The sequence below is a fragment of the Plutella xylostella genome, chromosome 7 (genome assembly GCF_932276165.1).
Source record: "Plutella xylostella chromosome 7, ilPluXylo3.1, whole genome shotgun sequence".
Lineage (NCBI taxonomy): Eukaryota > Metazoa > Arthropoda > Insecta > Lepidoptera > Plutellidae > Plutella > Plutella xylostella.
In genome coordinates, this window is record NC_063987.1 from 10,000,001 (window position 1) to 10,125,468 (window position 125,468).

General features: G+C 42.0%; 5 protein-coding genes and 3 long non-coding RNA genes across 12 annotated transcripts in view; 2 read left to right on the plus strand and 6 right to left on the minus strand.

Annotated features, from left to right (window-relative positions):
- The window catches only part of LOC125488421 (dystrophin, isoforms A/C/F/G/H-like), a 35,546-nt gene extending 28,949 nt beyond the window's left edge, over positions 1–6,597 (minus strand). For all 3 annotated transcript variants that reach the window (XM_048622322.1, XM_048622319.1, XM_048622318.1), the window contains exons 1-3: positions 6,507–6,597; positions 6,045–6,153; positions 5,245–5,396 (exon numbers count right to left, since the gene is read on the minus strand). The gene's annotated coding sequence lies outside the window, so the exon portion shown is untranslated. The remainder of the gene's footprint in view (positions 1–5,244; positions 5,397–6,044; positions 6,154–6,506) is intronic.
- LOC105395109 (utrophin) lies at positions 5,179–31,139 on the minus strand. Its single transcript, XM_048622311.1, has 16 exons — positions 30,757–31,139; positions 19,388–19,449; positions 17,165–17,257; positions 15,125–15,263; positions 14,517–14,626; positions 14,007–14,205; positions 13,504–13,610; positions 11,334–11,510; positions 10,536–10,768; positions 8,971–9,155; positions 8,083–8,249; positions 7,463–7,681; positions 7,004–7,117; positions 6,507–6,677; positions 6,045–6,153; positions 5,179–5,396 (listed from the first exon to the last, which is right to left on the minus strand). Exons 1-16 carry the CDS (start codon positions 30,773–30,775, stop codon positions 5,179–5,181), a joined length of 2,322 nt encoding a protein of 773 aa, XP_048478268.1. The 5' UTR covers positions 30,776–31,139.
- A 9,181-nt stretch (positions 31,140–40,320) lies between these two features.
- Positions 40,321–51,833, plus strand: LOC119690879 (translation initiation factor IF-2-like). Its single transcript, XM_048622312.1, has 3 exons — positions 40,321–40,458; positions 40,534–41,218; positions 51,700–51,833. The coding sequence occupies exons 1-3, from the start codon at positions 40,411–40,413 to the stop codon at positions 51,831–51,833; spliced, it is 867 nt and encodes a 288-aa protein (XP_048478269.1). The 5' UTR covers positions 40,321–40,410.
- LOC119690878 (serine/arginine repetitive matrix protein 1) lies at positions 47,003–110,003 on the plus strand. 3 transcript variants are annotated; one of them, XM_048622254.1, is made up of 10 exons: positions 47,003–47,199; positions 82,072–82,237; positions 103,718–103,891; positions 104,421–105,000; positions 105,456–106,851; positions 107,167–107,703; positions 108,124–108,432; positions 108,701–108,780; positions 109,292–109,350; positions 109,443–110,003. In XM_048622254.1, exons 3-10 carry the CDS (start codon positions 103,821–103,823, stop codon positions 109,513–109,515), a joined length of 3,105 nt encoding a protein of 1,034 aa, XP_048478211.1. In that variant the 5' UTR covers positions 47,003–47,199; positions 82,072–82,237; positions 103,718–103,820; the 3' UTR covers positions 109,516–110,003. The 3 variants fall into 3 exon arrangements, with proteins under 3 accessions (XP_048478211.1, XP_048478210.1, XP_048478209.1); XM_048622253.1 differs by lacking the exons at positions 47,003–47,199; positions 82,072–82,237 and adding an exon at positions 87,589–87,995 and having other exon boundaries at positions 109,279–109,350; XM_048622252.1 differs by lacking the exons at positions 47,003–47,199; positions 82,072–82,237 and adding an exon at positions 87,589–87,995.
- LOC119693127 lies at positions 57,859–58,913 on the minus strand. Its single transcript, XR_007266496.1, has 2 exons — positions 58,590–58,913; positions 57,859–58,431 (listed from the first exon to the last, which is right to left on the minus strand). It is a non-coding gene; the product is annotated as an uncharacterized LOC119693127 (long non-coding RNA).
- Positions 72,761–73,193, minus strand: LOC119690822. Its single transcript, XM_038106685.2, has one exon. The coding sequence runs from the start codon at positions 73,106–73,108 to the stop codon at positions 72,860–72,862; it is 249 nt and encodes an 82-aa protein (XP_037962613.1). The 5' UTR covers positions 73,109–73,193; the 3' UTR covers positions 72,761–72,859.
- LOC119691897 lies at positions 94,284–98,695 on the minus strand. Its single transcript, XR_005254050.2, has 2 exons — positions 97,171–98,695; positions 94,284–96,067 (listed from the first exon to the last, which is right to left on the minus strand). It is a non-coding gene; the product is annotated as an uncharacterized LOC119691897 (long non-coding RNA).
- A 4,776-nt stretch (positions 110,004–114,779) lies between the features above and the next one.
- Positions 114,780–115,615, minus strand: LOC119691340. Its single transcript, XR_007266470.1, has 2 exons — positions 115,436–115,615; positions 114,780–115,046 (listed from the first exon to the last, which is right to left on the minus strand). It is a non-coding gene; the product is annotated as an uncharacterized LOC119691340 (long non-coding RNA).
- Positions 115,616–125,468: the final 9,853 nt, after the last annotated feature.

The window sequence follows — 125,468 nt, forward strand, 5'->3', positions numbered from 1 at the left end:
AGAAAATGTATAGAGGAATATTGTTGCACCCTGATGATCAGCAACTACAGAGGATAGTGTGGAGAGATGATCCATCACAACCTTTACAAGATTACCAGCTCGTGACCTTGACCTACGGGTTCAAGGTCGCCCCATATTTGGCAATGATGGCGCTCAAACAACTCGCCCAAGATGAGAGAAAGAACTATCAAGGTAGCTCTGCGCCGGACATCTTAGAGAATTCATTTTACATGGATGACTTAGTTCACGGGGCGCATACTACGGATGAAGCCAAACAATTAAAACAGGACATGATCAAACTTTTAAGAGCGGGAGGATTTAATCTCAGGAAGTGGAAATCCAATGTAACCGAACTTCAAGAAAACTCAAATGGACAACAAAACTTTGACTTCAAACAGGCTGAGTCATCGAAAACGTTAGGAGTAGGCTGGAATCCCAAGAATGATAATTTTATATTCAGTCCAGTAAAACTGCCCGAAAGCAAACCAACAAAAAGGAATTTATTATCAGACATGTCCAGAATTTATGATCCTTTAGGATGGCTAACACCAATTACCACCAAACTTAAAATATTATTCCAAGAAACATGGAAATCAGACGCACAATGGGACGAACAAGTGTCCGAGGAGATTGCCGCTGAATGGCAGAAAATCAAAGTCGATCTACACAATTTGGATCTATTCAAAATACCAAGATGGTTATAAACAAAAGAAAATTCCGAAGTAGAGCTCCACGGGTTTTGCGACGCAAGCATAAAAGCGTTTGCTTGTGTGGTGTATTGCAAAACAATCTACAACGGTGCAACTTATGTTATACCTATAGCAGGGAAGTCCAAGTTAGTACCTGTAAACAAACATATTACGCTTCCTCGTTTGGAACTTAGTGGCGCGATGCTACTATCAAGATTAATGGCCAAAATCAAAGAATGCTTAAACACCTTCGAAAACATCAAGATTTATGGTTGGGTCGATTCGATGGTTGTTTTAGGGTGGCTCAATGGCGAACCGAACAAGTGGAATGCTTTTGTTGCCAATCGTGTGACACAGATAACAGACACGATGCCGTCGGAATGCTGGAGATATGTCAGGTCTCAAGAGAATCCAGCAGATTGCGCCAGCCGAGGAATAACAGTCAATCAACTTCAGGAACACAATCTCTGGTGGCGAGGTCCAGAATGGCTCCCTACATACGAGCAAAATCAAGATATTCCCATCCCCACTACAGAGCTGGAGTTGAAAAAACAAAAGCAAGTACACATTGCACAAGTAAGCGAAGGCTATGACGTTGTAGGATACCTACTCAACAAATTTAGCTCATTGGCAAAAGCAATAAGAGTGTTGGCACGGGTGCGAAAATGCCTACCGTGGAAAAAGAGCTCGGGTTTCATAACAGTAACTGATATAAACGAAGCCGAAGCAATAATTATCAAGTACGTACAAAACGAGCAATTCTCAGATGAAATTGAAGATTTAAAAAAGAAGAAAGGAGTTTCATGTAAGAGCAAACTATTCAGCTTGTGCCCAATTTTAGATGAACAAGGAATCTTAAGAGTGGGAGGCCGGCTGGCTGGAAAACGTTCAAATTGAATACAATATGAAACATCCGATAATTGTTGACAAAAACACGCGTTTTTCGGAGCTCATCATCGACCAGTCGCACCAGGACACATTTCACGGTGGAGCTCGAATGACAACCAGTTTTCTAAGACGGAAATATTGGCTTCTCGGCGGAATTCAAGCCACCAAGAAACGGCTTCGCAACTGTGTGAAATGTAAAAGGCACAACAATAACAACAACCATCAGATTATGGGAGATCTACCCTCAGCTCGAACAAACCCATCAAGACCATTCTACCACACAGGGGTAGACTACACAGGCCACGTTTTTATCAAGGCAAACAAGGGCCGTGGCATCAAAACCATGAAAGGTTACGTTGCAGTCTTCATTTGCATGGTAACCAAGGCCGTGCATCTGGAACTGGTCTCGGACCTCACGTCCTCAGCCTTCCTAGCAGCCTTGCGCAGGATGGCAGCACGACGATCAGTACCTGCCCATCTGTATTCAGACAACGGCACAAACTTTCAACATGCCAACAAGGTACTACAACAAGAATATACCGAACATTGGTCCTTCGAGCCGGATACAGACATACAGAGCTAAAAAACAAGATAGAACTAGAATTTGATCAAAACTTCATATCAGAAATCAGTGAAATGGGGATAACTTGGCACTTCAACGCCCCTTCATGGCCGTCTGCAGGAGGCCTTTGGGAAGCTGCTGTGAAGAGCCTAAAACACCATCTGAAACGAGTAGTTGGCGAAACAAGACTGACATTTGAAGAGTACAGCACTTTGTTAGCTCAGTTGGAGGCGTGTATGAACTCAAGACCTCTGTGCCCTCTAACAGAAGATCCAGACGACTTGGACTTCCTAACACCTGCACATTTCCTAGCATGTGGTCCAATACTCACCATATACGAAACAGAAAGAGACTTGCGAACAAGATGGCAACTAACACAAAAGATATTTACAGATATATGGAACAGGTGGCGATCAGAATATCTTACTCAACTGTCAAAGAGAAGTAAATGGAGAAAACCACAAGACAACATTAACATGAATGACGTAGTTATCATCAAGGAAGATAACTTACCGCCTGGGAAGTGGGCGTTGGGTCGAGTGGTTGACTTACATCCAGGGAGTGACGGACATGTACGAGTAGTGACGCTTAAGACGAAAAACGGCCTCTTAAAACGTCCAATCGTGAAGTTAGCCGTACTTCCAATCAACAAAGAAGACAGATCCCAAACCCCATCGTCATGTTCTGCATCAGAGGTACAGAATCCTAAGCCATGCATCAGTGAAGATAAGCAAGCTGAAAATAAATCAAGAGTTAAAGGATGCAAGAAGCTAACGTCATTAGCCCTGACTCTGATGGTTTGCTTAATAACTCTGCCTAACATACATTGCTCTCCTACAAACATAACAAGATTTAGAGATAACCAAGGTCTCTATCTGGCTAAACTACAAGACATTCAAATTATCAAAGAAGATTGGAAGATCGTTGTCTATTACGACATAAATCCATATTACCAGGGCTTAAATGCATTAAATAAATACATCAACCATTTAACAAACATGTGTTCGATTATAAATAAACACTCATAATGCGACATCATATTACAACAACTACGTCACGGGTACTCGGAACTTAATTACTACAATGACATGCTGCTGAGTCAACATACAAGCGGGTTCCCCCGAGCAGATAAGAACACGCGCTGGCGCCGCGGACTCATTGATGGTGTCGGGTATCTCGCGAACTCGCTCTTCGGCATATTGGATCAGAGGTTCGCCGAACAGTACCAGAAGGATATTATGCTTATGTCAGATAATCAACACCACTTACTAGCATTGTGGAAGAACCAAACATCTATAATCGAGTCAGAGTACAATGTCTTAAAGAGAACAGAAGACACATTAAATAAACAGCAAAAACTCATCAATCAACAGACTTTAAATTTTGAAAAAACTATAAATAACGTGAAATTGGAACTACAAAACACAGTCAGCGTAAATGAGTTTGCGCTTGGCGCTATTACGGCAACCAACATGCTTCAATGTTTAAAAAACATACAAGAGATGCTTTTAGACACCCTTACAGATATTTATCAAGGAACCTTCAACTTTCACATCATAACTCCAAACCAACTAAGGAAAGAATTAAATATTATTGCGAATCGAATATCAAAGGAATTATGCTTACCCATTGACAATACCATGACTGACCTAAGAAAGATATATCAATTGTTAAAAATCAAGACCAGATTCACAGAAAGTTATGTATTTTTCGAAATCAAGGTGCCTTTAGTTCTGAGAGACTCCTACGAATTGTATAGAATTACTTCAATACCAAGGAAGGTACAAAGTTATAACATGTTAAGTATTGTGCCTACTTCCGAATATGTAGCTATAAACATACACAAGGACACATACATCGAGATGACAGAAACAGACGCAACATCATGCTTGCACAATGGAGACATTTTGTGTTGCCAACTACTATCAAGACCCATTTATCATATTAGAGATGAATTTACCTTTTGTTCAAAGAATAAATCCTCAAATGAGTGCAATTATGTAATTGACCTTTGTAGAGACAAATGGTTACAAACAAACAGACCAAACACTCACCTATTCTTCATATGCAATCAAACAAAGGCGAGAATCATATGTTCGGATCAAGTTACCGTCGAACTGATAACAGGCGCTGGCTTACTAACAGTAGACGATAATTGTATTATAAAAACAGATGATTTTATACTACACGGGCATAAACAGCGTCTTAGCAGAGTGGATAATAAGGCTGACATTAGTCTCCCTGTATTATCGCCGATTAACAATTACATCAATATAACCGTTCCGATCATACCCCCGACCATTGACACGCAAGAGTCAGACAAGGCGTTGGAGGAAATACGGGACAACATACAGAAGGTGAAGGAGAGCGCGACCCTGGCGGCCGGCGTCTCCTACCACGACGTGCACCACTACGTGGCCATCTACTGCATCGTGGGAGCGGGCGCGGCGCTGGCGGCCGGGCTGGCCTGCCGCCGCGCGCGCGCCCCCGCCGGACCGACGCCCTCACCGAGGCGTCAGTGTCAGTGCATCAGCATGAAAACATTCAGTGAATGTGATAACCCGGTTGTCGATATTTCTAGTGAAATGATCAGTGATAAAGGCAATATTAGTGAAAGGCAAATCGTGCCTACAGTGAAAAATCCGGGTTGTAGTCAGTTAGATAAGGGCTCGTCGCCTATCCGTAATAAAGTAGTTTTTCCTAGAATTGAAGCAACAATTTAGAGACTTTATCATACTTAGTACTTATTTAGAAATAGATAAACTAATCTGGGAATTACTTTATATTAATTTCAAATAAGAATAGAATATATAATCTTTTGAGTTAAACTAGGTAATCAAGTAAAATATATCTATATAACTTTAAAGATGTTTGTCACTCATTATCATTTAGAAATAGTATCAAGTAATTATTTCTCCCAATAAACTCTGGTAAACTTATACATACAGTTTTATCATTTATCAACAATCTATCATCATCGGCTAGTACCCGAACAGTTCGAGATGAAGTTAAATTAAGGTAAATTTCGATCTTTCGCCTCTATTTGCGCTGCTCCTGCAGCAGGTTCAGCTGCTCCTCACTGGGAGCGACACAGTATGTGCGTACCTCGGGCAGCGCGGGGCGGGCGGCGGCGCGCGCCAGCTGCTCGCGGCGGCGGCTCCAGGCGCGCTGCTCCTGCAGCAGGTTCAGCTGGTTCCTCACGGCGGTGCACTGCCGCCCGATGAGCGACGAGCGACGGCGGAGCTCCACGCACGTCTCTGTGGACGACGGGAAAATATATTTTAATTTATATTTTGATTTTTTTACAGTATGATCCTTGTGTTGCCATTTTGGGAAATGGGTCTATCTAACGGCTTTAACATCAAGAGGATCTGAAAATGTTGTAGGACTTGTAATTTACTTTCTCGCTTTCATGCAATCTGTCTGTAGTATTGACATCTCTTCGCAGAATCTATAAGCGCTTATAAGTTTCCAGCTTGCTTTTGTATACGGTCCAAATTCGTGAAAAAAAAAAAAAAAAAACGCGTAATAGCTAGATATTTACCGTCACTAGTGGACATAGCTTCCATACCATCTGTCTTTAGTCTAGATATCTCTTCGCAGGATCTAGTAAGCCCTTATATATGCTTTCCCAGCTTTCTTTCTGTATACAGGCTAAATTCGTGAAAGGTGTAATCCTAACTAATATTATAAATGCGAAAGTAACTGTGTCTGTCTGTCTGTCTGTCTGTCTGTTACTCTTTCACGCCAAAACTACTGAACGGATTTGAATGAAATTTGGTATGTATACATACGGTCTAGACCCTGGGAAAAAACATAGGCTACTTTTAATCCCGGAATTCCCACGGGAAAACTTTTTAAGGCGAAGCGAAGCTCACGGTAAATGCTAGTAGATAGATAGTTACCGTCGCTAGTGGGCAGGTCGGCGAAGTCCTGGCGGCCCACCTCGATGTGGTCGAGCCGCGCCGACACCGCCGCCAGCTCCGCCTCGCCTTCCTCCACTTCAAGGGAACACTGTGGAGAGAAGAGGTACTGTTAGCTGGTTCACACAACACAAAGGATGTGAATGCGTTTCTGAGCGTTGCTAAGTATCTGCGTTTGTACAGAAAACACGCAGTCTAACACACAAAAAATGCATTATATTTGTATATCGTTCATGTAAGATGCTACCATAGGGCTTCTTCATTCACTAAAGTCAAATGTTTTTATTGTAATAAATGTATATTTTTCTGACGAACGCACATTTTTTTTAAACTATGCTCCGTTCGGATAAGGGGCATTGTCATTGGAAAAGAACTCGAAACTCATCAGGAAATTATTTCGTTTGCAGCAAAGTATATAAAAACATAGTAGTAGTTAGTAGTGACCTGTTTGAGCGTCTCCTCTGCCTGGTCGGCCCACTTCACGAACGCGGAGTAGTCGGGGGCGGGGGCGCTGACTGCGGGGGCGCTGACTGCGGGGGCGCTAGCGGCGGAGGCGGCAACTGACGGAGATGCGGTCAGCCGCGGCTTCTTGTGCGAACTGGGGGTGGACTGCGTCTGGAATATATGTGATGGGTGACTTATGAGGGATTTTCACTGATAGACACTACTGTGACTTCACATACAGGATCAGACAACTACTTTATCAAGGAGTGAGATATGGTTTGCAATACAGCGTTTCTTCATACTTCGAAATATTAGAAGTTTACCATAAAGGAGACTCAAATCATAGCGCGACCTTACATTGTGTGTTCGACTTTGCCCAGTGTATATGTACAATACTTACCAAGTTTTTCATTTATCTTTTAGGCATATTCCATAAATTATTGTAAAATTTAACAATAAACAAAAGCTGTATATTTTATGTATTTCTCCGCTCTTACCTCAACAGTAGTAGTGGTGGTGATGGTGGTGACAGTGGTCTCTGTAGTCTCGGACACGTCCATGCTGGAGTCCTCGGGCGTGTCCAGCGTCACGTCGAACCCGAGCGCGCGCAGCTAACGACATACGAACACAAATTGTTATACATAGAGCTGATTTTGCAACATGGTCAGATAAATGTTACCTGAGGAACTAACCTAAACGGTCACTTTGTCTGGAACGGGAATGGAACCCACAGCCCGTCCTCCGAAAGCAAATTCACTATCGCCTCAGCGAGGGGTTGTTTCTAACGCAACAGCTCAACAACTCATCGTACCACACTAACAAATTTACAACCTCACATAGTACACTCACATTCATATACCAACTCAAACACCACCGCACCAAATTCACAACCGCACTTAACACAATCATCCTCCCACACTACAGCAAATTTACAACTGCACTTAAGACACTCTTACCCTCTCCGCCTGCACATCCAGTATCATGAGCTGCGCGTCCAATCTATCGCCTAGATCCTCCATCTCGGCTGCGACAGCGCTGTCTCCCTCACTCTCGCGTAACCGCTGCAGGTGCGAGGAGAGCGTCCGAGACGTCCGCGTGATGTCTCGCTTGATCTGCTGTAAGGACTGGATGCGGGCCAGGACCTCCCCGATCTCGGAGACTGGCTCCGCTTCCATCTGGAAGTAGGTTGGGTGGGAATTAGGTATATGGAATTTTTGTATTTTAGCTTATATTTCTTAGCGTGTAAAAGAATACAGCAGGTTTAGGGATTGTTAACGTAGTAAAAGGATTAGTCAGATTAAATGAAAGACATCCCAGTTGGCACCAGACACGCAGAGCTACAAATAACAGAGGATATTATGTGACTCGAAGAGTCTCTTTTCGTGCTGCCTACTGTTGTATCTTGACTGGAAGATTATTTACCACGACGGCAAACTATAGCCCTTGTGGTTGTCACTGACATTAAGAACAGTGTCGTCTGCAGATATTGCTATATAATTTGATCTATGATTTGGTACACAATTTTTTCCAATTCAAATGGTTCTTACACCATTCCCGATCCAATCGCTACAGTTACCTGCTTGAGCATGGTCTCCTGGCGCGCTGCCAGCCCGCGCTGCTGCAGCAGCAGGGCCCAGGCGGCGTGCTGCCGCTCCGCGCTGCCCGCCGCCGCCGCCGCCCAGCCGCACGTCAGCGCCCAGCGCTCGCCCAGCGCGCGCAGCTCGTCCTCCATCGCTGTTACAGCTGGAGAGAGACAAAATAATGGTTTCTAAATATATATTTCAATGGATTTCTGAAAGTAGCTTTGGTTTGGTCTTTCGACGGTACTTTTATTACTATGAAATTAACGCGCATTGCAGGTATGTTATATTTGCGTACTTACTCTACGTTTTTACTGGTCTCAGTGTTACTATTTACTGTAAGCAGGGCTCTTTTTGTAAATCGTGATGGTTAGTTCAGTAGAAAATAATTGGTGACCAGAAAAGTAGTAATTGCTGTCGGTGAAAGTCATATCTCCGGTGACCATTTCCAAAGTCAGTGATTATCTTTAACTCCAGGACGTCCAGAACTAGAGCCTTTCCACCGGCGTGCAGCGTGCAGCGTGCAGCGTGCAGCGTGCAGCGTGCAGCGGACACTCACCGGCGTCGTCGTGGTCGTGCTCCAGCACCAGCACGTGGCCCGCCAGCTGCTCCACGGCGGCGCGCTGCTGGCACAGCTCGGCGTGCAGCGGACACTCACCGGCGTCGTCGTGGTCGTGCTCCAGCACCAGCACGTGGCCCGCCAGCTGCTCCACGGCGGCGCGCTGATGGCACAGCTCGGCGTGCAGCGGACACTCACCGGCGTCGTCGTGGTCGTGCTCCAGCACCAGCACGTGGCCCGCCAGCTGCTCCACGGCGGCGCGCTGCTGGCACAGCTCGGCGTGCAGCGTGCAGCGTGCAGCGTGCAGCGTGCAGCGGACACTCACCGGCGTCGTCGTGGTCGTGCTCCAGCACCAGCACGTGGCCCGCCAGCTGCTCCACAGCAGCGCGCTGCTGGCACAGCTCGGCGTGCAGCTCGCGCGCGGCGGCCAGGGACGAGGCGGCGAGCTCGGGGGAGGAGAAGTCTTGAGATGTGCGCGAGATGCGGTCCTCGAAGGAGGTCAGCCATTGTCTGTGGAGGGTAGGAGGGGGGTTAGATGAAATGAATGAAATGAAATGAAAACATTTATTTGCCTATTTGGTTTAGAAATGGGTTCCTGGCTCCCAAACTAGGATACCCTGTGCTATGGGTAGCCAGGCATCCTTCGTATACTCAGATGACGACAACAAGTAGTTAGGAACTATTTAAAATTTATAATTTACGTACATAATAAGTTAATATTTAAGAAAAAAAATATTCTGTAGGTAGTTAGCAAGTAGGTACGTACATAACACAAGTAAGTATAACTTGTTTATAGCAATCAGTTAACTAGTAGGTTTTACAAATTATATTTATAGTGAGTTACTTATGATTAAGTTTAAACAACAAAAAATTTAGGGTAGGTAGTGAAATACTTGAATATTACGATCGATATGATAAGTGTTCAAGCAGCTAATGAATAAGGAACATTTTATGTGTTCCGTATCCTCATTACAATAAAGACCATTATTGAAGCAAACATCGTATGACTGTGGGTTAGGGTCGTGAAGTATATGCAGAAGTAGATGCTGATTATTCATACAGACGACTAGTGTGAACAGGTGGGTTGCCACCACCGATTAGCAATTAACAATCTATAAGCATAATTAATTGATAATGTATCGGTGGTGGTACGGTAGCTGCTGTTACTGTGTGAGATGACAAACATAAGAGCAATAAATAAACGTTTGTCATCGTAGTCAATAGATTGGTCAGATTAGCGACAGTCACTGACTGTCTAGGGTTCGCTGCTGGTTGTATTTAAAGGACAGTTAATACGATAATATTAGGAAAGACTTCTTTCGTGCACTCGTAGAGTTATCCCAACTATCCTAACTAATATTATAAATGCGAAAGTAACTGTGTCTGTCTGTCTGTTACTCTTTCACGCCAAAACTACTGAACGGATTTAAATGAAATTTGGTATACATACGGTGTAGACCCTGGGAAAAAACACAGGCTACTTTTTAACCCGGAATTTCCACGGGAATTTTTTTAAGGCGAAGCGAAGCGCCCGGGAACAGCTAGTAATATTATAAAGGCGAAAGTAACTGTTACTCTTTCACGCCAAAACTACTGAACGGATTTGAATGAAATTTGGTATACATACGGCCTAGACCCTGGGAAAGAACATAGGCTACTTTTTATCACGGAATTCCCACGGGATTTTTTTTAAGGCGAAGCGAAGAGCGCGGGAACAGCTATGATTGATAAATAAATAAAAAAATCCTCCCATATTTAGGTTATAAAATGTATGAAGTCGTAAATTTCCACCTATTCTTCGTCTTCTTCTTGTGCCTCTCCACTGCCGGAGGTTGGCGGTCAGCTCTGCATAATCCTCTCTATTCTTCGCCATCAGCTGTTCCACCTCACCTGAACTTGTCCCTATTCTCGTTCTGCAGCCGATGCAGCGCGGCCTGCAAGTCCCGCTGGCGCTGCAGCGCGGCGGTGCGCAGCGCGTCCCAGCGAGCCGCCAGCAGGCGCAGCTGCAGGCGCACCTCGCCCGCCTCGTCCGCCGCCAGCGCGCCGCCCGCCAGCAGCGCGCTGCCCGCGTCCAGGGCGGCCCCGACGCCGGATTGTTGTTGGGAGAGGGTCACTAGGAAGCGCTGGGGGGAGAAGTAACACATTTTAGTTATAAATAGCTTTAAAATAATCAAAATGTAAATCTTTATTCATAGTAAAAATTAACATAACAGAATAATTTTGACGACTACTATCATAACTAAGCTCACATGTAGCCTGTATTTATGATTAAGTAGGCCCGCACCTCTTACGAGGATCGTAACAGTGATCGGTGGTGTCATGTTGTATCATATAATGTTTTCGTGAACTTTATTTCATTTTGATAATATTATCGATCGATTTTAACCTTTGATGTATTTTATTACCGTGACGTGAATTTTGTACGGGTGACCGACCAAAGGTATTTTGAAGTTATGTTTCTTGGGGAAAGTTAATAAATTTGGCCAATAGAACATGTAAGATTTTTTTTCAGGAGCATGCAATTTGCACTGGTCGCTTGTCCAGTCGGCTCGAAGGACCAAAGTAATGTAGCGTTGATATGCTTGTACTTAAAATTATGACGATTCAATCAACTTAAGAAATTTACGTGGCTCGAATAATGAGCGAAAAATTATCTCTTTATCAGTATTTCCGGTAGCTGGTAGTTACCTCGTGGTCGTGAAAGGCCTGCTTGACCTCGTCGAGGCGGTCGGCGACGGCGGGCGCGGCCGCGAGCGTCTCCTCCGCGTCCAGCAGCCACGTCAGCACCTCCTCCAGCGCCAGCCCGTAGCCGCCCAGCTCGCCCGACGCGGCTGTTGCTGTTGATAGAGGGCGCGACGGAGCCTGCTAAGAAGGGAAATAAGGAAGTGTTAATTCTTTGTTGTAAGTCAAATAATTTTTAACAAAACTGAAACAAATATCGATCGATGATGTCTTCAAGGTGGTCTTCAAGGACACGTCTTGAAGTGCTTGATGTTTTAAACCTAAGACCTTCAGCAAGCAAACTTTTGACTACCAAACCTAACCTACGCAGCGGTCGTCTGTGCGTATTACCTTATGTGTGCTGATATGGAATAATATTCATATGTTACATGGTTACGCAATCAGTGCGTGGCCAATATCAATGTGATTGGTCCCTGTGGACACATATGACAATTACCTATGTTCAACATGAATAATAGCCGAGACAAGATGAAACGCAATAAGCAAATCCCGATAAGCAGCACACTGACTGTAAACTAAATTATCTATCCAAATATGATGATGATGATGATGTCTTCCAAGCCGATACGGCGACTGCTAATGGAGATTTAGGCTTCGTTGGTGTGCCCGGATGTGGCTTATGGCTACATAAGCCACATCCGGGGCCATCCACTAATCTTAGCGGTAAATGTTCGACCGCATATTTCACACTTATACTTAACACTTAACAATATACTATGAATTTTAAGAAAAGTGACATAGTTTGAATTTATCAAACTCGGCCATCACAAAATATCTTAAAATATCAATTTTCCAACCATCTACAACTTCATATAGAAACAGGAAATATTGTAACTACAATTTCAAATAGAAGCAGTTAATATTGTAAGACAACAATAGGTGCTAATAACGAGTGGTCTAGAGAAATGTTGCGATCGACAGACGGAGGCGGCGGTGCAACTAGTGATTAATAGACACGCCTACAATACGGGAGATTGATTTATTGCACTACAAGTTGTAGAGACCCGTCCTCCGCCGCCCCTACTCAATGAGAGAAGGGTGCGATACCGAACAAATACAACCATTACACAATGGACAAGCATTTACACTCTATTTTGTATAATGGTGTCGGTACAGGTTGTTTTAAAAAAGGTAATACTTCGAAATTACAAGTGCCTTTCTTGGTTTGAAATTACTAACCATGATTATGATACAATTTTATGAAAATGTTACAAACACGACTGTAGCCTGCAGCTTGATAAAAGTTTCGAACTACTGTTTCGATATATCGATTACCTTGTTCCAGTTTAATAATACGCCTGGTAACGCTATTATCCATTTCTACGAAAATAGTAATAGACTAGCTAATTGAAATGGGCATCTCATCGGGAAAGCGTTTTACAGCTGAGTAAGACTAGTGCTTCCATAATGGGTCCCTGTGACGACATTGTTCGTATTTCCAGGTAATAAAGTGGGTTTACATGCGCAATTGGCTCGATCAGATATATCAGTATCTGTGTTCTGTAGAGGCTGAAACTGGGGCAATCTGCACAGCGTCTAATTGCTCATATATTCGCGCACGAATGTCTCATTAACACGGACAGTGACAAAGGGAGACTAATTGGACATTCTGCCTTATAGGCAATCCCTTTTGGGGAATAGGAATCAAATAAGAATCTGTAGCTTACTTGGTTACTTCACATAGCTAGGTCAAATTAGGTCATCTTTATATTCAGTGCCTTTCAGAAAGTAAAAAAGAAACCATAAAATATAGAGAACGGTAAGTTTGTATTGATTGGTGGATGTGTTAATTTTTTCTTACTTCCCGTTAAAATCAAAACTCTTACGATAGAGCTGTTAATTGATTATATTTCACATTCAAATATAAAAACTGCTACGCTGCCGCAGCTAAATAATTCACACGTTTGATAAACGAAAGTATAACTAGAGACACCAGTGCATTGTCTGATAAAATGTATCTTTTCCAACAATTATTTTGCAAATTGGTGAACCCGACGTGAACAACATTTAGGTCAAGATAAATATTTTGTAAAATTTGAGGCAAAAATCCTGATGTCCCAGGGGAAAATACCACCTGGTAGGGGTCTGAAGCCTTGCTGTACAGTGTGGTACATACCTCAGTGGTTCGTGGAGACGAGGGCAGCTCGTGCTCGGGCAGCGCCTGGTACAGACACAACACGTACATCATGATGGACTTCTTGTCGGGGGTCTCCGTGTTCACGTCTGCAACACAACAGGGGTTAACTCATGTGAGGAGAAGAGGATGCTGCAGAGACGAAAAATTATGTGGGTGACACATTCGTTGGTTATTTGGCGGTGGATAAAACGTTACATCCCCGAGTGACGTTAACTAGTGAAGGACATTGTGAATCATCATGACATCATGAGATTGCATTCCCTAGAGAGGATGTGTTGGGTACACGTCCTCTATCCCACTGCTGAGGCTCGGGTCTCGTTCTAATGTCAAAGTCAAATATTTTTATTCATCATATAAATATAAAATTTTCTGATAAACATAAATTTTTGAAGGGTCAATGATGAAAGGGTTTTAGGCCTATGGTGACGCCTTTTAGCTATCAAAATTAAAAGGTGAATGCACTAATATAATTCTCTCCATACCCTCAACATCAAGCAGGCGGTGTATCCCCAGATGCTCCTCGGCCAGCGTGAACACAGCCTGCAGTCGGTCAGCGACGGCGTCCCGCGCCAGCGCCTCGAAGTCCACAAGCGCGGGGCGCCAGCGGTGCAGGATGGCGGCCAGGGCTAGTCCGTCCGACCACGAGGAGGTGAAGTTCGTGATGTTCACTCCAGGGTAGTTCTGAGGAGATTGAGGTGTTTAACCTCTATGTATGTTGGTTCTGTGCTTATGTAGGTGTAGGTTGCCAATTAAGAAATTAGAACGTCGATTAGACGTCACAATAGATGATGATGACTCATGAGTTTTAAGGTTGGTTCGACCGCAAAGTTTCGTACAAAAGCAGGGCGAAGCGCCTTTAATAGACGGTTATCGATCGATTAGTCAACGGGGAAGTTTGCGGGTCGGAATAATTTAGGATTTACATGCAGATTGTGTATCTGTGTGTGACGTCTGTCACTGTGTACAAAGGTGTGTGTGTGTGTGTGTGTTACCGCGGTGTTCCTGCGGCACCAGGCCAGCAGCGCGCGCTCCAGCCCGCTGCCGCGCGCCTCGCACAGCGCCGGCGACACCTGCCAGTGCACGATGATGCTCCACACCAGACCTGGTGGACAACACTTCAGATTAGCATCAGGACCAGACCAGGACCAGACCAGGATCAGACCAGGACCAGACCAGGACCAAACGAGGACCAGACTAGACCAGGACCAGACCAGACCAGGACCAGACCAGGACCAGACCAGGACCAGACCAGACCAGACCAGGACCCGACCAGGACCAGACCAGGACCAGACCAGGACCAGATCAGGACCAGATCAGGACCAGACCAGGACCAGACCAGACCAGGACCAGACCAGGACCAGACCAGAACCAGAACCAGACCAGGACCAGACCAGGACCAGACCAGGACCAGACCAGGACCAGACCAGGATCAGACCAGGACCAGACCAGGACCAGACCAGGACCAGACCAGGACCAGACCAGGACCAGACCAGGACCAGACCAGGACCAGACCAGGACCAGACCAGGACCAGACCAGGACCAGACAGGAAGAAAATTTAATAAAGAGCCAACAAAGACACTATTCTGTGACGTCACTCACCCAGTATCAGCTTGTGGTTGCAGTCGAGCACGTCGGGCGCCGCGATGTTGACCAGCCTCACCCCCTGCTCCCGGAGCGCCTCGAGGGCGGTGCTCACGTTGTGTAGTTGATGTACGCGCATGCGCCCGCGCTCGCGTTTCTGGATGACAACACGAGCATTAGATAGATGAGGGTAAAAGGTGCAATTCTGTGCATCGGGACTAAGGAACTGTCGCGCGCGGCAGATGGCAGATGTTGATGAAAATGCGATGGTATTGGCCGCGATGCATGGAATAGTACCTTTAGAAGTCGTGGTGATCTAGATACATTGGTTGGCAAGGGAACGGGTGCAAAAGTTGTGTGTGCTCTTGTCCCCAAGTTACTTTAATTTATAAAAGGTCAACCTAGATTACAAATTATTACATCACTTAACACTCACAATCACAACTACTGTAATCATGAAACTCTAAGTGAATAGTATAGTGGAACCCCAAGCCTCCCTCTGTGCATTTGCACTCAATGTTGCCCATTAATGTAGATTGTAAAAGGTAGATAATCGCTCTTTTAATTACATCGTATAAAAGTTTACAGTCGAGATTTCAAGGCACTTACTTTAAAGTATCCCTCAGTCTGCTTGCGATACAGGAAAGAAGATACACAATTAGTCAAATGAACAAACAGGGTATTGTCTGAAAGAGGCCTATGTCCTGCAGTGAAGTCATAAGTACACATAAAAGGCGATAAATCATGAGTGCCAAATTTAATATTCGTAATAACTTGATTAAGTGACCCAATTATGCGGGGTATTATTTGTGGAACGTGATTAAATAGCGGCCACAGAAAGCTCATAACTCTGCGATGATTGAAGCGAGTTACGTAAAACATAAGATATGGCGCATTTAGGAGAGGCTGAGTGCCTCTGGTTCGCTAATCAGGCTAGAAATTAGTGCAGCTATAAGATACCAAAGACATCAGACACACCTCATACTATGTACAGCTCTCCTTTTAATTAATTTTAAAGTGGTGAACTAGTGAATTATGGCTAACTGACAGTTATTATCTGATAGGACTTAACACTGAAAATTTCGTACAAAATTTAATATGTACCATAAAAATAAATTTACGACATCCTCTTGTATCAGCGTTTAGTTCGTTTACCGAACAACCCTAAAACGGACCTTATTTCACGAGTCCAGTTTATTTTACGAGTCAGGTATTACCTAACTGATATTAAAGGTGACATAACCGAGTAAGGTGGCAAACGAGATAAAAGGTTGTTGTGCAGAACTACACGGGCAACGCCACGTCGCGTCGCCGCCGGCTTCACAGCGTCGTCGTCGTCAACTTAACGCAATTGCGACGCCGTCGTTCGCTGCTAACGCAATTTACTCGCTTCACACCGGATAACGCCATTTACTCATCACCGCTTTAGAAAAGCTTCACACTTGTTGTTGTAGCGAGGGAGCGGGAATTGAAATATCTTGTTAACCCGCACACAAATAACAAGGGAGGCTTTTAAGCGCATGTAAAGCGTATCGGAAGCCGCCGCAATGTGACGTGAATTAATGTAGGCCTGCCTTATCGCGCCTCCCTGCGAGCAACGGGCTTATTACTACATTTAGATAATGAGTCTCTAATTTTACATCTTCGTAGCGCTACATTTTTTATGTTTTGTTTATTTGTAATGCCCAGATGCTTTGCCGTCATCTGTTAACATAATTAATGCTGGGGAATGCTGGTAGAATATGTATCTTCCATCGAGCTATCCATGTTTTTGATTTGAAATGACCGTAGGTTCCAGGCTGGATCCCCTACCGGGACCGAAGTCCGTTCAAAGAGAAACAAGAGTATTAAGAAATGAATCTATTGTATGTAAGTAGTAGAATTAAATTCGGTAGGCAGACTCTCCCGCTCTAGCTCTATATTTCATAGCTGGGCATACAGTAGGGTTGGATGGACTCATCGGTGTACTCGCTTGATGAGTTATGAGTTGCGGATTACTCATGGTTGCACTTAAGTACTGCTGCGCGGTGAGTACTGTGTACTCGTGGGTGTACTCACATATTGCTGCGCGGTGAGTATCTCGAGCAGGGAGAGCAGCACCTCGCCGTCGCGCAGGTCCTCGAACAGGTCCTGCACCAGCGGCTTGTTGTTCTGCAACAACATATTATCATCTCAGCATCATCATCTGTGGGTGGCAGCCTAGGGGTGGGCAGGAGCTTCCCCGAGTGGCGTCTCAACTGTAACCTCATCTGACACACCGGGGGCAAATGACAACTAATCATACTGGCTAGCTAATCCTTTCACAATGGTGACAAACCTTATACCAGCTCTATAGTATTTGACGTAGACACTCTTATACCCCATTTACACTCTCGCCTCGGCCCTCGCCTCCTCGCTCGCCTCGTCATTCGTGCGGAGGCGCGAATGTAAACACCCACTCGCGTCACACCGCTCCGGACGCGAGCGCCGCGAGTGGCGAGGCGAGCGAGGAGGCGAGCCACGAGCGTCTGTTCACACTCGCGCCTCGCCCCTCGCCTTGTCGCTCGCCTCGCCACTCGTGCGAGAGTGTAAATGGGGTATTAGAGAAAATCCTAGCCGCAGTATTGAACACTGATTACTCATAGAAGCTTTAAATCGTCTACAGCTCTTTATACATACATGACACACACACACACACACACTCACGCCTTGTACTAATGTACTCCCTTGCAGGGTAGGCAGAGGTGCATTGATGCACCCTCTTTTCGCCAGAGTGTTATGTTAGTCCCAATGTAATAGGGGGCGGGCCTATTGCCATTTTACGGGCACTTCAAAGGCCTGGGAACAAATATCTGTGCTTAAACAAATATCTGCCCCAGCCGGGAATCGAACCCGGGACCTTCGGCTCAGTAGTCAGGGTCACTAACCACTACGCCATTCGGTCGTGTATACATACAATACATGATTGCTGAAATAGTGCAAGTATTAAGGCTTGAAGGCTTTTTATTTAATTTGCAATAGCATCTCCCACTACACCACACCCTCCTGGGTACAGCACAAATTGAAAAGTGTTGTAAACATAATCTAAACAAATCCAAGAGCGAAAAGGGATGCCGTAAAACAGCGCTATTCTGGATATCAATAGATTGTACGTGATATGAGTAAATGGGCCATTCGCTTGACGAGCGGAGTCGGAGGGAGCGGCGGCGCAGGGCGGGCCCACGGCCGCCGCACCACACCACATTACACCATGCTACAAGAAACGAGACCGCGAGGGTTGAAGGTCGACGGAGCTTAATGCTTGTACAAAACTTTTATTGCCATCATCAATCACGCCCATTTTGCTCCTTAAATATATGGCTTCTTCGGCCTAGAGGTAAAGAAAGGTTTTAAGCTAAGAGGCAATTTTCACGTAAGCCCGAAATCTGGGGCATTGTCGCTCGCTGATAAATCACCGCACTTGTGTGTGACGTCACATTTACATACATACGTCTTCGCTGAATACGGACCCTTATCATTTGTACAGTCGACAGGAATATTAATTTCCTTTTTATTATTCATTCCATTCTGATTCGGCTTTATACAACGGAATGTAAAGTTATGGAAATAAATGGTGGGAAGATAACTCTACATTTCAAAGGCGTGAAATAGCCGGCAGCTGAAAAGCTTTTGTCGGAGAGATGGCGTAATGTCCGGGATGATGTACGCGCCGCCGGGAGCCGGGAGCGGGCGCGAGGGCCGGGGCAGCGCCGGGGAAATGTGGCGGCTGCAGGGAGATGGAGGTGCACTCATTACCTGCTCTTAAACGAAGCATTTTGCCGTCTATTTCCTAAGTTGGCGTACACATTCCAATACATGTTCATTTAAGAAATCAGTAGCGTATGTATGTTTACGACACACATCGTATCGCGTGTCACACACGAATTAAATGGAGATATTCAGGTTTCTTATTGAGAGGCGCGCAGATTGTCAACAAGCCGCACTCGGTCCGGTGCAGTTAGTGTAGTAGCTATTAGACAACTACCTATGTTAAATTACACAGAGAAAACATTGTAAGACGTCTTCACACACTTCGGCGTACGTACAAGTTGGAGAGGTTTGCAAGTTTTCTAATCATCTTGCACTAATGAAGTGGCCATTCCCATCTTGAATACCTATGTTACAACTAAATGTTTATTTTACTGCAAATCTTCTATGTATGTGAATGACTCCGATGAGAAAGTCCAATATTGCTTAGCTATTATAGAACAATGTAAGTGCATTGGGACTGTATGTGAGAGAGAAAGATATAAGTATATTTACCTTCACGAGTTGTGAGTTGATCCATTTCGCGAACGTTTTCTTTTGGACGTCTTCGCGCTCGTCTGAAACAAATACAACATATTCATTTCAATTTGTCTCTCCTCATATTGGAGCTCACGCAGAGCGCGACATAGTCATTACAAACAGATTGTGATTGAATCTATCTGCGTGTAAGTATACGTATAGTGGAGCAATTGGTGGCCAATAGCTTTGAATTATTGATGACAGGAATATTTTATTACAAAGCAATAAATGCCTGACATGAACAGAGGAAACTACTGTACAATATAATACCAAAAGAAGTAACAAAAAGACCGGTACTTGATAATAAATATAAGTTCACAATGTGGGAGTGTAATTCCATGTGTTGTATGTGTATAATTTAAATTGTTGTGATGCATACGACGAATAGAGATCATGTGCGACCTTCTAACTAATGTGTAATTTAGAGAACTGCTGCCAGGAATTAAAAAACACAAAGGATATGTGGTGATTTTAAGTACAGGAGCCTTAATTTATACATAACTTCTGACAAATATCAGCAACCTCATACGAAATGAAAAGAACACAAGCGGTTTCCTTCCGAGATTTTTCTATGAACTCACGTTCTTTTTCCCCCTCCCCTTCCACCCCGCGTCCTGCCGCCCACGAGCCCAGCGCCGCCTCGTAAGCCTTCAGAAGGGTGATCATCACGACACACACATACACGACACAGACACACCAGAACTCGACACACATCACTCATTCCATGCTCATCAAAACGATATTGCCCTCATTGATTCCAATTCACGCGGAAACGAACAACAAATACGCCCACTTCATGATGCTAACTGCGACACGGAGGAAATATGTAACAGTGGCTGTGAAATACGGATGCGGACTGAAAACTGAAGCGGGTAATGGCTAGATATGCAAATGCCGTTAGTTACAGCCGTCACGGCTCGCTAGCCATCCACGTCGTATTGTTCGAAGGGGGACTTATGGCCTGAAACGACCTTCACAGCACATACCAATGACCTATTATCGCACGGTGATGTCACTCGGCAGTGTGTGTTGTGAAAGTGAATTTGTTACTTCGACCCATTGGCGTAGGAAGGAAGTGTGCTTCAATTTGATTTGAAGATTCTCAGCCAAAATTCGAAATTGACTTTCCAATAAGAATGATAGCCTCTTAGAAATTTCTCATCGATATTCATGAGCCAATCAGTTGGCTTTACGAGGGGCTCAACTATTGTATTGTTTCCGAAATAGGATCTGTATCTCATTGCGTAGTAAATCACTCCCACGGCGGCGGCGGCGGCGGCGGCGGCGGTGCCACCGATATTGCCGTGAGTTTATTAGTAACACTATCCGTCCGACATCCATCATGTCGCCATGACAGTATTCTGCTACTACATTGTCTAGGATTGGCCTAACCTTAGACTTTTCCACTTTTGATTTATTTTCTTACCAGCACCATTAATGGACCCACTAACAAAGATGTCGTCTCCACCACATCCATCACATCTTCATCCTATAATGGTCATTAAGTAAACGTCTTCAAAAGTGAACTTCACAATACTCTGTCCTCAGCCTTCCGCATTTAGCTTCTACCATCAAGAATCTTAACAGATATTGATTTTCCGTAGGTAATTATTACCAGTCCAATAAGAGTTCAGCTTACTGATTTGAGGCCTGACCTAATTTCTGACACGATCCATCATCATAGCTCTCTCCATAGCGCACTGATCGACTTTCAGACATCCATAATATATAGCTCTATCTGTTTCTGAGTACATCGTATACGGCGGTTCATGAAAGAGAGCGACATAATGTTGTATACCAACTCCTGTGAACAATATTATTTGTTGGATATTTCCATACATGCTACGTACGTTGCTTTTATTTGCTGTTGTCCAAGATAAATAAGCCGATCACAACTTACTTATGTAATAAAATGCACAATTAAAGGAGATACTTCCACAGGAAAATTGGTCTTCATACGTGAATCGGACTCTACCAGAAGCAGCCAACGGTATTTCCCATGCAGGCTGCCAGCGCACCGGGCTCATAGTCGATACAACGAGCGGCTGATTGACCCTAACCGAGTTACCGCTCAGCCAGCGTCGGCCGCCCCCGCGCCGCCACCGCCGCCGCCGCTGTCACCCGACGCCACCGGACTGCACGTCCACGTATCATGTATTAGCTAGCTCGTAGCTATATACAGTGGCATTCATCTACTAGCTAGATAGGTTATGTGTATGTGTGACTAACTATGTGCTCTTTCACATTGTGTTCCAGCCCTGAAGCAAGTTTCCTAGTCGTTTCGTAGTAGTGGGCGTAAGCCTTTGAAGTCATAGGAAAATACATAGAACTATAGCTATACATTCCGAAATTGTAGTTCCATTTGTTAGACGACGCTACCGGCCGAAACAATGCCTACAAGTACGAGAATGTATCAATTATGCACCGCTACATATGCGCCGCATGTGAGGATAATCCTCGTAACGTCACGGCGCTCACACCGCGGCAGTGCAGGAGCTACATGCAACTGACTAGCGGGATCACGAGCAGAGCAGCTATTCACAGATCAACTGTTACTATCGAAGAGTGAGAGTGAGCGTCTGCACTGTCCGGTGACGCCCGCGCCATCACGTAGCGACTAGCCGCCAGCACCACATGAATATAAACACACAACTTTACTACAGTTTCCGGTAAACCTACGAGAGTTGCATCACTGCTGTGAGAAAGTTGCCGTCTTCATTAGTCAACTTCACGGCTACATACTTCATTAGCAGTTACTAAATATTAAAGGGACATTTCGGGCGAGTCGCGTCTTCGAGTAGCTCGTATGTTTCTTTAAACTTTCAAATTGCCTTGAGGCTGGTCTTATATCACATTGCATGAGTTTATTAAAACGTAAGTAAGGTTTTTGCACAATCATTCATCAAGGTTAAAATAATTTTTTAAGATTAAGTAAACGGCACACAACAAAGCTTCTAAATTGGACGCTATGGCATTCGGTATAGGACCGGATAACAATAACGGAGGACGAGGAGTCGAGGACCCATTCGAGGACTTTGATGTTCGACAAAAAACTATGACACTTGTCACCCTTTGTGCCTATTATAATACTATGCTCAGGTGATCCCATTGTAACTCTCCCTTGAGCCCTGCATTCAAATGTAGTCTTTGTGTGTTCAGGAGAGTCTCCATTATCGCGGGGGGGCTTCGGGACGACAGGTGAGCTGTCAAGCATCAGTTTTGCATAACTGGCTGTGTCGTTGAAGAGGGTCGCGCTGTGCGTGTGTGTGTGTGTGTGTGTGTCGGTGCTGGAAGGCGTCGAATGGGAACGATGACGTCATCCGACAGTTCAGAAAGTACACATAATACATAATAATTATTACGGCAAAATGTATGTTGTGTAAATTGATAAAGCGTCTGGCCGTTATGCAAACAATGACGTTTTACAGGCGATAATCCCGCGCGATGGGACTCATGCAGCAATTTTCATTGAATTTTCGTTGCGGTTGCGGCAGTAAATAACTCAATTAAGAGCACAGATTTTTGCATGATTGCTAATTGGATAATGGAAGTGGAAACATCCATCACCAATCAGTAAATGCCATAACTAATTTCAACAGAACATAAAAAGCTAAATAGGTTTCCACTGTAGACAGCGTTCTAACGAATAATTCATGTAACCTACATGGGGCTGTTGAATCAATATCCCGCGGCATGCAATCAGAACATCAACTCGATCGTGTAACAGCGACTTCAACAACACAGGCGAGTGAGTCGATGGCAGTCAGACTCCGCCGGCGAAACCTAACTATGCGAGGAATTTCAGAAATTAGGTAAATTCTTCACATGTCCACCGAAAAGCCTGGTTAAAATGTGCTTTATGCCGTTGCAATTAGGCTTGCTGATAGTATCTCGGCTCTTATGATCTAATAATAGTCACAGCAATCAAGACAAGACACCAAAGGCGAACATTTTGTAGTGCTGATGACGTCAGAGCTAGGCGAGGTCAAGGTCTGCGTTTTTGTTTACAATTTGCACCTTTGTAGCTAATAGCAGCCGTGTTACTGTCATCTTAACGTCTCCAACTGAGTAATTTTATCTCATTTCAAAAATGTATACCTACTTATTTTAAATGAAAATATGCCAGTTGTTCCGATACAATGATATCAAGTGCTCATTAAAAGTTGGGAAGCGCCGCGGCCGCGCGTCGCGGTCATCGAAAGTGAAAGAAGCTGGTTCAATCAATATTTTCTCAACAAACGAGTGTGTGGGTCAGAGCCGCCCACCCGCACCCACCTGGCTGTGTGTTGTACCTAGCTTCATTTGTATAGGCGTCCTTATGTACAACGTACAACACATGGGATCGGGCTAATATGTTTGCACCAGTCTCCCCACCCTGAATCCATTTATCAAGATATTTGACAATAACAACATTTCACCCAAAAATATGGAAGTGTCCGGAAAATATCAAAAGGTTTCCGTTGAATTAATTCAATTATTCAGTCGACTCCTGGCGCTCGGCGAAGATGCCTCCTCACCGTGATGAAGCGGTCGTGTTCAGTTTCGCTTCTTCTAACCTATTTCTGCTATCTTTTACGCGTGTAACGCACATTTGACCATTGAATACACTCAAAAGAACCACTTGAGTTGGCGATGAATAATATTAGTGGAATGGTCCCTAACGTAGGCTTTGTCATGCTCGATCATTCTCCTCCGGGGCTCGTGGGCGCTTGTCCCACTGCCGACACCCAAACTCTACTAATAAAGAAAGTTTGAATACAAACGATCGAGTATTTCGGTCATTCGGGTTCAATTACACCAATCTTCGTTTGGCATTACGTGAGTGGAGCGCAGTCAATTTGTGCCGTATCGGGCGCTACTATACTCTCATATTCGGCAGAGATGACGACAATAAAACAGTTTACGAGCGCCGAGAGATTAGAGCTAATTATTGAGATGAGCCGTAAAGTTAATGAGGAGGAATATGATTCTCCGTCGCTCCGGCCGGCGTGGTCGAACTGGTGACTGGTGGCTGGTGGCGCGTGGCGGGCGCCGCATCGCTCGGTACACTTATACTTCGCAGAACTGGCGATAGCGAACCACCGAGACTAGACAAACATTAAGACCATTTAAGTCTGTGCAAGATGTGCGGATTTTTTCGCGTGACAGAGCTAGCAGCAGATCAATCTAGTTGATCAAGACTCGTTAAAACTATAACTCGGTCAGTGGCTTTATGAAGACTCATTTGTTTTATGCGATTATTTTTGGTTATACACTCACGGGCAATGAAAAAGTTCCATTCATAAAATCACCAAATTACTCTCAAACGGATATAACTAACTTAATGACGACTTCTACAATATTTAAGTACATTTATCGGCACATCAGGATATGACCAACTAAAAACGTAAAGATTTAGTTCCATTTTGCTATTAAATGATTTAAAAAAAATAATATGCCATTTGGTGTCTGCATTTTGTAAGTGGAACTGTTTCATTGCTCGTGAGTGTATTATATCAGCTCGATACAAGCGTATCTTTTGATATGTCCGACCGAAAATGCTCTTTTCAAGTGTTCTTTCTTTCATGCCCGAATCTTTAGTGGAACGACTGGGAGATAGTAATAAATCAAGATGAATATCCCGCGGGAGGTTTTAGAATTGAAAGGCATCGGGCATTATGGCGCATTGGTTACATTGAGATAACATTAAAGGTATATAAATCGGGTTTAAATTGCATGAGTGGGGTCTGCTAAATAAATCCCTAGATGTCTGGATCGTTGAATAATCATATTTTGTATGTGGGTATGTAGTGTAGAGGCAATGCGAACCCCTGGTTCTACTTTTAGGGCACGACAGGTTACTCAACTTGTTCTGACACACTTCGTTGCATGTTATCGTATTTCGGTGCTATGTATTACATAATATAATGGTAAACGGCGACAAATACCAGCAAAATGTAACCTCGGCGGATAAAAGAATAATAACGACACCCCTACGATTTACGGTTTAAATTCTGTAAGTACCTACCTATCTTTTCCAAACAAAAATGAGTAGTGTAGACATATTCGTGGAATGCAAAGGGATCCCTTAGTTTAAATGACAATGGGCAGATTGGGACCACCCTCCAATAGCATTAAGACTAACATCGTTGGATAGGTCTTGTCAATAGGAATAACTTTTACTATGACAGCTTTGTTGTCACAGTTGTCCGTTCAGAGATATTTGACTTATAAGTTCCGACACTCGTCAGTTCATCTTACTGCTATTGGAGGCTGGACCACCCTCCAATAGCAGTAAGACTAATGTCATTGGATAGGTCTTGTCAATAGGAATAACTTTTGCTTTGACAGCTTTGTTGTCACAGTTGTCCGTTCAGAGATATTTGACTTATAAGTTCCGATACTCGTCAGTTCATCTTACTGTTATTGGAGGCTGGACCACCCTCCAATAGCATTAAGACTAACATCGTTGGATAGGTCTTGTCAATAGGAATAACTTTTGCTTTGACAGCTTTGTTGTCACAGTTGTCCGTTCAGAGATATTTGACTTATAAGTTCCGATACTCGTCAGTTCATCTTACTGCTATTGGAGGCTGGACCACCCTCCAATAGCAGTAAGACTAATGTCGTTAGATAGGTCTTGTCAATAGAAATAACTTTTGCTTTGACAGCTTTGTTGTCACAGTTGTCCGTTCAGAGATATTTGACTTATAAGTTCCGATACTCGTCAGTTCATCTTACTGCTATTGGAGGGTTCCAGCCTAGTTATTTCTATTGACAAGACCTATCCAACGACATTAGTCTTACTGCTATTGGAGGGTGGTCCAGCCTCCAATAGCAGTAAGATGAACTGACGAGTATCGGAACTTATAAGTCAAATATCTCTGAACGAACAACTGTGACAACAAAGTTGTCAAAGCAAAGGTTATTCCTATTGACAAGACCTATCCAACGACATTAGTCTTACTGCTATTGGAGGGTGGTCCAGCCTCCAATAGCAGTAAGATGAACTGACGAGTATCGGAACTTATAAGTCAAATATCTCTGAACGGACAACTGTGACAACAAAGCTGTCAAAGCAAATGTTATTCCTATTGACAAGACCTATCCAACGACATTAGTCTTACTGCTATTGGAGGGTGGTCCAGCCTCCAATAGCAGGAAGATGAACTGACGAGTATCGGAACTTATAAGTCAAATATCTCTGAACGGACAACTGTGACAACAAAGCTGTCAAAGCAAAAGTTATTCCTATTGACAAGACCTATCCAACGACATTAGTCTTACTGCTATTGGAGGGTGGTCCAGCCTCCAATAGCAGTAAGATGAACTGACGAGTATCGGAACTTATAAGTCAAATATCTCTGAACGGACAACTGTGACAACAAAGCTGTCAAAGCAAATGTTATTCCTATTGACAAGACCTATCCAACGACATTAGTCTTACTGCTATTGGAGGGTGGTCCAGCCTCCAATAGCAGTAAGATGAACTGACGAGTATCGGAACTTATAAGTCAAATATCTCTGAACGTACAACTGTGACAACAAAGCTGTCAAAGCAAAAGTTATTTCTATTGACAAGACCTATCCAACGACATTAGTCTTACTGCTATTGGAGGGTGGTCCAGCCTCCAATAGCAGTAAGATGAACTGACGAGTATCGGAACTTATAAGTCAAATATCTCTGAACGAACAACTGTGACAACAAAGTTGTCAAAGCAAAGGTTATTCCTATTGACAAGACCTATCCAACGACATTAGTCTTACTGCTATTGGAGGGTGGTCCAGCCTCCAATAGCAGTAAGATGAACTGACGAGTATCGGAACTTATAAGTCAAATATCTCTGAACGGACAACTGTGACAACAAAGCTGTCAAAGCAAATGTTATTCCTATTGACAAGACCTATCCAACGACATTAGTCTTACTGCTATTGGAGGGTGGTCCAGCCTCCAATAGCAGTAAGATGAACTGACGAGTATCGGAACTTATAAGTCAAATATCTCTGAACGGACAACTGTGACAACAAAGCTGTCAAAGCAAATGTTATTCCTATTGACAAGACCTATCCAACGACATTAGTCTTACTGCTATTGGAGGGTGGTCCAGCCTCCAATAGCAGTAAGATGAACTGACGAGTATCGGAACTTATAAGTCAAATATCTCTGAACGGACAACTGTGACAACAAAGCTGTCAAAGCAAAAGTTATTCCTATTGACAAGACCTATCCAACGATATTAGTCTTACTGCTATTGGAGGGTGGTCCAGCCTCCAATAGCAGTAAGATGAACTGACGAGTATCGGAACTTATAAGTCAAATATCTCTGAACGGACAACTGTGACAACAAAGCTGTCAAAGCAAAAGTTATTCCTATTGACAAGACCTATCCAACGATGTTAGTCTTATTGCTATTGGAGGGTGGTCCCAGCTCCCATATATTTTTGCCCATCCTCTTTTATGAGATGTTGTTATTTTCCAAGTGAATTTACTTTAAAAAGTTTATATTTTTATAAGGTTTATTGCAGATAAACGGGATCACTTTTTACAGAGCCATTTCTGGAGCTGGCAGTCGCTTGACCCAATTGATCGCAAAAAGTCTTGAGCTCTCAAGAAAATACCGCCATTCATTTTGCCTTCTGCAGGAGCGGCGGCTCCCGGGCCGGGCAGTGCCGACGACGTCGAGCCATTTGCGAATCAATGAATAGTTTTACATCGAGATGCGTCATTTCACTGTTAGATCTCTTCCATTCATTTATTCATGAAACATTGGTTCAGTGGAGGGTCTGGCTGCGATGTGGAGCATGTTGTGTATGCGCGGCCCACAGCAAATGCCAATCAATGCGACGAGCAATAGAAAGAAATAGAATGTCCAGTGGGTGGCTGGTGTGATCCGGAAGGCGGGAGGAAGCGCCGACACCTCGCGTCAGACAAGTCTCATAGTGACAGCACGGCGCGGCGCCGGGAATAACAAACAGCTTATACTAAGACTGTGGCAAAGCTTATAGGCTAGGAATAGCTGTGATGACTATGAGTAGCGTAATAAATATAGTTACAGGTAATTCTGGTAAAGTCTCAGTAAAATAATTCTGGAAGAAAATTTACTTGGGTATATTATATTATGTGTAATCTAATTTACATAATATCATTAATAAACATTCTCACATCCTAGTTAACTGTGAACAAGGAATTAATGTCATGACATCATCCCCACTTGGGCTCTCATAGTTAATTTAAATTTCATACTAATTCACCCACACACTCGCATAGACATCACAATATGCATGTTGTACACAAACAAACACACACACACACAGGAGAGTAACAAATAAGTGTCAGGAGTTCATGGCTGGTAGTTATCATTTATCTTTAGTTATTTATTAATGTTTAGTTGAAAGTGAAGCAAACAAGGGGATCTTTATTAACTGATACTGATTGAGATTTATTTTCATGTTATCTTTTTTTGTGAGTAATAGATGAAAGGGGCTGTGAAGTGAAAGAGTTATTAACTTATAGATACCAATTTTTGGGTGTACTTATATTATATTCCACAGTTTTTCCTAAAACTAGTAGGTACTATTAAAGTGCAGATGAGTGATTTTATGTAGTACTTTTAAAGGTAACCATTTAGTCATTAAAGTTAAAAGATTACTTTAATTCATTAAATCTTATAAATTCTTAAACTGAAGTTACACAACTTATCACTAGGTCAGTTAAGAGTAACATCAGTGAGTGTTGAGGTAGAGCTCATTCACAAACCGGTTCCACCAGGAAGAACCAGGCTCTGAGTAACCCGATAGGTGCCTGCATTTCACAGCCGCTCTCCGAGACACCACGCAACTGGAGCATGACTGCTGCAACAGCACTGACCTGCAGCGAGCAACCACGGACTACCACAACCATAGCCTAGTTTTATTTACGATATTACGTCATTCATTAGACAACCAACTACATTGACATTTCAGTAAATGTTTTATACTTGGCAAAATTTTGTAAGCAATGGGTTGTTGTCCATAGTATAAGTAAGTAAGTATACTATTTATTATTCTGCGATTCAATCCCTTATGGATTACCAGGAGTGATGCCACCATCCTCAAGGATGGACAGGTAGCAGTACCCTAGTGACCACTCAGAATTTTTAGAGGAATAAATAAACAAAAACTAGCCTACCAAATTATTGTTAAGTACTACAAATACATAACCCTCTAGTCTATTTGTACTGTACCCCTATGTATACCTACCTTATACTATGTATGCACTATATTACTCTCATCATATAACTTTATGCTTAACCCAAATAAAGCAGTGTTTACTGGAACTTCGCTGGTTTCACTCGTCTCCCATCGCCAATCCTTACATATTATGCAATGTAATACTAAGCATGAGAAGACCAATATCACCCAACAATATTGTCCTCTGCAGGACATAGATCTCTCCCAAGGAGCACCACACCCCTCAGTCCTCAGCCTTCCCAATCCATCCACTATCAGCCATCTGTGGTGGTCAGTCCAACATCCTGAACTATGTCCCACATAGTATTTGCCAAGTCTAACACATGCAACCAACTTACTGTTACATCACCAAGACAATGTAACAATCTTCAAGAAACCAAATCCATTCTAACATTATCTAAGTATATGTATAGTCCAGTGTGGAGAGACCAATATCTTACAGAGCACCTATGTTGTGTATATTGGGCCAGAGAGCTCGGTGAAGGAGAAATAATTGTATTTGTCATCATCAGCCTATCACATACATAAATTATTATGTAAGTATTAAGGAATTTGGCACAACATCAAGTTGAGGACCGACACAGACACAGGCCCCTCTGCAGGCTCACAAGTATCAGCGGCCAATAATCACTTTAAAATGTTGATCCAGCCGAGAAAAAAATAGGTAACACACTATGGTGATATATATAATGTTTTTCATAGGAACATGTAAGTGTTTCTGTAACTTACTTAAATAGTGGAAACATGGAAATACTACATGATAAGATTTCCTATTGGATCAACAAAATAAGAGTTTGTTATGCATTATTGTATAATTGGTGCTACATCTTAGGTTTCGAACATAACGGATAAATTCTTAAATTAGATAATCTCAAAAGAATGTGATAGAGGAAAGTGTGTTCTATTTTTTATCAACGTTCCTAATGTACACAAGATAAGATAATAATATCGGCGTCGAGTGACGCGGCGTCGCCGGCAGCGGGGCGGGCAGCGGGCGAGGACGAGCCGGCGGCGGCGGGGAGGACCTCCGAGGACCTCACGCACCCGCCGCCGCCGCCGCCGCCGGGAGCCAGGGCCGAGCGACCCGCATCACCACTACCGACACCACCATCATATCCAACTTAAACTCTACTCACCCACGTAACTTGACTCCATCTTCACAGAAAACTTGTCATTCACCGATTATCTGATTCTGAGGTTTAAGTAATAAAAAGTTTTGTACAAGACATGACAACACACACACCACTCCCGTGAAGAACAAACTTAGTTTCAAACTTTTGTAAACACCACAAACTGGGTAATTCACCCAATTGCCTCTTCCAACACACTTGCACTGTAATCCAGGGGCACTTTTACAACTGTTACAAGTGAAATTATTAAGGAAATTGGGAAAGAAACTGTAAAATAGAGAAAAACATAACTGGTCGCATCACACGATACACACAACCACAGAATACACAAAGTGACAGCGGCGGCCAACTTGAAACTTGACAAGCGAAGCGGCACGCACACAGGCGCACCGGCCCCAGTGTTGCCAACTGTTGGAATAAAATACAAAAGAATGGAATGGTTTATGACGCGAAAAAATAAAAACTTAAAAGACGAGAAAAGTAACTAGTTGTGGTTTAAAATAAAATTAGAAATACACTATTATTTTCTTGAAAGTAAGTGCATCTCATTATTGGTTGAAGATTTATATAATAAAAGTTCCTAATGCATTTCTGTATAATATAAGTTTTGTTCACGTTAAGATCTTAATATAATATACTTATTTTAGATATTTACCTAGGCTAGTCTAGACTATACTAGCATAATACTTAGGCGAGTCGCGTCTACGAGCTCATTGGATAGTGATGAATCAATTAGTATTCTGTGTAGCAGCAGCTACTAACCACAGTGAGTCTAAATCGACCAATTATTCATAAAACCAATATATCAATAACTCTAGAAAGGGCGGGTGAATGTACTCATGACTGCCTGGTTACATCACATAAAAAACGTGACATTATTTATTATACCTACCTATAAGTAACCTTAGGATTTTATACAGGGTACATTTTTTTTAATTACCAACCGACCCAATGACAGACCTATTTCAATGTTCCCTACCAGATAATGAACAGAATAACCCACTGGTATTTTTAGTGCACTTCATGTTTGTTGTATACCATCAGAACTGGGATCGATGGATGATAAAATTAGGTTTACTTCATGATACTTACATTTACTATGATGGACATGTTTCTCGTACGGTGCTCGTGTGTGAGCCGGCGCTTCACCGACGTCCACAATCCACGTGACCTTTCGTTGGCCCAGAGGAGACTGTGCTGCCATCTCGTGTCCATAAAAAGCACTAGTTTAGTAAACAGTGTTACTAATGGTAAAATCACAAAACACTTTTATTTTCCTTCTTCATTCTGATCTGATCTTCCCTTTTAACGTACCTATACTAAACTATAATTGTACCGTTAAATTATGAACACAGTTACCTTTTTAAATTAACGAGATAATAGTTTTTTTTAATAATGTTATGGTTTTCATTATCTAAGTTATTTTAGTAGAAAAATATTTTAATTCTTTAGGATAATGCCATTATACGGCTACTACGACACTAACCGACCCTTCACTTTCGCGGTTTGGCGGTCAATTTCACTTTTATTTTGTGCTATTTGTATGTTCGTGCTATCTTCGCATCCCGCTCACCTTGACGGCTTTGCATCTCAAGTAGGTACTAGGTGGCTACCTCGTTATATAGCTTCAACGCTCATCAACCTCATCACAGCCCTCAACAACAAAAACCAAAGAAGTACATAATTTCAAAACATAAATGCCAGAATATGGAAAGATATGCACTCTCTATCAAAACTATATCTATAGAGGCAGATAAGGACAACTTTTTCACAACTGTTCTGTATAGTATTGAACAAAAATAAACGTTATCATCCAATCAATGCTAGTCTGTATGTGATGTGTAGGTATGTTAATATAATTATAGTAAGTATTTATTTACTTAAATACCAACAAACATATTTTTACTTAATACCGCATCGTATTATTTATAATTTTATTATACTTAACAGAAAAAGATTGAATACTACTTACATTTGAAATATCTAATCAATTGGCTATACTTATATTTCAAATATCTAATCAATTGATATTAAATTGCAAATTACTACCGATAACTGCATTACAGGAATAAAATAAAGGAATGATAAACATTTATTCTGCTGATAAGAAGAGAAAGAACAACTTTTACCAATATAGACTTTGCACTAAAAGGGAAGTAACAAACCTTCATGTAAGGTAAAATCTAGAAACCTAGAAAGCGAATGCTTGTTGTCGTAACATACACAGACGACATTAAGCAGGCTCGTTTCTCATTAGTTCGACAGTTTTATTTATAGTTCTATCTTATTGGCTTACAATATCTAACTACCCAATATAAAATTCATCTGATACTGTACCTATTCTAATTACCTATTCATAATTTAATGAAATTTAAGTATAAAAATTTTCTAATGTTAGGTAGGTACTACCTATAGATTCAACACTGCGCTGCGTAGCATTTAGCACACAGAATCTAAGTTTAAACTGACATTCCACCAACAATAATACAAGACGCTATATGTATCTATACTATAAATATGTAGTCTAATCATACACTTTAGGTGTTCGCAGTGTTCACTTCACACACATCCACTCATTTATATTCACTTTTATTGGTTTGTAACAATAATGTCGGTTGGTGGTCATTAATTTTAAGATAAGTACTCATAAGTAAGGTATTCATAAGTACCTAATTGTTATTTTTGAGTGCAGCGTGTAGAAAGTTGTTTTAAATTATTAATTAAGGAGATAGGTACAAACTCATTACATTCTTCTTTGCATAAATTATCATAACTATGCCTCCTATCGATCTGAATTATGTACATGATTAGTTATTGTTTTGAATTGAGTAGCTACCAAGCAAAATTCTACTACAATTTCGTCCAACAGGCTAGGTATAGTCTTCAATGGATTAAATAGTATACCGTTAATTTAGCAAAGATACTCTATTTAGAAGAAAAACGACATAACTTCACACATGATCAGTGAAGTCGGTTAATTAAAACAATTTCTCGTATACTTTTTCGTAACGTAATAATGAGTTATCTTCGGCAGTAGCAATTAATTTTATTTATGATCCCATTTAATTTGTAGAGGAATCTAATAAGACTAGCATCCGCAAGGTGGCTGGCGCCCACACGGGCCGCTATACCATTTGCTTTACATTTCAATAAGGCACTGATGATGCGATTGCTGTTCCCACGCTGAAACTATCGTACCTTCCTACTTTATCTGTCATCATTCAACACTAACTTAACTCTCTCAATGAATGAACAAACGAACAGGTTTCCAAGAAACTTCACATTTTGACTCAAAAGCCGGATCTATGCGATTTGCAAACCAAATGAGTACGATTGGACGCCGAGTAATTATTGTTAAAACTAGATTACTGTGTTGATAATGCAAGGCCAAGGATAAGATGAGGAGATATTAAAACTTTATTATAGAATTTTACTACAAAGGTTGTCTACAAACAATTTTCATAATTCTATATGTATTTTTAGAATATAAATATTATTTTAAACAAAAATTGACAAAATTCAATGAGCTATAAAGTAACAGCAAATATTTTTAGACAATTACATTATTATGTTTTTAAGTACCTAATGTTATCATAATATTATTATTATTTTGGCCTAGTTTTAGAATCAAAATTAATTTGTAACAATAAATGTTATCATCTTGAACACTGAATCACTGCACAATTATTTTCTATTTTATTACCCATTTGGCAGTAAATAACTGATAACACTATTTAGATTTGCGTACTTTTCGGAATGCAGCGTGGCCGCAAAGCGCGCCAAAACGCGTGCTCGTGCGCGTTCGATCACAGACCAACTGTCAAAAACTAAATTGGCGGGAACAATGCAACGCATTACGCGCTCACGTAAAGACTGACGCATTATTTTTTTTAATTCCTAATCTTAATAATTATATTTTACGTTATTTAGATTAAGTTTAGATATTGTATTAAATACCCGATAAATATTAAAATGCATTCTCTTAAAAATGTTATGGCATTGATATTAAATAATAAACTATCTACCTCATGTGTGTCTTGCATGTCAGTACTTTTTAAACTACTTAAAAAGCTCTTTAATCTACTTAACTTCATGCTTGCTTTAGGCTTACTCTTACCCTATGCAAGGAAAACGAACGAAATGATACAGGATACATAAAAAGAAACTAGTTACTTAGTAGTTAAGTAAGGTCAACCGGGGCCAAGTCGCCTACGGGGCTAATGCCTCGAATCCATTTATCTTCCGAACCACATACTTTAGAACTAAAGTGCAGCGATCACAGGATTCGATACTATTTTCGAATCTACACAAACATATGGAAAAAACAAATGTTACTTTTGGAACTAACAAATTTGCCTTACATTTTGACAGTGACAGTTAACGATACTGTTATTTTTCCATATGTTTGTGTAGTTTCGAAAATAGTATCGAATCCCGTGCTCGCGGCTCTGGAGTCATCTGCTATCTATCTTTGTAACTAAAACTTTTACCTCTGACCAATAGATGTCGTATCCGGGTTAATTTTCTTAACAAATCTGCCATTTTAATTTTTTCACCTCTTTCGGCCACCTCAGGTTCCCTGACAAGTTTTTTTGAATCGTTCCAAATGTGTGTTTGTTGAAAAGAATCTATGTTTCCTAACTGTAAATACTGTTATTGTTTTGTTGCTTTACATATTGTTTTGATTATTTTATTGAAATAACGTAAGATTCGGACACAATATGCAATTACAAAATTGTAGGTTTAGCTTTTATTTTGGGGTAAATGCCTCTGGGCTAATGGGGTTATTGCCTCTATTGCGGCGCAATAGCCCCATTTTCAGAGGTTCTAAACATTTTATGTTATCATAAATGTCTTAAATACACTCACGAGCAATGAAAAACTTCCAGTGACATTAGCACCAAATTACTCGTAAACGAAAAATACTAGGTTAATGACGCTTTCTTCAATATTGAAGAACATTTAACGGCGTATCAGAATTAACATTCTTAGATTGGTAATCCAACTAAAACGTAAATAATTTTAATATATAATAAACTAAATATTTTAAAAAATTGGCGTCTTTTGGTGTCGACATTATAATGTTGTTAACACGGTATATAGAAAATAATCATATAATAAATAAAAAATAGTCATATTAACAGAATGATCCCACTTGTTTTTAAAACTCTAAAATTCCGTCAGACTCTAAAAATGGTATACTTACTAATTTCAAGTTGTGGTTTGATTGCAAATTATAAAAAATATGCCCTTGTATGCTTTTATACTGTATTTTAATTTGTCACGTAAGCATTTATACTTTTTTAAGTCCAATAAATTTTTCATAAATAAAATGTTGAGTACCCCTGGAATCTTGGATGGGGTAAATGCCACTACAAGAAATTAGGCTACGTAGGCGCCATAGCCCCAACATTTTTTGATCAACTGATTCTCCTTAACTAAGCGCAGTATTTAGTTTACAAGCTAATAATTAGCTACGTTAATAGTAATTCTATAAATTATAATATCTACTTAAACTTGTTAAAACCTCTTCCAAGCACACAAAACTAGCGAAAGAGGCATTAGCCCCACTAGGGGTTATTGCGCCTAAAAATGCAATTTTTTGTAGAAACGTCTTTTGCACGTAGAAGATATTTAAAATTCTACAAAATTGCATCAAAATAAGAAAATAGATAAAATTTCCAAATATGTATCACAAGTTATAGCTTAATAGAGCGTATAGTCTGTTTGTTATGATCAAATGAATATGAAAGTCAAAGTATTGTGGCGCAATGGCCCCGGTTGACCTTATATGAATTTTATTTGAATGTTAGGTTTAGGGTGTATAGTACCTAGTTATTACACACACTTACTCATGTAAGTGGGTACGTATAACATGATAGCCGCAGTCTCCCTAATCTCCCGCTCCGCTTGTTGACACGGTGCGTAATCTGGAGCGGGCTATCACTCGCTATCTCGTCGCTATCAGCCGCTGCGTGCCAGCAGGCCGGCGGCCGGGGCGGCGGCGGCGTCCCGCGGGAACCTACTCTCTGCAAGCTGCGGGTGCTCTCCAGTGACGCTACCACGAGGGAACTTTACTTACGTACTGTACTGATTCTCCTGTTACAAAGAGGAGTGATGTGTTGAACCTATCAAGTATGTTTGCCTTGAACGTGGTCGTGGACCGAACTTTTTCTGGAACGGATGGAATCTCATAAGAAATTCATTATGGTTTTTTAAAATAGTTAAGTACTTAGGTAATTTAAGTAACTAATTTAATCTAATAAAATTACTTAGGTATAAGTAAGAAAGTACATGGTTCTGGGAACACCAATATTCTGATACTAAATGATCTACCTTCATATACACATAAAATTATGTCCTATTTTATTATGCTCTTAGGAAAGAAGTAAGCAGAACCACAGTCCGCAACACACATAGCCTGGAGGCCTGACATAGGATACCTTAAATGAACCGAAGCTGGTTGGACACCCCACTTCACACTCAGGTATTTCCTACTTCACAGGTTGGTATTGTGGTGTTACCTACAACCATACCACACTGTTACTTATATCTCGTTGACCTCCAAAAATGAGACTTTACATTAAAAAAAAAAACTACAATTCATCATCACTCTGGACAACGCGGCAACGATTACTTAAGGCTTACCGTAAGTACGAAAGATTTCCTATTGGTTTCGATATGGTTTAGATGTTGTGGTAGGCGCACCGCAGCGGGGTGAGTGACCGCGCGCAGCTGACGTTCCGGTAATTAACTTTACGACAGCCGCGGCGAGGCGCGAGGACTGCGAGTCTGTGTGTCTGTGTGTCAGTGCGGCCGAGAGGGAGAAAGAGGGAGGGGAGGGAAACATGCATGCAACTCTACCTTCTCTGAAGATAGGCAAGAGCCATATTAGCTATCATCATCCACAGCCAACCCGCCTTTCCAAAGTCAGTCATTGGTTTCTAGGGTTCTTTGTAGGGGTAGGTACCTACTAACTTATACAGATAATCCAAAAATTGTTTTTTAAGATTTAATTATCTAGAAATAACTATTTTTACCCCCCCTCCCATACAGCAAAAAGTTTCTCATGATGAGGTCAGCCTGCTGCTGGCACGGCTGTTTCTTACCAACCCGCCTTTCCAAAGTCAGTCATTGGTTTCTAGGGTTCTTTCTAGGGGTAGGTACCTACTAACTTATACAGATAATCCAAAAATTGATTTTTAAGATTTAATTATCTAGAAATAACTATTTTTACCCCCCCCTCCCATACAGCAAAAAGTTTCTCATGATGAGGTCAGCCTGCTGCTGGCACGGCTGTTTCTTATTCTAATGATGGAAGGGTTTTAGGTCCAGCACGCTATGGCCTAGTGCGGGTTAGCGGACCTAATGGACCTAACATAATATGCTTTTGGCCCGACGTAGCTGTAGGTGTAAGATATTTACATGCTGAGCCAAAATAATAAGTAAGTATTGATAGTGGCTGAATCCCAATATGGCCAATATCGCCAATAATATCTTAACGTTGGGTCAGCCCTTCATTATGTAAGTACGAAGTAGAAAGTATAAATCTGGTATGAATAAAATAGTTATAGCTTCAACGGCAACTCGAATAAAAAGCTTCGATTCCACCTGAATTCATGATGTGAGTATAAATGGTCAGACGGACTCGGTAATGCTACGAGAACAAGTCCCATTTCTATTGTAGCGGAGCGGGCAGGGCTATTCAATCCATTTGTAAGATGGACTCGGCTCCGAAGTTACCTCTCCTGTGGGAGCCATAAACTGCTTTAGCTTTAGCTGAATAATCTACGAAGCGCCGCCGGAGCTATCGATTGACCTGATGCTGATGTAGCTACAATGTGAGGCGAAGTTTACATTGATATTAATGAAGAATGCGGCGGCGAGTGAGGCGGCTGGTTGACATCAATCAGTCCCCTCACACACTCGCTATGATCCGCGGACATGCGTGCTCGCAATGACGCGCCCTTTAATTAAAATCAATTTAGGAAGCGTTATGGAGATGGAGTCACTCAGAGTAACTTTTATGTACTTATACATATTTATGAGGAACTTGTTGCTTGGTGGAGTATTTATATTCTGATGGACATGAACGTATCTGCGTCGATATATCTAGTAGTTAGCCACTAAGTCCTATCTAGCAAACCAAATCCAGCATAGGTAGGTACTAAAAAAATACTGAGTTGGCAGAATTACACAGTAAGTACCGGATCAATACTGGAAGACCGTTGAAACGTAGGTAATGCCATCGTTTACGTTGTAGCGGGCTTCAGCAAAATGAAAAAGTTCAGGGATTTCTGTAATGAAAAATGCATAATTGAGTTGGATCGGGATACCCGTGTCATCCCTGCATACTGATGAGAGCGGCGCGGCGACTACCGGGCTGCTCTTACACAACGAAATGGCTCCATTTTAAAATTTTGAAAGCCTACCTAAGCTAAGTAGTCACGAGCAATGACAAAATGTAACACTTTGTGAATTTGTGACCCCTATTTTTAAAAACAAACATACAATTTGATCAAAACATTTACGTTTTCAGTTGGTAATATCTGATGCTGCGTCAATGCGTCATTAAGGATAAATGAAATCTCAACAGAAAAATGAATTTCAGGCATTGAGTTAAATACAATGTACTTACTAATTTCAGCCGCAAGCTTTTCCTTTCCTTCAGGACTCGTCCTATAGTTACTACCATTACGGATGATTTAGCCCATCAATTGTAAATGATGATTGTAAACGTTTCATGCATGCAAAATGTTCCTGAAATTCAGTATAAAGTGTTCGTTGTAAATAATACTGTTTCCGTGGACAATAGAGATGAGATCCGCGTGCAGGCGCGCGGGCCGGCCGTGCCACGCCGGGACGTCGCCGGCCCCGGACGGACTCGGAATACTGCCGCTTCTTTTGTTTCATTCAGAATATTTAAGGTTTGGATCGGTTACGTATGTAGCAGAAACCTTAATACCATACTTATGGGTACCATAGGTTTTGAAACTAGGCGGTTAATTTGCAATGAGTAAAAGTATATTTTTGTAAATAAGAGTAACGGGCCCTTAGATGATGAGGACGAGTGCCGAGTTGCTGATCAGTGAGAAACTCTCTTGATGTCGAGTCGACTGTAATACCCTGATTACACCTACCAAGTAGAGACAGTGTCCTCGGCAGAGCAATCGGTCAATTGCAAGATTTGCAAGCCGTTCAGTGGTCGAGGATCGGCCGAGGATACTACTGTCTCTCTACTCCACTCAGTAGGTAAGTGTAACAAGTTTCCCTGCACAGGAGTTGGTAGTAGATATGCAGCAAAAGTTTCTGTAACAGTAAAAGTTTTTGCATCTCGTGGATGGTGATCGGAATATTACATAACTTTGGTAGGTAAGTAGCAGATTGTTGACAGAACACCGCGTGGAGACCACGTTGTTGACATTACACAGGCAAGTACCAACACGGTACCTACGTGGCTGGCAGAAGGCTTGCAGGTAACCAAGGTAAACAGTTCGTCCCTGTGTGATGTAGCAACGAGGGCGCGGCGCGGCAGTCGCGAGCCGCGGCGGGGCGGGACTGCGCCCGGAGCCCTGACACTTGCGATAACCCGTGGCCCTCACTCCTCATTGCAGACTCCGTGAGGTGATGAGGTGCGCCATGTGACGAGCCGAGGGGAACATGAACAGCGCGCCGTCCGACGCTTCCACTTCTACTGATGACCTAAAGGTATACCTACCTACAACTTACGACTTCTCATTATTATTATGCTCCTGTTAGTAAGTTTAGTACGTTGTGTTGCAGAGCGGGGTGTGCGTGTGGTACCTGCCGGCGGGCTGCGCGCTGCTGTGTCCGTCGCCGCGGCCCGGGCGGCTGGCGGCGGGGATGTCCCCCCCCGCGCCGCGCGCCGCGTACGAGCTGGGCGCCGCCGCCGTGCACGCGCGCCCGCTGGCCCTGCTCCGCCGCCCGCGCTCCCCGCCCCCCGCCTCCAGCGACTGGCTGCCGTCCAGCTCGCCCTCCCCGCGCCGCGCCCCCCACCGCCTGCTGCCGCCGCTGCACTTCCCGCTGCCGCGCGATGACTTGCAGGACAGCTCGGACGACTTCTGGAGCCAGCGGCGCGCGCAGACGGAGCGGCGCTGCCTGCCGCCGCTGCAGCTGCCCCCGCCCGCGCCCCGCGCCCCTCGCACGCCCCGCGCCTTGCGCTCGCCCCGTGCCCCGCTCACTCCCCGCGGCCCACGCACGCCCCGCGCCGCACCGCCGCCCGCCCGCGCCCCGCGCCGCGCCCCCGGGGTCTCCAAGCACAAGCGGCGCGCCCGGCTCAGCGGCCTGCGCCGCGCCCTCGCCTGCCTCATGCAGCGCACTGTCCGGGGTGAGCATTTCTATTATCCTACCAAATTACAGGGAAGAAAATATCTCAACTGCACATTTTACAATCGCAAAAACTCGTCGATAACTCCAGGATGGCACAGGTCACGGGTCGCGACCCCGCGTGCCGCATCGCCACCATCATAAACATTAGCAACGTGCTCCCACAGCACCAATGTTATAAATACTATACTCATCAGAAAATTTGGGAACTACAACTCGATCTTAACTCTTTAACGAATTCACGACTAAGACAGTGGCGCCTTCGCCGCAAGACGCTGCTATTGTGCACAAAGTCAACTTTCGAACATGAAAATGTTAGCAGGCGCGCGATGGCGGCACGCAAACCCAAAGTTTTACGGTTGAAAAATCTCAACTTATAAAAAGTAAATAAATAAAGCTGTTGCACGTTTTTCCATTCACGATAACTTATAGGAAACAATGCTATATTATGTACTTAACTACCACAGACATGTACCTTCTAACATATTGTATGTTTATGGGTACCTAGTTACTCGTACATAATTAGCCCGATGTTTATTACAAACAGTAACGTGAGCTTTGTATAGAATAGCAGCAAATTTTCCCTCAGTAAACAGAAACATGAACAACAAACAAAAACAACACGATATTGTGTTTGTTTTGTACAAATCTCTCTCCGGTGCCTGAGCGCTTTGCGGCTCCCGCGATCCGTCGGATCATTGCTCGCTCCTCACTCACAGGCACTCATCAACGTTTTAATTAAACCTACCATCAAGGATTGGAGTCGAAACCGAACCCCTTTTGATAAACGATGGCTAATCAAGAGAACATCTGATACCTGGTAGGTATGTAGATGTAGATAATGCGGAGTGACGTGAATTTATAACTAAGTTTAGGTAAATAAACATAGACACCATCAAGCCCTTTTCATACTACTTAGTTATTATTATGTGCCCTTTTCGATACAAAAGGGCTAAGCTTCGGGATCAGGGTAACCAACTGTTAAAACTAGAACAATTTAAGTTGTAACTATTTAAGTACTTACTTAACTTATATTAATTTACAATCCCGATGATACATTCGATTCAATATTGTGAGTACTTATATTGAATTCAGTTATTTGAATCCCCAGCAACAACAATTTTTAACAATCCCAAATCAAAGCCACATTGATCTCCAGATGTAGGTCAGCGTCAGCCGGCACACGGCCTGATGGCCACCTCGTTAGTGTGTGTCGGCCGCCCGCCAGCCCCAACCAGGCCTTTGTTTCTTTGTTCCACTACTATTATGAACTTAATCCGGGCATGTCATCGTGGTAGGGTTCTATGCAAATATTAATTTGTACTATAGACATGTACTTATGTACTTTATACTTAATTAAACAGCCACCGGCCACCGGCTGACCTCATTGTTGACTTATTCTGATTGATGTGGGGATGTGATAGACTAGATCTTATATGTAGGTACCTACCAATTTGTGCTAATAAGGTATCAGAACCTGTAACTATTGAGTGAACTACGAAGCATACCTACAGTATTCTACCTGAGTTGGTATATTGAGCTTTCTGTCTTCATCCATATACCTCACAAAGAGATCCTCTACAAATAATATTTCTCGTGCATTTTGCTTTTCTCAAGAGTCGCGAGTACTTATTCTATTCTGATATGACTAATAGAATGAAATCTCTAAGAAAATATTTCCTTTATATCAAAGAAAACAAGAGAAATACTACAAAAATATAAGCTTATTTCTTATTTACAAAACTAGGTAGAAATACAGACAGAAAATATAATTGTACATAGAGCTAGAGGTATTATGCCGAAAGGGGGTGACTCACACAGCTCGTCATTAAGTTCAACTTTTGTGCTACGTACAACTTAACAACAACCTTACCTCTAAAATGATTCGTATTAAAAAATGGTTGGCCTTGTGGCTTTATAGTAAGTAGTTTAAAAATTACCAGAGTTTCTTATTAAGTGTTGCGGTTTATCTCTTTGGCTTATTTAAATAAAATCATTGGTTCTCGGTAAACGTTTACCAACCCACGCGGCAATATGGCGCATCGCATCCCCTCATTTTTTATCTTTATTCACCGCTATAAATCTCTTTGTACAATGTCTATTGAATTAATAAAAGCTTTTATTAAACTTCACGAGTCGCGCAGTGCTTAAATATGCTCTCAAAGGATTTCTTTTTCCGAGCACACATTGGGAAATTGAAAAATAATATGCGTATCATACTCGTTTCCAAGTGACATTATACTTGAGGTCGACGTTGTCTACACGGCACGTGCCAGGGCGACACGGCACGTAGCGCGGCGCGGCTCCGGGCCGCTTGACTATAATATTTCATTTCAATTTCAAAGTAACAGAGCATTTTTGTTGGTGTGGAAGGATACTCGTAGACTAGAGTCTGTCTGACTCTTTTGCTGATGTTCTAATAATTTTACACAATCTGTGGTCTTATTATGATAACAATGACAAATCTATATCTGATTTTATCTGCCGAACACTTTGACTAAAACCGACTATCCGACTATCCTTATTAATCAGAATTGATAGGGATATTTGGCGGTGAAAAGCATAAGACCTGACCTGAGAAACTAGGATTTGTCACCATGTTGAGAGGATTGACTTGTCAGACCAGCGGTATCTGCTGGCTACTCGGGGTGCACCGGGAGTCTATTAATATTAGGAACATTAAACACGTCATTCGAGGAAGCTCCCATCGTGCTCCCCGCTACACAGAGAATTTATAAAGCGAGGTCCGCAGGAAAATGTGTGTTCAACTTTATTTAATCTTTAATATAAAGTTTGCTGAAGTATTCAGTTAGTGGAATAGTTTGGTTGCTAAGAGGCTGTATCGGCATTCCGGGCTGTGTGTTTAGCTCCCGAGATCCTTTGTGGAGCCCCCGCACCCGCACTGAAGTAGCCAACTTGCGCCCGCATGTACTACAGTACGTAGCTACTATGTATGTACTAGCAAGTACATTTACCTGGAACACTTTGTGCCTGCATCTGATTACGTTCAACTAACTAAGCTCGCTTCCATTGTTCGATATGAAGCAACTTCATAACTTCTCGTTAACATGATCCAACCTAGTTAAATAACAATTTATCTAAACTTAAATTGCTTACTTACCTGTTAAAAGTTTCGTATGGGCTTAGACAGTTATGTATGTAGAGCGCAGTGTATTTTTCCTCTATGGTTTTCAGTGAGATTCTGCCACGCAGTAATCACGTTACTCATACTATGTTCATGAATATTTCATCAACGTTAGGAATAAAGTTTTCCTGGATCAATATATCTGCGTTAGCCCGACGAAGGCATTTCCATAAAATTTTAGGACTTTTATCACGAGCTGCCTCATGTTCATTAGGATTTCGCTTTTGTTGTTTCCTTTGAGAGCATCCATTTCATTATCGTAAGTGAGTTGAGTACGAGGCAGCATATCTGTGTATCATGTATGGTGTATGTTAGAGTGTTCGAATTCTAGTTTCCCGGACGGAGATGTGTATTCTAATGCAATCTGTAGCGGGCGCGCCGAGCAGTGAGCATGTGTGTCAGCCACTCGGGGACTCGCAGCTCTCAGTGTCTGCTGATGTGTCACTAATACTATCTTACAAAAACCAATACCCAGCCGAGTGTGACGGGCTCGAGTGCGCCCACTCGCCGCCGCCGCCGCCGCCGCCGCGTCTTCACATGACGCCGGGCGCGGAACAAAGGCCGCCACATGCTCCACACTGCTCCACGCTCAGCGCTAAACAGATCAAGTAGCTAATCCGTGCTCGAGCCAATTGGGCACAGATTGAGCGCTCATTGGACATTTCCTGCGACGGTTTAAACTGCAGACCTCACAGCGAGGCCTCTCGTGTAGATCCGCTCGGGTAAATAGGAAAATTTATTCGATTGAATGCGGCCACAATTTGCCTGGAGCTAGAAGTGCGCCGATCGCATGTAATGATAAATCTCGAACAAGATAAATATGTTCGCGACTAATTATAGCATATGAATGATACGCAGGCGAGGCGGTGAGAGTGCTCTCTAGATCACCTGGCGCGAGCGTGGCCCGTCCGAACATATACGATACCTTCATGAGAATGGCGGTGTTGGCACAGAAGCCGTGCTGGTACCGGGAAACCACGTACGTTGTCAGAACTTGCAGCAGAGGACCAGGAGCAAAACGCTAACGATGTCTCAACTCAAATAAGTATCATACTTTTGTCAACATTTTAACTTTAGCGCCTTGGCTGCATGTAGGTTTGGATCTTGGAGGCGCCAGGTTATCACAGATACAGATAGACAACATGTGTGAACGAGGAACGAGCTTTTGATAACAGCCAAAAATAATAATTAACGAAAAAAAACATTCAGCCAAATATTAATTCAATTCAGAGAATAATTATAGCGATAAATGCAAGATCACAATCTGCGGCTCAAAATTCAGCCCGGATTTAAACCGGACGGAGAGCTGGCCGCTATTTGGGTCACTCTCGGAATAATATTATTTTGTTGAACATCGGAGCCTCCCGCCCCCCCTCGCTGTTCGTACCTCGTCATAATATTTAGCGAGCACTTCATTATGCCTCCATTCGATGCGGGATCGTTTTTATTCTCCCTAAATCCGGTCTAAACGCGAGCTGAATGCCGAGTGCGGGGAAAATGAGAATAAATATCAGTGGGAGTGAGGGAGGCGCATACCTGTCCGCGCGGCACGGCCGGTGACGTCACCGCCCGCTGACCCCCGACACGCCGGAAGTGCCGGCCGGGATCCGAACTCGGCGCTCCGAGCTCATTAGTCCCGTCATATCATGCCGACGACGCGGTGATACACTCGCGATACGGCACTAACAAGGACAAACTTTGCCACATGTACTCTGAGATGAGATCATACATGTTGAACTTGTTACTTGTTTTTGACAAACATTTGCAAATTATAGAGCACTTTGTCACCGCTACAGAGTTCACGCCGACTTTCTTTTGTTATTATTTAATTAATTTAGTTACAGAGTATTCAACTGTTTCTTTAGTGAGGGTGGGTTGCTCTAGCATTCCAGTGTGTCTATAATACGTACGTGTATACTGTATTGGATTACATATTGTTATTTCCCCTGAGTATGAGGATAAGTTATTTCTTACATTATTTTTCTAATGTAAGTTAGTATATAGGTACATATAAGTACTTACTTAGATATATCTACATATGTATATCTTCTGTAGGTACCTAGTTACTATTCTCAATTCGACGAAACACAGGGAGGCTGGAGAGGAGCTGGGAGGCGGTCTAGAGTAGTGAAGTGAGTGATTTCGCAGACAGAAATTAAATGTATGATTCTGAGATTTTTTCCACCTCTAATATAAGTACTTAGTTGTTGGTCTGAGTATAAAAGCATAAAAGCAGCCAACCTCGTCCTACAGATAATAATTAGTCCGCTTGTTTGCAAAAAGATCCGTCCTTTCGGTTCAAAAGGTCGAGTGTTATCTTCCGTTGCTGTAGTCTCAAATTTAATTCTCAAGGTAGGTAAGTAGACTAAGTAGTAGGTAGGTAAAGCTCCCTTCCTTTGACACAGAAAACGTTTATCGGCCTCCATCCAAGGTAGCCGTATAACGCTATCAGAGAATGTCAAATTACTTTGCTAAAATAAACTCAAAAGGCACGTTTTATCAGCCGAGTTAATCGCCCACAACGCCAATTATCGTGAAAGTGATTTCCCAAAGTTTCAGGGACACACTTGTCCCTAGCCTTTGACCTACATCCTGCAAGGCCGAGGGGTGCCCCGGGTGCCATTAGATGAGACATGATCCCGCGCGCGCGCCGACAGTGACGGATGGTGAACGATGCAGCGAGCAGCAGGCACGGTGCAACAGGTAGCGTGCACGCAGCCCCCCCGCCCCGCCACGCCGCGGCCGCGCGCTCGCCAGTACCACCGGACACTTCACGCGCTTCGGAAGTAACGAGTGTGTTCGCCCAAAAACCCTCAGGGTGTCGGCGGCCGCTCCGAGTTCGATCGCGAGTCCCTGACCCCTGACCGCCTGCACAGACCCTGTGGCCTCGCCATTCGAGGAGCACCGGCCTGTCTGCAGCGCCACGCGGTCGGACACGGACCTGAAGCTGAAAACAAGTGGGTATCGATCCAGTTACAGCGCTAGCGGGGGTGAACGGTCGCCGCCGCCGGTCGAGCCGCGGTGGTGGCGCCCCACGCCCCACGTATCTCGGCGCAGATCTCGCCCCACCAGCCCGCGACCCGCACTGCGCAGGCGCGGGGCTCCTGAAACCTTCACACCGGGCAGGCCGCGGGCACACAGGTAGGAGGCGAGGTCACCGCTGGGAGCCGCTCTCAAGGGGAGCTGGTTAGTTAGCGCGGACACTTGAGCTCGCAATGAGGTGCTTATTATGTTATCAAGACCTCTTCATGTTTGTTTACGTAGGGCTTAGTGAGTCCTACATAAACAACTCAAGCATAAGTACATCAGTCCTATTTACTTAATTAAAAGTATCTACGTGGGCGAGGACCAACGTCATAATTTTACCAAAGTAAATAGAATCTTTCCCATGTTTGCATGATTATGATTATGGAGAGCGACGGTAGTGGGTTGCAACCACTATATTGATGGTATTGCGACTTTAAGTGCCAATTTCTCCATTGCCGGTTATCTAACCGATCAGGGACCGTTCATCAATATTTATTATACCTACGTCATCTCCATTCCATATAAAATTCTTGACAGAGATGTCAAAAGTCAACCACTAATACCTGGTTATGCTCTAACCGACGATGGAGAAATTGGCACTAAATAACCACAAAGAAACAACACACTTCCTGATTATCAGTAAGGATATGAATACGGAACTAAGACGTGAAACACGACTTGTCTTGAAAATACAGAAAAGCTTTACCAAACTAAAGTTTGCAAGGTCAGTTTTCGGTGCGGAAGTACGTACGTAGGTATACTTCCTCGAGCGAGCCTCGCGGGCGCTTCCCATCCGGCCCCCCGCCCCCCCTCCGTACAGCCGTGAATAATGTTTCACAGCTTTATATTTTTCCTCTTCACCGGTTACACAAAAGGTATAGCCATTTGAGAGTTCATTTTTATAAAGCAGCTTCGGCTCGATGAGCGCATAAGCCTTCAATTAAAATGATAATCCAAGACATTGTACGATGTGGGTCACTGAGTTTCTGCAGAACTTACCCACCACACATTATTTTAGTATTCAGTACATTCTGGTCTATGAGAGTCCAATATAATTGCAATTATCCCGTCTCGCCCCTTGTACAATGTGTCTAAGGTGTGCTATAATCTTGCGGCTGATCACCCCGGCAACACGCATCTGTGACGTCACGGCCCCGGGGCTATACATTATTAATGGGCTGTGCGAATTGGGCTCGTTGTGTTTTGGATTGGGTCAATTGGTTTTATTGTCTAATCAGTGGGCCATTTCGCAACCCTAGCTGTTGATTGTTTCTTTATTAAATAACATTTAAGGGTCCATTTAAAAGGCTTTGATTCAGGATGGAAATGAAATTTTATAAATGGTCGTCTTGAAACAATTGGCTCTACCTCCTACACAATTTACACAGAATGTAACTAACGCACACTGTGACATGCATGTAACTATGTACGATTATGAATGTTGTCTTTCTCCGGTAGCTTGCTGAAACTGAAATTCACTTATTATTGATTACTAGCTTTCTGCTTGCGAGCTTCGCATTACTTACCTAATAAAGTATATTCTATTTTCCATGTACGTGAGGAACAAATGGATACACAGATAGAGTTATCAGTCCAATAATCATATTCTTTGCATCCCAATTTCAGAAGCAATGTTTATACGCTTCCGTATCTTTTCGAGCTATCTTTGAGAAATAGGATCATAAAATCATATTTACTCAAGGGTACCCATCTCGCCATAGGCATGAATTTAATGTTATTGGTCCTAAATGTTTTATTAGGGCTGTAAAGGTGGGCAGTGAGGTAGCAGGCTTCGCGTCGCGTCGCTGCGACACTGCGGCCCGTGTGTCCGCGAGGCGACACTTCAGGGCTGGAGGGCCACTCCGACGCGGGAAGGACTCCCTAACTAACTTACCTGTGAATTTTTAAGCCTCTCTTTGCCTCACGTCGTTTCTTTTTGCAAGTCAGCGGTATAGCACTACCTGGTATCCTTACGAGCGGAGCGCCCCTGTCTTCCCCCGGTTCTCGTGACCTGAGTGTAAGCTCCCCTGGCCTTCTCTGGCAAGCTGCAACGTAATTATCGGAGAAACATTCAGCTGTAATTGCAATTTGCCCACGTAATGGCGGCGAGGTGGGAACTTAACTGGAAGACATTAGCTAGCTTTGTGAGGATTAAGGACATTCTTATTAAATGTAGGGTACTTTTGTCTTGTTCTGTTATAAGTGCTGTAAGATAATTATTAAAAAAAATATATACATAAACAGCATTTTAGGTTTATGTCATCGTTTATTACGTTTTAACTTTTTTTACGGTAACCTTTTACCTACTCCTTTTCATTAAATGAGTATTCCCTCAGTAAATAATGAAATCCTTTGGCATTTGCAATGTTTCCCTGAGTTTCCTTTCAATGGAGTGTTAGTGAAGTAATTAGTTCGACCCCCGCTAGTAAGCAGAAGTTAGTGCGAGCGGGCGAGGTGAGCACATTAATCTCAGTCGGAGTTCACTTTAACTTCGTTAGCAGAAGTTTTTGTGAGTGCGTGAACTGTAACGACAACGACTGTAAGTAGTTCAGTCACTGATAGTTTTGAAGTTTTCTTCTACTATCATGATTCATGATTGGACATTCACTGGACAGTGGCCTTTTATCTTCATTACTCATACAATGTAATTAAGTAATTTTTTTTTCTTAAATAACACGTTTATATTTGTAATTAGTATCCGCAATAAATAGCTGTAGTATTTTTAGTAAATTAAGTATTGAAAACCCTTCCTTCATTGGAAGGAGACCCGTGCCCCAGCAGTGGGGACGTAATGGGTCGTGATGAAGTATTGAAAAAAAATGAAAATAACTATCGAGTCAGTCTTCTGCTACGTAGTAGCTACGGTGTGTGGACTCCCATCAGCTCTGGAAGCTCTGAGGATATCATGTATGTACATTCATTTGGCTATTCACTAACTTTTTCATACAATGTACGAGTATGAACGTGTGTGTCCCGTTATTACGAGCCTCCCTCAGTCCAACTCATTGCGAGTATTGCCTGCATTATGCATCCACGTCCAACGTATTTGGGTCAGCGGCACGCATCCACTTTTATAAATGTTATTTTACAAGTTGCCACAGTTTAAATCCAGGTGAATCTGCACAAAACAAATATACCGAGCGGGAAATAAAAGTTTCCTCCAGAGAGAGCCGCAATCACATTACGAACACAACGTTGTCCACAAAGCTCTTGCATGTTGTTAGTTAACGTTGTTTCACGGCCTGTGAATATAAAAACTTGCCAAATAAATCTGATTTACTGAACTTAAATGTTTAAGTAAATAAGTTCGTTTTTTATTCCTATACATATTCCTCGCTTCTGCAGTGCATCGGGGATGTTTGCCGAATACCAAACGGATGGCTTCCACGCCATCATTCGGAAAAAAACAGTATCCCTGATCATGTAACGTAGCGTTACGAAACGCCTTAATCTTAGTACCTTATTATACCTATTCTAACTTATAATAAATAAAACCTAAAACCTAATTTTAATAAACCTAATAAATAAACATACTTTAATTAAGTGATCTAGTTCTATTACGATAAGTGATAATAAAAGTGTAGGTTCTAAAGTACGTTGTCACCGACAAACCGTTTCCAATTATAAGTAGCGAATAGTTTCGCCCACTCGCGACGTCACCCTTTGTTCACCTTAGATCTAGCGATAAGCGACCGGCCGACTACGGGAGGGGCGCATTGATTTGCACGGCGATCAGTCTCTGCTCACCGCTCTGGCAACTAGCCGCTCATAATAAATATCATACGTACCTTGTCTGCGAGTACCTACCTAACTCGTCAAATCTAGACGTTAATAATTTTTATAATTCCTCAAATAAGTGTTTATACGTTGTTCCCATCTGGGTAAGTTGTGCAAACCTTCTTATGTTAGTAATTAGCTGTGTATCATTGTGTTTAATGCTGTGCATTTTTAAATATAAAACCGTTGACCTTTTGTCATTGAAAATAACCGTTGGTTAAATTAGTGCCTTGCCTTTTGCTTATTACAGTGCTTGTTTTCTATTTCTTGTTTGAATGCATACCTAAGTATGCACTGGATCTAGTGATTTAATGAACTATGAGAATAGTCTTAATCTCGTAGTTGCATATATTTTAGTTACATTGTAAATTATCTTACCTAACTTAATCATTCATCAATCATCATGTACTTTACATTACTGTTCATAACGCCACCTTTATTCCTTTTGCCTTTGGAAAAGCTAAGCAGTATTTCTAGACTTCCCGTACGAACCTAAGGCTAACTTGCCATCCGTATCGCTGCTGGAATCTAATCGCTTCCTTGCTCTGCGATTCCAGGAACAACTGCCGGACCGATTAAATCGGCCAGTTCCGGACCACGGAAGACTCACCCCGGGCGACTGTCCCGGGCTTCCCCTCCCGCTACCTGAGTAGCTGACCTCGTCGGATCCCTCGACCCCGACGTGGACCTGGACCTGGAGCTGCACCTGGACCTGGACCTGGACCTGCACTTCGACAGGAAGCCAAGGAGAGTGCGGTATTTCTGGACCGAACCAGTGCGCGTGTGACACCCTTGACCTTGGCCTAACCGACGACCTATCTACCTACTTATTTAAAATAAATCTTCTTTTTAAACTAAATTATGTTCGTCCTTTTTATTTCCTCACCTGTAGGATTTATTTAGGCGACAATGGCGCCCATAGACGTGGTTTTAAGGCCAAGAGGGTTATACCGTACTGCGTAGGTATACTCTTAGTTATTCATGGTGTTGGATTTCATTGGTGTGCTGTTATTTTATTTTGTTGTTTCTCAACTAGTGTACCCCTACGAAAACCCTAGTTTCATTTCCTTGGTTTAATCGTTTTTACGCCGTTTTTTTAAAGTACCACAAAATTTACTTTTATTATGGTATGTTTGTTTCGGCACACTAGTTGAGATATATGTTGTTTCGCCTGTCTTTGCCTGTCCATTATATTTTTTTGTGATTTTTCCTTTTTTTATTTTTTTTCCTTATTGCACTATTACTACACTCGTCGTGGTGTACTATTATTGTTTTTTTTTTCTAAAAAAAAAAAATTACAATAATAGCTGGTTTTTGTACATATACTTTTAAGTTTTTTTTTTTTCTTCTTTATATTGTGTATTTTATAGGTACATATTTTGTAGAGCGGTTTGTACCGTAATTTTTTTCCTGCTGTTTTCTGTTTTTTTTTTTGGGTGTTCTGTTTGTTTTCTTTTTGTGTTTTGATTGTGTTCTCATATATACTTTTTTGTTCTCCTTTTTATATTGTGTATTATAAATATTTGTTCATTGGTTTTGCACAACATACCTAGTTACTACTTATAAATTTTTTTTCTTGCGCTAGAACTAAAAGGTCCCTACTGGATAATATGGCTTATCCTATAAAATTTTTACTCTTACAAAAGTCGGAATTAATGTATGAGGTTGCTATACGTGGTGAAGATCCATCCGATAAAGTAGAGAGTTTACGCAAACAAGTTACCAAATTAACTCAATTATATCCACCTGATGATATTCTTGATTCGGTTTATAGTTTTGAGGATGACGTTAAGGGTTTACAAGAAACTCTTGCTAAAATAAAAACGAATATCGAGTCCTTGAACATAAATTATGTTGAATCGCTACTCAATAGAACTAGATCACTATTAAATCACGTGTTTTATAGATTACAGCGAATAGAGAAACCGAACTTATCTGAACAAAAGAATATAATAAGTAGTGTTCTTAAAACCTACGAGAAATGTTTTTCTGCCTTCTCACTTTTATCACAGAAAACTGTTAGTGAGCCAAACACTATGCAAGACACTGCCGCGTCAAATGAGGATATAGTTGCTAGTAAACTTGATCAATCTGATCTTAAAATCTCCGTGACCTGTGATCGTGGAGTTTCTAATGACCTCAAACAATTGAAATATGATGGAAAAACCTGTGTCCGTTCTTTCATTCAAAGACTCGAAGAGTTCCGTGAGTCGAAAAACATCTCGGAGTCAAAAATGCTAGCCTCTGCGGTTGATATTTTAACTGGCGATGCATTACACTGGTATCGTAGTGTCAAAAGTAAAATACATGACTGGAACACTCTAGTTTCACGTCTCAAAGCTGATTTTGATATACTAGACTATGATTATCGTATGTCTTCTGAAATACGGGATCGAACCCAAGGGGATGGTGAATCTATCACTATCTATTTATCAATAATGGAAGGCATGTTTTCGCGTCTTAGCAATGCCTTGAGCGATGAAGATAAATTAGAAATAATTTTACACAACATTCGTCCATGTTACTCGACAATAATTGCTGCGAGCCCTTCTTTAAAGTCTGTGGATGACTTAAGGGTTATTTGTCGGAATTATGAACATATTAAGGTTCGCTCCGATAATTATAGGGAACCACCTTCTGTGAGCTCTAAAACGTTAGCGCCTGAGTTTGCCTATCAGTCTCAACATAAAAAATACAATAATACACAGAGCAAACAATATTTTAACAAATCTAAGCCTTTCCAATCTTTTAAACCTGAATCTAGTCCGGTTTTCGAGGTTCAAGCCGCTGAAACTGCTGCGGTGTCTAAACCTGAGAAGTATTGCCAGCGTTGTCGCGTCAACACTCACTCAATGAAGGAATGTACGGCTGAACGTACAATCTTCTGCTTCAAATGTGGTATGAAGGACGTACGTCTACCTGAATGCCCTAAATGCAACGGGTCAAAAAACTAAATAATGAAAATTGTGGAAAACCAGCAGCTACTTATTTTGATATCTCGGAATGGAATAAATGGCTGTTGACCATTAAGAGTTTCTTTACAACTCATTCTATTTCCCCAATTTTCAATTCAAAACCGAGTGAAGACCCACGTCCCTATGTCAAAATACGAATCAACAATACTGATGATCTTGATATGTACGGTTTGCTTGATTCTGGCTCATCTGTTACAATCCTTGGTAGGGATTCTCACAAGCGTCTTCTTCAATATGATTTGACTATGTGTACTGATGACATAATCACAGTTACTGCTGCAGGTGGTCAGAAGATAACCTCACTAGGTTTTATGCTTCTGCCGGTTTCATTTGAGGAAAAGTTTTCTCTCATAAAAGCTCACATTGTTCCCGAGATCGATTCTACTCTTATACTAGGTATAGATTTCTGGACTCAATTTGACTTGTGCCCGAAGTACCTCTCAAACTCTGAGAACTTGTTTCAGACTGATCCTGGCTTGTCAGAAATCTCTTCTGAAGTTCACCTTCATGCGTACGATAACCTCGATAGTGCCCAAAAACAGATAGCTGACGATGTTTTGGAGCAATTTAAAGATATATCCTTTGGTGAGAAAGGCTTAGGTAGAACTCAGTTGATCACTCACAAAATCAACACCGGTGATGCGGAGCCTATCAGACAGCGATACTATCGTATGTCTCCGGAGAAGCAACGCATCATTACGGAACAAGTTGATGAGATGCTTGCATTGGACGTGGTCGAACCTTGTGAAAGTCCTTGGTCTTCACCCGTCTTGGTTGTTGGCAAGAAGGATGGTAAACCTCGCTTTTGCCTCGATAGTCGGAAACTTAATGCTGTCACCAAGAAGGACGCTTATAATCTTCCTTATGTAAGTGAGATCTTGGACAACCTGAAAGATGCTAGATACCTCTCTAGCATTGATTTATCTAAATCGTTTTGGCAAATTTTGATAGATGAGCCAGATCGCGAAAAGACAGCATTTTACGTGCCTGGGCGTGGTAGCCTCATGTTCAAAGTAATAGCCTTTGGACTTACTAACGCTCCAGCTACACAGCAAAGACTTGTGGATATGTTGTTTGGTCCCGAGTTTGAACTAAAAGTCTTCGCTTATTTAGATGATTTTATCATCATAAGTAAAACCTTTGAAGAGCACGTATCTTTGCTTCAACGCGTGCTCGATAAACTGCGCTCAGCTAACCTTACTGTGAACCTTGATAAGTGTCAGTTTTTTCGTAGCAAACTTCGTTATCTTGGCTACATTGTCGATGCTCAGGGCCTTCGTACTGATCCAGAGAAAGTTGAGGCTATACTGAATTATCCTACTCCAACAACTAGGAAAGAGGTAAAACGCTTCCTCGGTACCGCGTCTTGGTACAGGCGTTTTATCCCGCATTTCAGTACGGTTGCTGGCCCACTTAACAGCCTGACATCGACGAAAAAGAACTCGCCTCCTTTTCAGTGGACTCCTGAAGCTGATAAAGCTATCTTGGAGCTCAAATCCCGGCTGGTCCAAGCACCTGTCTTGGCCTGCCCTAACTTTGACTATCCTTTTGAGGTTCACACTGATGCCAGTAACTTTGGGATCGGCGCGATGCTGGCTCAGACCATTGATGGTGTCGAACACCCAGTTGCCTACATGAGTCGTAGTCTCAACAAAGCAGAAAGAAACTACAGCACAACAGAACGAGAGGCCCTTGCTGTGCTTACCGCTTTAGAACATTGGCGTTGCTACTTGGAAAATGGTAGTACCTTCAGTATTTTCACAGATCACGCGGCACTTAAGTGGTTTCTTTCTCTTTCGAATCCTACTGGGCGTCTCGCTAGGTGGGGTGTCCGTCTTTCCTCGTTTAACTTCGAGATCAAACACCGTCGTGGCAAAGACAACGTGGTCCCTGACGCTCTTTCAAGAGCCTTTCCTACAGATGCCATTACCAGCAGTAGTAATGATGTAGTTTCTTCTCCCCCTACTACAAAAGACCCCTGGTATCTTAAAATCTATAAAGGCTGTCAAGAATCTCCCATCAGTTTCCCTAACTATAGAGTGGAAAATAATACCTTGTACAGGCATATGAAAAACAAAATTGTTTTAACCTCGGAATTTGACTGGAAGCAGGTTGTTCCTTTAGAACAGCGAGAGAATGTCCTTAACGAATGTCATTCAGAACCTATAGCTGGACATTTCGGCGTGTTTAAGACATATAAACGCTTAGCACTTCGTTTTTATTGGCCTGGCATGTATGCTGATGTGGTTGGTTTTATCTCTCGGTGTGACACCTGTCTTGCATACAAACTGCCTACTCATGGCACCTTAGGTAAAATGGGCAGGCCTAAGGATGTTTCTAGACCTTTTCAGGTACTCTCTATCGATCTGGTTGGACCACTACCTAATACTCGGAAACAGAACAACTACATCTTTGTTGTGACTTGCTGTTTTTCCAAGTATTGTTTTATATTCCCACTCCGTAGAGCTACTGCGGATTTAGTGACCAAGCATTTGGAAAATGATGTTTTCCTAGTACATGGTATACCTCAAACTGTTGTCCTGGATAATGGCTGTCAGTTCATTAGCCATGAGCTTGACAGGCTGTTCAAAAAATATAAAGTGCCTAATGTACATTTTACCCCTAAATATACCCCACAAGTAAACACTGTGGAGAGATATAACAAAACTATTGTTACTGCTGTGTCTACTTTTGTAAACAATGATCACAGAACATGGGATTTGAATTTACCTCAAATTCAGTTTGCCATCAATAATTCGGTGAACGAAACTACCGGGTACTCTCCTGCATTCTTGGTGCATGGCCGTGAATTGGTAACCTGCGGGTCACATTATTTGGAGAATGATGACTCAAAGGACATGGTTTTTCTTCCAAGAGATGCTTACGCTGAGAACTTAGGTCACTTGGCTGGTATTTTTGGTGAAGTTCAAGCTGCACTATGGCAAGCCCATGCTAAGAATAGTCAGCGATACAACTTACGACGTAAAGATGCTGAATTTAACGTAGGGGATATCGTGTGGAAGCGCTGTTACTTCCAAAGTGACAAAGACGCTTATTTTGCTAAGAAGTTGGCCCCCAAGTATCAAAAATGTCGCGTAAAACATAAGCGCTCACCATTAGTTTATATCCTCGAGGATATGAATGGTCGGGATTTAGGTGTTTGGCATATTAAAGACCTAAAAATTGTAAATACTCGGCTAAGAGAATAATATTTTTAGATTAGCAGTTAGATTTTTTTCTTGTGTCATACTTGTTGTATTTATTGAAAGTATGACATAAATTGTATAGATTTTGCATATAAAAAAAAACTTAAGAATATTATTAAGATAGAATATATAAGAAGATAAGATTTGAATATGATAGTAGAATGGTCCAAGAAGAACTCATTATTATTAAACCCTACAAAATCCAAATTCATGGTAATAGGCTCTAAAAAACAAGTCCAGGGTATTAATGCTATGAACCCCGACATAAAGGTAGCTGGGGAATCGATAGAAAAAGTTACTGAAGCTAGAAATCTAGGTATCTGCTTTGATTCTAATCTTCGTTTTGAAAAACATATTCTATGTTTGGTCTCTAGTTGCTTCTACCGGCTAAAAGTATTATACCGTATTAGACCTTATATTAAAACCGAGGTACGTATAAAACTATGTGAGAGCTTAGTACTATCTAAGTTAAATTATGCAGATACTGTCTATGGACCTTGCCTTTATGCCAAAACACAGCGCCTACTGCAGCGAGTACAGAATGCCTGCACTAGATTTTGTCATGACATCCCCCCCCGCACGCATGTGACACCTTACATAAATAAAAGTAATATGTTGAAAATAGCAAGTCGACGGTACCTACATTTTGCATGTTTATTATTTGGCATAGTACATAGACACATACCTGAATACCTTTATAATAAACTAAGGTGGTCCCGCGACTTCAACATGCACCGAACGCGAGCCTCGTCGTACCTGCTGCTCACTCCTCAGCACAAGACCGCCATATTCAAAGCATCGTTTTCTTTCAATGCTACTTGCTGTTGGAACCGCCTAGACCCAAGCTTGCGTAACTTGAAATCAGTTGCATCATTTAGGTCAAAGTTAAAGCGAATGCTTCTATTCCAACAAAAACTGGGTTGGTGTCCATGGTCCCTCTAGCAGTGGCGCTCACATTTCTTGCTTATTGCTTTTAAATATTGTATAATTTTCTATAATTTGTTCTCGTACATAATGTTATTATTTATTAACTTTATAGGTATGTGTAGTACTTACTGGCATTTTTGTCACGACACGTGGGGGTGCTAGTTTCCCTCTCAAACCCGACAAATCAGGCCACCAGTCCTTGTGTTGATGGTCCACTAGTCTAATCTTCACCTTCTACGCTTTTCATAGCATGTTGTTGTACACACGAGGTGAAAATCTTAAACAAAGGGAATGAATTTAATAAAATTATAAATAACACAGGTAGTCCTATTAAAGATTGCTTCAATATAATTTAATTTATACTTAATGTACCTATTCGTTTATATTATTATTAGGTACATGTACTTAAGATAGTTCTCATCATAAATTTCTTACCTTGTATGCTTTGATTATAAGCTTCTATGTTACTTTATTTAATTTTTCTTCTCATAGTCCGCCATTAGAAAATGCTTCTTATGTAGTGTGCATTGTGTCCGTTTTTCACTCACAGTTGTGTATACGAGTATATTATTATGAAACTGTCTTACAGTTGTGTTCAGCCGGACGGCACGGGCTGGTCTGAGCGCTGAAGCAAGTCAGCGATGGCGATCGGTCTCGCTCGCGCGCTGAAACCCCGAAGGCTCTTCGTTCTTTTCCAGTCATACCCACTATTTGTCTCTAATTTTATTTATAAAAAATTTGTACTACCTATATCCTATATTATTACATTATCTATACATGTGTATATACTTATGATATGTATTTACTATTGGTATTTAAGTATTATATCTATTTATTTATAATATTACCGTATTATTATTATATTGTACACTTAGGTATCAGATGTCTCAATAGATGGGAGATAGTCACGGAAGGACGCGACTGAAAATCAGTGCCGCGTCAGGTGGGTGGATGCCACCTCACTTGAAGCGGTGTAAGCTGAGGCGCGGGCCTTTTCGGTGCTGGACAACACACACCGCTATTACTTATAAGTCTATATTATATAAGGTTTTTTATTTGTTATTTTCTTTTTTTTTGTTTTTGTGTTTTTTCTTGTGGATTTTTGGTGTGTGCTGTGTGGTGAACCGAATAAAGAATTTTTATCTTTATCTTTTATCTTATTAGTAATCATTGTAAATAGTTGTAAATAGATCATTATTTTTATTTTAGTTTAGCTGTCTATTTATCGTATTTTACTGAGGTAAAATACTCTTGTAGGTGAGGGGGTAATGTAACGTAGCGTTACGAAACGCCTTAATCTTAGTACCTTATTATACCTATTCTAACTTATAATAAATAAAACCTAAAACCTAATTTTAATAAACCTAATAAATAAACATACTTTAATTAAGTGATCTAGTTCTATTACGATAAGTGATAATAAAAGTGTAGGTTCTAAAGTACGTTGTCACCGACAAACCGTTTCCAATTATAAGTAGCGAATAGTTTCGCCCACTCGCGACGTCACCCTTTGTTCACCTTAGATCTAGCGATAAGCGACCGGCCGACTACGGGAGGGGCGCATTGATTTGCACGGCGATCAGTCTCTGCTCACCGCTCTGGCAACTAGCCGCTCATAATAAATATCATACGTACCTTGTCTGCGAGTACCTACCTAACTCGTCAAATCTAGACGTTAATAATTTTTATAATTCCTCAAATAAGTGTTTATACGTTGTTCCCATCTGGGTAAGTTGTGCAAACCTTCTTATGTTAGTAATTAGCTGTGTATCATTGTGTTTAATGCTGTGCATTTTTAAATATAAAACCGTTGACCTTTTGTCATTGAAAATAACCGTTGGTTAAATTAGTGCCTTGCCTTTTGCTTATTACAGTGCTTGTTTTCTATTTCTTGTTTGAATGCATACCTAAGTATGCACTGGATCTAGTGATTTAATGAACTATGAGAATAGTCTTAATCTCGTAGTTGCATATATTTTAGTTACATTGTAAATTATCTTACCTAACTTAATCATTCATCAATCATCATGTACTTTACATTACTGTTCATAACGCCACCTTTATTCCTTTTGCCTTTGGAAAAGCTAAGCAGTATTTCTAGACTTCCCGTACGAACCTAAGGCTAACTTGCCATCCGTATCGCTGCTGGAATCTAATCGCTTCCTTGCTCTGCGATTCCAGGAACAACTGCCGGACCGATTAAATCGGCCAGTTCCGGACCACGGAAGACTCACCCCGGGCGACTGTCCCGGGCTTCCCCTCCCGCTACCTGAGTAGCTGACCTCGTCGGATCCCTCGACCCCGACGTGGACCTGGACCTGGAGCTGCACCTGGACCTGGACCTGGACCTGCACTTCGACAGGAAGCCAAGGAGAGTGCGGTATTTCTGGACCGAACCAGTGCGCGTGTGACACCCTTGACCTTGGCCTAACCGACGACCTATCTACCTACTTATTTAAAATAAATCTTCTTTTTAAACTAAATTATGTTCGTCCTTTTTATTTCCTCACCTGTAGGATTTATTTAGGCGACAATCAACAGAGTGCGGGACAGTCACAACAGCATTCTGAAAACAGTGGCTGATGACCTGACGTCCTCCCTGTGGAAGTGCTTGGTGAGGAGGGTCATATGATCTTTTAAAAGACTAGTCTGAGTTCAGTTTAATTTAATTTATGTAATTCAGTTTATTTAGTTTAATTTAATTTATTAATTTTAATCTAAGTATTCAATAATTATTTGATTTCTTTTTAAATTGTTTTAAGTATTTAATGTAAGATTTATAAGACGACCGAATGGCGTAGTGGTTAGTGACCCTGACTACTGAGCCGATGGTCCCGGGTTCGATTCCCGGCTGGGGCAGATATTTGTTTAAACACAGATATTTGTTCTCGGGTCTTGGATGTGCCCGTAAAATGGCAATAGGCCCGCCCCCTATTACATTGGGACTAACATACACTCTGGCGAAAAGTGGGTGCAGCAATGCACCTCTGCCTACCCCGCAAGGGAGTACATTAGTACAAGGCGTGAGTGCGTGTTTTTTTTTTTTTTTTTTTTTTTTTTTATAATTAATGACTGATTTTATACTTATATGGACCTCATTGTCTGAAATAAACGATTTTTATTTTTATTTTTATTTATATAGGAAGGTGAGTTAACGTTCCTGGTGCGTATACAACCTGTCAGAGTTTAGATGGAAGCTTATCCTAGAGATATTAGTAACCCCGAAACCTATTATTGACCTGGAATCTACAATACCTTCCTCCACCTATGATAATAGGTATGTTATTGCCACGTGTGTGTATAGAGAGTGCTCATGTCGACCTGCTGCCTCACAGAAGCTCAGCGCGGGAGACGGAGTGGCAGCGTAATGAACCGCGAGGATATTGTACAACTTCATGTTTGAGGTTTAACTAACTTCCCCGTCGCTAGCTCTCGCCCAAGGTTCACCTGTTCACTGTTCAACAATTAAATCTACTGTTTTAATCGGACTTACAAACCAACTTGTTTGTTTCCTAATAAATTATTAAGTAACGGAAATCAAAATAGTTTTTATTTACTTAGTAAGTAACTAATTGTTATTGTTGCAAATCCAAACCCGTCGTGTGAACCCAGTTAATCCCGGGACCCGAACGTATAATAACCATTTTAAAATATTTTAATCATTCGCTCATCGGATCTTATTTATTTATTTATTTAAACTGGAACACCAGCAGCTTATCCTAACTAATATTATAAATGTGAAAGTAACTGTGTCTGTCTGTCTGTCTGTCTGTCTGTCTGTCTGTTACTCTTTCACGCCAAAACTACTGAACGGATTTGAATGAAATTTGGTATACATACGGTCTAGACCCTGGGAAAGAACATAGGCTACTTTTTATCCCGGAATTCCCATGGGAAAACTTTTTAAGGCGAAGCGAAGTGCGCGGGAACAGCTAGTACAATATATATCTTCCATTTTAATTTATTCTAGACTTCATATAGCACATCATACCTATCACATAACCAATAAAAACTCAGTCAGATTTAAATTAAGTGCTTTTATCGCACTCGCTTCAGCTGAAACTCGTGAAAGTTACGTTTGGTACGAAATAAGTTTTTTTTATTCCCCGCAAATGGCACAGACCTCACTGCCTCCGCGCGGTCCATATTCAAAACCAATCTAACTTCCCCGTTCTCTGAATAATCTGAAAGTTAATTTTCCGGATTTAATAAAAACCTCGAAACTTTTTTTTCTCCGTTCTCTCCGAGGCTGAAATTGTTTCAGGCATTTCTGTAGGAGTTGCTTACAGAACCCCAACACAAATACAAGCGTAAAACGCGATAAAAACACGGAGCTTGTAAAAAAGTAAATATTTTAATAACTCACAATCGAGACAAAAGAAACCAAAGACGGGATAAAAACGTATTTTAATTTTTACATAAATCCAGCGCTTTGTAGGTTGTCGGAACAAGCGCTTGCGGGCGCGGGGCGGGACCACCTCACCATCTCCCCCACATCCCGCCGCTGGCAGCCCTGGTGGTACTCGCGAGCTGGTGTTCCACCGAGTGAGCAGGAGGGAGCCGCCCCGCTCTCGCCTGACAACCCTGTGGCGGCGCTTTGTGCTTCACTCAAGCTCGGCGTGTCGACTGGCACAATACATGCGCTTAGTGCTACAGCCTACAGCCTATTACTGCCGGGTGTGTGTAGTGTGTGAACACTGTAGCCGGCGCTGAGCCGACGCGTGTCATGTCGACGGCTCACAGCGCCGAACCCTCCAAACATGGATTTATAGCGTTCAAATGGCTCGCGAAAATATATAAGCTGACATTTCCAGCCTTCCTTACGTAATAGGACTTCTTGCTTCCATTTTCTTTCAGTGAAATCATTCGCAGCATATTAGGAGCGCGACATTGAGTGACAGAGCAGAGGGGCGAATATTCAACAATCACATTTTGGGACAATTGAAGTTCTGAAAATAGGCAAAGGCTGCCCCCCCCGGCCCTGAAGGGGGTGCGGGGGCGCGGGGCACACCTGCCTCCAACATTGTTCGCCTCGCCTCACGCCTCACGCCTCACGTCGCTCCTCATCACTCATCACGCCTCACCCCGCAGCGGCGCCAACATTGTTATTTCGTTATTTATCACATAAATATAAATAATATTATACTGATTACCTAGGTGCCTATGTAGAGGAAGATAGTGCTCTCACTTCCAGTATACCCTTATTTTGTCATGTCAATTATATCTACGTAGTTCAGCTAAATTTCGGAATTATTAATTGAGCCCCTGAAATACTTTCCTACTTACTAACATACCATCCTACCTAAAAGCGGTTTTAGGTTATTCTCCGTTATTTTATTTCAAGAAAAGATTTTCCTTACAAAATTCCCAGCGGGTAAAAGTAAAAAAGGTAAAATAGCAATAAAAGTCACGATAAAATAATATCATTGCTGGAGTCTGAAGTCCAGACACATGCGGCCTAATTTAAGTACGAACCTTAATTCCTTCGTCTTTGTAATTTAATAATCATTAAATTACTTTTGTTTGTACCTACTCCACCTTCATTTGATTATTCTTTATTTACCTCTATATCAAACATTACTGTATCCTGTGGAGAAGAACTTGGCGTGTTCCCGTCGTTGGTAGATAAGTGTGTCACCTTTTCATTTGATACATAAATAAGTACCCACCGGATATTTTATATCTAAATAAAGCAGCTCACAGTAATGAGACAACATCCGCAAAGTTGGCATTTTTTTTTTTTTTTTTTTTTTTTTTTTTTTTTTTTTTTTTTTTTTGCGATCATAATTTGTTTACTTTAATAAATAATAATAATAAATAAACTTTATTCATGCTAACAGAGTTAAATTCAACTTAAAATTAGAAACTTATTATAAGTCATGCATGAAGTAACATAATCTGAAGGAATCATTATTTGATAAGTCGAACTGTTGTCCTTACTAGGTTAGTGAATAACCTGTATAAAGGACATCAGTGCCACACCCAGACGAAGAATACTTAAATTATGTTATTTCAAATACAATAACGTAATTAAGTAGACACATTATAAAGAGTTACAATTTCGAATTTGATTATAAAATGTGTAATTAAAGCTATATAAAGTAAAATAATAATAGATACCCAATTTGATGGGAACATAATAAGAAAAATACATAGGTAGGTAATTTAGGGAATACTAGGTATTAATCGTATACAGCAACTTAGTAATTATCTGAATATAATAAAGTTATAAAGTAGATTTTAGTCTATTTAATTTAGTTTCACATTTGCGAGTGTCTCATACATATACTTTTGCAAAACTACGGTAATGAGACAATAACGATAAATATATATATTTTTTTATTTACGTAGGTATTACGATATAGTCTGTAAAATTTCTTCAGTTTCAAAGTATGTTAGATTTTTTAGGAATTTAGTTATAATAGTTTTACATTCGTAATGAGTTAAATCAATTAAAGGAGAGCTTGAACTTAGTTTATTATATAGAAAAGGACCAAGGAACAGGAAAAAACGTTTAGTAAAGGCAAAGTTGGTACGTGGTATCGTACATACTTTGTCTTTACGTCTCTTTGTTATTTTAGCGAAGGGAGTGTTGCGATGTTGGAGAAGTATAGTGTGTAAGATAAAGAGTTGTCTAACCGTCAAGACGTCGCAGTCTTTATACAACTGAGCTGTAGGGTACAGAAAAGGCCTGAAAGTTGCGACTTTCAAAATTGCTCGTTGAGCCACTTCGAGAGGTTTTAGTGTGGTTTTTGCTGAGCCACCCCAACAGGTAATACAGTACGAGACAATTGACTCTACTAAGGCCTGGTACACTTTCCTGACGATAGAACCATTAGCCACGTGACGTAAGGTCTTAAAAATATAAATGAGCTTGCGCACTCTACTTGTTAAAAGTTCAATATGGACATTAAAATTAAGATGACGGTCAAGAGTAATACCTAAATATTTTATAGTGGGAGTTGGATTTATTAATGGACACGCGCAAGTTTCATTGACATCACAGGAGTGGGCATAGAGAAGGATGGGGGACTCTGGCTGAGAGGACGGGCGTAGGGAGTAAGTTATGAATTTTGTTTTGGAGGTGTTCAGTGTTAACGTGTGAGATGAAAGCAATTTATAGATGGAATTAAATCCTGTCTGAGCTATATCCTGAAGATCGATCCATGTGTCTGAATAGAATGTAACAGCGGTATCGTCTGCGAATGATATGATATTACCATTTGCTACATCTAGGTTACAGAGGTCATTGATAAAAACCAAGAACAGTGTTGGCCCCAGGATACTGCCCTGGGGAACGCCGTAGGCTATTTGTTGTTCATCACTGAGGTGATTACCAATTTTGACAATTTGAGTACGTCCAGTAAGATAGCTATGAAAAAGATCCAACTGGCGACCTCTTATGCCATATCTATCAAGTTTGGATAGAAGGGTCGGGATGGGGACTGTATCGAATGCCTTAGCGAGGTCTAGAAATATTGTAAGTACTTTTTTATGCTGATTAAGTTTGTCTACGATGAAGGTTGTCAGGTTGATCGTTGCATGTGCTGTAGATTTTTTACTTCTGAACCCAAACTGTCGGTCAGAGATGATTTTATATTGTTCAAGGTAGTCTGTAAGTCTTTTATTCAGTAAACGTTCTAGAATCTTAGACATTGATGTGAGAACTGCAATAGGGCGATAATTGTTGACAGATTCCCCATCCCCACCCTTGTAAATAGGATGTATAATCGCTTTTTTAAAGGAAGACGGAAATATGCCTTTTTCAAAGCAGAGATTAAAGATATGGCTCAAAATTGTTGCAAGAATTAAGGAGTAACGTTTGATGATTGTAGTAGAGATTCCATCCCATCCAGTAGCTACATTATTTTTTAAGGAGTTTATGATTAAAAGGACCTCGTCAGGGTCAGTGTTGACTAAGGCAAATGAATTTAAATTAGTGGGGGAATCAGGGATAGGTTTATCAAAAATAGCACCTTTGGGATGAGAAATTTTATCAGCCAGCTCCTTTCCTACATTAACAAAGAAATTATTAACTAAATTACAGGATTCTTTGGGAGAAGATGTGGTGGAAATTAATTGAGATGAGGAATGTTTACTCTTGCATGTGTTGGTTATTTTCTGAATAGCTTTCCATAAAAGTCTAGAATCTTTACCAGCTTTATCTATTTCCAAAGCGTCATATTGTCTTTTTGCTTTCTTTATTATTTTATTACAAAAGTTTCTGTATCGTGTATATGTCTGCTTTAATATTAAGTTTTCCGGTGATTTTCTTAACTTTTTATGAAGAGAGTCTCTATTTTTTATACACCTTACAAGCCCCGGAGTAATCCAGGGTTTGAGTATCTTTTTTCGTTTTGATAAATTTATTGTTGTGCTGTTATTGTGGATAGCTTCTGACAACAGTGACTCCAGCGATTTCATAGCAATATCTGGCTCAGTAATTTTATAAATTTCACTAAACTTTAATTTATTTATATGAATATCTAATGTCTTATAGTCTATTTTGGTTATACTAGTAATGGCGCATGGATAACGCTGTTTAAGTGGTAGGCAAACAAGTGTTGAGAAATGGTCAGTGACTGTGGACTCGTAAACAAGTGTAGTAGCAGTGGATTTTGAGCGGAGTAGTACGTGATCTAAGCAACTAGTATCTCTTGTGGGGATTGTGTAACATGGAAGGAAGCCATGATATGCTAAGTGGTTGAGATAGTAATGCGCACGGGTGTCGAGGGATGAAGGTTTTATATCTATGTTTAGATCCCCCGTTAATATAACATTCTTAAAGTTAGATACTGACTTTAGGATTGTATCTAGGCAAGAAAGAAAATTATCTATACAGTCTATGGATGGGGATCGATAAACGCAAATGATGGCTGTAGTTTGAGAATGTTTTAAAATTAGTCCTGTGGCTGTACCTTTGAAATCAGGCTCCTCCCATGAGATTAAGAGGTCCTTCTTGACGTACACCACAACCCCGTCGTTTTGGTTTAGGTTTTTGTTTGTAGATATAGGTAGAGAGTAGTCTTGTATAGTAGGAAGTACAGCGTTAGATGCGCATAAAAGCCAGCATTCGGTAAGAACAACTACGTCACTGTCAAAAGAGATTCTATCGGTGAGCGTTTCGAAGCTTGAAAAATTACAATTTATAGAGCGAATGTTTTGAGTTAATATTTTTAAATAATTATTAGGGTTCGTGAGGTGAGACTCTGATTGTTCAGGTGCACAAACAAATGTGTCTGATACAGAAACATTATCAATATCATCTAGTACATTTGTAATATTATCAGTAGCCATCGGTAACAAAAAGATTTAGGGAAAAATAGCGTAAAGGAAACACATAATGGTCGGAATTTTGTAGGGATGTAGCTGGTACATTATCTAAAATTAAATAATTCCTGTAGAATGAAGCAATTTTATTCATATCGCAATACAGTACTTGATCATAATTATAGTTTTTTGTAGTTTTGCAGTTGCATAAGTAAGGACATTGTATGAGACCTGAGTAGAAATAAAGTATAACTAAAGTTAAAAATGCATGCATAAAAACTAAAATAGAAAGAGCATTATTTTTAGGATCGCATAAACTACGCTCCAGTATTTTTTGTTGACAACTGTTTAAGATGGTATTCGTCCTTAACAATAATGTGGGGACCGTCCTTGTCTCTACGTAAAAGAATGCGTCCATTAGATACCCAACAAAATGCGTAGTTTTCAGCTTTCGCAAGAGCCCTGGCGAGAAAGTGCAGTCTCTTGGTTGTTTTAGTTAGCTGTTCAGCTACGTAGATAGGTGTTTTTGGTGATCCTAGTCCTAGGTGTGACGAATTCAGCTTGTCTCTACCGTTTGCCTTGTTAAACTCCTTCGTACTATTTAGGATCTGGCTTTTGATTAAGGTATTTGAAAACTCCACTGTTACAGCTGAAACTTGGGTTTCTCTTTTCGAAGGCTGACGTGACACGTCTCTGATATCGTGAGGTTGAAGGGCGACGTTTAGAGTTTGTGCGAGTGTTTTTATAAGATAAAACAAGCTTTCCTTAGTTTCAGTGGGTCGCTTAGGAACGTTGCGTATCTCGATTGACGATTTAACTAGATTCTTGTCCAAGGCTTCCAGCTTGTCTTCAATCGTGCAGACCTGAGTAGCTATTTCGTTACGTTGTGACTCCAGACCTGAAATCTGTGCTTCTAAGGACGTTAATTGGCTAGACATTGAATTCATTGCTACCTCAATATCCTTATTAGTATCTTTGACGGTAGAGAATTGGTTTTTCATATCCAACATATGCTTTTCCAGGTTGTCCATTCTAGTATTTTGTGCGGAAATTAACTCCTTTATCATGTCTTTCATATCTTTTTTGAATTCAGAAAGCTCGTCCGCTAGTTCGTCGCTGGCCACTTCACGGCGCCGCTTAATTCTTTGAGGAAGATGTTTCTGGGATTCGGGAGATAGTAACGGCATAGTATCCATGTATTGTGGCTTTCGAACGTCCTCCAAACTACGGGACTCGTTAAGGGCAACGGTGTTGGTTCGAAGCAAGTTGTTAGGAGGTGTTCCTTGCATAACATTCTGGGTCGACATATTAGCAAAGTAATGAGTTTTTGCAACAGTGCGATTATCAATTGAACAGGCGCTGAGCGGGGTCGGGTACGTGCGGTAGGTGATCAAAACTTGTTATCAATATCACAATCGAGATTATAAGATTGTATAAAACTCACGAATCGCGCACTGATGTCCCCTCGGAGGATGATTCTGGGATACAGATTCTTTCACTGCACTAGTATTAATAGTTTAAGGTTCGATTAAACTGTTGTAGATAGCTTTTCTTAATTTAATTGACGGAGCAAAAGTAAACACGTCTTAACCGCTTGAGGGCGAGCGGGGGGGGGGGGATTTCTACATAAGGAAGCCTATTATCTGGCATCCAACAGTGTATTATAGATAACTCATGATGTTGAAAGAGTGGATAGGTAGACCTAATGCTTGCTGAAGCATTCATACCTGCTTATCAAAGCATTCATCCTTAGCATCGCTCCAGCAGCGCTACGAGCTCGTATTATTTATAGTTAAATGATGTCGACACAGTCTCAGTAGGGACAAGAACAGGCCATGTGCACTAGTATGGAGAGACGAAAATAGCTTACATTGTATGAGTGGACAGTGTAATGATTATGATATATAAATCAGTTCTAATTCACTGAAGGTTCAGTACATCAGGCAGGTCTGGCGTGACGTCACGCGAGAGGTCAACCCGCCCGCACACGCCACGCGCCCATTACAGACGGACAACTACAATTATACTTACGGTTATGATTTCCAACTTTGCGCCTCGTTACTGATGATGAAGAGATAATTCCCGGCGGTGAGACCCGATAAGCCTCACAGTTGTAAAGAATTCCAGGTCACTGAGTCTCTATAGTTTCAGCAGTTTCAGCTTATAATAACATGAAGTTTATACCTTGTACAACTAACTTGTACGTGCTCAACTGTTCGTACGACTACATGTAGATACAGGGGGATCTTAAAATACTCCGTGCGACCCGCACGCGAGCAGTCGAGCGGACAGGAGGCGCGTGCACCACCCGCCGCCGCCGCCGCCGCCGCCGCCTGCGCCCGACGCTCCATGCAGGTACAGGGTGATGCCTGTCAGGGAACAGCGGCACCGCTCGTCAAAAAACTACTAACAAACTTTTATTCTACGAGTTTCAGTTTGCGAAAAAATATTATGTTAGTTCACCTACACCGACTCACTCGGTCACTGGAACAACTTTCTTTTATCCCTTATTTCGTAACGAAATGCAAAACCCAAATAGTAAATTCATTAATTAAGAAACGTTTTTGCCTGCAGCAGGTACTAGGTAAGTAGTCGTTTTATACTACGCGCTCCCGGCCAGGTAAACAAAACCAATTAAAAATGCCACCGTCCGCTGAATGCTATGAAAACAAACGAGTTTTTTGTATTGCTTCAGTATTGGAAAACGATTTTATATCATAAAATCAGGTCATTTCTTTTTAAAGCAATCCGAGAAAATATCCGCAGTTTCAGGCGACTTATGAAACCAGCCGAGCTGTCCCGGCGCCCCGCGGAGCTGAAAAACTGAAGCGGGTTGATTTATAATGTTGGGAGCAGTTAGAGCTGGTATCGAGCGCTTCTTGTCGACAAAACATGAGTAATAGCTCTGTCAATTCCAAACGCAATGCAGTCTGTTCGGTTCTTTGCAGAATATTTCCTTTTTATGTTTTGTAAATATTTGATATACATACCTACTTACCTACTGTTTTTTTTTATTCAGCCTAACAGTAATTACCTACTCCTTCTATTACTTATTATCACGTATAATACTTCATGTATCTATGTAGTATTTTCAATATCATTTTAATAAAAGAATGTCAAACTGATCCTGGAAGTTTTCAAGTGCTCGCGGCACTTCATGGTGGTTGCGGCTGCAAGCTGCACAGTGGGCCGCACGCTACTGTCGCCGGGACATGGGGCCGGGGGCCGGGGGCCGGGGGCCGGGGGCCGGGGGCCGGGGGCCGGGGGCGCGGGGGCGGGGGACACGCTCCTGCGGGCGGGGGCCGCCTGAGGGTTTGAACTACATTTTATTTATAAACTTACCGTTTGACCTAATAACCTTTATTATAGTGTGGCAAAGATAAAACGCAATGCAATTGCAAAACTTTACATATTAAATCCATTTCTTTCGCTCAAAGACCATCAGATTAATTAGATTTTATTATAGTTTCCATTACAGGCCTACGTTTTTTTAAGAATACTTACCTATCAACCTATTAGACTTAAATAAAAACCTATAGCTCCTCTGAAATCCTACCTATGGTAAAGTATTTTCATCTAGAAAATCAGGAAAGACACTAAGCATTTTAAAAAAGCCCTACCGCACCGTCTGGAATATTTCAGTGAACATTATTTAAACGAAGAGCGGGATATCTGCGGTTGTTTAAATGTTTGTTTAGTATGGAAAATGTACTCTGTTGGCTTTTAAAACTTTGCATTACTGAGAAGCTTAAAGTTAAAAGCATTCCACGTGCGGCTCTAATCTCCACAAATACACCGCCGCACGAGGCGCGCGTACCAGCGTGTGGCCAGTACCTAGTACGTAGTCGCCACTCTGCATGTACTCGCACTCATCTACTCCAACTGGCACGGTAATTACTTTAATTAAATTATACACAAGCACCCACGTCTCCGCTGCCATACAACTGCACTCAACCAAACCAGAAACCTTCACCGAGTGAAACATTAAAAGCCCAGTAGGCACTAGAACATCAATGTTCCAATATTGTGTAATGTGGATTTATGTGGCTCCGGCGTGTCTGGGCGGCCCGGCAGTGTGCCGAGCCTGCGTGTCGCGCGACTGTGCGCCCTATGTCGGGGCAGCAGGGCGCGGCTCTACTTCGTTACCCAGTTTTTATTCCCGCTCTATAGGCGTCTCCTTGGCCGGTGCTCGCAGATCAAGGGGACTACTCTCACTCGCGCGTGTGACGTCAGCACTACCGGCCCGTGCCCGTGACGTCACTGCTCGCACATCGCAGCACCTGTTTGTTTTGTTAATGTGCGAGGCGTCGGCCGCGGGAGCGCGGGCAACTGTTCGCCGACGCCACTCTAATATCCGCTACCGACTGACTGATAGATAAACTTTGTTATTGAAGTTATATCGATTTTACAGAATGTAGCAACACAAAGTAAACATATTATCGGTTATTATTAGTCTTCCTCACCTTGAAAACTTACAACATAGGGCACTCGTGAATAGAATAGTCTACTTTGTATTGATCTGGCTTTACAAGTTCTGACTTTCCTCCAGTAAAATGTAGGTACTTAATAGTGATTTCCAACTAGATGGATAGGATAGGTCGATGTGACTCAGTTGTCTACCAGAGACACAGAATAATAACTGCCTGAGAGATGATGATGAGTTTATATCCTACTAGAGAGCGTGAGCTGCAGTGGACTGCTACTGCTAATTACTATTGTAATGTAATGACTGCTACGGCTACTTGTAATGTTTAATGAATGACACAGATAATAAGAAGGAGAAACTAATTTAGGTAGGTAGTTAAAGTTTTATTTTTCTAATAGTTTTAAGAACAAGGTACATTGTGTATAATATAAAGGCAGAGATCATGCTTTAATTATTTCTAAACATTTGAAAAGACAAAATAAATAAAGTTCTATGTATTTTGTTTGGAAACATAACAGTTAATTATTTGTAGTTAGTATATATATACTCGTATCACAAAGGTCAAAATGTGGCTATTATATTTTGAAAATATTAAAAAGTGATAGATAGGGCAGCACTAGAAGGAACTCGGACGGAGCGGTAGTAACAGTATTGTAGGATCCATCGATGTGCACATTGCTCACACGTGACATGACACTGCATCTATGTATAAAGGGTTCTATTACTTCTAGTCAACAAACAATAAAGCTCTCAAGTTATCCACACTCGGGCAGGCGCGAGCCCGCCGAGCGGCAATTGACCGACAACAATCTTAACTCTTACACGTTACCCTGAAGACATTACATTAAGCATCAGTTAGCTCACCGGGATGAGTCACTCGAGTTAATTTTCTAAGAGAAAAAGGTGTGTCTAGATTTTTTAAATGTTTATTTTTTTACAACAAAATAACCTACGTGTAGCGTCGCGGCGGGCGGTGGAGGCGACGGCGGCGGCGGCGGGGGCCGGGGCTTCAGTTGTTGTCCTTGCGCGTGCGGAAGGACGCCTGGATCTTGTTGGCGGCCTTGTTCAGCTCGGGGTCGCTGAGGTCGATCTTCTCGATGTCCTCCTTGTCTTGCTTGTCCTTCTCGGTCTGCTTGCGCACCTGGTGGCCGCGGAAGGAGGCCTGGATCTTGGTGGCGGCGTGCGCCACGGCGGGGTCGTCGGCGCGGAACTCCGCCTCGAGTTCCGCCTTGCTGGGCTCCGCGCTGGCGGCCTGCATGCTGCTGAGTGAGTCGCGGGGAGCGGTCGGGCGACGTGCGGCCGCGGCGGGGGCTGGCTCCACTGTGCGGCGCGCCGGCCGCGCGGGCGGGGGCGCGGGCGGGGCGGGGGCGGGGCGGGGGCGGGGGCGGGCGCGCGGGGCGGCGGCGGTGCCACCCTCACACCCCCACACAACATTCAACTATTTATTATTTATAGATCATGAGGCCCCAGAATTAAAAGTCAACCTAATTTCAAAAAGGAATTTTATGGACCATGCCATGCCTGCAATTTTCGAAGGCATCATTAACACTACCCTGAATTCTTACAAGGGGGATCTCAAATGCCATTATAAAATTATAGGAGGAAAATAAATACAGAATTACTTACTAGGTTTACCTCAACTATATCGATATAGTCAGCTGATTATGAAATGATCATTATGTATAGCCAGCAAATGACCACTAAAAAGGAATTTCGAATAAGTCATACAAGACTCTGTCCACGGCTCAATGAGCCACTGGCCAACTTTCAATGGTCCCGCGGCCCGAAATGGCGAACCACGCAACTTTTTGTGTGATCGTTATACTAACGTTGTATATGGGAAAAGTTATATGAATCAAAAGATGATAGTGCTTCTAAAAATATATTATTATAATTATTGCTATGTAATAAAATAAAATATAAAATCTTTAATATTAAAAAAAACTAAAAAACAGTCTTAACTTTACACCCCCCTGACCGTGAGTCTATTATCTCTGTTTCTCGGCCCACTGTGCGGCGCCGCGCCTCGCTCTTGCAGAGCGGTGTTGAAGGCTGCATCCCGCGAGCTTCGTTTATCCATAATTTATTCTGGTTGGAATTCTGGGATAAAAAATACCCTATGTGTTTATCCAAGGTTGTCATGAAAATTCTTTTAGACGTTTTCACGTGAAGGAGAAAACTTAGATATTTCCAAACATTCACGTTTAAAACATTGTTAGGATACGGTGCTCGTGCTGAGTGAACTGCTCGCCACCTGTGCCTACTGAAGCGTCCTCATTTATTTACATCTGAACACCCGGGGATATGGTCTCACCATACTCATGTAACTGTCTCTAAATTCTAAATATGTCCGTAAACTGTACAAGTCGCAGTAAGCCGCCATATAATATTCCATGTGCCGCGTGGTCCACAGGCCGCCGGGCTGCTAGCTTACACCGCTCACTATTAATAATGCACACTGTGCACCCTGTATAGTGTATAACACTATACATATAGTTACATAGGTGTGTGGTTTAGTTACATAAGGACATTAGTCGCCGTGTGCCGCTCGGAACAAGCATTGTTATCTTGTGCATTAAACTGTGTTGTTATCTCGCCGCTCGCCACGTGCGACGCGGACTTTATGTGCAGAAGAAACTGTGCGGTTCTAAATGTTCAAAGAAATTGCATTTTATATTTTTCACCAAGAACTTCTCACTATTTTTCTCGTGTGTACATGTTTATAAGCTTATAAATATCATTCCCCTACATAGGTACCTATTGCCAATGATATACTTATAAATTAATTATTGAACGATGGACAGATTACGTATATTAAGTTTGACGGAGGATGTTTGTTTATTAACAAAGTCCTCCTCACTGCTTGCATAGAGGTAGAACACATTTTGATAATGTCTTCATCCAATTTGCATCCACCACAACCGTGCACCGTCAACAAACAGCAATACCTATAGAGCTATAGCAATGCCCACTAACTCAGTCATCTAGTTAGGTATTGGTATTTGTGGAGGAAATAGCGTTACGAAGCGCCGTGAAGCGTGCCGAGTGACTGCGCCGAGGCTGAATTCAGAATTTGTAATGCATTTCTCCGAACATTTGAGCTGCACTTCGTACCAAATAGATTCTGACGACGAGCCGAGGCGGCGGCGGGGCGTCCCACGGCGATGCTGCTCCGAGCGTCGGGCGACCTCGTGCGGTGCCTTGTTGATGCCCTTCAGTAGAACTTATTTATCCATATAATCTTTTTTACAGAAAAAAACAGATTAAGTATCGTTAAAAATTAACTAATAAAACACGGTAGTCTACTTGTAATAAAAACTGAAAGTAAAGCCTTTTTAATTACTTTATCTGTTCAGAAACAAAGCCCCCGAGCGCGTACAAGTGAGAACAAAATGTGAACATTCCAATTAGCTGTTAAACCAGGTCTCGCGCTTCAGCGTTTTCATCGAACAAAAATGTAAAAGGTACTTAACTGTTTTCATCGGCGCTCGGTCGTTCAGGAATTTAATCAAGTTTGATATTGATCGAGCAATGTTCCGCCGGCCCGGTACACCATCATTTATCTTTCCGTTTCACCGACAATACGCTTATTGAAATAACGTTTTAAAAAGTTATAAATTTGCTTCAATACAAAACAGGACAAACAGCTTGAAACTTGGCGGTAGATTTCAGCGCCTGTGGAAGTTATGGTCGTTTAGTGCCAATACCAAGTACCTATCGTGTATTACTCACATAACTCTAGTTGCCTGCATCAACATTAAATAACTCATAACGTTATAACTGAGCTGTTTAGATCCCATCAAAATAAAAATAACGATTACAATTAATGATTAAACGAACTTACCTTAGTGAAGTTCTATCATAATTATACGAAGCATTTCGTCCGAAGAGATTAGTATTATTTATTTACATGTAGTAACGCATAGGTACAACCACTATATACACATGTAGTAACGCATAGGTACAACCACTCTGCACTGTATTTTTGAGGGTACTTTAATATTTTGAAATTTTCGTACTACCCACCTTATCCATTACTCACCTCAGCGGCGTCAACTCCCAGTCCTATCATTAAGTTGAGAGTTAAGTGTTGATCACGTTATTTTAATTGACAAGCTTTCCCGTTTCTGGGTTATGTTATCAGATAACAGTAACGGGAGGGAGGGATGTTCATACTAATCTCTTCGGACGAAATGCTTCGTATAATTATGATAGAACTTCACTAAGGTAAGTTCGTTTAATCATTAATTATACTTCGCATTTCGTCCTCAAGATTAGTATTATTTATTTATATACACATGTAGACTTTGAGAGTAATTTTTTGCGGGAAATTGTCAATGAAAACAGAATTATTTTAACAATCATAAATATATTATGTCCACATAATTATTTATGGATCAGTAACAATGTATAAAATTATTATTATAATAATGATAACAGTTACATACTTAATCAGCTAAATACACTTAGTTAACATTAAATTTAGCGCAACTTCTTAATTTTGCGAAATTATACGATGATTTCAGGTGATTCATGATACATGATTATACATATTACAATGATCTACATATTATAATTTTTTATAAGTACTTAATTAAAAATCGTTAATTATAGCCTGGGCTAGTGATAAATCATCATTTGCAAGAATGGTTCTATTATAGAACCTTGCAAAAGTATTGGAGTTTCCACTCCAGCCCGCGGTCCTGCGTATGGCGTCCACGCTGACGCCGAGCGAGCGCGCGCGCGACGCGGCCGCGTGCCGCGTGCTGTGCGCGGAGAACACGCGCGCGTCGATCCCGCACTCGCTCAGCGTGCGCTTTATCCACCGGCTTAGGCTCTGTGTACACACTGCTTTATGTGGTTTCTTTAAGCCGATAAATAAGTAGTCAGACTTACGTAATTCTTTTGTTCTATCCAAATAAGCAATCAAAGTCTGTGCAGGACATATAGAAGGTTTATCTCTGAAGAACGGTAAGTAGATAATTGGTTGTTTAGAGCCGGGTCTTGTAGTTTTAATAAAATCTGGAATTTTAATAGCAATGGTATTTGATTGACACTCGACATTTTTAACATTAATTTTAGATAGGGTCTGCATCCTATGAGCAGTAGTAAGAGCTAACAACGTTAAGGTCTTTCTAGATAGCTGATCAAACGAAATATTTTCGTTAGGGTACCAAGTGTCTAGGTGATCTAGAACACAGTTGGTATCCCAAGTAGAATTATACTTGGGTAAAGGTGGCCGTAAACGGAAAACACCTTTTAGAAATCTCTTTAATCTACTATCCGATGTTATATCGTGGTCTAAAATTAATGAAAGGGCTGATCTGCACGTATTTAGCGTGCCGTATTGTGAGCCATTATTGTATAACATAGTGAGAAATGAAATTACTGTTGGTGTGGACGCTGAATAAACATCGATGTTTTGGTTTTGGCAAAATGACCACCATTTCTTTAAACAGACGTCATACTGTTTCATGGAGTTATCCGAAAGAGAAGCTATAAGTATGTCTAGCGAGCCTGGTGGCGTGCCGCGTCTGGAGAGCGCCTCGCGGACAACACTGCGGCCGCCAGGGTAAGGGACGCGTGTATCTGGCGCTCCGGACTGCTGGAATGAGATATTAGAGCATTGTCGTTAGGCGTGAATGTTATTGTTTCGGAAATAACAAGCGACAAGAAAAGTGGGTACCAGGGCTGTGATGGCCACATGGGAATAATAACTATACCCGTGGCTTTGTCAGAAACAATCTTTCTCAATGTTTTTATTATAATTGAGAATGGAGGAAACGCGTAAAAAAAATATTTTGACCACGGTACCGTAAATGCATTTACAGTAAGTGCGTCTGGATCACGTTCCCATGAAATGTAATTATCACACTTCTTATTAATGCGACTTGCAAATAAGTCTATTTCGGGTTTTCCAAACCTACTAATAATGTATTGAAAGGCGTGATCTGCTAATTCCCACTCTATATCTGGGTGGACCTTACGAGACTCGGCGTCGGCGATTGAATTATCTTTGGATCTAATGTAAGATGCAAACACAAAAAGTTTGCGACATTCACACCACTGCCATATTTGTTTTGATATATAAGTTAGGTGAGGAAATTGGATTCCTCCCATTCTATTAACGTAAGAAATTGCTGTTGCATTGTCCAATCTCAAGAGTATTTGGCAGTTGTGGAGATGTTTAGCAAAAACTTTCAAGGAAATGAACGCTGCTAAGAGTTCGAGATAATTTATGTGGTACAGGCGTTCGCTACTTGACCATTGCCCGCTAGCAGTTTCCCCGTTACAAGCCGCGCCCCACCCCGTAGTTGAGGCATCGGAGTATATCTCGGTGTGATACTCGTCGTGTCTGATACGATGAGTGGCACTGCCGATGGAACGCAACCACCAGAGTGCATCGGGAAGGAGGGACTCGGGAATGGTCATGAAAGAATCGTAATCGTCATTACTGTGTTTAAGATTTAGATATTTACATCGCTCCATCTCCTTAGTGTACAGCCACCCATATTCAACGGCCGGACAGGCTGATACGAGCAAACCTACGAGCTGTGCAAATTTCCTAATTTTACAGCGTTTTAGTTTAATGAAGTTTTCTAACTCTGATTTAATGCGTAGCCTCTTCTCAGCGGGCAGAGCAATGTGTAGTTTATTGGAGTCAATAATCATTCCCAAAAACTTACAAGAAGTAGAAGGTGTAAAAACACTCTTCTTTTCATTGATAATGAAGCCGAGAGAAGTCAGTAATTCCTTTGTTATTTTAACATTTAACAGGCATTGTTCTTTGTTTTGGCCGAATAGACACCAGTCGTCCAAATAAAGGGTTGATAAGAATCCGGCAGAGCGCAGCAACTTAGTGACGGGTTTCATGATTTTAGTGAACACGTATGGCGCAGTATTTAACCCAAACGGTAAGACATTAAATTCGTAAAGTTTATCTTCGAATGTAAAGCGTAAAAATTTACGAGAACTTTCATGAATTTTTAATAAAAAATATGCGTCCTGAAGATCGATTGTAGCCATATGACAATTATAAGTGACTAATTTTACTGCTGTACGTAAATCTTCTAGTTTAAAATGACTTGTTATTATAAATTTGTTTAAGTTTTTAAGATTTAAAATGAATCGTTTTTTGCCGTTTGATTTAGGTATCAAAAAAATCGATGACAGAAATTGCTCACTACATGGCTGACACTCCGAAATTGCACCAATCTTTAGAAGATTAACAATTTCTTCTTTAAATTCTGCAATTTCTGACATTGTGTAAACCGGCGTAGTCGGTGGTGAGCTTTGAATGGCCGGCGTGGAAAATTCTATAACATAGCCTTCTATCCATGACAATATTTTATGATCACGTGTTATCCGTGACCATTGTTCAATAAAGTAGGTAAGGCGACCGGCGTACTTAACTGGATCTAGTATCGCCGGCGCGGCGGCGGCGGCGGTGGCGGCTGAGTCCACGACGTCCTGTATGCAGGCGCGGGCGGGGCCGGGGGGGGTCGCTGCGCGCGGGGGGCAGGCTCTCTCCGGTAGCGCGGCGGGGGCGCCGTCGCCGCTCCTGCTGGCCTGCGCGCGGGAGCAGCCTTGCGGTTTAAAGGTTGATTTGCTACAGATTTTGTTTTGCTAGCTGAATTCTTGCTGCTTTCTGGAACTTTCAGCTCCGCGCTGGATTTATTCACGGCTTTCGCCGATCTTAGTGTTTCTGGGAGATTCTCCCCGAATAAGAAAGTATCGATCTTAGTCCGTCTTAAGGGCTCCTGCATGTCATTTCTTACTCCAAACACAATAAAGTTTCGTCTGGTTACAGAGTCTCCATGTTGTATGTCGCAAAGAATGCGTGCGGCATCCATAAGTTTCTGTAGAATTGTATTATTTCGTTCTTTTGAGTTAAGATGCAATGAAATAACCTCAGTTAGACAAGATATGGCGCTAGCCATTTGAGACTGTTTGGATTCAATTCCCTTATCTCGTTTAATGGAATTTTCTTGCAAATTAAGTTTTAACTCCGGGTTCAACGAAGGTGCACCCACACTGAGGCAGTTTGAAGGCAAAGGGTATTTTCTAATTAACTCTGTACGAGATTCCTTACTTAATCCTTCGGTAGCTATATGTTGCAATCTAGAAGCTAATTCTTTTCTTATTTCAGGGCCGTATTTAGTAGTTGATGAAGGGTCTTCACCAAGAATTTTGAGTACTTCGTCGTCTAGGTCGACAGTGTCGGGCATATTATCTTCGCCCGCGAGGGGCGGAGCGGGTAGACTGCTAATCAGTTCTTCTAAAGACTGTTCTACAGGGGCGCCTGCGTCCAACAGCTGTTGTTGATTAGTGGCATAGATCTCACCAGGCGGGTCCTGCTGCAGCATGTCGTGGACCGTGGCCGCGGCGGGGCCGGGCGCGGGGGTGGGGGCGGGGTAGACGTCCGGCGCGTCGTGCTCCGGCGTGGCCAGCCACAGCTCCGGCATGTCGAGGTCCGCGCCGCCTGGCACAGCGCCGGACGTGCCCTCGCCTGGATCCGGCTCTGGTGGTTCTATAAAGAGCCACAACACAAATAGGTATCAGACAGATGTCGTGACGGCTTTTCTATGCAGTAAACACTGCTCCGTATGTGTCTTTTAATGATTGCCTAATCAGTAAAGGTAGGCGCAGAAAAGTTTTAGTTAACGGGCGTTAACTAAAAAAATCAGGTAGGCGAAACCCCCAGCGGGTTACGCGCAAACGAAAACAGAATGCGGTGAAATAGCCCCAGCGACTATCTCGATTGCATTTATTTTATTTTATTAGATAGCTCTTATGAATCACTATTGCACTTTAAAAATATAAATCACTTGTACATACCTTCTACATTTTCTTTGCAGGAACGTATTTTCTTCTCTAATTTTTTCATCTTCTTATAAAGACGACCAAGATCGTCTTCTAGACTAACAGTCTGCTTCCTTTTGGACATTTTTATTTAATTTATTTCAGTGGGAGAACACAAGTGGAGTGGTCGAGCACTGAACTGCGTATGATAGGACTGGGAGTTGACGCCGCTGAGGTGAGTAATGGATAAGGTGGGTAGTACGAAAATTTCAAAATATTAAAGTACCCTCAAAAATACAGTGCAGAGTGGTTGTACCTATGCGTTACTACATGTGTATATAAATAAATAATACTAATCTTGAGGACGAAATGCGAAGTATAATACAAGATTTACTTTCATTTTATTTTATTTTTTTCATTCTTGGGCGCATTGCTCACACTTGTACAGTGAAAAGCGGGTGGCTCGCTTGCGAGTCGCCACTGACTACCCCTTTAGATATTACAGTCGTGAGCACAAATTATGTAGGTACCTATGTATGCTATATTTGTATGCTCACGTGACATCTAGTCACTCCTGGGGATCAACTCTGCAGTTCTCCTAGGTCCACTGCTATGCCGGCGTTGTCTTCACCTCAACAGACGCCTACACCCGAAACTCTCGATTAGTCAAGTGGAGTGTCTCACCACGACACACCACATTACAAATAGATTAAAAGCCTCGGTGATAGATCTTGGTTTGTCGCCCCCTGCCCCCGCCCCCCGCGCTCCCGTCCCCGCCCCCGCCCCCGCGTGGTCACTCGCTGTCCATTAATTACCCCGAGACTTCATTATCTGCGGCTCCGGGCTCGGGTGACCCTCACCTGGGTCACCTGCCGCTGCCGCCTGCTGGCGTCATCGTGACTCTTTATTTTTATATGTATGATTTTACGTAAACTGATAAGAACTTACTCAGAAGTTACATTTGCGGCTGGTGACGTAAATATATTATGTTCGATCTTATACCGTTATAAGGCGTCTCCTCATGTTTTAAACATGAGGCCTATAGGGACTCCAGGGACTTCACTTTACTGAAACCTTAATAATAAGAGAAAAGGGTTTTCTCTTCATAAGGGTTCTAACATTATTAAATAAGGGTTTTTCGTAAAGTACGCGTCATTCTAGTTCTGAACATTACTTATTTAATTAATTTTGTGTTGTATTTGGAGAAAGGTGTTTCTCACCCTGACGTTAGAACTGTATCGTCAACTGCTGCGCTATATCTCGTCGTATTAAGTGTGATTGTGATGAGTTGAAGACATAAACTTAATTATGAGATTAGATACTTGTAGTTTCTAAATATTCCCTGGAATCTATAGTGTATAGAGTATGTTATGTACTTACTGATAACTTACTTATGTATAATGTGATTGTGTGTTTCAGGAGGCGGGTCCGAGGCGCCATCGCCGGCGCTGCGGCGCGTGCTGAGCACCGTGCGCGACGCGTGGGGCAGCCCCGCGCCCCCCGCCCCCTGTAGCCCCACGCCCCCCGCGCCCCCCGGGGGCCCCGAGCCCCACCACCAGCCGCGCAGCCCCACGCGCCAAGCACGGTCAGTCACATGTAAAACACATAGTTACTTAGCTATAAGACTCCACTCTGCGACATCTAAAATTGTATTGTTCTTCACAATGTGGGATGTATGCTAGACGTGTACACTGTAGGCAGGTCTTAATTTCATCGAAAGAACCAGAAGTAGTAGTAGTAGTAGCAACTAGAGAGTTGCGAAAGGTACATTTTCAATTAATAAAAATACTTTGTATCTTTTTAAGCCACACATGACCCAAGTGACTGTGGTCAGCCGGATAACGCCCGTAAAAGTTTAAAGTGTAGAGTCTGTAGAGATGAGTGTGGGCGCCCCCACTGCGGCCGTCCCTGGGGGCTACTCCTGATTGACAAAATGTGGACGCAGTTTCGGAGCGCCTGTGCTAACCGCACTTTATACCATTGCATCATAAGAAAAGCCAGCAATATACAAAGTCAAATAACTCGCGCGTTTGTGGTAGACCCTCGGAAGCAGAACCATCAGTCATTATAAGTATTATTACAGAACTAACACGGAAGAGCATCTCGCATGATCGATGTTGCTGTGTGTGGCTTCAGTTGGGCGTAATCGCGTTACCGGGATTAGGTACCGGCGTAGCTCGACGAGTCATTACCAAATGACTCGTGACACCGCCGCCGCCGCCGCCACCTGCGCTAATGACTGTATCGATCGCTCGACCGTCCACTATTAAATTGCCTGAATTGATTTACCCGACACACGAGTTTTGGCCATTACTATACGTCAGCACCGCTTTGTCTAGGGCCGCTGCCGAATTCTAAAGTGGGTCATGACGAAAATAGAGGTATTATTTATTTGTAACTAGAGTTGCTGGCGGTGTGCAGGTGTGGGGTGAAGGGCGACCGCGGCGATAGAGTAGTGCTAGCACAGATAGTGGTTGGACTAGAGTTTCCTGGAATCGCTTCATGCGTCGCGCTCCACTAGACGACCATGCGGAATAGTGTTCCCGCCGGTGATGGGGGGCCACTCTATCTTGATCGACGACTAACGAACGAGCCATGTCATTCAATCACATGAACTACCACATAATACAACCAGATAGACTCGTGGCTAGCGCAGCAGCGGCAGCGCTCTGAAACTTAGTTTTTCGTAAGCTAGAGTGACCATTCAGATGTAGGGCAGCTTCGAGCAATGTGTGTGGAGTGAGCTGGAAAATTATAATTGACAACAACAAGATTATGTTGTAGCTCTCAGTAAATTACAAATAAAAATCTATTGTCATGATCATATTATTATAAAAATATACGTTCATGTATCTATTGTATTATTTGTAAAGATCACACAGTTCTGTGTTTCAACAGAAATATAACACCCTATTTTAATTGACGAAGCGGAAGAATCACTCGCATTTTCGCTGAAAGTTGTCGTCTTCGCAAGTGGCAACAACTACTTCCCTGAAATTCAAGTAGAGATAGGAGGCATCAGTGCTATACAATATGTCGATCAAATCCAAAGTGAGCTGATCACAATAAGACTATTCCTCCAGTAAGGAAAAGGGAGTAAAGTATCTACTCGCACACTCACAACATACACGTTTACATTATTTACACCGAGTTTCAGCAAAGTTAATCAATTTCAGCGATTAGTCAGTATTAGTCACGTCACGTCGTGCAGCGAGCAACTGTCGGAGCAACATTATAAATAACTTGTGGAATATTTAATAACAACACGGCTTACGGAACATGTTTCATAGGATGGTAATTATATTGCGTTTTATGTAAGCTTTTATTAGAACAGCTATGTAGAGCTCCCTGAGCTTATTAGAAAGGGGATATTAACAAATATCCCGTTTAGACGATCCAGGTGTACAAACTCACTCATAATATTAAAATTTATGTACCTATAGATATTAGGTATTATAAGTTTTACTCGCGAATTATACATTCTCTGTCCCAAATCCAGGTCACGGCCAAAGGAAGTGGGGCATTCAATTCAAACGGACCAAAAAGATTATTGTATACTTTTTCTTTTATTGAAATAAAAACTTTTATATGGATAGTTAGCTTGTTAGAAACATTTATAGATTATTGTTTAATAATAATAACAAATACCTATGTGGGGACTATTTTTATTCATTAGTAATAGTTCAGTTGCCGGCAACAAGCCGGTTGCAAGAGCTGAAAATTTACTCATATTTTTTATAATAATAACCCTCTATACTACTACAGCTACAATATCACCGAGCTCGATCTCTCCTGGAGGAACTCACGGACGCGTCGTCCTGCTAGGAGGAAGCTCAGGGTACACCTATACATACCATAGTACTTTCCGTTTCGTAAATGTAGACTCTTTGTAGTCAAGTTTCAGCTGACAGCGTGACGGAAGGGTAGCCTGCCTCCCCCTGCAACCCACACACCTCGTGGAGCCGCCGCTACAATTATACAGAACCTTTTGTTCCGACGCTGTTCCGCCGCCGCCGACATAATTTATATCTTTTTTAATAGAAGCAGGACCAAGGTTTATTTGCTTACAAGAGTTCTTTGTTAACCGTACAGAGAAGCTAACGTAGACCTAACTCCATTATGATATTGTTGTATAGGTGTACCTACGTTAAAATAAAGTTTTTTTTTTTCACATTTTAAACGTGACTACATGAAATTTATGTTAGAAATACGTTTTCACAAAATTTACAGTCGATGCGAATAACTTGCGGGAGAAGCTACTATTCTATAGTACATATTATGTTAAAAAGACGACACTGTATAGTATATGTAATTATGTATGTAGGTTACTGTAAGTGTGGCCTCGACTACTTGCTGGAAAATATCACAATTCTATTCAATAAATGCATTTAAAAGTAAATAGTGTTTTGGCCCGAGCAGCCAGCGACGCGGTGCCAAATGTTTTCACTCACTAACTGGGCCTGTGTTCGGGCTGAGTGCTTTTTCTCTTTAAATAATAGCCGATATATTTTCTTTACTGACACTGAAACTTTTGTTATCTGAAATTTAGTAGGTCGTTATCGTTACATTGTAGCATTATAAGGGCCTGAAGTACCGATGCATATCCATTATTCATGTAATGGGCTACCATAATACCATAATACCATGTAATTTTGCTATTGAGTATGTAAATAGTACATAAACAGAATGGAGAAAAGTATACCCTAAATTAAGCTTAAACAGTGGTTATTATTATTATTAAATTCTTTATTGCACATAAATTAATTTTGTACATAGGCGAACTTAATGCTAAAAGCATTCTCTTCCAGTTAACCTTGGGCGTTGTGGAGAAAGTGATAGGTAGTGCAAAAGACAATGAGGACAGTTTAATTTTGTTTAATATCTATATTGTTAAACACTAGAACATATACTTACTTATACATAATATTATAAAATAAACGTATACCTACATACATAATTTAAATATATAGTTACTATAACAAAAAATAATAATATCATCGTCTCACTTACATACTACAACAAAAACAGATAAACTATTTATTAGATCTGCTGCTGATTGTTCTGCTTCTGGAGGTAGTGCAGACGAACCTTAGACTTAAAGGTTTCTATGGACTGCGATTGCCTTATATGCAATGGTAACTGGTTCCACAAGCGAACCGCTGACACGGTGAAAGAATCCGAATACCCTGCCGCATTATGCTCTGGGGTACGAAAGAGCAAATTTCGACTTGACCGTTGAGGACGGTCAGTAAAGTCAAAGAATGAAAAGCGATCAGTTAAGTAAGAGGGGGCACAAGGATTATAAACTATACCATATACTAGGGAAACAATATGAGCATTCCTTCGATGACGGATGTTGAGCCACTTGAGTTTATTACGAAAATCGGTGACATGGTCATACTTACGCAGGCCAAAAATATAGCGAATGCATAAGTTGAGCAGACGGTCGAGTTTATCAAGTAGCTCTTCGGTGAGATCAGGGTAGCACACATCTGCGTAGTCAATGATAGGGAGCAACAAGGAGTTGACTACCGTAACTTTGGTCGAGTACGGCAGGAAATTCTGCAACCGTTTTAGTCCATGCATCGAGGCATAGATCTTGCGACTAATTTCTGAGACATGCAATTCCCATGACAGGTTATTCTGGATATGAAGACCAAGGTTTTTAACACTGTCACAGTAAGGCAAAGTAACCCCATTGAAGATTACTGGTGGTAGTGGGCCGTTTCGCAGTCTAGCTAAGTGATACCTGCTGCCAACAAACATAACTTGGGTTTTAGAGGGATTGACTAGGAGACCGTAGTTTGCTGTCCAATTTTTGACTGCATCAAGATCAGCAGTCATCTTGTCAATAGCCTCCAAAACATCACCGGGACCACAGGAAACATACAATTGCAGATCGTCAGCGTACAAGTGGTAAGAGGTGAACTTAAGAACGGAGACAAGCGTATTGATAAATACTGAAAAAAGGATAGGGGAAAGGACACCACCTTGGGGCACGCCGGCTGTGACATCACACCAGTCCGATTCAATGTCATCGGACCGGATGCGTTGTCGGCGACCACTCAAGTAGGAAGAGAACCACTCGGCTACTGAGCCAGACATATTAAGAGAACGGAGTATGGACAAGAGGATATCATGATCGACACAGTTGAAGGCGTTGCTAAAGTCAAGAAGTGTAAGGAGAGTTAGTTGGATATCGTCCACGGCCTTACGAAGGTCATCAGTAATTTTAATGAGAGCGGAGCAAGTACTAAGTGGTTGGCATTGAACTTGACTCCTGAAGGGCTAGTACAGGGCGCATTTAAGACGTGACAAGAGTTTTGCATCGCGCTCACTCACATCGCGCTGCCTCAAGAGCGAGCGCGACGGAGAACTCTTATCACGTCTTAACAGCGCCCTGTGCTACAGGGCCTGAAAATCTACACGGATAAAGTCCTAGCTGAGGATAGCCCTCGAGTCGGATCGTTATTACCAAAGGGAGAACTTAATCCCGGACTAAACATACGAAACTAACACTTGGTGAATGGTTCGCTAAGCCATTCTGCGATTGTGTGTCTGTGTCTGTGTATGTGTGTGTGTGTGTGTGAATATTATGTGTTTGTATTGTTGGACTAGGATCACCCGCGATCCCTGAATAGTGAATACCTACTATAATAAATGTAACACCACAACCGGGACCCATTGTTATTTCACTGCCACTACTATTACTCGATAATACGACTTATTTCAGCACATGTGAGTCACGCGACTCTTTTCAAAGTATCTTTCTTCTTAAGGGTCTCCAATCTATAATATTATAACGTAATTACTTAACCTAACACTTAAATAAATATATTGAATTTACAATCGCAAGTAAATACTAAATAAGTACCTTTCAACGTATATTATACAAATATCAAGGCGGTTTCCTGAAACAGTTCCGCATCGGATATAATATCCCGACACTTCAACATAACGCTTCTTTAGTTGGGCTGTCGTTAACTTCCCAACGCTTCATTAGGAGCTTATGAATAAAAGCTTTATGTCGCGCATAAAATGAAGTTATGGCTACAAAAACAAACTTACACGGGAGCTGAAGCAGAAACGAAGTCGCATAGACAGATGCTGTTCATTGCCACCTGCTGCGGTGGGTGTGTGGTGAGATTGCGTTGTGACGCGGCAGTGGACGTGTGGCGCCGCGAGGAAGACGCTAGTATAAGAAGTGCGCCCGCGGCGGGGGGCGGTCCGTGGCTTCAGCTTCAGTCAGTGCAGCGCCGGCGCCGCGCGCACGTGCCGGGGACCAGCCGCCGCCGCCGCTCCCGCTGCCGCCACCAGGAGCTCAGGGACCGCTTGCTGGAGAGGTGAGTGTGTGCTCCAGCACTCACAGGTGCCAATTATTTGAAAGTGGGTCACCGTTTTTATACATTTACTGTGTGTATGTGTGTGTGTATAATCCTGTTCATCCAGTTCCCGAGCACAAGGACTTTCAGTGTTCATTATGTTCAGTGTGTTGTGGGTGGCGAGCTCGTAGTGCAGTTCTCAAGTTGCGTCCGACACACACACACAATGCCGGCGGCGGCTCCAGTAATGAAGAGGCGACGTCGACGTACATTTCCCGGAACAACGCAGCCTTTTCTCTGCCAAAACAGGCCCGAGTTATTCATTCCGCTAACACTTTGCAGAGTGTTTTGTAAATAAATCACATGTTATTTTCTCGGTCCCAGTTTCAGTTTGAATTCATTACTGCGGCCTCCACCCGCCTCAGTTACAGTTACACCGAACTACGAACGTTTTACTGACCTTTCTGTAGCCGGCTCCCTTCAAGGACAGCCTGCGATCGATGCGAGCGCTCAGACTCTGTCTGTGGCGACCCTTGCCAAGCCGACTACAGGGCCTCGCGTGGTGACTCACTGATCTACGGATCTAGATACGTATTGTTCATGTGTCAAGTTAGCGGTTTTTGTCTGCATGTTGTAGATATGCGGATAAATAACTGTTGTAGAAACCATCGACAGAGAGCACGCGACGCGCGCACGCGATGTGACGAGTGTGACGAGTGTGACGAGTGTGACGACTGTGACCAGTGTGAAGAGTGTGACGAGTGGCTACTGCTGGCTAGGGTGGGTTCGTTCTGCAGAGAGTGCGATGTTGTGGCGAGATTTCATTATAAATACAGTCAAGATTTAATGCCATTGTGATTGCAATGTTTGTTTATAATTATTCGTGTACGAGCTGGTCTTCGCACGAGGATTGTTTGCAGTCAGTAGCTGCAGAAATAAATACTTACTTACTAGTAAAAGGACAGTTAATTATGATAAGTAAAAATCGATTATTTTAAAAAACATACAATTTAATAACCGTGATATGTATATTAGGTGAAAACAAAATATTTATACATAAAACCGCCGTGCATGTCGCCCAACATTATCAATTCTAGCTATTCTGGGTCAATCCGTTAGGTACTTAATTTAATTTAGCAAAAAAGTATTCCTGTGTACGTAATGAAAGTAATTAACGTAATGATTTGCGGCCACTAACATACATATTTATGTTTTGATAGCGGGCGCTGACTGTAGTATGATTATGAACAGGGTTGGAATCACTATACTAGCTGCAAGTTTTCCTTAAATACTTACACAATAAAATTATGATTCATTACTCATACCGTTATGGATCTCATCCTACCTAATGTAGGTACTTACCGAGGTATCATACGAATCTGGATGCACACATATTGTTATTTCTGTTAGATCTGTTATTCACGAGCAGCTTTCACACATGAATTAGTTGGAATTTGCATGTTGAGTGTCCGGTTGTGTACATACCCCGTAATGTATGTAGAGCTGGATTCATATTCCATTCGCACACTTATGTATTTTGCATTTTCACCAACAAGTTTGCATGAATATTCATATTCTAGAGTATTAAATTGAACTGGTTTAATTTTTAAATATGCATCGCAATATGGACCAGCATTTCACTTAGTCAAATCAGATATTTCTTAGCTGTCTTCGCTTGCCTTACTGCCAGAGGCAGATGGGCAGTTCTTCTTTTTAACCTACATAACTTAGTCTCCATCAGTTGTGAAGAAAAAATCATGAGTTTTACAAATATTTATTTATTTATTTATATTTCAGCGTGCATTGTACTAAAAACACAACGGCTGTGCACGTTTACAAAAATATAAATTTATATTTTTGTATTTAAAATTACGTTACAGAGTGGTAAATCCGAGTGACAGAGGAGTATTTCATACGAATCTTGGCTGTCTCCCGCCACTTCATCCTGCACATATTCGATAATGTTACAAAAAATATATATGACAACATAAAATATAAAAATTTATTTAAACTCCAGAAGATATTACCTATTTAGTAAAACAAAATATATATTTTTAAATAATTTCGGAAATATTTAAAAAAATTGTTGAAAATTTGTCTCTTACTACCTAATGTTTTAGTAGTAACATTCTGTCACGTAGGTTGCCATTTAAAATATTTGTTTGAGCCACTCGTCCTTATTGCCATCGATCTGAGTTTAAGGTCTCCTTTTCCCCTTGGTAAGATTTCCCCTTTGAGATCCAGACACCGCGTATCGGCCACCCGCAAAGTGTGACAGGAGGTGCGTGTGTTTATTCGGCGACAGCTTCGTCACGTAGGTAATTGTTAAAATAAAATACAATGAAACTATTATTTTGTTATTTACTCATTGGTAATAACAATTACTTTGAAATCAACATGTGAATATTACACTTTATGTTACTGTTTAAATGCTAATCGACTTTGCAATACATTTTACCCCTCTGTCACACGACAAATCTGTCACATTCTTACCAAACACTCCAACCTGAGAATGTTCATCAAAGAAAAATTGAAGAGAAACTACACATTTTGGTTAAAGTACGAAGCGAAAGGAACGTCCAATACACTTGCGCTTCATTAATAAAAAGTTTCGTTAGTGAAAAAGCTAATTTCGTGCTATTGTTCTCAAGAACAGACGATGAATGTGGTAGACTGTTTAATATGGTGGAGAATGATTTATCGGATGTTTGATGATAACATTAAAGTCCTTCCAGCTTCTAAGGTAATTAAAAAAGGAAAGAGTATTTTTTTCAAGTTCTAAGAGCCACTGCTGTATTTTCGAAATATGGCTGGTTAAAACTTTAACAAATTGCGTAATTTTCATTATGTTACTTAAATTTTAGGTTGCCGAAAATATTAATTGTGCAGATAAACATTATTTTATGTAGTTGGAACAAATTTGTCCTTTAAGTTCCTGAAATACGGATATTTCACTCTCCAGAGGTTCTCAAGTGTGATTTCATTAGTTATACTAATAATAAAGATATCTCCAGTAAATTTTTTGACTAACTTGAAACCATAATGATTTATATGTAAGTTACTAAATTATTATTTTTAAATAAAACTGTTTTATTCCAAAACGCTGCCGCATATTTAATAGAATAACAACTATGTCACATCGTTTACCACTCTGTAACGATTGGTGTCTCCTGGTAGTCAACTTATTTTTGGTCTTTTATATGTTATGTTATAAATAGTGCAACTTTGGAAAAATCATATTAAACTTAGTCATTGATGTTAACGTCTATGCTGTTAATTTTTTACTGTAATTAGTAGCGAAAAAATATTTATAGCAAAAACAAGCTTCATTTTAGCTGAAATTGTGACAGAGTGGTAATAACTACTTAATAAATATTTTGTTATTACTAAAAATCCATTCTTTCATATGTTTTCTAAAATGGTATTTTGTTTATTAACGTATCAAAAAAGTTTCATTTTAATCGACGAAGATTATTTCGTTAAAATAAAATAAAAGATTCTGTGACGAAGGTGTAATTTTCTTTGCCTTATCCACGTATTGTAAATGTTCTGAAAATCTTGTAAAAATACTTAAACTTCGCGGCCAACCACCTTTTTCGATAGAATAGAAATGTAGCTATCATAAAAATTATAAGAGTTCACCAAAAAGCTAAAGTTATTTTTTTCAAATTGGGGATAATTTTTTATCCATTATGTAGGTTAAAAAGAAGAACTGCCCAGATACATATCGAGACAATCAACCAACATGGTCACACGCGACGGATACTTCAGTATTTTAGCAAACTAAAATGTATATCGATATATACTTACTACCAGTCACACCACTAGCGCAGAATGTAGCAGGATCAGCGAGGGTCATCGAGCCATCCCGACTCTCCGGAGTTCAAATAAATATAGAATCTCCGAAGTCTCCAAGCTCAATTTGTGCTCCGCAGATGATTTACTCCTGTCCACACTCCACATCTGCACACACGCCGGCGCCGCGGCGATCTCACTCGCGAGTCGCGGCTGACTCACGCGGTGAGCTGCAACAACAAAACAACAACAGAGGGAATAGTCGCGCGTCTAATTATACCCTCCCTAGCACGTTGAGACAACACAGATATTTGAAATATTTCTGGTGTTAATGAACTTCATGAGGTTTAACGTGGTTTACTTGTCTAAGGGTTTAACATTACCAACTACTTAGATAGGTAGGTATTATGTAGGATTATTATAAATATAAAAGTAAAATTATTTTTAAAGTAAGTACTTAATCATTTTGTATTATAATATGCTCTTTTAGAATATATTTGTTACTAGCTGTTCCCGCGCGCTTCGCTTCGCCTTAAAAAGTTTTCCCGTGGGAATTCCGGGATAAAAAGTAGCCTATGTTCTTTCCCAGGGTCTAGACCGTATGTATACCAAATTTCATTCAAATCCGTTCAATAGTTTTGGCGTGAAAGAGTAACAGACAGACAGACACAGTTACTTTCGCATTTATAATATTAGTAAGGATTACAAACTGTGCTCTATGAAGTTCATAGTTGGCCGGTATGTCGGTGAGTCACTCGCTCGGTCTGCGGGTCACTCGCTAATCACTTACCTTCCGTCCGTAGATTAACTATTTGAAAAAAAATACATTTGTTATAGTTTCACGTGTTAGTGCTGATCTGACTGCTGCTAAGTACCTACTACACTTCCCGGAGCGACCAATAAATAATAGGGTTATTCTTCGCTTACCAAATGACCCATAATGGTTATCCAGCTAGATTAAAGGAGGTACCTATCTACTAGCCGTATTTCGACCACGGCGAACACTCTCATTGAGTCAAGCCATCTATGCTAGAGTACCTACATTATAATAATAATACACGAACGATGTACATGTTCTAGTGACAATATTATTATGGAAGGTCAATAGAAGAAGGAACTTTTTAATTGCTCGTGAGGGTATTCAGCGACCAAGTGTGTGTACACACGGCAACGTTAAATGGTTGGCAGGGCACACTAACGTAGGTAGTGTATGTGTGTGTCAGCGACATAAACGTAATTATTTAGTTCTGGGCAACCCACACACGGATATTGTAAGCATGTAGTTGTGCCAGTGACAATGATTCATTGTTTTTATGATATGAAGCAAAATTTTGCAAAGCACTGTAATAGGTTAAATGGCTCAGTTGGTATGATACAAGACTTACAATAATCGGTATGGTGGATCAAATCCCACTAAACTTACAATATTTCTTTTTTGTTTTTTTTACAGATTTAATTTATTTTTTAATATGGCTAATAATAGTATTGTAGTATATACGAATAAAAGCAACACAGAAAGTAAATGAAACAAGATTAAGTGTTAAAATTACCAAATTTATTCTTGCGGATGTTACGTTTTTGTTGTTTTTCGTTTTAAAACATAGTTGTAGTTTATATTAATAAGGAAATTTTTCAATTAGCAGTTTTAAATCATAATAAACATCAGAAAAGGATGGACTGGCTGTTTTACTAAAGTAAATAGGCAAGTCATTAGTTATATGAATCAACATGTTAATTAGCTAGAAATAAGATAACTTATTCCAACCTCAGTAACAATAACATCATTAACACATTGGCTTACCCATAATTGTAAATAATAATAAGTATTTAAAAAAATAACTAAAATCTTATACAAATGGAAAAATAAAAATTACTGAGCTAACCCCAATAACTATAATTTTCACCACTTTTTCGCCATAATATCTTACCATCCATCCTTGTCTGACTTAAAGGACTTTTCATCACTAAATATCACCACATTGTTGCACCAATCAAAGTTTAAAAAAGTCAGTCGCAAAACGCACTCTGTTTCGACGATGCTGATCGGTTAGAGCAATTTTCTTCGTCGGCCTCCGACAACGCAACCCAGCAGCACGCAAGTGAACCCGTACGGTTTGTAGGGATAGATTATGTGTTGTGGCCGTAGAACGGGTGCTGCAGAACGGATCAGCGCTATGTGCAGCTACGATTTCTCGATGGTGTGGTGATGCATCCGTATAGACGACTACTGTCTACATGTCCCGAATCTGCGTATCGGTGAACCCATAATTGAACAGTTCTCCTCTGCAAATAAAAAAACAAATACTTAGCTTATACAAATACAAATATTCTAACAGTCAAATAAAATATTTACAATTCTATGTTACTTACCGTTAAACGTCTTGCGATTTCACTAATTGTAATGTTTTGTTCAATATAAATATAACGAAGCAGGAGGGGGCCCGAGCGTTCGTTATCATCATCATCAGACATGGCACGTGGTATACGAGTAGATGGACACATAAAACACAGCGGTAGTTCACAATGAAGATTTAATCAAAATCACAATTAACAAAACATCAAAGTGGAATCAACTTAACGGCACAGATCAACTAAACTAACACTTCACATGTACAGCACTTCACAAATACCACACTTTCCAAGAAACGCACGATCAGTTCCCAACACGTCTACTCGGTAGCTTGCCTCCAGCACAAAGTGAGGGACCCACCGTCCCGGTCTTCATAAGGTAAACGGTTGGACTCTGTCAAAGCGCGCCAACGGCACACTTCGCGTCTCTTCCGGTGTGATGTCGGTAAAGCAGGTCGTTTCCACGATTACTAGGTATCATGACATGAACAATCTAACATCTAGTACAATGACATTCGCAGCAACTAGATATCATGACAGTTTCACGATATCCGCCACAACCAGGTATCATGACAGTACCAGACATCGACCACTAGTATCATGACATCTCCGACACGGCCATCCTGCTAGCACACGTCCTCGTGTGTTGAATCTGCAACAAAACATACACCAACAGTTTTGGTCCGACTCGGCCATATCCTGACCATCATTTTTATAAGGCACTCTTAAATTTCTACCTCTGTAGGGTAACTAAACTCTATCTCATAATTCATCCATTACTTTACTGATTACTGAATACGACAAAACAATTAAATCAGTAACATCAACAATAAGAAGCAAGTAACAAAAACCACAATATCTCGCGACTGTCTTGACTGACTTGAGTGCTTTGAGTATTCATCTGTCTACAACAGTATCTGCTGCGATTTACATCGCTCATATCTCTACGCTTCCTCATTAACCGTCTTATGCATCAGTCATGGAGCCACCACTAGACTCACACCACATCTCTACTAGACCACCGGCCACCATGCACCGACTACACGCTCACCACGACGTCCGTCAACGCCACACACTCCGCACCCGCACCGCATAGAACCATTATCTGGGTAACCAACTACGACTACGGGCTGCGACAACGTACTATAGCTACTACTGCAGTAACCATGGTTTACTTGACCTACCGAACGGCCCATACAATATTACTCAAAATTCAACAATGTTTCTGCTTCACCAACTTAATTCATTGATCATTAATTTACATTAACTCTGGTACATAACCCACTGACCTCTTCATTGTATTTGTACTAACATATCTGCAATTAATCTTTAAAAACTCTACCATCTGTTTCATTAATTTTAAAATCGTAATCTTATTTGAACCGCTCAGTCTGTTTTACCCTAATTCCAATAAAATAACCATCTGATATCACTCATGTGGCAATTTCATACTCCATTAAATTTACTATGTACTAAGTTATTAGCCTGTCACCTCTTTTATCATTGCAATGTATTTTGTGTGAGGGTAAACACAAAACAGACTTTAGAAACAGCATAGTCAAATAACTTCCCTTGTAAAATCTCAAACGTACTCATCACACATAGTTAATCCATTGTAATTGTAACCAATTAATTACCACAAGTACTTCAAATTTCATAACTTTTCAAGATAATTTTATCGTTTACTATTAATCCATGATCTGCTCCATCTTGATGAATATAGGTGGTAGTTAGCCACAGTCATCGTAAAAAGTAGTTAACTTATTAGAAACTAATTCGGGTAATCATCGACCAATAAACAAAACAATACAACCTTGTATTCCAATGTCTCGCCCGATGACTCCGTACAGAGAAATCACTTTACAAGTTGTTCTCTGTCCACATGACGTGCTGTCGTCGACTCGGACATTCTGGCATGCACACATTGTATCCACGTGTGATAACTTCATCTGTAACAATAAAGAAGCAGCACAGTATTTTCTTTACAACTCGGCCTATTCTGACCAAAAAGTCTACGTTTCTCATTACAAATCTTCCATGGTCTAACTATTATCGCATTTCTAACCAAACAACTTCTAAAAAGTTAAAACTAGAAGGTACATCGACAGTACTATGCGGTACTATGAGTCTATGACTACAACGTTATTTAAAAGCCATTAAAATAAAAATCTGAATTGAATCCTGTCTTCATGCATTCGCACCTCACCTCGCTCACAATAAAATCATCCCTGTGACTTACAAATCATAACGAATCATCTCTGTGACCCATAGTTTAATATCATCCCTGTGATATTAAATAAACATCAGTCAACCCTGTGACTTTACTCAGATTAATATCATCCCAGTGATATTCAACCGCCATCAGTCATCCCTGTGACTCCATTTGTCATCCCAGTGACTCCACTTGTCATCCCTGTGACCACACTTGTCATCCCTGTGACCCTTCTTTGATTAATATCATCCCTGTGATATTTAATCGTCATTAGTCATCCCTGTGACTCCACTTGTCATCCCAGTGACCACACTTGTCATCCCTGTGACCCTTCTTCGATTAATATCATCCCTGTGATACTCAATCGTCATTAGTCATCCCTGTGACTACACTTGTCATCCCTGTGACCACTCTTATCATCAGACGTATCTGTCTACCCATGTAAGTTATGCAAAAGCGATTGAAGTGAGGTACAGAAACAATAAAGCCAGGGTATCAATAGCAGAAATCTATATCGTTAGTTAAATCTGTAACATTTGGAATCTTTCAGAATATACATACTAGCACACTTTAGAATATCTCCTTCCTACAGATTATATGACACAGTCTCCCTATTATTCTACTTAACGGTGGCGTTTTATTTACTCACCATAAAACTCTATTAAGTTAGCTATTACTCAACTAACTGAGAATCGAACTCAGTCGTGAAACTAGAACCAATCCACTATACTAGAGTAAACATAACTGCCAGTAGCAATTACATCGTTCATATGATCTAGCAATGAAACTTTCATTCAATCATCTGAATCAAAATTCATAGAAACAAAACGATGCTCACACGGTTATTGTGCTGTCCTGGGGTCAGTGTGATGCAAGCTGCATGTGTGTATCCATCCAGTGCAGGGTCGGCTGCCGGCGCGGCCTGGACGAGCCACGTGTCTCGACGTGCCACGCTTGGACCACACAACAGGCTTGTGCGCAGGCTGCTGGCTGCTCGGTCCCGGCGCGCTGCTCATCGCTTGCGGGGTGGCCTATGGCTTATGACCCAAGTCACTGCAACTGTAACACTTTAAAGGATGTTGAATGAATAGTTTAACACTTTTCGGGTCTGGGGATTCACTGTTATTTTGTACACTGTATGATTTCCACTTTAAATAAGAAAAGCCTTCGAGTCTAAGCTAATGACGTGACTGGATTCCATTTGTAAAAGCAAGGCGTTGAAGCCTGGGGTCAAATTGCACTATGTGGGCAAGCACTATGGAAACTGCTACATTATTTAATTTTGTTCCACACTGATGTTATTAAATTTTCTGATTAGGGAACTGATTAATTGACTGGCATAGCTAGATAGGCATTCATTCTTCTCAGGTTTACTGATAAGCGAATTAATCACGGAAGCTGCCGTTATTTCCACACAAGCAAATCTACCATTGACACCACTTTAAACTGGGGCCAAGTAATATCATGAAACGATACTTGCCAAATCCAAGTGAATGCCTTGAGTGCTCGGCTAAGAGCGAGCACGAGCTCTCCTCCCCGCAGGCCCTGCAGCGGCTGCTCGGCGCGGCGCGCGGCACATGGCTTGGCGCACGGCTCGGCGCGCGGCACACGGCTCGGCCGGGGTGCACCACGAGCGCGCCTTCAGCTCCACCACGTCGGGATTGAACCTCGGCAGGGTTACGCCAACACGAGAGGCAGGCGACTTAAGCGTCTCGTTCATGGCTGCCATACCTCAATTTCGAATTACGAAAAGTAACCGCCATCTTGAGGCGTTGTCTTCACCGCCGTTATGTATCCCATTTACTCGCTTGGATCCCACTTCTGATAACGAAACAGGAGGGGGCCCGAGCGTTCGTTATCATCATCATCAGACATGGCACGTGGTATACGAGTAGATGGACACATAAAACACAGCGGTAGTTCACAATGAAGATTTAATCAAAATCACAATTAACAAAACATCAAAGTGGAATCAACTTAACGGCACAGATCAACTAAACTAACACTTCACATGTACAGCACTTCACAAATACCACACTTTCCAAGAAACGCACGATCAGTTCCCAACACGTCTACTCGGTAGCTTGCCTCCAGCACAAAGTGAGGGACCCACCGTCCCGGTCTTCATAAGGTAAACGGTTGGACTCTGTCAAAGCGCGCCAACGGCACACTTCGCGTCTCTTCCGGTGTGATGTCGGTAAAGCAGGTCGTTTCCACGATTACTAGGTATCATGACATGAACAATCTAACATCTAGTACAATGACATTCGCAGCAACTAGATATCATGACAGTTTCACGACATCCGCCACAACCAGGTATCATGACAGTACCAGACATCGACCACTAGTATCATGACATCTCCGACAAATACGATTATCTCCGCCTTTTTGAACATGGTTAAGTGACTTTCCATACTGACTGCGAAGAGAAATTAATTAAATTGACAAATCACAAAGTGAATCACTTTGCAGACGCAGAGGTGAATTGTCACTAAAACTAAAAACAAATTTCGTTTATTCATATTGTATGAGGGTAGAATGGTTTTAATTCTCAAATGAAGAACGAATCATATATTTTCGGCGAAGAGAAATAGTCGACAGCTATGCAGCTTGTAGTCATTTGTCAGTTTCAAATATATTAATTTTATACTCAACAGTGTTTAAATTAACGCAAAATTTGAATTAAGTTAAATAAAAATAACCATCCGTGGACTCGAACTCACGACCTATGTTTCATTAGTCTAACATTCTACCAATGAGCTACGAAGTGTATAGACACAGGTAGTGAAATTTTGCTTCACATCAATTTTATAACTATTTCACTAACACTACCGGTTGATATTTTTATGTCACAGCTGGTATACGGGCGTTTGCCTACGCACAAACTCGTTTGTGTTGTTGTGTGTGTGTGTGTGGTTTGTTACTGGTGTGTAAACCGATTTCTGCGTTTATGCACACATAGACAACGTTAGTGTGCACACATACACTATTAGTGTGTCCACGTTAGTGTGCCCTGCCAACCATTTGAGGTTGCCGTGTGTACATAGATGCACTCTCTGTTCCTGGATGGATTATTTCACTGGGTGGACCTCTGGCCTCTGGGTAAGCAGAGCTTCTACCACTAGACCACAGAGGCAGCTTATCTATGTAAGTCTGCCTCGTACCTAGTGGTCAGAGCTGCAGCTCCTCCCTGCATGCTCCCCGAGTCTCCTGCACAGAGGGATCCCCGCCGAGGGTCGGGAGTAGTCGTGACGTCACCTCCTCCTGCATTGCGACGCTTTTTTATGAAACCTTCAGTCGACGCCGTTTCATTTATATTGTATTTTTGTGTCCGGTGCTACGACCGCCGGGTGTCGCTTCTTTAGTGCTAAACGTTACGGCATTCAGAGTGTCAGTAGGTGGCGGTAGGTGGTGGAGGGAGGCACGTGGAAGGGAGGTGGCTTCAGAACCTACCGCTATTCCACTGTCTTTTTGATATACCTGCTTAAATTGTATTTACACAGTTATAACACATATTTTTAAACCACCAATTACCGACGAAATTGAAAAGCAATTTAGGTTATCCATTTTTATGGTCGGCACCTAGTTATTGAAAGCGAAATCAGAATGGAAAGTGCCAAATAAATCAAAACTTTATTACTCCAATTAAGTAGTATAAAACCATTACGTCTGCGGGTGGGGCAGTCGGTGGGTCGGTGGGGCGCCATAAACACGCAAACGCCGCTCTGAGGCTGTCAATACATTCATAATAATGTCTTCTGCCCTTCAGCTGTAGGCTGCCTGCATCCAGTTAACTACGGAAATGTAACTTACAACGATAAATATTTATGTTCGACATTTTGACGTGCGGTATGTTTTCTCGTGACTATCGTGTGATGTGTGTGAATCTGTTGTGACACGTGCGTGTGTGAGTGTGATGTGACACGTGTGTGTATGTGTGTGTCGCGGCGGAACGGAACCCGCTCCGCATTGGTCCGCTGAAGCTGAAACCTGAAACTGCGGCACCTGAGACCGGCGGGATCACTGCGCGCTGCTGCTCTACTTAAGAGCTAGGTGACGTAGCTACTACAGGTATTACCTACTTATTATTCTGTCCTTCTACTAAGTAGCTAGCTAGTAGACTATATGTAGGTACCTATACAGAAGAGGTATACTTTGTGGTAGATCTGAGAGGTAGGTACTTGGACTACTGTCAGGCCTGTGTCACTCCGCGCGTGGGCGGCGCAGGCGCCGGCCTGGCGCCTGCCGCCTCGAGGGGGCGAAGCTAGTCGGCTGCCGCAAGCGGAAGACGATACACGCGCGCGCTATTTGTTCTTATTTCGTATTAGTTTATAAATGTAGTATTATTTATTAAAATTTATGAATAGAAAAATGGACATAAAAAGAAAAAAAGCAGCAAAAAAATACTGTGCCGTATTTAATAGGTAAGTAAATAAAAACGTGTGCGGCTGGAGCGCGATCTAAATTAGATCTTATTGCTTATGGGATGGAGTCAAGGGCGTACCCAGGATTTCAGCTAGGGGGGGGCAGCTCATACCTATTTCGAGATGATGGTCGGTCGATTGTAACCAAAAATCATGAAAATTTACTTGTAGTGCGTAGCTAACCTATACCTACTATAACGAATATTGTACAATATTTAATTTTAACGTAAATGCAGGTATTACCGCCATCTTTAAGCCATTTTTGACTTTGAAGATCGAAAATAAAGGGTTTTGGTTGATCATTAAATATAATATTTTTGTATACGATTATACAGTGTGTTGTTTTTCGGACCCAACAAACTTTAAGGGTGGATTCTACGAGTAATTTCATCGATGAAAAAACCCCCATGTGTGGGGTCAAATCTAAATATTCTAGAAATGGCGGCCATTTTAAAGTTTTAGATAGGTACTTAGTTTTCATAACAAATCATATCTCGAGATTTAATTAAACGCCTTACGGACATGAAATAAAATGATTTCATCGGCAAATAGCCATTTGTATCCAATAAAAATATCCACAACTGCTAAAAAGGTACATAAAATAAGTTAAAAGCACCTAATCTAATTTATTGGCGCAAAAAAAAATTATTTAAAAATTTACATTTACTTTGAAAATAGACCCCTTCGATGATATTTTTATGTATTAATTTAAAACTATTTGAAATAAGCTAAACAATGATACCAAAACCGTAGGTATCTGTACGTCGAGGCAGTCAAGAATTATCGAAAGTTTAAAACACACCTAACGGAGCGCCGCAGCTCAGGTAGCAATCGTCACGGGGTGGCGGTAATACCATCAACTGCTTCTATCATTGAGGGTATTATTACCGTTTATTTTAAATGTTAATTTTATCGTATTTATATACTTGCAAAAACCTTCGAAAATACTTACTCCCAGTTTCTATAACTCTATCTATCCTTAACTGGTAGTTACTTTCATACGATTTTGACAGATTGTTACTTTTGATTATGTCAAAATCGTATGAAAGTAACTACCAGTTATGGATAGATAGAGTTATAGAAACTGGCAGTAAGTAAACATGTTGAATAAGTTATTTTAGAATTAAAGTCAAGAAAATTATCAATAATTTTATATAAAAACTCTTTTGTAACAAACCAATGTTCTTACGGGACCGATCATGCAACTCTGTCTAAAAACCTGGTGAACCCGGGAAACTATTGAAATATTTCTTTTTCTAGAAAAGCTACGCATAGAAATTACTGTCTTATTAGATGCATATCACACAAACGCAGGTAATTTAAATCCGTTCTATGACTAAAACCGACTGGTTAGCTCAGTAAATTGATCTTTCTTGGTGGCGGTGATATCTTCCCGTTTTTTTTGAAAATTAAATATATTTTTAACCGACTTCAAAAAAAGGAGGAGGTTCTCAATTCGTCGGGTTCTTTTTTTTATATATATATTTTTTATGTATGTTCACCGATTACCCCGCCGTTTATGAACCGATTTTGAAAATTCTTTTTTTTTTTGTATTAGGTGGAGCTCCCTGGTGGTCCCATTTTTTTTCAGAATTTTACCTCACCCCCAAGGCTGGGTAAAGGGGTAAAAACAGGGTATGAATTTCCATTTTGGGCACATATTAACCGATTCTAATGAAATTAAGAACGTAAATATAGTTCTTATAACAAAAAAATATGATTGTGACCTTGAGCTGATCTGATGATGGAAACGGAAGGCAGTCAGGGGAACTCCTCAACAACGTCTCGTACTCTCACATACGAGTAGAACTTGTGTAAACCTTAAATTATTTCTTACATTTTAGTGGTTTTTTGAAGTCGGTTTTTTAATTTTTTAAATTATTATTTTATGTTTTTCCAACACTTGTCTTCATTTTGCGCAGAGTAGGTAACACGTTTTTAATTCCCACTTGGCCGGAAAATTTAAGTTTATTTTATCTTCTAGGGGGGGGCAGCTGCCCCCCCCTGCCCCTACCTGGGTACGCCCATGGATGGAGTCATATTTCTTTGATAGCCATTGCGAAGATGGACTTCTGTACCTGGTACTAGTTATTATTCTGTGCTACTGTGGACAAAATTTTAATCGATCAGTTGTGTTTTAACTTATCTGTAATCTGTGGTTGGCGTAGGTGTGTACGCTAATGATCGAAGACGCTAATATTAAAAGTAGATAATTTGTAGTACGTTAACTTAGAACTGCGCTGTGCCTTCCTTATTGTACTTTGTTAATTTATATTAATATATTGTGCTAAATAAAATAAAACGAATTGTAATAATTACTTACAATATACTCAAATGAAAATTTATAAATGTTTAAAAGTTAAGCTTGATTAGTTCTGAGAGACCGAATAAGAGAAAAGAACGCAATGAGATTCATATAAGTTTACTAAGTATGAGTTAAATCTGTGGTGTAGTAGTAAATCTACGTCTCTACATATTGATTTTATAAGAACTCGAAGTAATCACATAAATCACAGTAGATAACTGTTTTCTCAATAAGTAGGTGTGAAATGGTCCGCAGCGGAGAATATGTAGCGGAGGATGAATGTGGCTAATGAATGCATCACACCGACACCGGCGATGCGGAAACTTGCCGATAAATACATTCACACATTCTGACACATTCAATAGCACTTTCTTCACCTGAATGGTGAATATTTCACGGGAGTTTCACGCCTATTTCCAGGAATGTCTCTGGCACATAGGTGCAATTTTGTGCACTTCCTGCAGAGATGTATTCAGTATACAGTAATAACTAATAAGTCGACAAACATCCCACTAATAAAATTAAATGGTTGCTGCACTGCAGTGCTATTAAGTACGATATTTAAGGCTTATTAAAAGCCCCTAGGGTACATACTAATATGTATTTATATAGGTAGGTATGTATATTATTATTAATGTTTACTTGTCATAATTTCCAGGCGTGCACTCAGTGCGTGGAGCGAGCGCTCGGCGTCCCCCCCGCGCTGCGAGTGCGAGCGGGACGGCATCACGAGCCGCGAGTGCGAGCGGGACAGCAGCATCATGGCGCGCGCCGACGCCTCGCCCGGCCTGCTCACGCGCCGCTACTCCGTGCCCGAGACCATCATGCGGAGGTGAAGACTGCTGCAGACAGTACACACTTCTACCCTGACTACACCTACCGAGTAGAGTGGCCGAGACAGTATCCTCGGCCGAACACTCGGTCAATTCAAAGCAGTTCATTGGTCGAGGATCAGACGAAGATACTGCCTCGACACTCTACTTTGTAGGGTGTAACACTTACACAATATACATACTATAGTTAGTTACTGTTGGTACTCCTGATAAAAAATTGTACCCAGATATACACTACACGGCGGGTACATCTGCTGTTGGTTCGTAATTTTATATTGCTACAATAATTGGTCACGCAAAGAGTGTAGGTATGTGTGGTGCCGATGCGTATGATTGGTTAGTCTATGTTCAATTCTTACTACCTTTATCTAATATTTAAAAATCAAATACTATAATTAATTAGTAATATACGAGGGTTTTGCTAGCCGTTTCTGTCTACCACAAAATTTGTATTCGCTAGTCAGCAGTTGGGCCGCTTCATTTTAAAAACTTGCTAACAATAAAATTTATTCATTATTTTTATTTCAGATACAAGTTGGCCCAGCTGAACTCCGAGCCGGAGGAGGCGCCGGCGATGACGTCACTGTCCCCCTCCCCTCGCACGCGGTCCCCCGCGCGCCCCCCGCCGCCCCCGCGCCGCGACCGCGAGCTGGTGCGCCGCTCCGCGCTGCTGCGGCGCCTGTGGGGCCGCCCCCCGCCCCCCGCCGCCCCCTGCGCCTGCCGCTCGCTCGACACCTCGCGCCTGCTGCTGCCCGCGCCCGACGACTACCTGTCCGACTGCACCTACCAGTCGCACGGCGCGCCCCCCGCGCCCGCGTCCCCCACCCCCGCGTCCCCCACCCCGCGCCTGTTGCTGCCCGCGGAGACAGACTCCCCGTACGAGATGCTGGAGATAGTGGTGTCGGAGACGTCGGCGCCGGAGCCCGCGCCCCCCTCGCCGCTCCCCACGCGCCCCCCCTGCCTCCCCGCGGCGCCCGCGCGGCTCGACCTCGACCGCTACGTGTCCAACCTGCTGGTGGAGAGCCTCAACTCGCTCTCGGACCAGCTCGACTCCATGAGCGCCTCGCTGGGCGACGCCCGCATCAGCATCGTCGAGAAAGAGATCAAGGTCAGTTCTTAACACATTCACTTGTGATAAAAAATATAATTATAAACAAACAAAAAACCCGACTGCACGCTAAAAAGATGAAAATAAACCCCAATGTTTATGGAAAATACCCCAATGTTTACAGGAAACCAATTAGCAACTATGGAAAGAGTACTGTTTGCATTGTCAAAATTATCTTCTTGTCGCTTCAACTTAAACAACATAAAATGCCAATATTACATTGGGACTAACATAACAGCGAAAAGTGGGTGCAGCAACGCACCTACCCCGCAAGGGAGTACATTAATACAAGGTGTGAGTGTCTGTTGTTTTTGTTTGTTTTTGCACTCCATATTTGCTTGCGTTCTGTTCTGATCATGTTTTTACATTTTTCCAAATCTATGTAGGTATGTATGTGATCTTTATATGACTGAATAAGTACCTCGTAGTGTTATAATAAATCTGTTTGCACTCAGGTGAAGCTGCAGAACGCGGGCGTGAACACGGTGGTGCACCTGAGCCCCGGCTCCAACCACCAGATCATCCTCGGCAACGCGGAGCTGCTGCAGCGCGAGCCCGCGGGCGACGCCAACAACAACCCGCCCTCCGCCTCGCCCCCCGCGCCCCCCGCCGGCCGCGACCACAACCACAACGAACCGGAGCTGAACACCGCCGTGCTGCAGCAGATCCAGCGTCTGTTCGCCGACGAAGCCTCGCGCGGGCCCGAGAGCGACGTGGACGAGTACCTGGCGGGGGCGGCGGCGGAGGACGCGGGGGGCGGGGCGGGGGGCGGCTCGCTCGACGTCAACACGTCCTGCTCGTCGGGCTCGCCCTGCGCCTCGCTGGTGGATAGCCTGGACGAGCGCTCCCCGCGCCCCGCGCCGCCCCCCGCCCCCGACCCGCGCCCTGCGCGTCTGTCCCGCTCAGCCGTGGACATACTGGCGCTGCTGCCCGACGCGCCTCCAGCGCCCCCCGCCCGCAGCCCCGAGACCCCCGCCGCTCCCGCCGCCTTCTTTGTTCGGTTGGAGGACGACGCAGCAGAGGCCGTGTCCCCGGCGGACCGCGCGCCCCCCGCGCGCCTCCCGGAGCGCATCCGCCAGCGCCTGGCGCGCCGCCAGCGCCGCCGCGAGCAGCGCGGGGGGGCGTGGGGGGCGCGGGGCGAGGGCGCGCGGGACGAGGCGCGCGGGGCGAGGCGCCGGCTGGACCAGCAGTGCGCGGCGGAGCTGGCGGCGCTGGTGGACGAGATGATCGCGCGCGTGGCGCACGAGGAGTACAAGTACATGCGCATCCGCCCCCGCCCCGCGCCCCTCGCGTCCCCCGCCGCCCGCCGCTCGCTGGAGGACCTGGCGTCGTGCCGCGAGTCCCGCGGGGCCGCCGTCCGCGGCCGCATGTCGCTGCGTCCCTCGCCCCCCGCCCCCGCGCCTCCGCGCCGCGTCTACCACAAGTCAGAGATCCGCGAGGGCAGCCGCCGCGTCGAGATCCTCGAGATACTGGAGTACATGGAGCCAAGTAGCAGCTCCAGCGAGTCCAGCCCGAGCGAGGAGCGCGGGGGCGCGGGGGGCGGGGGGCGCCGGCGCTCGCGCATCCCCGTGCCGGTGCGTGGTGAGGCGCGCGTCATGCCAAGCGCCCTGCTGCGCGCGCTGGCCTCGTCCCCGCCCCCCGCACCCCCCGCGACCCCGCCCCGCCGCCGCGCCTCCGTCCCCGCGCCCGAGCCACGCCCCACGTCGCTGCGCTTCCGCCAGGTGTTCGACATGATCCCGGAAGAGTCCCCGCCCGCCCCCGCGCCCGCCCCCGCGCGCCGCCACCAGCTCACCATGACGTCGCCGCGCCGCCGCTCCGCCGCCACCTCGCCCGTGCTGTGGCCGCGGGAAGGTATCGCCGCCTGACGCTCTCTCTCGCACCCGTAGCGTCGCTCTCTGTCACTCTCACGGTACACAGTTGTCACCTTATTATAGCAGTACATTTAGCAGTTGCAGTATGTTTTGCTTGCACAATTTTTTTTATATAAGTCCTACTTTATTTATTTTGGTATCGAGCACTAGTACTGATTAGACTGTACCTAGATGAGATTGTTGAATAAAGATTATTTAGTAGTGTTATAAATTTTTTATTACGAAATTTATAAAAATAATAAACTGTAAGTAATAAAAAAATATTTTACATTATGATTGTTTCATTAATTCTAAGGGACGAATGGAAGTTTGAAGAATAAGTTTGCTGGTGACGAGCGGCTGCGCTCGGCGTCCACCCAGTGCGACCCCCCACCGTCCCCCGCGCCCCCCGAGCTGCCTCCGCCCCCGCCCCCCGCGCTGCCTCCGCCCGCACCCCCCGCGCCTCCGGCCGGCGGACGTGTGGCACAGAACGAGCGGCGTACCAAACAATATAATCACCAAAAACCAGAAAACATAAACAATGAAAAGACAAGAAATGAACGGAAACCTATTAAAAAAGACCGTACAAAACAAAAATTACAAACGCAGATGTCAAAGGCCAGAAATGATTCCCGCGAGAGGAATTTGACCCGTTCGCTGAGCGACCCGGCGGGGCTGTGGGCCCCCGCTCACCCAGCGCCCCCCGCGCCCCCCGCGCCGCCGCCGAGGTCGCGGTCCAGCTCGAGCGAGTCGGGCTCGTCGCTACTGTGCGCGCTGGCGCCGCGCTGGCTGGCCCCGGCCCGGCGCCGCCGCCGCGACCACCACGCCAGAGACACCGCCATGCAGACACAAGGTAGGAATCTGTTCACCACGGAGATAACACATAATTAAAACACCACACCGGGTGCCACATAGGTGAACAGTGAGGCAACATCGGCAATGGAACCCGATTGGATGATAACGCTCATTATGCAAAAACTCGACTAGAAACCATCGTTTGCGTGACTAGATTCACACACAGTTCTGAATAATCATAATCGTTCCTTGGGATAAAAGGTATTTAGGTATAGATCATTGTTGTTTTTATACCTACTGTTTATCATGTCATTAATTTAGTTGAAATTTCACCAAACGCTAAACATATTTAGTAGTCTGTCAAACGTTTGTCAGTTGGTACAAACCCTATTTAGTCCTATAGTTTTAAGCACTATTAAGTACAAACTTATTTATGTAGATATGTAGTTCTCACACAACCCGTGTGTTGTTTCCTCAGAAGAGGCGGGTCCGGTGGTGGTAGCTACTGCCTCAGAAGGCCACGCGCCGGGCGTCGCGGGCGGGGGCGCGGGGGTCGCGGGGGGTGCGGGGGGCGGCTGGTCCGTGACGCTGTGCGGGGGCGCGCGCACGGCGCTGCCCCGCGACGTGGAGATGCGCCTGCGCTTCCCCTCCCCCGGCTCCTCCGCGCGCCCCCCGCCCGCCCCCGCGGCCCCCGCGCCCTGCGCCGTCTGCGCCTGCCACTATTGCGTGTCGGGGCAGCCCCCCGCCCCCGCCGCCGCCGCACTCACTCTGCGGAATCAATCTACAGGTAACTGACATAACCTAATACGAGTAAAAGATGCTCGAGGAGTTTCTTTCGCCATTTCTTTCCTCCTTAATGACGGGGCCTTTGTGAAATGGTGGTAGAGTGATATTATATTATGACAATGGACAAGTAATTGTAAAATTTTACGTCCAATAAAGTAATATTTCATTATTTCATTTCAGTATACATAATGATTTGTGCCTACAAAGTTTTATAATTAGATAATACTATTAACATGCGTAATGGCCTAACGTAGTTTGTTTTGTTGCAGACTCGTCGCTGGTGAAGAGCTCCCGGCGCGGGCGCGGCGCGCTGCCCGAACTGGACCCGAGGCGACACCGCTCCGTCAAGGTCACTCACTAATATAATAAGTATTGCTGTGAACAAAATTGTTGCAGTTCATCTCTTTAGAAAAAAGTTACAGCATTGACATGACATGGAATCCGCAACCGTTCTCTGATGGCCAGTTCGATGTATTCATGTGTCTGAACCATAACATATTTAATTTTTGTCCTCATAATCATAATATTTTGTCGAATATAGGTAGGTACATATTGTAACTTAGCTTCTTTTTCAGTGGATATGTCTCCTCAAATAATTAAAATAATTTAACTTTGCACCAGTCTCAATGATTCAAGCGTTAGTCGATACTTGAGTAGGAACTTATAATATAATTATGTTCCGTTTGAAGAATAATCTTCTGTTTCTTCAACAACGCGTGACAAAATAGCATGTCTGGCATTATTAGTCTTCACATAAATAAAACAGCTAGAGGTGTGTGTATTGAGGTAGAGTCAGGGATAGTTTAAGGGTAGAGTGTGTAATTCTGAAGCACGTTGTCATTCCCAGGCGGTTGTTGCAGACGCGGCGGGGCTGCTCCCTGCACTGCTGGCTGCCTCCCGCCGCCGACCAGCCCCTCAGGTGACCAAACGCTCCATTTACTATTTCTTTAGTTAAATATTTACGGGACAATGTGTATGATACATATTATGTTAAATGCTATTTTGTTTCAGATGTAATAACGGCCTGTCGGTGTTGGGTTGTGGGATAGTGCCCGAGCTGCGGCCCTCGCGGCGCCGCCCCTAGCGCGCCCTCGCCACCCGGGCCCGCAGTGCCGGCGCCCACCCGGCCTCCCCGCAGTGCCGGCGCCCACCCGGGCCGCACTGCCGAGGGTGTTAGTGCCTGACCGCAGAAGATCACTAGAGTCTACTCTAAACATTCCAAGAATCCACCTGTCTACCGCACAAAAATTAAAAACTACTATTAAGGAATAATAAAACAGTGAGCAATTATTAATGTATTTGAATGATAATATAATGACAACTGTTTGATTGCTAGAACCCATTTTGTATAGTTATTGTTAATAGTACAATAAAGTGCCCTTATAGTCATCGTCGAAACGTTCAACTAATGTTTTAGAACAAAAATTGGTACCGTTTAAAATGTTGGTAAAAAAAAGTATTATAAAGAATGTTCTAGACACTGGAAACTGTGTAATCAAGTTTAACCATTATTATGATATAATTATTTTGTAAACCTACCTACCTGCTTATTTATTATTAATTAAATACTGATCTTACAACACAATGTTCTATTGAGTTTGATTTGATCCCTTTAGTCTAGCACAGAGAAGTAGAGTCCTTGCACAAACTCCAGAATGGCTCCCAGGCAGAGCCCACAAGTGCCTAATGAGACCAGTGATAGTTGGTATATTAAGTTATTTACTATAAATATTCGGGTCCAGCCAGACTCGTCCCATTCCACACTCGACCCGGCCACACTCGACCCGAATTTCATAATTTCAATAAGGTTCATTTTAGTTTGTATTTTTTTCCTTATCTCAAAGTACAGTCGACAGAAAATGTTTATGGATTTCTTAATTTATTGCATATAAAGTGATTATCACTTAAATTTAAGAAATATGTTGAATAAAATGATTACTATTTTATAAAAAAGCTAGCTATATAAAATAACTAGCCTAAGTTTGACCGCCGTAACAAAGAAAGGTAGTTTACCCTTCTCATTGTTTTAGCTCTTACCTGAAATAAACGGGTTATCAATAACAATGGTCAAGATTTGGATGGCCTGCATCCATCTCCTTCGCGCACTTACTTGTATTGTAATTTATGCATTTGATAAGCAAGGGCTACTGCGTGTAATTATAATTTTATAAACAGCAAACGGATTTTATAAAAAGGATTTTATACATATTTTCATAGTAAAGATATTTTGTCTAAATGTGATTTTAGCACACATAATTATTAATAGTTACTTATTTTGTTAATATTTATTATTACTTATTTATTTTATTTATAACAATTTATTGTATAATGGACTTAAAAGTAGTAAATACACAGAGGCGGGCTTATTGCCAAGAAGCAATTTCTTCCAACCAACCTTTGTTTGGTGGAAAACTAAAGTTTTTAAACTCCCTTAATACAATAAAAAGCTATAAGTACCTACTTGAAACAATTTAAACAAAAAACAATGTGGAAAGTACCTAAACTAAAACATATTTAAGATAAAAACGAAAATACAAACTAACTACCTATTTAACTTACATAAATAATAATAATACAAATACACATAATACCTAAATTATTACGTTTATAATTCTTATTACGTTTATAATTCAAAACATGTGTTACCTACTAATAATGTTTATAGAAAATGATAAATAAATGATTAAAAGTACAAATTGTTACTTTTCTTTGAATTCATCAGCACATAAAACACCTAACTATAATTTCAGTAAAAAAAACTCTTGTGGCTGACAGTACATTTCATACATTTCAACAAAAGTACCGAGACCTTATCGTATTTTAGAAATTCGGGTCGAGAGTGGCCTGGTCGAGTGTGGAATGGGACGAGTCTGGCTGGACCCAAATATTCTATACTATATGCTGACCAAACAACTATTAGAATAAACGGTTCATTATTCTAATTGAAATTATAAAGAGAGTGCAAGTTAGGTCTCTATGGCAGGATAACTCGGATAATTCCCCTCTAAATAAATAAAAACTTCGTAAGTTAAATAATAACTTATTACCCTTATGATTACAGTTTTGCTCCTCAACCACTTGCTGCGCCCGCAGAATAGTAGATTTGGCATCAAACGTAACATTGAATATAGGTCATAGTTTGTGGTTTCTTGATACTTCAATATAAACGTGTATGAAAGTTTTGGTCATTAAGTAATACAATGAAACACGACATGAATTTGTAAATAATACGTAATTACGTAAGTAATTTATTTATGAAATATATTTTGTTTCCTATTCATATCGATACCTTAGTAAAGTAATAGGCGAGAAGACGCTATTATTGTTCCAGCGTCCAAGTGCGTCGAATTCGGACTTGTACGTCTTGTGAGTACTATGTTTTTGTAAATACATAATTAAGTAAGTACCTAAGTATTTAAGTATTCGGTTAAAATTTTATAGAAACCAGTTGAGACTCATCGCTAGTCACCGGTCGCCGACGGCAGTTCTTCTTTTGCTTCGACAACTTGTAATGTAAGTGATTTTTGCTGGATACAACCGTAGATACTTAATACTCGTATATTATACCTATATATTTTTAGGTACCTACGTAACTATCTTTTTTTTAATACTTTAGCTGATTTAATCATTTTAATTTTATAATCAATAACTATCTTTATATATATATAATCAAAGCTTTCAACTTAGGATACCATAAAAATATTTATTTTCTTATGATATTGTTTGCTGAGCTGACCCAGAGTATTTTACAATTGGACTGTAAGCTTGTCAGCAATTTTCAGGATGCTGTTGGAGCTGCCCCGTACTCTGCATAGATATGTTTTTGAATGAAGAAGCCGACTCTGGCGCTGTTGAGCATCTCAATCAGAGCATTCTCTTACCTATAAGATAAATAGCTTAGGTGAAGTTAACCCTCCCTGCCTCACCCCGCACTATATCGCATATACGTCGGTGTGCATCTGATAATGTATCATTCCATCAAACAAGGTTCTGCATACCACTTTAGGATATAGAACAAATCATTGGGCAACTCAATTTTCTTTATATTTTCCCACAGGATATCGTAGACAACCATATCAAATGCCTTTCACAAGGCAATAAAACAAGCATAGACTGCTATTTTCCTGACGACATAATACCTATTCTTACAGTTCTTTAGCCTTAATATAGCGTTTTCAGTTGACAGGCTATAGCGATGCGTGTGCCGTGTGCGTGGGTGTTGGTGGCGCTGGCGCTGTGGGCGGCGGCGGACGCGTGCCTCTCGCCCCGCCACGCCTCCTGCGCGCACGAGGGACACGGCGTGAGTACCTGCAACTGCAGCTTGTTTCATTACATCATCTACATGCCACGAATCTCCCTACCGAAGGGCCAGCCGGCTCGTCCTAAGCCTCCAATACTGAACTTGGGGGCCAATATTTTTTGAAGAAATACGAAGGTTTTGAAAGTGGACTCGTGACTTGGAACTCTTGGAAATAAGTATTTCCTCGAGCAAAAGGAGGCCCTCTGTCCAAGTTCGTCAAAGGAGTCCCCTTACTTTTGCATGTTCGTAGTCTTCACTGCGACAGCTCAAAGCTGTCGCTGATTTTAGGAGCCGTTTAAACTTAGCTCTCTGCTACCTACATTGAGCTTGGGTAATTGGCCTCCGAAATATTAAACTTTTGATCGCACGTTTGTTTTTCGAAAGTCAGTTACGCAATTTACGCACTCTACTTTCCACGCGGCAAATCTCGTATTGATTACGTATGAATATTGCGTTTCAGTGCTACGACACGAGCTCGTGCTGCCCGGGCCTGCACTGCGCGCTGAAGCCGGGGAAGCACTTCAAGATGATGATGCGCGGGGAGTGCTGCCAGCGCTCCAACGACACCTACCTCGACATGATGAAGAAGTTCCTGCGCTAGCTCCGCGGAGACACCGCGGCGGCCGCTTGCCTCGCCGCCTCGCCGCCCTACAGAAGCAGGACACTATTATATTTTCAAATTATTGTAACGTAAATAAATAAGTTATTTTTTTGTTTTAAATGCTCGTATTTATTTATTTTTATACTTTTATATGGTTCCCCACCAAAGATGAGATATACTTAAGTAAAATTGAACTAGAAATATAAGTAAAACATTGTATTAGATATAAGCAAAAAGTTAAAAAGATGCTCTAGGAGTTTCTTTCGCCATTTCTTTACTCCTTAATGACGGGGCCTTTGTAAAATGGTTGGTAGAGTAATATCATGACTTTGGACAAGATTGTAAAATTCTACATAAAAAAAATAAACGATTTCATTTCATTAGTTATATTCATTGAGTACGAGGGCGATACCGAAATGATCGGGAATAGAAAAAAGTACAAAGATATCATAATATTATTTACTTTTATTGTTTTTCAAAGTAGTCTCCGTGACATTCAATGCACTTTTTCATTCGATTAAACCAATCATTGAAACAGTAATTCCAGTCTGAAGTGGATACTGTCAAAACAGCTGATTTGTAAGCTTCGACCGCCTCTTCTGGGCCGCTAAACCGTTGACCACGTAGCATATCTTTAATTCTTGGGAATGTAAAATAATCATTGGGGCTCAGATCAGGGCTATACGGAGGATGGTCCATCAACTCCACGTTTTCCATATTTAAAAACGTTCTTGTTTTGCGAGCGGTATGAGAGCTTGCATTATCGTGGTGAAGGATTATACGACGATTCGGGTTAGTTTTACGAAGTTCTCTTACGACTTCCGGAAAACAAACTGTTGTGTACCAATCAGCAGTAACCGTCCTTTGTTCTTGTAATGGAATCGTAGCCACATGGCCAGTTTTCGATACAAACGAAGCGACCTTTTTTTTCGACACGCTGCGTGAGCGAATAACTTTTGTTGGCTTGACCTCACCTTTGAAGACCCAAACTGCCGATTGATGTTTTCTTTCGGGCTCATATGAATAAATCCACGATTCATCACCAGAGACGATATTGTAGACAGCATTTGAACTGCCTCCATTGAACCGTTGCAGAGCAGATCGACACCAATTAACACGAGCCGACTTTTGTTCCTCGGTCAAACGGTGGGGCACCCAGCGCGAAACTAACTTCTTGACACCCAGTTCTTCATGTAAAATGGTTTGAATGGCTGTCATACCAATGCTGAGAGAAGCCCGAATCTGCTCGTATGTCACATGTCCATCTTCTTTTATTAACTGGCGTACAGCATCGATGTTATCTTGTGTTACCGCTGTTTTTGGCCGACCAGTAGAAGGGACTGTGGTAAGAGATGTGACCCCCCGTCTTACGAACGTTGGGCGCCAGTGTGACGTTCCCTACCTGTTTACCTATCGTCCCTACTGGGAGGTAAATGAAAGAGGTAGGTAGGTCCAACGAAAGTAATTTATTGATGGCCGCAGGCCACCTAAGTCGGTAGAACGGGTCGTGGTGTGTCGGCCTAGTATCTGATTTCACTGCGTAGTTCAAGCACTCCCCTGGATGGTCAGATGCCGGTGGAACAGGTCGTCAGCCACTGGCAGGGTTGTAGGTCGCCGTGCTCAGCTGCAGGTCCGAAGCGGAAGCGAAGCAGAGGGTGATGCAGCAGTAGGTAGCGAAGCGAAGCCTAGGTCTTCTAAATCCCGTACTGAAACCCTGGAATGGCCAACGAAATACGTTAGGAATGATTCCATAACGTTCCGTGTTACCACCGACGGCAACGCATTGTAGGTAAGTACTTATGTAGCAAGCGGTGCCGTGGTGAAAACAATCAGAACGGAGTTTACAATTGCGAAGAATTAAGTAGGCTTTAAATTTAACAAAAGATAATGAATGCAGAAGGTAATTAAAAAGAAATATTTAAGTTACAAGTTTAAAAATGAAAATATTAAAAAGGTGAAGGTAGGATACGGTATTCAAAATGCGACCACTGGAATATTCCAACGGTCGGTTGAACACCGTAACCGCCAATAAACAGCAATTCAAAAGCTAAGAAGAAATGTTAGCACACAAATTAAAATAAATAACATTTGTTCACAACTTACCCAATATGGGGGTTTGAGGATTTATGTAAAACACAGGTACACAGAGCCAGCAGCGCCTTGTATAGCGGACCCGGAACGGTTAGGACACTTAAGGTGCACTATCTATTTAAAAATTTACTTTTAAGTCGCAATGATATGTGCGAAAGCAATTATAATTCAGATGCGCAAGCGTACGTTCGAGTCCAGTGATGGCAAAGCTAATGAATCCTAGCGAGCGGCGACAGCCGTTGAAAGTGTCACGATGTCACGGAATGTTAAAAATAATACCAGGTTATGAACAATAAATTTCTACCAATATTCAAATGTGGGCAGGTTTATGAAACTAAATTTCTACCATAAACTGTTTATGACTACAGATTACGTTTCAGTATTTTGAGTGCGAATGTACTTTAAAAGAAGTTATGTTTTAAAATGTTATTTAGTTATTAGATTTAATTAATGTTTTATTTTATTTATTACATAGTTAATTGTTAAAATAAGAAAATAGGCTAATTTAAGTTTAAAAATATGTTTAATTAAAGACATGTACGTCTACAACGTTACAGAGAGGAACGTCCACGGCGAAACTCAGAATACCAACGATATATAGTCGGTTACTTGGTGCTTCAAGTTTATAAATAGAAACAAGCTCGGCGAGACATTGTTCTTGAGATAAACCTCGACGAAAGTTGTGAAAAATTATTGCACGGAAATGTTCCCGCGTAAGCTCCATTTTTTACACCGACTTGTCAAATTCAAATGGTCAATACTCTTTTATTTTATACTTTTTTTTAAATTCGAAAATGGAATTATGTTTGAAAAAACACTACATTTGATACACCAAAAAGGTTTCACTCTAATTTATTCCTAAGTATTCTATTCCCGATCTTTTCGGTGTAGCCCTCGTAGCCTAAGGTCTGCAGTAACTACATCTTGTATATTGTAGTGTATTAGTACCAACCTTCTCCGCTAGGTGTCGCCACTCGCAGAGAGTCGTCGATGCCGCAGGTCAACAACCTCCCGTCGCGGGTGGCTCGCATGCCGTTCACCTGGTTTGCGTAACTTATACAGTACCGACCTTCTCCGCTAGGTGTCGCCACTTGCTTGGTTTCACTCTAATTTATTCCTAAGTATTCTATTCCCGATCTTTTCGGTGTAGCCTCGTATGAATGGAGGGTACACCCGAGTCCGCGTTGTTCTATGGTTATATTATTGAACATGTATTTAAATTTAAAAGAGAATACTGAAAATACTTAAAAATATAAAGAACACTTATGAAACTTGAACAATTTAGCTTAAAAGAAAGCTTAATGTAACATGAACATAGACTATTAAACAACATCCTAAAAATCTTAAGAAACTGTTAAAATTAAGTGCATCTCAATAGGAAATTATAAAATGTAAAATAGGAACTTTCGATATAAAAGAAGGAACATGAACTAGTCCGAAAGTAAACATAAAATGATATGAAAACTATCGTAAATTGATCTTGCTGAAATCGGCTTTGAACTTCGACATTCTACTCGGAGCAACAACAGATTGAAGCAGTTTAGTAAGTACATATTTTCTTATTATCAGGGGTATCAGTGGTGAATAAGGAGTTAAGTTAACACCTTCTTGTAATGTATGGTCCCCTGGTGCTTTGTTGCAGCATTGTATGAAATCGTATGGCCTTCCAGCTCAGTTCACTGCTAGACGATAAAAGTACCAGAAGTCCATAGTAGTCCATACCTAATAATACCTATGAACGAAATGCACAAAAGGAACGTAATGAACGTAATGAACAAAATGAACGAAATGAACAAAATAAACGAAATAAACGAAATGAACGGAATAAACGAAATGAACGGAATATACGAAATGAACGAAATGAATGAAATGAAGGCAATGATGAAGAGGAAGAGGGTGAGGGAGAGAAAGAGCGAGATGTTTTCGTTTTCATTTTCATTTTCATTTTCATTTTCATTTTCATTTTCATTTTCAGGTTAGGTTAGGTTAGGTTAGGTTAGGTTAGGTTAGGTTAGGTTAGGTTAGGTTAGGTTAGGTTAGGTTTTTTTTTTTTTTTTTTTTTTTCGTAGGGAGGGGAAATCCTAATGGACACCTGACAGCCCGTACTGTCAGGTAGTGTCGGACTCTCACCGACTAAAACCCCTCCCTTTCTGATTCTCCCCGGGCATAACCCAAGACTTTTCGTAACAAATACCTTAATTAAACTTAATTTATATTTCGTATGCATTACGGGTTGCCGCATATGCGGTCTGCAGTTCTGGTGGTATATACACTATAATATTATTATCAATTTTTTTTTCTTTTTCTCAGCATTTTTTTTTGTCTTTTTTTTTTTTTTTTTTGTTTATCTTAGGTTTTTTTTTTTCTTTCATTTTTTATATATTTATCTAACACATATTCAATATTATATTATATTGATAGTGTTAGTTTTTCTTACCTACTACAAATGTTAACTTAAAATAACTTACTCTAACACATTACAAATATAATCATTATATCAATACTATGTTTTTTCAATATTTTAAGTATTGTTTTTACTTATAACTATTTTACATATTTTTTCACAGTATTCTATAAACCTTACTCTATACATTTTATATGCTATCAACAAAGATGCTGAGTTTAAATTTATGTCGATGTCTAGCATCTGACCTATGTCGAATCGCGCTTTACCGAATCTAGGACAGTCGAAGAGGATATGTGGCACGGTTTCGTGTACGGCTGGGTCGCAGACGCACGCTGCAGAGTCTTTTTTCTTAAATCTATGGAGGTACTCCGAGAAACCCCCATGTCCTGTGAACATCTGAGTGTGCAGTGGCGTCACATTTATTTTCGTGCGTATCCTATACGCGTTAACAGCATCAGGGAAGAAGATTTTTGTGACGTTGGCCTTATCTTCCGTGGTATACCTGCGGTTCCATTCATCAACCGTACCCTCTCTGATCGTTCGTTTGATGAAGGAAATCGGGCAATCCTCATAGTCCGCCTTTGTCTTCTTTTTTAGGGCTGCTTCCTTTGCCAAGACATCCGCCCTTTCGTTCCCTTCTATGCCGATGTGAGCCTTTACCCAGAAGAGCACCAACTCCTTTCCCTTCTTGGAAAGACACGCTATGTTGTCTTTCGTTTTGGCAGCCAGTTGGTGGGAAGAGTCACTACCTCTGAGCAGTTCCAGCGTCGATCTGGAGTCGCTGTACACGTGGAGTGTGGTCTCGTTCCTTGTTTTGGCCAATTCTGTGGCGCGGTATACAGCGTAAAGTTCCGCCTGAAAGACGGTGCAGTGATCTTCGAGCTTAAATTTTCGGCAGGTTATTTCGTTTCCGCTGTTCCACCAAGATAGCGCTGAACCGACCTTGCCTTCAATTTTGCTGCCATCAGTGAATATGTGCGCTGCACCATCCGTCATGCGTGCCTGCACCTCCGCTTCACTCTCTAGGCACTCAAAGTCCAGCTGGATCTCCTCTGAAGGGTGTGGTCTTTGGAGAGGGCTAGCCCTTTCCTCTACTTTCCGGCCCTTGAGAACTGGCTGTGGCTTCCCTTTCTTTGCCTCATACAGGGATGCGGCCTCCTTGACTCTTAGGTCAAGTGGCAGCAGTCCCGTCAGTATTAGCGCCGAGTTCATTGAGACAGTTTTATGTGCCTTGCATATTTTTTGAGCGAATCCTCTCATAACTGTGTTCAGCTGGTTTTTAATATACACCTTGTCCGCTGCCTTTACCCATGCACTCGACGCGTACAAGATTATGGGCTCAATCACTGCCACGTATATGGTTCTCACCACCTCAGGATTCAGGCCCCACGTCACTTTGGCCGCTCTAGCTAAACCTTTGTAGATATTGATGGCTTTCTTGCACACATAGGCGACGTGGCTCTGAAAGGTTAGCTTCCTATCTATGATGAGGCCAAGAATCTTGATTTCGTTGACCAGCTCAATGTCAGTGGTGCCCATGCGCAGCCGTGGGGTATCGTACTTAAGTTTATTTGTTAGCAACATCGCGTTTGTTTTATGCGGAGCAAATTTAAGCTTGTTTTTGATCGCCCACTCGCTCACACGGGCAAGACTGACATTGATCTGGCTCTCTAATTCTAGTGCTGTGTCTCCGGAGAAGATAAGCACCACATCGTCAGCAAACGCTTGACAGTGAATACGACTGTCCTCTAGTTCCTGGAGGAGTGAGTCAAGCAGCAGGTTCCAGAATGTGGGTCCTGCGATCGAGCCCTGTACGCAGCCTTTCGTGGTATTTCTCTTGCATTCTGCTCCTGAGTATTTCATTGTTACTGTCCTATCTTCCAGGTAACTCGCCACTAACCTTCGGAGATTGCAAGGGCATCGCTTTTCGGACAGCTGACATTTTACCGCAGGCCACCATGCACTATCAAAAGCCCCCTCAATGTCAAGTGAGACTAGTACCACGATCTTTTTGTCCTTCATTTTTGACTCGATGTATCCGATGATGTCATACAGTGCGTCCTCACTACTTCTTTGTGGGACAAAACCATACTGCCGTGGGTTCATCCTCGGTGACACATGCCATCTTATCCTTCTTACCAGCATTTTTTCTAGGATTTTGCCCAGCATCGACAATAGCCCAATAGGTCGATGTGCTTTTGGAACAGTATAAACTTCTTTTCCCGATTTCCTGAGTATCACGATTGCAGCTTCTTTCCAAGGAATCGGGAAATGCGCTATCTCAAGGCATTTGTTCGCGATGGCCAGGAAAGCTTCTTCGTCAGCGGCGATTGCAGCACTGCAGATATCGGCTGTGAAACCGTCATTGCCGGGCGCCTTCTTGCAGCTAAAACTTCGAACTGCAAATCTAAGTTCGTCAGCTGTGAAAGGTGGATCCCATGAGTCGTCTTGTTTTATCTCAGTAGACTTCACAGCTGCTTCCCTTAAAGCCAGATGTTCGGCTGTGTCCCCATTTGTGCAGTCTTCAGGAAAGAAGGTTTTAGCCAGCAGGTTCACTGACTCTTCCGGACTCAAAGTTCTACCCCCCTCTACCATGGGCATGTCTTCGTGTCTCCTTTTTGATTTTGCGATCACCCTGTAAATGCCATCCCATAAACTTTCGCCGTCCTGTTTCCCACAAAACTCCTTCCATCCTTCAGTTTGTGCCTTACTCACTGCTAATTCATACTTTTCTTTTTGTTCCAGGTATTCCTTCACCACCCAGTTCCGGCGCCGTGGAGCAGCACATCTAATTCTCCTCTTCTTTTTAGAGACTTCACTTTTCAGGTTCTGTAGCTCATTATTCCACCAGGGAAGGCGTGTTTTACTCACCATTTTGGTTTTTGGAATGGCCTCGTCGCATGACATCGTTGTTACATCTATGTATTTGTTAATTAGCTCTTCCAGTTCCACTGTCGTGCCGATCATATTTATTGTGTCTTTATTTATGTTTTGGTCCTGTAGAAATTGTGCCATTTTCTCATGAAATTGACTCCAATTTGCTTTTTTTGTGTTATATTTTCTAGTGCTATTTTTTGTGTTTGTGGTGTCCGAATCTTTGTTAATTTTGATTTTAAAAGTTATGGCATTATGGTCTGCAGTGGTTATTGTTCGATCGACTCTCCAGTTTTCCACAAGAGCAAGCATTTCAACAGAACAAACGGTGATGTCAACTCGACTTTGGTATATTTTGCCTCCCCTTATTGTGTCAAACGTTGGCTTGTCTCCTTTATTGAGAATGTTGAGGTCTAGCTCCTCCAGCACTCCCGACACCTCTTTTCCTCTTATATTTTCGGTCTCGCTTCCCCACCATGTGCTCCACGCATTCACGTCGCCGCCTGCCAATATATTTTTAGCTCCTATACTTCGCACCACCTCGCTCAACTGATCCAAATATGGTTCGACTGCTTGGTCTTCCTCCCAGTATACTGACACTGCCAATATTTCGGTCATTCCAAGTTGCAGTCTCACCACTACCATATTCTCCGTGGTCAGTGTTGGACACAGGGTAGCGCGAATGTCATTGTCAAATACTGCTATGGCGCACTTTTTGACTTTACTACTTATGCCGGAATGCTGAAAGATTCTTACTCCTGGGTAGCTTTTCATCTCACCGATTGTCCCTATATAAGGTTCCTGAATCAGCGCCAGCCCAATTTTTCTTGCACCTGCTTCCAGTACTAGTTCGTCAGTAGCGAGCCTCTTCCTTTGCAGGTTGGCTTGGACGACGCTAATCCATTTTTTACAGCTGTTCGGTGTAGTGCCAGGGGCGCCCTTAGCAATACGCGACACTTGATCGAGCTATGGTATCCCACCTTCTCCTAATCGGGCAGTTGGTGTCAAAAGCATTGTGATCGTCTGTGCTGAGTTTGGCCAGCTGGCAGTTTCTGCATGTAGCGGGCTCTTCGGCGATCCACACAGTGCACTGAGCGCGCATGTGTGGGCCCCCGCAGTGGCCGCAAAGCTCTGTTGGTTCCTTACAAAGTTTTCGGCCATGTCCAAATGCCAGACACTTTGTGCACTGCACTAGCGGTGACTGATCCATGACCGGTCTTGTTTGCAGGTCTATATGAACTCTTCCAGCTTTTTGTTTACTGCTGTCTCCACTTGTAATGCTTTGCCAGATGTCTTAATTTTTTCCGTAACCTTCTGGGCTTCTTCCTTCGACTGACAGCTAAGAACCACTTTTTGGTTTTTAGCCTTTCTCACTTTTTGAATTTGGAAGCCATTTTCCCTTGGTTGGATGGCCTCCCTTATTTTAGTGAGGATTTGGTCACTCGTATCGTTACCCTCATCAGACGAAATGATAATAGAGTGACTGGGTCCATTATTGGAGATAGAGTGACTAGCCTTATACTCCAGTGGAGCGGTTCTGGGTGAACTGGCTCCCAAAACCTCTGCGTACGAGGGCTTAAGGCTTGCATCAAGTTGGGTTTTGAGTTCATCCATTTTCTCGCTTGCCAACCTTAGCTTTTCGGTGTGAGTTTCCAAAGCCCTCATAATTTCTCCGCTTAGGTCATTTATCGGAGAGGTTGGTTTGCTTTCCGCCTCTTTGTCTATTGGCTCTCTATCTTTATCCTTCGTCACTTCGCTCTCCTTTCCTCTTCCTTTGTCTGTTTCCGAGTCTTTTACGAGCTGGTATAGGCGCTCTATCGTCTGTGTCACTTCATTTTTTATATCTGTCCTTAGATTTCGCGCCTTTCCCAGCTGCAATTTAGCGCTAGTGAGGCATGCCCGGGCCTCTGAGGTCCTATTCTTGTACTTGGGCTTGGGCGAGATTGCTGTTTCAGCCGAGAGTTTTACGGCTCCTTCACCGGTTAACCCCTGTGTCAGTGGTGACATAACTTTGCAGGGAGCTGCCGCGGCAACCAGCGCCGCTCGGGGGGAAGGGTTTGAGGAGCTTTGGCTCGGGTTTACAGCCTCCCACTCACCAATGCTACGTCGCACGTGTGAAGCCCGCATCTGTCCGGCCTCTTGGGACTGAGAATTTGTTTCTTTTTTCTCTGCGCTGTTCGATTTACGTACGGGCGTGCGGTGTCCGAACATGATTCGTTCTTTATGAACGTGTCAATTTGTACAATTAAGATTGTATAAGTTGTAAAATTTATAAATAACAACAAAATGTAGAGTAAAGTTTATTACAGTAAATAATAATAAACAGTATTTTACACGTCAATAAAAATATGGACAAACAATAAAATTATAATGTAGAGTCTTTGCTCTCTTTACCAGAGCGGGTCGTTTGCCAACTATTATAAGTTGACAAATCAGATAAAAACAATAGAATCAAATTAAATCTAAATAAAACTCTTGTAGAGTGAGTAATACTGACTCTAGGTCAATTTATCAGGGCTCAATAAAGCTCTGTATCCATATAAAAACCGAAAACTTAATTAACACTTTTAATTTAAAAATATATTTCAAAATAAAAATCAAAAACTCTATGTAGAGTCAGGGTCTATACTCTGAAAAGCAGCCCTGGCCCACCCGAGTGCAAGCCCAAAAACCGCGCCGAGATTGGATGACGGGTTCCGGAGATAAAGCGATTTTAAGATTTCCAATATGGCGGACAAAATGGCCGCCAGAAAATTCAAATATCTATAACTCCGGATCCAGATGTCCCAGAGCGACGCGGTTTTGGCCAGAAAGTATGGGTCAGTGTCACCAATCCGAATCTTGTGCAATCTCTAAATAAAAAAAGTTGCTCTATGTAGAGTCAAAAAGTATTAAATATTGTAGAGTATGAAGGATCAGCTATAACAAAGAAAACCGCAGCTCAATACGAGTATTCTGTCAGAAGTTACTTGAATCCAAAGAATTTCAAAATGGCGTCCAAAATGGCCGCCGTTTTGTTAACTTTGGATTCTATGGTCCAAAATCACCCGAGATTGGGCTCAATCTGTCGGGCTTGATGAGCCCCGTTCAGTACAATTGTCAGAATAATTTTAATATGTTTCAATACTTAATTAAATACAAAAAACAACAATAAAATACAAAAAAATATATAAATAATACACAAAAAACTAAAAAAAATTTTTGAAAATTTGTAGTATCCCTAATTGAACTACAACAAGTTTTGTCAGGTGTAAATTGAGTTTCCACACTTAATACTGGGGGTACCACGTAATACCTAAAATTTTAATAAATTAATATTTCAAAAAGTAGAGAACAGATTTTAAAGATTTTTTGCTCAAATATAGAGTTAATTATGGTCTACTTAATAGTGGTCTCAGAAGTATATGTCATAGATCACTTGAGCAAGTTATTGATTTTTGAAAAAACTTAATTTCTTAAAATGTCTGTGGCTCTACCAAAAATCAAAATTTTTGAAAATAAAAAACTGTTTTGCAACTTGCCGGTCTTGTTTGTTGATTTTGGAGTGTCAGGTTTGGCCGGACTTGTCGGGATCAATGACCTCGTGGCCACGTGGGAGTTGTTTTTTTGGCGTTTGTACTTAGACGCTTGGCTCCAAAAATCTGGAACTTGGCAGGATTGTAGAGGTCACCGATGCGGTCCAGGGCGTACCAGAAAAAGTAGGGGTCGTCGATCGTTTTCGGCCGGCACGCAGCCGAAAAAGTTAAATTTATCACTTTTTTTCACTTCCTACTTTCACTTTCACTTTTTGAACAAAAATTTTTGCACAGCAATGTAGCGCTCGCTTGCCCGCACAATTTGACACAATTTTTATGAAAATCGCACTATTTTTACTATATTTCGCGATTTTTTAGGTGCGGAGCGTTGCAAAAACGATGCGTCCCGGACGGCGGCAAGAATGCAACTGGTTAGGTTAGGTTAGGTTAGGTTAGGTTAGGTTAGGTTAGGTTAGGTTAGGTTAGGTTAGGTTAGGTTAGGTTAGGTTAGGTTAGGTTAGGTTAGGTTAGGTTAGGTTAGGTTAGGTTAGGTTAGGTTAGGTTAGGTTAGGTTAGGTTAGGTTAGGTTAGGTTAGGTTAGGTTAGGTTAGGTTAGGTTAGGTTAGGTTAGGTTAGGTTAGGTTAGGTTAGGTTAGGTTAGGTTAGGTTAGGTTAGGTTAGGTTAGGTTAGGTTAGGTTAGGTTAGGTTAGGTTAGGTTAGGTTAGGTTAGGTTAGGTTAGGTTAGGTTAGGTTAGGTTAGGTTAGGTTAGGTTAGGTTAGGTTAGGTTAGGTTAGGTTAGGTTAGGTTAGGTTAGGTTAGGTTAGGTTAGGTTAGGTTAGGTTAGGTTAGGTTAGGTTAGGTTAGGTTAGGTTAGGTTAGGTTAGGTTAGGTTAGGTTAGGTTAGGTTAGGTTAGGTTAGGTTAGGTTAGGTTAGGTTAGGTTAGGTTAGGTTAGGTTAGGTTAGGTTAGGTTAGGTTAGGTTAGGTTAGGTTAGGTTAGGTTAGGTTAGGTTAGGTTAGGTTAGGTTAGGTTAGGTTAGGTTAGGTTAGGTTAGGTTAGGTTAGGTTAGGTTAGGTTAGGTTAGGTTAGGTTAGGTTAGGTTAGGTTAGGTTAGGTTAGGTTAGGTTAGGTTAGGTTAGGTTAGGTTAGGGTTAGGTTAGGTTAGGTTAGGTTAGGTTAGGTTAGGTTTAGGTTAGGTTAGGTTAGGTTAGGTTAGGTTAGGTTAGGTTAGGTTAGGTTAGGTTAGG

Excerpts from the sequence above, each read along its gene's own strand:
- LOC105395109 (XM_048622311.1), bottom strand. Across the intron at positions 14,206-14,516 it reads GGTGCCGCAGGAACACCGCG|AACTACCCTGGAGTGAACAT; the intron begins GTAACACACACA and ends CAATCTCCTCAG. Across the intron at positions 7,682-8,082 it reads AGGAGACCATGCTCAAGCAG|ATGGAAGCGGAGCCAGTCTC; the intron begins GTAACTGTAGCG and ends ACCTACTTCCAG.
- LOC119690879 (XM_048622312.1), top strand. The coding sequence starts at position 40,411 with ATGAACAGCGCGCCGTCCGACGCTTCCACTTCTACTGATGACCTAAAG. Across the intron at positions 40,459-40,533 it reads CTTCTACTGATGACCTAAAG|AGCGGGGTGTGCGTGTGGTA; the intron begins GTATACCTACCT and ends GTTGTGTTGCAG. Across the intron at positions 41,219-51,699 it reads GTCACGGGTCGCGACCCCGC|CTGACCTCGTCGGATCCCTC; the intron begins GTGCCGCATCGC and ends CTACCTGAGTAG.
- LOC119690822 (XM_038106685.2), bottom strand. The coding sequence starts at position 73,108 with ATGCAGGCCGCCAGCGCGGAGCCCAGCAAGGCGGAACTCGAGGCGGAG.
- LOC119690878 (XM_048622252.1), top strand. The coding sequence starts at position 87,691 with ATGAAGTTATGGCTACAAAAACAAACTTACACGGGAGCTGAAGCAGAA. Across the intron at positions 103,892-104,420 it reads CCCGAGACCATCATGCGGAG|ATACAAGTTGGCCCAGCTGA; the intron begins GTGAAGACTGCT and ends TTTTTATTTCAG. Across the intron at positions 105,001-105,455 it reads TCGTCGAGAAAGAGATCAAG|GTGAAGCTGCAGAACGCGGG; the intron begins GTCAGTTCTTAA and ends GTTTGCACTCAG.